This window comes from Adiantum capillus-veneris, chromosome 1, assembly GCF_014529385.1.
Source record: "Adiantum capillus-veneris isolate H3 chromosome 1, ASM1452938v2, whole genome shotgun sequence".
Taxonomy (NCBI): domain Eukaryota; kingdom Viridiplantae; phylum Streptophyta; class Polypodiopsida; order Polypodiales; family Pteridaceae; genus Adiantum; species Adiantum capillus-veneris.
In genome coordinates this window covers 188,034,636-188,178,814 of record NC_140931.1, presented here as the reverse complement: position 1 = coordinate 188,178,814, position 144,179 = coordinate 188,034,636, and the positions used below count along the sequence as shown (strand labels likewise).

The 144,179-nt window shown below is 41.8% G+C and overlaps 1 protein-coding gene across 2 annotated transcripts; it reads left to right on the top strand.

Annotated features, from left to right (window-relative positions):
- Positions 1-73,314: 73,314 nt before the first annotated feature.
- HDA9 (histone deacetylase 9) lies at positions 73,315-140,137 on the top strand. Of its 2 annotated transcripts, XM_086524563.1 has the most exons (14): positions 73,316-73,536; positions 112,808-112,920; positions 113,007-113,124; positions 113,345-113,419; positions 113,558-113,777; positions 113,932-113,995; positions 115,413-115,505; positions 115,592-115,700; positions 119,456-119,505; positions 139,197-139,287; positions 139,364-139,437; positions 139,519-139,617; positions 139,741-139,807; positions 139,886-140,137. In XM_086524563.1, the coding sequence occupies exons 1-14, from the start codon at positions 73,500-73,502 to the stop codon at positions 139,972-139,974; spliced, it is 1,299 nt and encodes a 432-aa protein (XP_086380689.1). In that variant the 5' UTR covers positions 73,316-73,499; the 3' UTR covers positions 139,975-140,137. The 2 variants fall into 2 exon arrangements, with proteins under 2 accessions (XP_086380690.1, XP_086380689.1); XM_086524564.1 differs by lacking the exons at positions 139,741-139,807; positions 139,886-140,137 and having other exon boundaries at positions 73,315-73,536; positions 139,500-139,595.
- Positions 140,138-144,179: the final 4,042 nt, after the last annotated feature.

The window sequence follows — 144,179 nt, the reverse complement described above, 5'->3', positions numbered from 1 at the left end:
CCCTTGAATTCTAAAGTTGGTGGTCCTTCTTTTGCAGCCATATCGAAAATTATGGTATTTACTTCTAACCCTCATTTGTCTATCACGTGAGAGTTTTTGACTTGTAAATACCGATTTCTGTTTCTATCTATGTACATTTTTCCTTGTTTGTTTGCCCTGATTTCTTCTTTGAACTCAATACCATGGTCATTAATGCGAATAACATACTCTCCGTTAGAATCCAGGTAAACCTGAGTTCCATGACGATTAGTCTTATAAAAAGAGAGTATATGCTTTTAGCACATTGTCGTTCCCGATTTTCAAGTGAGTCGAATAAGAAGACATTTCGGACGGTGAAATCATAAAAAGTGTCTGAGACTTCTTCAAGGATAGTGTGCAAAGAATTGCCTTGATTCACACTTTCTTCAGTTGATACTCTACTGGAGGTTTCTCCAAATATGCCCCGATTTCCTAGTACATGACTAGATCTAAGGTTCATAAAGACTTGTGAAGCCCTGGATAGAGTACTTACCTTTGGGTTGACTTGTTGTCAATTTCTTCTACTTGATTGGATTGCAACTTCTGTCAAGCTACCAATTCCTTGTTTGCAACCTGATTCGTGTACAGATTTTGATCAAGTTAGCTATCCTTACGAAGACTGTGTAGTTTCTGCTAACTATTGTGATTGGTCTATGTGTATCACTTCAAATCAAGATAATTTAGTCAGCAATTGAGATTTTCAGACTCGACTTTGGCAAAAATCAAAGGATTAATCTGCAACCTAGAAACTGAGTGAACATGTATCAATTTGGATCCGATTGAACCCAAAATTTTCCGGTGGCTTTGTATTATGCTGGTCTAACACATACAAGTACAAAAAGTCAAAACCGGTGGCTCTGTGTAGCATTAGGTCTGATAGCATAGGTCTAGCTTTCAAATTTCTAGTGTCTCTTTTTCCGTCTATCATTTTTGTTTTCTCGGTTTCTGGTTAGGAAAGTCAAAAAACTTTTCCTCCCCTCCTTTCATGAGCTTAGCTCTCACATGTTCTTTTTCCGACCCTGAATCTTCTAAGGTAGCTGAGTATTCTTCTAACTCATTTGTTGCATCATAGTAAAGGTCTGAAAAGACTTGTTGAGCTTTCATCAAGTCCTTGGGTTCTTGAATTTTGTCTTCAATATGGAGGGTTGAGATCATTTGTATAGGAATTATGTCATAGCCGTCCTCATTGCAAAATTGAGTAGGCATAGACATATTCACACATACATCCATTGTCGCTAAAATTTGAGTCCATTCAAATGGATCAAACAAATGCTATGGAAAGGATTCAGGTACATAGGCTTCATCCGTGCAATCCCTTTCTAAGACACATTCTTCTCTTTTGAAGCTCCCGTTTTTTGAAGCTCCGCACATCCAAATAGGAGTGTCTTTGTTCAACCAAGATAGAATCTTAGTTTTGGCCAAAGAGATTGAATTGAACTCTTGTATGGGCATTTTCATGACGTCTCTATAAGTGTGATCTTTTAGATTAACCCTTGTTATTGATCCCACTTGTTTCAAGTATAGATATTTGTTTCCCAATCTTGGATAAGTTTTACTTGTCGCATGAAAGGTCTTCCCAATATGATTTCGTAATTGAGTTTCTTCTCAAAGTCTACTATGGCAAAAGTGTGTTGATATTAAATCCCACAAGCTCTTTAGGTTTTGCCATACTTTCGAGCTTGGGTTTTTATTTTTTCGGTCAATAATAACACTCATTGGTCTCATAGTTGGTCCATTTACCCTCGATTGCACACCATTTCTGTGGCCTAATTGGTTGTCCCTGTTGAGGTATCCCTTGTCTTGGTCCTCTCGTAGGTGCTTTTTGCATGTTATTCTTCATATCATTCATCCTTTTGAGCATGTCTTCTATGGATGAAAGTGGTGATGCAGCGCCATTCCCATTTGAACCGTTTTGGTGGATGTTGTTTTCTCACTTTGGTTATCTTTAGGGACATCTTCTTCGTTGAAGATATCACAATTGTCTCCTATATCAATAGCATCTGACACACTCTTCTAGGCTTGCATGCTTCTTGCTATACAATATAGCATGAAGTTCTTTGTTTAGCAGTCCCTCTAGAAACAATGATACTAGTCGTTCTTCTGCAGGTATCTCTAACTATGGGCATCTTGCAATATATTGCTTCATTTGAGTTGCACAATCCTAACAGACACACCTTGTTTCTGTTTAAAGCTGTAGATTTGAGCTACCGTGTTGTGTTTGATCCCTGTTTTGGAACAAGCAGCTACAAATCCTTGAGCTAAGGTATTCAAGTCCATGATTGACCTTGGTGGAATGTTCTGGAACCATGTCAATGCTTTTCCTTCTAATGTCATTCCAAACCCCTTGAATTGAGTATGGAAATTGAATATACGTTCTGGTCTTAGCACTTGCTTAAAGCTTGCTAAGTGGTCATATGGATCCCCTGATCCATTGTATTTTCTAACCCATTTTTGAAAATCAGCTGGTCTGACACCTCTATTTGGTTCAACTCCCGATCTCCTGGCAGTTGGTCCTCTTCCAAGTCCTTCAAACCAGTTTGTTGGAAATAGTGACTCATGTAGCCTTAGAATGGCTTTTGTGTCACCTGGTTTTCTTCGTGATGAGGCGTTTTTTAGTTTCTTAACAGAACTCTCAGAAGATCTCTCACGGTGTTCATCTCTTGGAATAGTTTCTGGTCCTTGGCCCAATATCCAATCCTTTATGGAATACCCTTGATATTTGGTTTGTTCCATCTCCTCATGAGTCATCATAACAAAGTTTTATTATAACAATCCCTAAATAGGTAGGTTGGTAGATCTGTTGATCCCTTATCCTTGATCTTAAAGATATAGATGATCTTCATGGGCGTTAGTTGTCCTGATTTGGCATGCGAAGTCCACAAAAGATCTTTGACGTTTCTATCCTCCCAACAATAGACTCCGATCCTAGGGTTGTCTGTACTAAGCGTTTCAAAGACTTCAAATCAACTTGATCGTATCCCTCAAATTCTAAAGTTGGTGGTCCCTCTTTTGCTACCATCTTTAGAATTATGGTGTTTACTTCTAACCCCCATTTGTCTATCACGTCAGGGTTTTTGACTTGTAAATACTAAGTTCCGTTTCTATCCATGTACATTTTTCCATGTTTGTTTGCCTTGATCTCCTCTTCGAATTTTTACCATGGTCATCGATGCGAATAGCATACTCTTCATTAGGATCCAGGTAAACCTAAGCTCCATGGCAATTAGTCTTATAAAATGAGAGTATATGTTTGTAGCGCATTGTCGTTCCGGTTTTTGAGTGAGTCTAGTAGGAAGACATTTCAAATGTTGAATCTAAAAATGTATATGAGACTTTTTCAAGGATAGTGTGCAAGGGATTGCCTTGATTCACACTCTCTTTGGTGGATAATCTACTTGAGGTTTCTCCAAATATGCCTTGATTTCCTAGTACACGACTAGATCTAAGGTTCATAAAGACTTGTGAAGCCCTAAATAGAGTACTTACCTTTGGATTGACTTGTTGCCAATTTCTTCCACTTCACTTGATTGCAACTTCTTTCAAGCTACCAATTCCTTGTCCGCAGCTAATTCCTATATCAATTTTGATCAAGTTAGCTATTCTTTCACAAAGATGGTATAGTTTTTGCTAGCTATTGTGATTGGTCTATGTGGGTAACTTCAAATCGAGCTAATTGAGTCAGCAGTTGAGACTTTCAGATTTGACTTTGGCAAATAATCAAAGGACTAATCTGCAACATAAAAACTGAGTAAAGATGTACCAATTTGGATCGGATTGAACCCAAAATTTCCCAATGGCCTTGTATTATGTTGGTCTAGCACTGTACAAGTTCAAAAGTCAAAATTGGTGTCTCTATGTAGCAGTAATAAATACGATTATTTGCTTTTGTCAGTTTTGTGCACTTTTTGGCTTGTTTTGCCAAGTATACAATCTATTAAGGTCTCTGGACAAGTTTCACTAAGTTTGGACAAAATTTGTTCAAGTTTATTAACTGTTTCGTGTCCGCAGACTCGATTTTCAAGAATCTTGCTTAAATCTCACTTTTGTGATCCAAATTTCACCAAAATTGATTTGTGTGGTCTACTTGATATGCTTGACCTTGTTGTATACTCAAATGTGCGAAATTATCAATTATTGTAGTAGATAATTACGATTATTTACTTAGCTAATTTTTTGTAAGTTTTTGTCCCAATCTGGGCGCAGATCTGTTAAGAACTCCAACTTAAGGTCTCTAGCCAAGTTTCTTCAAGTTTGGATAATTTTTGGTCAAATGGTCATCAGTTTTGTGTCCGCAGACTCTGACTTTGCAAATTTGGTCACAATTTTTAATCATCCAAATCTTACCAAATTTGGTTTGTGGGCTTATTATAACATGGTAAAAATAGTGGTATGCTGACTTGTCAAAAAAGTTGAAAAATGAGACAGATGTAAATAATCGTGATTATTTACCTCTTACAAATTTTTGCATCTTTTGGTCAAGTGAGCATGTACACATGTCTATCACATCAATATAAGCCTATGAATCAAATTTCATTGAGTTTGGACAATTTTTTTCCCAATTTACACTCAAGTTCCTGAAAGTCAGTACAAACTTTAGTTTTTATCCAGTTTTTTGCGAGTTTGGTGATCCAAATCCTATGTGCATTTACAAAAGTTATTCGTACACATGCTATAAGTCACTAGTATCAACCTTGGTCAAATTTGAGCTGAAAGTAAATAATCACGATTGTTTACTTTATACCCAAAATGAACACTTTTTTGTACTTTTTCAATGGACAGTGTTTTCATGAAATATTTTAAGCCTATGAATCAAGTCAAAACTTAATTTGGCCTAAAATGTCAAGAAAAAGTAAATAATTTGAGCTTTTGCAAACTCCTGAAATTTTTACCTCAATGTGTCCTTGAACTTACCCATTGGTTCATACAACTCTAAGCATACTCTCCAGTCGGATTGAGTGGTTTGATGCCTTTTCATGCTATTTCTAACCATAGATCTAAAATTTTGCAGCTTCAAATAACAAATCACAATGATTCTTTCGAAGAGAGCAATGTTCCGAAATCCACCTTGGATCCTACTTACCCTACTCCTAGGTTCTACTGCAATGGGGTTGTGGAAAGTGTCCACAAACACTCATTTTTCTTGTTTTTTATGGTTTTTTGAGCCTTGATCTTAAGACTTGTCTCGTCTATCAATCATTCTCAAAATCCTAATCTAGTTTTACAATCCTACAATCCTAAAGGCACTTAGCAAGTACAATTACTTCCAAGCTACCTCTACACAGCAAAAGACGACAATCTTAAGCTATGTGGTTTCTAAAAAGAAGGTTTTTACTCTAGGAGATCCTAGAAGAAGTTAAGGACAACTTCACAAGACGCTCATGTTTTTCCATAGTTTAGGTCTCTTTGATCCCTAGCAGCGGCGACAAATGTGGGACGGGTGTTTAACCTCACTCTTATCTTATTACAGATTTAGCAAGAACCACGATTAAATTGTCCATCCATGGGACGAAGCTGACTCAACTAGTGCATAGAGGCTACAAGAGGTTGTCAATCTCTCAAAAAACAACAAACAACTTGCATCTAACTCAAGCTACACTCAAGTGACTGAAATCACCAAAAGCCAATCGCTTATCAGCAAACAAATCACATCCGTTAGAGCATCAAATGACATCCAAACGTAACGAAACTTCTAGGATAAGTTTATAAGACCTAAGCACACATGCTAATGGTTTCAAATCCCACTTTAGATCAAGTGCAAAAATCGTGATTCTTAACAGCAGTGGATTTTTGACCTAGTCATTTTCGACCCAATATGCATCTAAATTCTTAGCAATGATACCCCAATACCCCACCTATACTTAGTTTTTGATTTTGAAGTGTAAAGCTACAAACACTGTGAAATGCTTACGTCAATGCGTAGAGCTCTTACCTGCGATTGCAACGCAACAAACATGAATGCAATATGACAACCAGAGAGGAAGTAGGAAGCACGAGAAGGAGAGAAGTGAGCATCGTTAGCTCACACTGTGTATTTCATTATCCAAAACTTACAAAAATTGGCTTTTATACCTTAGCCAAGGTTTTTGGTGGTCAAAACTAATAATCTGGGAGCTCTAACTAAAGATGGGTAATGACAGGTTGTACAATTTGGAAGCTTGTAGCCCCGGCTCATCAATTACAAAGATTTATCCGAAAAATAAGAGTTAAAATATTCATGATTTATCAAAATAATAAGTGTTTTTCAATGAGAGCTCCAAAAAATGGTATCCTAGTTAGCTTGCTGCTAACACATACACATGTTGCACCTTTGTAAGCCTCTTGCCATCTTGTGTTTGCTTGAACTCCATGATTATTCCCTTCCAATGGTGTGCTTGAGAAGCCATCGTATCCTTGAGACCTTGTGTCCACCTCTTGAGTTGGGCTTCATTATCACCCACAACATTCATTTGAACTCCATCGTCACCCAATATCCACTATCGTCTTCTTGTACGTTGTTGCATGAAATGGAGTCAATGACACTCCTAGGTCGTTCAGTACCTGATGATGCCATGGGGACTAGTGGCACAACCTATAGACAAACACTTATGATTAGGCATTGCACATCCATGTTCTCAGCTATATAAAGATCAAGATTCTTGATGGTATACAAAGACGATTGATGCTACTTACTGCTATACTGCTCCACCTGCTTGTTGGCATAATGGGGAAGATAATGTTGAGAGGGAAGTAGATCCTCTTTAGAGAGATTAATGGAGAAGGAGAAGGGAATTATCAAGGAAATAAAGAGGGATGATCTAGCATAAGGATATGTTGCAGATCTTCACCTTTGGGTAGAGGTGTTTAGTGAGGCTCACGGAGAAATGGAGAACTTCAGCTTGAGGAGAATGCAGCGAGCTTAAGGAGAATGCAGTAAGCTTGAGGAGGGAAAGGAGGTTCAAACTTCTGTTGCAGAGCTTTTGGGAGGAAAAACTGAAAGGAAGGAAATAGAAGCAACTTGGAAGGTGAAGTGAAGAGAAGTGAGACATGGTACATTCGAGAGAGAGGGAGGGAATGATCAACACATTTTTGGAGGGACTTCCTTGCCCGGGGGATTCACTCTATATACAAAATGGGACACCACCTGCAAGCGGACAACTTTGATAAAACCCCTATATACGACTCATATTAAGGAATATGACCCCCCTCTCTACGCTTATACGACAATCAATGCAAAAAACTATCATACCCCTATCTTACATATAAAATTTAGGTCTCACATGATCTAACTGAGTAAAACCAGTCAAAGAGCATGTAGCATAGTGACTAGCAACGTACTAAGGAACCACTTCTATTGATAACTAGATGTACTCTCAATGTGCCTTAGTTTGACTTTCAAACTATGTGTCCGTTTAGTTTGCACTCTAGCTGTTTGTCCAATTCTTCCCCATCTAAATTACTCAAGAAACATGGTCATAAAGTTATGTTAGGTTCTTCGTGTAAATTTGTATCTGTACAAACTCTTTATAGCTTTCATCCCTCAACAAATGAACTACAATCACAAAGCAAGCAATTGATGCAAAGCAGTGTTAGTTCTTGCATGTATCTTCGTAGCTATTGACTCACAAGTTCAAGGGAAGACTCTTTTGTGAAGCCATGATTGTGAAACGCAAAAAAATTCCTCTCATCTTTTCCTTTTCTCAGTTCTCCCCCCCCCCAAATATGATACCCCCTCCCTTATTTTAAAGCTTGGGAGATAAATTATTGGGGGCCTACCCCTAACTTATACACTTATGTAACTTGTGAAAAAACCCCCCTCCCCTGCACTTACGTGGTGTGATAAGTTTTCCATGGTGAATCCCCCGGGCTTCCTTGTAGAAGAGAGGGGGGGAAGGTGAAGTGAAGAGAAGTGAGACATGGTACAGTAGAGAGAGAGAGAGAGAGAGAGAGAGAGAGAGAGAGAGAGAGAGAGAGAGGGAGGGAATGATCATCATGTTTTTGGAGGGACCTCCTTTTAGAAGAGAGAGGGGGAGAAATTGGTAGCTACTAGAGAGAGAAAGGATTGGTTTTTACTAAACTATACAGAGAAAAGTTTAGTTTTTTGAATATATAAGAGATTTTCTCTTTATATTTTATAAAAGAGGACAAGTTTGACCACTTACTTTTACACCCTCCCATACCCACCATTTCAGTCCACATGGAATCCACCCATTTGCCACTTATCCCAGACCAAATAAAGAGGCTCCCTTATACCCCATTCTCTTCCTAATGAAAGGCTTGGTTCATTCTTTGGACGATCTCTTCAAATAGTTGTTCAACATTGCTAATGATATCCCTGTGCTGGTCATCTGGGTTGTAGTTTCACTAGCAATGGAGTTCATTTTAGTGGTTGAAGCTTCAGTGTCGTTTGATATCTCGCCATAAAATTTGCGGTTGTCCACAAGATACAAAGCTTCCTTCGTCAATCCTTTAAGAGATGTGAAATTCTTTAAGTGAAGATTCTTTTTAAGTGTTTCATTTTTCAAACTTCAATGAAAAATTTGATAATTTTCCCTATTGTGGTACCTCTTGTGGTGGCCATCTCTCAAGATATTTCTTAAACCATAGGGAAGCATCTTTTACCTTCTTGTTGTCCCTCTGCTCAAAATCATATATATGTGAAAACAATGTTATATTTTATTTCCCTTTTGGAAATTTTATGACAAACTCCATGAAGAGATTTTGCATAGTGGAGAAGCTTCTCCATTTAGTGGTTCAAAAAAAGTCAAAGTTGTCCCTTTCAAAGTCAAGCCAAATCCTTTATATTGTGTGTGGAAATCATACACTTGCTCTGCTTTCAATACTTGCTCTTAAAGAGATACATGGGTATGAGGATCCCCTGATCCACCATACTTTTTGTTTATGCATTTAACAACTTGAGATGATCATATTTTTCATGATCTACCAATCTCAAAGATGTCTCTCTCTATTTCTTGTTGTCTTGGAGGAAATCCTAGTGTAATCCTACCTGATACACTCTTGCATTGTTTTTGGAACTCTATTTCCAAATTGTGATCCTCTTGACCCCATTGAAGTAGAGTATCTTCTTGTTTAGCTTATGGGATTAGGATCTACACTTTCTTGGACAAATATTCTAGATTATTTTAATCCCATTGATCATATAGATTTAGTCTTTGAAACATGTATGCATGCTCAAGAATCATAGAGTTCTGTTTTTTCCACAACTTGTGTCTCAAATATATGCCAATTAGTCTCAAATATCCCTGGTGTGCTCACACTTGGTTGTATGTATTAAGTAGAGATTGGAATACCCATATAAGTACATCTTTTCATCTCCATACAATCGACAAGTTTTTACTCTTGACCATACTTATCTACTATCAAAACTTGCACTCTTTGGCATCTCTATGCTACAAAAATAAGCATTATCCATTGAGACTCTTATAGATTTATTAGTCTTGACTCTTAATGAATCTCACATTGGGTTTGATGATAAGAGGTTGTTTCTCCTCTAGGTCCTCACCAATTTTTGCTCTTCATACCTCCCAAACACACGCATTCGAGTTGATGGAGTTAATGGCTAGTATGTCTCCCAATGATCTGAACAATCACTCATCAAAGATCCTTGAGCTACACCTTGAGGTGTGGTGTGGTATGATTGATATTTCTCTTTGTTTTCTCTAAACTCTACAATCAAGGGTATTATGAGACTTCTTGCAGTTTTATAAGGGTCTCCTCTTAGCCCTTACTTTTGATCGACACATCTAAACCATCTACTTTTAGAAAAACAAAATGTTCGGGGTGAATTCGAGATAAATCCAAGCTCCAAAGTTTACTCACGAGACACTTTAGGTTTACACCATGTAAACATGGGCATAACCATGCCTGGGAAAATAGCTCTTCATTTTGATAAAATTTTCATAACAAAAAGACAAGGAAAAAAAGAAAAGGAAAAGATAAGAAAAAAGAAAAAGAAGATAAGGATAAGGATGAGGTAGGTAAGTAACTTGTTGAAGAAGTTTTAAAAAGCAAAATAAGTTATCAAGATAATTAGAAAGAACTTATTGTGATAAGGAAGATTCGCTATCAAGATAAGTGAAGGCACTTATCAAAAGTGTGCATAAAAAGAGGGCTTCTCTTCTCATTTTGCACTCCTCTCCTTCATTTCTCAAGGTGCAAACTTGAGAGTAGGGTTGAGAAAGCCATAGTTAAGCCGCTTTCACACACACATCTCCTGCATACACACCCTCTTCAAGAGAATCCATGACCAAAACCCTAATGAAGCTTGTCAAAACTTGGTCTACTTCTTCACATTGCCCTCTTCCTCTCCTTTCTCCTAATTCTCAAGCTTTACATAGCTTTAATTCCCTTTGTCTCTTGCCATTCTCATATTCCAACTAGCCAAATTGGTGGTCTTCAAAGGAAGTGAACAGGGAAAGAGACGACTGCATCAACAAATTTCTTCAATAATCTCCCAAATTGTGGAGAAAACTCTACCATATACACACTAAGGTAATGTTTTCTTGTTCTCTTTATGCTATTGCACTTTCTTGAGAGTGATTTACTTTTATGCTTACTTAAATTCCTGCCTTAAGATCCCCCAATTTCATAAACAAGCCTTTTTTCTTGGGAAGAAGAAGGAATTATAACTTCTCCAAAAGAAATATTCTTGATTTTGCATATATTATATGTGTAAACGTTTTAGTGGCATACTAAGTTAATATCTAACTTTTAGAAGGAAGATGAGTTTTTGAAGGATAAGTTTATCATAGTGAAAGGAGTTTGCTTTGAGAAAGAAAATTCCCCTTTCAAATAAGGTCATTCTCTCCCTTCCCTCTTGCCAATTGGAAAATCCCAACTCTTAAGGCCTCTCCTAGCTGTGTGATAATCCTCTCCATGGAAGCAAGAGGTAAGCCTAAAACCTATCTTGAGAAGAATTTATTGATTGTTCTCCATTGCATGAGCATTTTGCACGACACTAGTATGTCTACTCTTAGGAAATTCACGAATTACTCTTAGACTATCACTCATCAAAGGATTCTCCTATTGCCTAAACCATCATATAAACCTGCATAATCAATTAATGAAAGTTTTAGATTATTTGTCTTAAGATCACAAGCTGAAGCATTCTAAATGTTAGTGTTTACTACTCATGGTTCACACTTAATTAAAGGTCATTGTATAGAGCATGTGCATTGTTCGTTTCAAGTTTGTACCTTCAAGTCCGTTTTGCAACTAGGAAGAAGGGGGGAATTAAGGGATAGCTTCACAAAATTGACAACCGTCTTTGTTGAACATAAAACTCCCATCGCTTCCATGAAGATGCACCATGAATGTCAAATGATGCAAGAAAAACAAATGGAATTCATCCAAGAGGGTGTTAAGTTGAAACTTACGTTGAGACAAAACCTTTACTTCTAAGAGACTTGTTTTTTTGTAAGGTTTTGTTTGATTAAAAATTAAAAAGAAGTAGAAACAAACTGATTATAACTCAATGAACCTAATCTAAATTTCAACTAGGATTAAAACTTTACCAAAAAGATTTGACGTGGATAGCCCTAGCATAGCATAGAAGTTTTAAGTGAGAGAATTATTTTACATGTTTGGAAAAGGCCTGCATATGTGCTTATTTGTGGGATGCAACGGGGGATGGTCCTTTCTAGCTAGGCCTGATAACCATTGGTCTATGTTTTGAACTTGGGTTCATTCAATGTCCTACAAATGGGATTGGATGATAGTGAGTTGTGGCCTGGTGGTGAGATCCACAGATACATTTGGAAATTGGCCTATTCTAGGTAGGCCTAATGCCGACCAAAAACGTAGGAAGGAAAATGTATCCATGATGGGATTGGATAAGGGAGGAGGCTGTGGTTTAATTATGGAACGCTTGTAATTGTTTGGGAAAAAGGAACTTGGAAAGACTAGGAACCTAAATGGGCTATTCTGCAATTGTCTCGATCAACCAGACCTTTGCTCTACTTCTTGGATTATTGAATTAAAAAGAACCTAGGGTAGATTTTTTTTGTAATCCTTTCCCACACAAGATAAAGAAAAATAAGAATTGGAGGTTGTGTAAAGGTGTCGCCTCTACACGTGACGAAGGAGACATGATACCCAAGTCCTAGGACAAGGATAGGAATATGTCTGGAGAAGTATATGTGATTGCTTGAAAGATAACTAGATAGATTTATCAATACTAAAGGAAAAAAGAAGTAAAATATTCTGGAAAAAAAAAATGGAAACAACCTGATAAATGCACATTTTCTAGGCTTGCATCAATGACTTTGAACCAAGGGTGAATTAGAAAACACTCACCAGTTGATCTAATAAAGTTGAGCTCACATTTAGTCTAATGACTTTGATTGGAAAGTTTAAGTTTATAAGGAAAGATATTTAGGGGTTAAGGGTCCCATATGAGAAAAAGTGAATCTTATCACCCCCTTGAGTTGACACCGAAGAGCAGGAGAAGTCTTGTCTTAGTGTCGGTCTCAAGCAGGAGGGATGTGAGCAATTATGGTGTACCCAAGAGATGGTAGAGTTGACAGTCCCCGGCATGGCCCTCACAAGTGGTATTAGAGTGTAGTTTCTATCTTTGTCCAGATAAAGATTTTCAGTGTAAACTTTTGTTGGAAGAGTGAGGTATTGACAGAACTAGCATGGAAATGTTAAGAAGAGAAAGTTCTCATGTTTGTGAAAAAATAAATGGAGATAGCCACTATAGAAATGAAAGAAGAAAAGAAAGAGGACATGATAAAGAACTTTATCTACCTCATCTTTCTTACCAAATAAAGAGAATTGGAAATCTGCAAATATAGGAGACCCATGACAATATAACTAGAGTAATGCCTTGGGGTCAAATACTATGATTTGGCTAATCTTCGTCTAGAAATGATGATAGAAAAATTAGGAGTAAATCCCAAGTACTATTATTGGACCTTTGTTGAAACAAATGGCATTGTATTTGGGCTTGCAAAGTAAGTTTTATCCAAGTCTATAATATTTCTATGAACCCTAAGGATTTAGGGCAATGCTTGTAAAAGCATAAAATGGAAGAACTTAGCATTTTACAAAATGTTAAAGAAGTGCTTTAGTTGATTGTTAACCAATTTCCCAATTGTTGTTTTTGTTAGATGTGATCAAGAGAATCCATCTTTTTGAATGTTTTTCTTGTGGAGAATTTTAAATCTACCCTTGAGTATTTGTGAATCTATTGCTAAGAGGAAGTCTGTTTTTTTCTTGTCACAGCCATAAAATATGCCACGTAAATCCCAAGAGAGAGAGTTTCTCGGGACTCGCCTATAGCTAACACTTTAGATTATGTGCTTGTTGAAGCACAATCATCACCAACACCTCAAGTTATCCCTGTACCAAATCAGATGGTGATTGCTCTAGCACTCATAGAGGATTTTGGGTGTGACAAGAATCTTAAGACCTTTCTCAAATCGGTGCAACTACGTCCATTTTTAGGCACATGTGATGATGTACCTACTCAACTAGAAGAATGGATAATTTAGATGGATGAATACTTTTCTCTTGTGGGCTACAATGCCATTTCTCAGGGGATAATAAGGAGAGCTAAGTTAGAAGGACCACCAAAAACATGGTGGAGGCTCAACTGTCAATCTCGCCAAGTAGCTGATGTGACCCAGAGTTGGCATGAGCTAAAGCATCATCTCAAGGAGAGATATACTCCCCTAGACTACTCCACCACTAAGATGAACAAATTTCTTTCTTGCAAGATGGGAAATAGGTCTGTTGAATCTAACTATAAAGATTTTGTCTGAATTTCATGATATGCTCCTCTCATGACAGAGGAACAAAATCTAAGTCGCTTCATCCTTGGGCTTGGAGGAGATTTGTCTCCCGAAGTAGAGTCCCTTTGACTTACCTCACTCGTAGACTCTCTACTCCGGGTCAATTCAAAGCATAAAAGACTTTTGAAGGAAGGCACTACAACCAACAGAAAGAGATAGCTTTCTTCCTATCAAGAAACCAAAGTACCGTTTATACCAAAGCCAGCTACACCACCACATTTTTTTCGTGTGAATGCTCTTCTAGTCACTCAAAGTGGAAGGAAAATTCAATGGTATGATTGCCTGGACTTTGGTCATAAGAAGGCCCAATGCCCTAAAGAAAATGACCCTATTGATTCGACCCCTTCATTCCAATCAAGGGGGAAAATTCAAAAACTTTGGAGCAAGAGAAAGAAATCCAACCCAAGCAAGAACTCCCCCTACCACTCATTTTTGTGCTCAAGGGCCAATCATCAACCCACCTAGATCAGTAACATTAAACTTTGTTTCAGTAAAGGATGAAATAGACAAACAAGTCAATTTATGTGATGCCCTTAATACTAGTGACCAAAATCGACAATTTCCCATTCTTGAGACTAAGGAAGAATATGAGGATGGAGCTAGATAAATTTTTAGATATAAAGAAGTTGAAGCTTCTCTACAAAGAATAGTTTAGGAGGTTCTCATGCACTGGGAGGGCTATCCCACTGAAGGTACTTCCTAGGAGGACTAGGAACATCTTATTTCTCAATTTTCTCACCTTTTGTAATGTGATTTCTCCTTTTGTGATCATATTAATCTTTTCTAGCCGATGTAATAAATGAATACAATCTCCATCTTGTTACCTTTTCGTGTCACTTAAATAATGCCACCTTTTGTAATACGACTGTTTTTGCTACATAATGATGAGATTAGCGTTATCCTTTAAATTTAGTAACTTGGATCACTATATAGAATTTCAAAATAAATATATAAATAGATTTATTTACTTCTACAAGATACCAGATACTGGAAACTAAGAACAAATTTAATTGTATTTGTCGAGAGAAATCAGAGAAAGAAGGTTTCAAGGAAAGAGCCAGGATATTAATATACAATGAACTTGTCAAAAGATACAACAAAGATGATTTTTTTTTACAAGTTAATAGGCCTCTCCATCACATGACACAAAAGCAACAATCATAAACAGGGCACATATTAGGCCTTTCATCCATAGGAAGAATTCAGTGTGAAATTGTTATACTGATCTCTCTAGTAAGAGGTGAGAAGTTAAAGGACCCCCTAAGAAGGTAAAAGAAAGTGAGGGTAAAGATATACCTTTTGGAATTGTGCAAGCAAAATGACTTTTCAAAAAACCCACGATGCATTGATCTCATCGCACAGTAATATTGAGGACCCACATTTGCTACCTTCCTTATTTGTTATGGTCTAAGAATAGCTCTTTCTTTGTATTGGGGAGTTTGTAAGGGCCTCCTCCTAGCCCTTCCTCTTGATTGACTCTAAACCATAAAACTTTAAAAAAACAAAATGTTCGATGCAAATCCGTGCTAAATCCAAGGTTCAATGTTTACTCACGAGATACTTTAGGTTTACACCATGGGAACATGGGCATGAACAATGCATGGGAAATTAGCTCTTCATTTTGATAAAATTAGCATAAAGAAAAAGACAAGAATAAAGAAAAAAAAAAGGAAAGGAAAAAGAAAGAGAAGATAAGGATAAGGATGAGGTAGGTAAGTAACTTGTTAAAGAAGTTTTGAAAAGGAAGATAAGTAGAAAGAACTTATCGATGACAAAGATAAGTTATCAAGATAAGTGAAGGCACTTTATCTAAAATGTGCTTAAAAAGAGGGCTTCTCTTCTCATTTAATACTTCTCTCCTTCATTTATTAAGGTGCAAACTTCAGAGTAGGGTTGATTAAGCCATAGCTAAGTCTCTTTCACACACACACACCTCCTGCACACACAAATCCTCTCCAAGAGAAGCCGTGGCCAAAATGCTAATTAAGATTATCAAAACTTGATCTTCTTCTTCACATTATCCGTTCCCTCTCCTCTCTCCTAATATTCAAGCTTTCCAAAGCTTGAATTCCCCTTTTCTCTTGCCATTCTTGCATTCCAAGTAGCCAAATTAGTGGTCTTCAAGCGAAGTGAAGAGGGAAAGAGCCAACTACATTAATATACTTCTTTAATACTCTCCCAAATCAAAGAGAAGACGCTACCATATACACACTAAAGGTAGTGTTTCCTTGTTCTCTTTATGCTATTGCACTTTCTTGAAAGTGATCTACATTTATGCTTACTCAAATTCACGCTTAAGCTCTCACATTTCCATAAACAAGACTTTTTTATTGGGAAGAAGAAATAACGCCTTAATTTTGTTTCTTCCTTCTAATTATGGTTCATTAATAATCATAACTAACCATGTTTCTAACAACTAACCATTACGTTATTTCAAGTTTCTTAGACTACTAGACTAATATGGAATAGAGAGAGTAGAAATCACTCCCTTTAACCATAGGTGATTGGAGATCATATTTACCTAAATAGTATGCATGATTGAATGGTGAATAATATCCTTAATTATCCCCACTAAACCTTTTTATTGATTTTTAAGTTATGTTTATACTCTTACTCTTATAAAAGTAATTCCATAAATCAAAGTCAACTAAGTAATGGAATCTATTCTGGAACTAACCTTAAGAGGAACTATAATTTCTCCAAAAGAAATGTTCTTAATCTTGCATAAATTATAGCTGTAAAAGTTTTAGTGGCATACTAAGTTAATATCTAATTTTCAGAAGGAAGTTGAGTTTTTGAAGGATAAGTTTATCATAATGAAAGGAGTTTTCTTTGAGAAAAAAGATTCCTCTTACAAATAAGATCATTCCATCCCTTCCCTCTTGCCAATTGGAAAATTTCAAATCTTTAAGCCCCTCCTAGTTGTGGGATTAATGCTCTCCACGGAAGCAAGAGGTAAGCCTAAACCCTACCTTGAGAAGATTTTGTTGATCATTCATACTCTATTGCATGAGAATTTGCATGACGCTAGTATGTCTAGGAATTTCACAAATTACTCTTAGACTAGCACTCATCGAAGCATTCCTCTTGCCTATATGATCATTTAATCTTGCATAATCAATTAAAGAAAGTTTTAGATTATTTATCTTAAGATCACAAGTTGATCCATATTAAATGTTAGTGCTTGATACTATTGTTCACACTTAAGTAAAGATCACTGTATAGAGCATGTGCATTTCAAGTTTGTTTTGCAACTACGAAGAAGGGGGAAAGTAAGGGGATAGCTTCACAAAAGTGACGACCATGTTCCTTGAATATAACACTCCCATCACTCCCATGAAGATGCCCCATGGATGCCAAATAATGGAAAAAAAACAAATGGGATTCCTCGAAGAAGGGGTTAACTTGAAACTTACGTCGAGAGAAAACCTTAATTTCCAAGAGACTCGTTGTTTCTTAAGGTCTTGTTTTAGTAGAAGCTAAAAGGAAGTAGTAACTAATTGATTATAACCCAATGAACCAAATATAAATTTCAACTATGGTTAAAAGTTTACGGAGAAGATTTGATAGGGATAGCCCCATCCTAACATAGAAGTTTTAAGTGATAAAATTGTTTTACATGTTTGGAAAAGGTCCACGCAGGTGCTTACATGTCGGATGCAATGGGGGATGGTCCTTTTTGGCTAGGACTTATAAATGTTGGTCTATGGTTTGAGCTCGGGTTCATTCAATACCCTAGAAATGGGATTTGATGGAAGTGAGACCCATGGATGCGTCTCAAAATCGGCCTAGTCTAGGTAGGCGTGATACCAACGGGAAAGAGAGGAAGGAAAATGTATCCATGAAGGGATCGGATAACGAAAGAGGATGTGGTTTAATTAAGTAACTCTTCTAATTGTTTGAAGAAAAGCAACCTTAGAAAGGCTACGAACTTAGATGGGCTATTTTGCAATTGTCCCCATCAGTCGGACCTTTTCTCTACTTCTCAAATTATTGAATTAAAAAGAACCTAGAGTATATTATTTTTGTAATCCTTTTTCACACAAGAAAAAGAAAAAAAAGAATTGGAAGTTGTGTAAAGGCGTCAGCTCTACACATCACGGAGCAGGATACCCATATCGTGCGACAAGGATAGGGATATGCCTGGAGAAGTATATGTGAATGGCTGAAAGATAACTAGATAAATTTATTGATACTAAAGGAAAAAGAGAAAAAAATATTTTAAAAAGAAAAAGGGTGGGAACGATCTGATAAATGCACACTTGCTAGGATATGCAATAGTTTGCATGCTGATTTCAAATGCTTGAAATGTAATCTTTGTTTGGCATGTTTGGAAATGTTTTTTCTAGTATCATAGTACTACCTTGAAAGGATGCATTTACCAAGAGGTTCAGTGGGAGGGTGGATTTTGGAGGGTTAATTTGTTGGCCAAAAAGTTGAACCCAATTTTATGTTTTCCATTAAGTTAAGTCAAGAATGGGGAAAGGGATTCCAACCTCCAGAGTGGGGATGAAACTTGTGAACAAGAGATTCATGTAGATTCTAAATACACTCATCTTAGGGTAATGCACTGATAGTTGTGTTGGGTCATAACCGAGAAAAAAGCGTCAGTGACCTTGAACCAAGGGTGGATTAGAGAATTCCCTCTAGTTAACCTTAGAAGGTTGAGCTCACATTTAGTCTAATGACTTTGATTGGAAATTTTGAATTGATAAGGAAATATATTTTGGGGTTAAGGGTTCCATAAGAGAAAAAGTGAATGGCATCACCCCCTTGAGTTGTCAGTGAAGAGTAGGAGGAGTCTTGTCTTGGTGTTGGTCTCAATCGGGAGGGATGTTAGGACTCATGGTGTATCTAATTGGAAATGGTGCAGCCGACAATCCTTGGTATGGCCCTCACAAGTGGTATCAGAGTGTAGTTTCTATCCTTTGCTAGATAAAGATTTTGAGTATGAACTTTTTTAGGAAGAGAGTGAGTACGGACAAAAATGGCATATGAATATTAAGAAGAGGAAGTTCTCCAGTTTGTGCAAGAATAAATGGAGATAGACACTATAGAAAAGAAAGAAGCAAAGAAAGAGGACATGATAAGAACTTTGTCTACCTCATATTTCCTACCAAAGGAAGACTTGGAAATCTCCAAATATGGAAGACGCAGGATAGTTTAACTATGAATAATGCCTTGGGGTCCATTACAATGATTTGGATAATCTCCGTCTAGAAATGGTGATAGAAAAATTAGGAGTAAATCTTAAGTACTCTTTTTGGACCCTTGTTGAAACAAATTGGCATTGTGTTTGGGCTTGCAAGTCATTTTTACTCCAAGTCTATGATATCATATTTTTCATTACTATGAATCCTAGGATTTAAGGGTAATGCTCGTAAAAGCATAAAATGAAAGAACTTAACATTTTACAAAATTTTAAAGAAGTGCTTTCGTTGATCATTAACCATTTTCTGAAATTTTGTTTTTTTTAGATGTGATAGAGAGAATCCATATTTAAATGTTTGCCTTTAGACAAATTTAAAATCTACCCTTGAGTATTTGTGTATCTATCACTAAGAGGAAGTAGTTTTTTTTTTGTCACAGCCATAAAAAATGCCACATAAACCCTAAGAGATAGAGCTACTTGGGCCCATATCTAACACTTTAGATTCTTGTTGTCCACGTACCAAATCAGATGCCACTTGCTCTAGCACTTGTAGAGGATTTTGGGTGTGACAAGAATCTTAAGATCTTGCTCAAATCAGTGCAGCCACGTTCATTTTTAGGCACAGGTAATGATGTGCCTATTCAACTACAAGAATGGATATCTTAGATGGATGATTACTTTGCTCTTGTCGGATACAATGCACATGCTCAAGGGATAATGGAGAGAACTAAGTTAAAAGGACCAAAAAAGACATGGTGGAATCTCCACTATCAATCTCACCTAGTAGCTAATGTGACCTAGACTTGGGATGAGCTAAAGCATCATCTCAATAGGTTTGTGCAATCTTACTATAAGGATTTTGTTCGACTTTCACGATATGCTCCTCTCATGACGGAGGAACAAAAGCTAAGTCGCTTCATCCTTGGGCTTGGAGGAGATTTGTCTCTCGAAGTAGAGTGTGGGGTCCCCAACCCACCAATACCAAAATTGGGATGGGGTTCTTGACAGGTCTCTAGGCCTATTAAAACTTAGACTCTCTAAGTAAGAAGGTTCTAGGGAATAAACTTTTACCATTGAGACAATGGTTGGGTCTATAGTCATAGAAGAAGACCTAGTCCTGCCTCACAACGAAACGGGACAACATCTTAAAAATCCAAAATTATTTCAGCCCTAAAACTTCCACAATTTGGCCTAAGGTATTCTCAACCAACGAATTTTTCCCCTAACAAATGTGAGGGCACAGCCACTGGTGAACACTCTTCCAATTGGAGAAGTTTTCTAAATGTTATTAGCACATGGGGATGGATAGTTACCTGACTAATGAGGTCCAGCATCCATGATTGACAACCTTAGTCAATCCCCACTTACCACCCAGCACTCACACATGATTCTTTTGTTTTCTAATTACTATCACATTGTTTAAACATTTAAAATAATGGTTTCTTTTAACTTTTGGTCATAGGATTCCTTTAATCAAGTATAGAGACAGCATTGAAAAGCATTCTTTTAGCAAATAGACATCTTTAAACTTAAGACAGTGTACTCTCAATAAAAAACATTGACCATAATAACCATGACCAGTACTCTTCTCGTCTCAAGACCACCTAAGGGTGAAAACACGTCACCCATTCCTTAATCATAATCCAGGGTGGGAACCCATCACCCAAAGTTCGGGACGCCCATATGCCAAACCAGTTGCCCATACAACCGGGCGGCTCCCCTAGGATAAAAAATGGTATCCTAACTTATGTGGATACATCAATACATGACACGGAGTAGAAACTTACCCTTCATGGGGGTAACCAACTTATCCATGGCTCAAAAGCCATCATTATTCATCAATTTATACAAGGACTCGGAGATGTCTTGAGACAAGTTGTCTCAAGGATGATCAATCATATCTTTCCTAATTCAGTCAATCTTAACCCAAAAAATTCATTCCTGATTAACAAACAAATGCACGTCGGTTTCTTGGAAGATGTCTTTTATTTTTAAGCCAATTTCACCTTTCCTAATTTCTTACCCGCTCTTTTACGTATGCAACATTATTACTTAAAGAAGAACTTGAATTATTCAAAACTTAAATTATAATGAAGATTCACATGGGATTGGTCGGGCATTTGTTGCAGTGTTAGGGCCCGAATGGTCTCATCAATAGGCCTACTACTAGGCCCAGTCTCGTTGTCGTGTGATACACTAGCTCTTTTAGGAATATTATCCTCATCTTCAGATTGAGGGTTTTCTCGGGTCCTTTTTGGTCCCATGACTTCTATTTTTATAAAAAAGGACATCTATTTATTATGTACATCATCCAAAACTTGACTTTTATCGTTGTATTCAATCTAATTCCTTATTTTATCCCAACTAAAGTTAATTTTGTAGTCCTAAACAGTAATTTCTTGATCTAGTAATTTATTTTTTGCTTATATAACTTTATCATAGCTTCCTTAAGGGTTTTCTAAGCTCTCTTAATTTTCTTATAAATATTTGTATTTTTTTTCTAATTTTTCTATCTTTATTAAGCTTGAAAATTTGTTTATTTTTTGCTTAATATTTATTAGATTCATTAACTCCTAAAGATTGAATTTCCTCAACTTTATATCAATGGTTTATACTTCCAATAATTTTATTAGAAAATTTTAACAATAATTTCTATTTATCCTAATTAAGTTTTAGCTTAAAATAGGGTTTTTAATTTATTATAATTACTTAAACTAATTAACTAATTATGTTATAGTTATCACAAGTAGATAATGATATTTTTGAACTCGCCTAATCACCTTGTAAATTATCCAAGTTAGTTATCTAATTCTTCCCTTTTATTTTTAGCTAAAATTAGTTTGTTTTTGCCTTAATTAAATAGCTAGATTAACTTTATAACCATAATCTAGTTATCACTGCTTACGTATGATATTTAATAGCTTTGATAAATATCTTATAGTTATATAATTTGATTAGCTAATTTTCTCCTTTTATTTTCAACTAAAACTAGTCTGTTTTGGCTTAACTAAATAGCTAAATTAACTTTTTGACCATAACATAATTATCACAGCCTAGTTATGATGTTTACTAACTCTAATGAATATCTTTTAATTATCTAACTTGATTAGCTATTTTTGCTCTTTTTTTCGAGCTAAAATCAATTTGTTTTGGCTTAATTAAATAGCTAGATTTATTTTTCTAGCTTTAAGCTAATTATCATGGATTCTATGATGTTTACTAACTCTGATAAATATCTTATAATTATCTAACTTAATTAGCTAGTTTCCCCTTTTTAATTTGTGGTTAAAAATAGCTAATGTTAGCTTAATTAAATACTTAGACTAATTATCTATTAATGAGATGATTACCTTGTGTTTCTAACAATGTTTCCTAACTCTAATAATTAACTTATGAATTTTTGAGTTAATTAAGTAGGTTTCCTATTCTTTTTTTATTTAAAAATAGCTAATTTATACCTAATTAATCACAAAAACTAATCAAAATTTTAGGATATAGTTTTCCTAGCTTCTTATCAACCTAATCAAGCTCTGATAATTATTGTGTACTAATATAAGTTTAGTTAGTATAATTACCCTTAATTTAAGACAGAAAAATATTAAATTCAATCCTAATATGGTTTAATAATTAATTACATTAATATCCCTAATCTTAATCTAAGTAATCAACAAATTATTAAGAGTCAAGAGAGTAATATATAATGTAAAGAGGTTTAATCTTCTTAATTAATTAAATTAACTAAAAAATTAGAGGTAAATTAGCATAATTTTACTAATTAAAAAGAGATTAGGCTTATTACCGTTGCTAATCAACTAGAGTTTTTCTCTCTAGTGATTTTTGAGTAGAGATTCTCTCTATGTGAGAGAGAAATGGCCAGGTCTCCGAGTCTAATTCATTTGTCAAGCGATAGGACCTATTTATAGTTTTTCTCGGCATTATGGAACTTTCTCGGGCTGGATTAGGCAGTTACTTGCAGCTCAAGCAGTCCATAGGCTCAAGAAGGCGTTGTCTGCTACTAATTGTATGCCTGGAAGCTCTTGCTATCTCCTCCCACAGCTTGCCTGGTTTAAAAATCAACCCTGCTAATGTTTTAGGCTATTTTCTACTATTTTCATAAATATCTGGGAGGCCTTAGTAAAAGCCTATGCTTAAATGATTACTGCAACCATCCAAAGTTTTTTAGCAAATTAATTGACATTAAATCTTCCTGAGGGACTAGTGGGGTCAGTTTTTGTCCGAACTTAATTCTGGAAATTTCTAGCCCTGGGTTTGTCGTGCTTAAGATTCCAAAAATACCATTTTCTATTGGTTTTGAGATAGTGTTTTACCTGTTTATATGCCCACTGCTTTCTCTTAAAGTTTTGAGTTCATTCCACTGTAGCTAGAAAGGTGGAGACCTTAAAATCACCCCAACTTAAGAATTCGAGATGCCCTCATCTCAACTGAAATTGGGAATGTCTTTGAGAAAAGAGGTTTCATCTTTCCAAGTGGCATCTTCGGTGGTATAATATTTCCACTTTACCAAGTGTTCTTGATTACTCTATTTCTAAGAGTTCTCTCTCTAGTTTCAAGGATATAATCTGGTTGGAGATTCCATAATTCCTTACTTTACAATTACTAACTACTTGCTACTTAATTTTCCGAAGAAACTCTCAGTGTTGAGACCATCTTAAAAACGTTTACAAACCAATTATCATCTCAAAAATCATATTAAATCCATTCCATAAAAGATCCATATATCCACCTTGTCAACATGAACGCGCTCAGTCTAACTGACCATTCAAAGCAATCAGTATTCGACAAGTATCATGTATTCTAGCTTTGCCAATATGAACGCGCTCTGCATGTTCTTGCCATCTTGAGCAATCTACGTTCGGCACAAGCTTCCATTATTGCACCAGAGGTACCCCCTCTATGCTCTAATCTGGTTGACCAACAATATGTAAAGGGTTTTAAGAGGTATCATACTAAGAGTTCTTTTGGCTTCCTATTAGTCTCGTACATTATACTTCCATATCTAGGTCAATTTTGCAGGAATGTTATCTCATGCACAAGGTTTAAGAGTTGGTTTTTGGATAGCTATCTCATTCCTTAGATTCAAATTCTGCCTTCTATTGAGAACCTCTTTCTCATTTGTTAGACCTACCCTTAACTTCTTGATTGAATGCTAACTTAACTTTAGATTCCATAAGTAATTGGGAAAGAAAAATATTGTATTCCATTATAATATATAAGTAGCTCAAATTTTTACATTATCGATTTATAGTGATATATAAAACTGCTTATTATTGTTGAGCTCTAGGATTGCTAATTGTGGCCAAGTGAGTAGCTCTTTCATCTTCCTCGTTCATTAAGGTTGGTTCTCCCATGATTTCATAAGCTCTAGCTCCTCTTGATCTTCCTCTACCTCGTCCTCCATTTCTACCTCCTCTTAGATTGTCTCCTTGATTTTGAGGAATGGCTCCAATAGTAGTTCAAGGGATTTGCTCTTCTGGACAATCATTTCTATAGTTCCCCATTATATTGCATCCATAGCACCTAACGTTTGGGAAGGTCTGCTACAAGTTCACTACTGCAGCTACTCCACACTGTTGATATCCTTGGTTGAAAGTTTCCCTGGCTCTTTCCCTAAAGTTATTAATTCCATTATAGTTGATTGTAGAGTTGGTTCCTTCAGTTGCAAGAGGCTTGGCCCTGAGAAGGGCATTCTGAATTGATGTAGCCCTCATTCCTTCGAGACGTGTACTCAAGGGTTTGTTGAGGCCTTGACAGAGTCAAGCAGTTGGTTGCTCCATGGTCATATGGGGAGCATAGTGTTGTAAAGACATAAACTTGGTGTAGTACTCCTCTAGTGAAAGTCCTAACTGGCGTAGACCAAAGAATTAATTCATCTTAATAGCCTGATATTCAAGAGGGAGATAGCATTCTTTGATTGCCTGCTTCATTTTCTCCCAAGACAGACTACTCATGGGATTATCTTTGCAATATTGCTTCCACCAAAGTTTGGCATCTCATATGGTTATATGGGGAGCATAGTGTTGTAAAGACACAAACTTGGTGTAGTACTCCTCTAGTGAAAGTACTAATTAGCATAGACCAAAGAATTAATTCATCTTAATAGCTTGATATGCAGGAGGGAGATAGCATTCTTTGATTGTCTGCTTCATTTTCTCCCAAGACGGACTACTCATGGGATTATCTTTGCAGTATTGCTTCCACCAAAGTTTGGCATCTCATATGAGGGAAACATACCCAACATTGTTTGGTTTTCTGGAGCAATTCCTGAAACTTTGAAATAGTTGTCCATAGCATCTAACCATGCTTCGGCATCTCGTTCTAGATTGGGTCCCTCTCCCTTGAAGGTAGGGAGTTGGACTTGCTTTAGTAGTTTTCTCTTGAGTAACAGTGTAAAGGCTATTTACGCTAGTATTACCATGGGATTGAATTAGTGGAATTTAGTACTATATGAAAATCTCTCATACTTATGCTTTCAATTTATGTCATACTCAAAAAAAATTCACACTAGATGAAGAAAATTGCCAAACCATAAACAAAACTTTTTATAGCATACCCATGAGAACCATAGTATGTACAGGAGTTAATACAATCCAAAAGATCCTCCTATGTACAAGGGTGACGATAGTCCTTACTAGAATCTTGTGGACTTTGGGTAGATCAGATATAGGATCAAAATATACAACATCTTTTGGTCCACTAAAACTAGGGCCTACACGTATGGGCCTAATTCTACCTGGGTAGAATACTTTGGACACCTAATCAAACACCCACTGATTGTGTCATACTTCTGCACCATCTACTACAAAGGTTTCCTCTGGATTTTGTCCCCATGAAAAATTATACTTCAATCACTTGAAGATCTTCATCCCATTTTAGCCTCTTTATATTTAGTGCTAAACCTTCTAACTGATGCTCCAAGTGGGTGTTGGGTCTCACGCCCGTGGCCAATTATGGCCGGGCGGGTGATCACCCACTTATTAATAAGGAGTGTGAGAGCTATTCTCTCACAAGCTCCACAAACATATTGTGTACTCTGTTTCTCCCTTCCCCCTTATCCTTCCCTCTCTTGCACACTCTGCACTATCTCCTTCAATTGGTATCATAGCTAAGGGACACCTGACCCCGCACTCCGGCATCTCCCCTCTCCTACCCCGTGTGCATCTCCCCTTGGCCAAAATATGGAGAGCAGATGCAATAGAACAAACAGGGTTGCTTGAGTTGCTGCGGGTAGAGCTTTGGAAGCTTGAAACAATGCTAAGCAAAGGCCGTGAGCAAGGAACCGACAGCAGGTAGCAGAACAGGACCGAGCAGAAAACACTTTTGAGACAAAGGTCAAAGGCAAGCAAGGGATGGTAATCAAGCCATGAGTAGGTGAGCATAAGGAGCTTGTTGAGTAGGTTTGTTGTGCAACATCTACAATCAAATCCAATAAGCAAGGTCGAGAGGGGGGGCGGGGGGGGGGGGGGGGGGTAGAGCTTGGAGCACACACACACACACGCACTGACATAGCATTTCTTTTTCTAGGTGGGTTGATTATTGATGATTGTTTTTATATGTACAAAAGTTATAGGAACATCCTTGTAAGCACCTTTGTGGTTGGACTCAATGGTAGGAAGCATTTTTCTTTTCCATAAGAGAGCCTCCTATCTCATCAATAAAAATGCAATCATTTCATGTCCCAGATTCTTCACCACTTCATCAGGTGTAATCATGAGAAGGGTAGCTGATTCCAACACCTTAAGTTCATATTGTAGTTGTTCTTTGTGTGAGGGATCACGTACTTCCCATATCCAATGTTGAATTTCATCTTTGGCAGTTTCGAAGATTGGTGTATTGGTTGGATCTTCAAACTCATGCATTGATGTTTTTTGTGCTCATATGTTGAGTTTCCATTGTCACTTGTCATTGTCCCGTTGTGTGAGAGACTTCTACAGGGACTAGCTGGGCTTGCATTGTATTTATGGTCTGATCTTTTTTGTTAAAATTTCACCCGATGTGTCGCGCCCTGAGTAGCCATGTCCTCCTTTGCTTTGGCAAGTTTCTTCTGTAGTTGTTTGATATTCTCATCTTCAGCTTTTTGTATAGCTCAATGCCCTGTTGTTACGATTTTTTTTGTCATATTGTTCTTGAGCTAGGACAGTCTTTAAATCCTGTATTTCTTGTGCCAGCGAAGTTGGTTTAGTTGACGTACTCGTTGAGGTTGGCATCTCTTGCAAGGCTAAGAGCTCTATAAGAGTCTTTCTCACCACAGCATACGCTCTCCAAGTTTGTTTTTTTTTTATGCTTCTCTTTGGCCAACTCTTCCTCTAGTCATTGCTGCTCTACCTGCAAAATTGTATTTATTTCATTGAATGCTTGAACTTCCTTGTAGTAATAAGCAACATTCTCTTGTTCTCTCTACAGTTTTGACTGGATTTGTATATGAACTGTTTGTAACTGCTCGATCCTGTGTTGTAGTTCCAAATTGTCTTTGGTTGCTTTGGTTGCCTCTTTCTTGGTGTCTTCCAACTCCAATTTTTGCAAGTTCTAGAGTGCTCTTTGACATTGAAATTGGAGCTTGATTTGTTCCAAATGTGTGTCAATGTCAAAGGACCTGATCAATCGTGCCCCTTCATGTACCATAGCCTATGAATGAGGTGACCTTAGCTTTTGTTGTTTCCCTTGAGCTTGGCTGAAAGTCCCAACCTCTATTGTCTCTTTTTCTTTTCGTTATCTTTGCTTGTTCACGTTATGCTTCATGATCAGCTAGAGTCGTGGTGATCTTTAGAATTGCAACCTCTTCCTCTTGAACTATTTGTTTTTTTGGCATCACTTTGTCCATTGTTTGTTCAGGTATGTCCATTGTGTGCTCCTTTTGTTCCTTTTCAACCTCTGGATCAGCTGATTCTTGAGTAGGGGAAGGTACGTTTGCCTTGATTGGTGATGGCATGTTTTCTACATGACCTTCAAATGTTTCTCAACCACCTGTCTCCTCTTGATTTTTTGCTTTGTTAGTTTTCTCCGTGTCCACTGCCTTAGTAGATTTGTCAAATGATTCGACATCATCGATGGATGGGCATTTTGCTTCTTCTCTTTTCCTTTGTTCCATCTTGCATTTAAGCTCGTTTTGAATCCGTTGTCAATTTAGGTGTTTGATTCTTTCAAGAGATTTAGCCTTCTTGTGTTCCAGAGGCATGCCTCCTAGTCCTCTCTTTCCTTGTCTGCATCCGTTCTTCCAAGGATTCTTTTTTCCTCATGCCTTTATTGGCGGAGTCTTTCCCTTTGTGCTTTAGCCTCTTCCATAGTTCTGTGTGCTTGTGTAATGGGAATTTCTTCTGTAGCCTTGGTTGATGTTACCTTTACTCTTGTTTGTCTGATTGTAAACTCTTCTTCTTTTCCTTCCTCTAAAAATTGATACTCTGAGGTAGTTTCTCTATCCTTTGATTTAGCTTCATCATTGTGAGACATATTTGATTCTGTTTCCTTGCTGTCAGAGTCATGTTTTTCTAAGCTCTATCTAGTTTTCTTTGTCTTTGATAGTCGTTTTGTAGATGATCCTGCCACCGGCTTCACCACTCTTTTGGATTTATGAATTAGATCCAGCTGTGCTTCTGTAGGTGGTAATTCATCAATCATGCCTAAGGCCTAGTAGGCAATCCTGGTCAGCATTGGTCCAACATTCATTTATGATTTGCTTTTATGACTCCCTTTGATGTTTGCTTCCACTAAATTGTCAAGGATGTAATTTCCAAAGTCGCAGTTGACCACCTTTCTTTCTGCCAGCCCCATTGCCATGACCACTGCCTGCCATATGCAAGATTAGTTTTGTGTATCATGCTGGCTTTTGCATTTTGAAGTGTTGTGATATTGACCGCATAGGCAGCTCCATCTCGTACTAGATCAGATCTTGATAGGTCAATTTGTGTCACCTCTGCTTCAGGAATGCCTTGTCATTATCTATAGATTTGGTTTTGTGCAATAGATTGTGGGTTCTATGTTGTAAGTGAAAAGCTTTGTTGATGGTGATTTTTACTTTGACGATAGCCCCATCTTTGTCTGCTAGAGTTTCTTCCCCATTGTATTGAATGAAGCTACTAAGTTCATGGGCTCTCCGTAAATATGTTCTTCATGGAGGTAATCTCAAGAAGCTATCCAATAGTAGACATCTAGTCCATTCTAGAACTTTGGATTTTTGGTGTATCTTCCACAATTCCTTTGGAAATAAGGTGGTCTTGACTATCACTCCATCTGCCTCTTGGAATTTCCCGATAAAAATGTTTGCGTGTATTGCTTCTAGTTCCTATTCCGTGATGTTAGCTTTCTCATTCAATGAGATATCAGTGATCTCATAAGGTGCCACCTCCCACTCTTTTTGTGCTTTCGTGCGGGGCATCTTAAGACCAGTTTCAAGTTGATTTTAGATTTAGGCAATGATCAAAAAGCTGTAGAGAAACAAAAAAAACGCAAACTTTGACCATAAAATGAGAAATGGGCATAACTCTTTCAAAACTACTCCAAATTTGACCAAAATTCACTAGTGAATCTAGGGCAACTATAGTCACAAGGGCAAGTGATCACATATGAATTCTGCCTCTTAGGTACATGGATCCCGATCAATGTTGGAGCACATTGTGATGATTTGATCATACCACCCGGTTGGGCACATTGAGGTGATGCTTTGGTTCAAAAAATTTGGAGTTTGGATCATTGGTTAAAATTTTAGGCCAAATTTTGGAAAATTTGACAGACTTGGAGTCCACTCTTGGTTGGGTGAAAAAGGTACATGGATCACAATCCATGTTGGGGAGGGTATGGAATTGCCATTTAGCACACATGTTCCTATAGCTTATCCTAGTACATTGGTAAATATTTTTCAAGTTTGGACATGTTTTTCCTAAGTTTACTTTATTTCTTAGTTTATGGCCATATTTTTCCGACTTTGGTCATATCTGAATTTTGGACCCCTTTTTTATCAATTCTCCCCTTTTTTATCAATGCTCTTTTTGTTGGTTTTTGATGTTTCCATGACTTCTGTTGATTTGTATCTAAGGATCACCTTGATGTCCATCTGTCTATTAATTTTCAATGCTCTTTGATCGCATGTTAAGTTGGAGATCAAGCTCAGAAAATTAGGGAACCTTGAAAGCACTTTTAGCAAGATTTCACAAACTTTGAAATTTGATTGTTTCTCTTTGGCACTTTGGTTTTTGAAACATTTTCTTTGAATTTCAAAACCACATTTATGCATTATCCTAACATTGATAGCCCTGTATATCTCTTGTATGGAACCACTGGTTTGTAAATTTGAACTCTCTCAGAATTTTGTTGAGGAACACGGATCGCGATCCATGTTCTTGGGTCAAATGCTACCAGGCTTGGTGGGTTTGCTTTGACATATCCTAAGCCAATTGACATAGAATTTTGGGCCCATGATCATTTTATCATAGGTTGGACCTAAAATGACCGTTTGCACATTGAATCTGCTAAAACTCTTGATTGTTGGTATAAGTGCCCTATTTTGTGCCCAATTTGCATGGCATGCTCCTCTTTGCTACCTCTAACCATAGGCTGAGCTTTTTGTTGAATTTGTCATTAGAGTACATGGATCACGATCCAAGTTGGAGCATGGTTTGCAAATTTATGTAGAACAGTTTTTTCCTGGGTGTATGGGGAGTGCACTACCCAGTTTTCTCTTAGTTTAGGGTTTTGGGCACATGGATCGCGATCCATGTTCCTCACCATTTTGCAACTATGATTAGTTGGGCTGATTTTGCCACATATAAGGAGTCTTTTGGTGAAAAGTTTGATGGTTTTGACATGTGTAGCTGCCCCAAATTGGTTCCGAGAGTTTGCAAATTTTTCGTATTTGATTTTATCTTTTTTATTGATTTGATGTTTTTGGTACAAAGTAGCACATGCACAATTGTACTTGAAAGGTTAATGATCATACCTGACAAATCTCGTGTAGTAAGAGATATTGTGGTTGTCATAGCAGGCAGAAGTGCGGCAGAGAAGTCTAGGTTTCTCAGCTTGCTCTCTCTCTCTCTCTCTCTCTCTCTCTCTCTCTCTCTCTCTCTCTCTCTCTCTCTCTCTCTCTCTCTCTCTCTCTCTCTCTCTCTCTCTCTCTCTCTCTCTAAAAGCAAATGAGTTTGAAATGCCCCATTATGACTATATGTTCCCGACCTACCCCAAATGCCTTATGCATACTTACCTTGATTGGTCATATTTCTTTGTCAAACCGCCTGCGGCTCGCACGGTTGAACATTTGGTTGCCAAATGGCTTTTAATCTACAAGTTTGATCTCCCACAGGTTGGCTCAAAATTTGACAGGTGCCAAATCTTTCCACATTTTCCATGTTTGAAGCCCTTGCTTTGTAGATCAGGTATTTGTTTTTAGAAAATTTTGGCTGTCCTAGCCCAACTTATTAATTTTTTATCTTTTTTACTTAAAATTAAAAGAAAATTACCAATAATTATTATTATTTGGCAAAACATTTGCCAAAATCATTATGATCACTCATATATACATCATTCTAGTGTGGCATCTTACTTCCCATGAATTGTGTGATATGGATCAGTAATATGCCTAAAAGAGCTCATGAAAAAACAAACAATAATTATTAAGAAATCAATATAGACAAAGTTATGATCATCTTGCTGCAAGTTATGAACATCTTTTTGCGTTTTTGTTACACACCCCTTCCCATTTGGAGCCGTCCCGGACGAAGATACGACATGGTGCATGGGCTCGAATTATGTGTATATGCAAGGTCGTGCAATGTGGCCCTATTGTATAGATTGAAGAGATGCTTTGGTTAACAAGATGATGTGCAAAATGTGGGTCTTGAACGGTATGTTCAGTGGATTTTGTTGGCGAGGTTGCTTTAAAGCTACTATGCCCAAATAAAAGAATTTGGATAAGACGTGCACGTTCTTTGATGGTAGAGATTGGTAACCTTGACAGGATATCTGGGTTAGTTGGTGTGACTTGTTTTGGAATCCATTTGAGCTGGCATGATTGGTACACTTGAGACTGTGTTTGATGATGTTGTTGATGTTGTTATGGTCTCCACTACCATGTTTTTGGTGCAGGTAGCTTTTTGATTTGTTTGGAGTGGCTTTGATATCCAAGTAGAAGCGTCTAATCGGCCATTGGAAGTCTTGTTTTCTTTGGAATGAGCAGCCTTTGTGTTTGAAGAAGTAGATCCGATTAGTTGTTTTCGAAAATGTGTATAATTTCTTTTGGGAATCCATAATTGTTTAGGCTTGGACTACATCACTACTTTCTTGACCCAAACCTTTCTGACTGCCTTGGTTGAACGCAAACTTTTTTAGGTTTATATTCTCCTAAAAGGGGCTGAATTTCCCAAATGTGATCCATTTGCGCCAATGGAGTAGTGAAGGAGGTGTCATTGAGGCGGAGTTGTAATGTGTCATCTTGTCAATTTGGTGTTTCCTTGTATGTGTGCATCCACGATACTCCAAGAATCACTGCCTCATTAAGATTTGAATCTCTCATTACATTAAATTGGTGAGGAAAGATCTGATTATCCAAACTGATTGACAAATTGGCTTGACCCATGCTCAACATCACCCCTTAATTTGTTTCCTTGAACTCAATTTTGTTTGGTGTTAAAGGTTTTGTGGCCATTTTCAAGAACGTCGAGTATTTGATGACATTGGATCATGCTCCGGTCTCTACTAGTGCTCATTCACTGGAACCATCAGGAAGTTGAAGGATAATTGGTATATCCATGCCACCAAGCCATGTAGGTTCCATCCAAATTAATGCTATCGGAGGAGGATTGATGTCTAGCCTTTCAGATAGTTCGTGTCCCGTCCAACCCAGCTATGTTGCGACTCAAAGTGTGGGAATCAAGAATTCCATGGGTAGAATTGCATTAATCCTGAACACAAGGTTAAATGGAGAGGTTCCTATGGAAGTTTTAGATGCTACCATGTAAGCCCATAACACTGAGTGTAGCTTTAGGTCCCAATCAGTCCTTCAGTCACTCACTATTTTGGTTAGCAGCATGCATATGTTTTTAATGGTACTCTCTTCTTGCCCATTAGCTTGGGGGTGGAAGGGGTCTGATTTGCGGTGAGCCACCATGAATTTGTCGAGTAATATTTTTCAATGACGGTGTTCACAAAGTGTGTCTCTTGATCTCTCACAATCTCAATGGATAGGCCATATCTGATAACCTTGTTTTCAAATAGGAATTGTGTTGTGGTACGTGCATTGTTTGTTTGTGTTGCATTTGCTTCCACCCACTTGGTCAAATAATATGTTGCTACTATGATATATTGAGTGTGCATGTGATATGCAAAGGTATGATGGGGCCTATAAAATCTATGCCCCACTTGGCAAAGACTCAAACTCCTAACATTGGGCATAATGGCATTTCTCCGCACAGGTGCTTAGCCAATAGGCCCCAAGTCTCATTAGTCTTTGGTATGTTTGGGTTTTCACATTATGAAACCCCATGTTGTATATGAGCAAGTTTTAGATAGTATTTGTTTTTGTCCAACTGTACACATAGTCTCAAAATCTCGTCTTTACCTTTCTTAAAAAGCCATCTAGCTAAAAACTGGAGATTTTTGGTCTGATGAATGATTGATGGTTGTCTTTCTACATGTAATGATCCTATGGTGAGTAGAGGGATGACCTCTTCACTCCACCTTGGAACCATTTCAACATTAAACAGATAAGAATCTCGAAGGTCATCATCAATACCTTTGGGTGCTTCTCCATGGAACAATCTCGAAAGATGATTGGCACTCTTGTGTGTTGTTCCTTTCTTTATGGCTATGGTGAAATCAAACTCAAGCAATATTATAAACCAGCGACAATCCTTCCAGTGTTGCAAGGTTTGTTTACCAGATACAACAGTGCTTGGTGATCTATGAAGAAAACAAACTTGTTCTCGAAGAAGGTTTTTTGATAGCATATATCATTCATAGGCACTCTCTCTCCGTAGTGGTATAAGTTTTCTCTACGTTGTTTAGTTACCTACTAGAGTAACAAATAGGAAAATCTGTTTTTTCCCTCTAGGTTGAGCTAATATGCACTCTATGGCATAGGCTGATGCATCTACATAGACATGGAAGATCTTGTTCAATCGGGGGCTTGCAAAATTGGAGCATAAATTGATCCCTGCTTCAATTTGTAAAAAGTCTTCTCACATTCTTCCGTCCACTCAAATTTGCCAATGAGTATACACAGGCTTAGCTATTACAGCATACATGTATATGAAGTGCCTATAATACCCACAATGATCCATAAATTCTTGTACTTCCTTTATCTTGGTTGGTCTTGGAAGTGTAGCAATCACCTGTATCTTATCTTGATCAGTGGAAATCCCATTTTTGGACACAATGTGTCCCAAGATTTACCTCGTCTTACCATGAAGACATACTTTTCAAGATATAAGAAAATACGATAAGATTTGCACTTTTCAAAGACTTTTTCCAAGTGTGTTATGTGCTCACTCCTCAACTGAGAGTGCACGCATAGATCATCCATGTATATCTCCAAAACTAGTTGAGATACTCCTTGAATGCATGACTCATTAGTCTTTGAAAAGTGGCAAGGGCATTGATCATACCAAAAGACATCACCCTGTATGCAAATATGCCCCACTATGTTGAAAAAAGTTTCTTTATGTTGATCTTCTGGTTTTATGGTCAAATGGTTGTAGCTTAAGAACCCATCTCAGAAACTATAAGCTTCTTCCCCTGCAACTCTTTTGATCACGTGATTTGTTATTAGTAGGACATAGCTGTCTATGATGGTAGCAACATTTACCTATTTGAGGTTCACACAGACCCATAACTTTCCTTTTTTTTTTGGGCACTACCACAATTGGGAACATCCAATTGGTGTGTTCAATCTCATAGAACTATGTATCCTTGAGTTTGCATATCTCTTCCTTAATCTTTTTGAAAAGAGTCTCATTGTACGTATAAGGATGTTGTCTGCGTGGTTTGGCATCACCCTTAAGGGGTATCGTGTGTTGACATATTTTTGGATCTATTCCCTTTAGATCTTTGTATGACCATGCAAACACGTCTTTAAGTGCTACTATCAATAATTGTTCTTCTTCTCATGTGAGGTCCATGGCAATGTATGCCAGCTTAGGTTCCTGGCTTGGTTCCACTAGGTCTATACACTTGGTTTTTTTTGGCCCATCATATGAGGTTCCAGGTTCCTGTGGCTCTCCTTTAGCCTTCTTAACTACAATCTTTCTGTCTTGGATAGTGTACCTTTTGTAGTGGGAAGGTGCATCAAACCTATCATTATCCGAGTCATCGTCGATCTCCAACTCCGTTGTCCAAAAAAATTTCAAAGTTTGTTTCGATTCATTGTATATGTGTTTGCGCTCTGTTTTTTATAACTTCATTGACTTTTCAGAGATATTTTCCATTTGTGATTTAGTTTGCTTTTCTTTTTCAAGTTTCCTTTGTCTATTGAGTTAGGTTATATGAACCTCTGTGAAATCTCATCCTTAAGGCAATCAGTTGCTTTGACTAGCCTGAAATACTGCCTTTTGTTTTTTAAAATAGGTACATGATTTTCTCTTCTTTGATTTCATTGTTCATGCATCTTTTCAGGTATCTCCGTTGTCTTTGTGGTTTCTGGTTGGGAAAATTGTAAAAAAACTCTTGTCAATCCCTCAGTTTGATGTCCTTATTTGAGCTACTAGAATACTCGTTGTCCGCGTTGTCCTCTAAAGTTTTGTCCGTGGAGTCTTGGAATGCTTCTCATTAAGATCTCTTATGGAGATCTCATCCACTATGCATCTACAATCTGTAACTCCCTCCATGTCAGGTCCTTCTGATCCTGATTTTGTGTTTAAGCTCACATTCATCATTTGGAATGGAATTATATCATATCCTTCCTCATCACAAAATTTGGTCAGTGTTACCTCATTTGCACACACATCAAGAGTGGCCAGTATTTGCTGCCATCCAAATAGTTCAAACATCTCTTCCCAAAAAGGATATGGTACATACGCCTCATCTTGCACTGGTCTGTCATGATACAATCTTCTTTTTTCAAACTCCACACTCCGAAGCTCCACACATCCAAATATGCGCTTTTCTTTGCAACCAAGCAGGTATTTCCCCTTCATGCTCAGTTGCGGAGTTTAACTCTTTCCTAGGGGTCCATTCAACATCTCTATAATTATGATCTTTAACACTGATCTTTGTAGTGATATCCTTGTGTCTTAAGTAGATATAGTCATAGCCCCAATCTTGTACCATTTTGAGCTGACACGTGACTGGTCTGCCCAATATGATATCAAAATTGTTGCTCTCATCAAAATTCGTTATAGCAAAGGTGTGTTCATATACAATTCACAAGAGGATACTACAATTTGCTCCAAAATGCCAATAGGTCTCTCTAGGTATCTATCAGCTAATTGCAGTTTCATTCGGGTTTTTCTTAGAGCAAGCTTTTTCCATTTTTCCCACATTGCCTTGGTTGCTATGGAAATTCCGACCCCACTATCTGATATAGAAACCGTTTTTACTCCTTTGTATTCCACAAGTAAGGTAGTGTTCCCCTCTTCTCCTTCACAGTAGTCTCCCACCTTATTCACTGGTACTGGCTCTGGTTTAGTTTGTTTTGATGTCTGGTTATTTGATGTTTTTTGGAGGAATGATTGGTTACAGAATTATCATCCCTATTTTCTCCAAAAAAAAATCCAACTTCTTCACAACGATGAGGTCTTACGTATAGTAACCCAAATAGAGTTACCATACAATGGATAGGAGATGACATCAACTCATGAATAATTTTAGTGTCCATCATCTTAGGACCAAATCTCTGTTGAGATGGTACTGCTTCACTACCCCTATGTGTGTCCAAAGAAACCCTAGACCCCATTGATTCCATGGGTCTTGTATTTGAGAATGGTTGGTGCCCAAATGAATCTTCCACTCTGGTTCTTATTGGACTCACGTATCCCCTTTTCAATCTCGTTTGAGTCGGCGTGGGTCTAACTTACTCGGGGTTCACATAACATTGATGGAGTGGTCCACCAAAGTATGTATACCTCTCTAGCTCATTATGTCTATATGAGAGTATTTACGGCCATGCTTATCCATCATGACCACTTGGATACTTATCCCCTGTGTGTGTGTAAAAACATATAGTCTCTTGTGGTTGGCCAGCTCCTCAATGTGGGGTTCATCACATCTATGATAGAGTGTTTGTTCTCCATTGTTGAACTTATATAGCCCCACGTAAGTGTTGTCTGTATTAAGCCGCTCCATCTCATTAGTGCAACTGAACACATTGTTTTGCTTATCCAACTTGGGTGGCTCATCCACTAACTCCTCGTCTACTTTGTCCTTGGTGCCAGTCAATCCTCATTTGTCTACAATAAAGGGGTTGTGCAACTAGATACATCATTCCTTCCCGATCAAATTATCTATCTCCGTTATAGTCCACATCTACAAGGTCCTTGAACTCGCTTTGCTTGTTTTCCAGCTTAACACAGTAGCGGTCCATTCCATCCTTAGAGATTTTGTCTTGAGCACGTTCTTGAATTGAAATTTTAGATACAAGAGTTTGACGTCAGATGTGGGTTGAGAAGGACTTTCCCCCGTGGAAGTTCCTTCCTTAAAGTTCACCCTGTTGAATCCTTGAGCCATTATGGTGTATGATCTTTCTGATGAAGTATTAGAGAAACTTTCCTCTAAAATAGATTCTAGACTGCTGTAAATAATCGTTATTATTTACTATTGCACTATTTTGGCTTGAAAATTGTATCATCACCTCACCTATCACTTGTACACACCTATTACATGCCAAATTTCAAGTATGAGCCACAATGATCAACTATAACTTGGAAAATCGCCAAAAAAACGCAAAGAAGTCCTTGCAAGACAAATTCTGAGTTAGAGCCACATTTTTTGATCCAAATCACCTCAAATCACATACACAGGGTCTATACCATGCCTAGAACCAAGTTGTACCAAAAAATGTTCATCTTGATGAAAAAGTTAATAATCACGATTATTTACTTTTTGGCCAAAATGGGAGAAATTTGCAACTTTGCCATCATGGATCCAAAGTACATGATGTCCTAAGCCCACGAGCCAAGTTTGACCAAATTTAGAGCTCAAAATCTCAAAATTCCTTTACATCTACTGTTTCAGAGACCTAAAGCCCAAATCTGGCACCATTTACACCCTCTGCATCCAAATGAACCCATATTTCAAGAGTATGTATTTGGTATATACTTCAAGCCTGTAATGCCAAGTTTGCAAAAAGTTGATAAAATTACTGAGCTATAAATAATCACGATTATTTACTTTTGTTGCAATTTTTTGTTTGGACTTCATAATTTTGATCTTTACATGTTTTTATGCATCTATGCATGTTCAAAAATTGATTTGAAGCAAATTGGACCAAAATTGTCAGAATTTCAGACTGAAGGACATTTCAGAGAAATCTGCCAAATTTGCTAACTTTGACACTCTATTCACTCAACAGGAACCATGCAAGCCGTAGAGAGGGCCAAGAAGAAGATCTCACAAAAGGAGAAGTTGCAAGAGCTACCGCCATACCAACAGGATCCCAGTTCAGTCAAGACTGCCAAAGTGACCTACATGTCAAAGGAACAGCTTGAAGAGCATAACACAACAGTGTTCACAGGTAGATTCAAGAGCGAAGAAGGACATCAGGTAGAATTGCAACTTCTACCAAAAGAAGTTTATGATGTTGCCGCAAAGCCCGAGACCAAAGAAGTCAAAAGAAGGCTTGGACTCAGAGAGTTTTATGAACAAGATCCATGTGGAGTGGACTTCCAAAAAGATTATGAACTCTTGTCCACGATCAAAGAAGATGGAACCGCTCAAATCTCTGACCAGCAAGGGAACAAAGTCGAGGTGGTGATTACAAAATACATAGTGGCAGAAGCACTCAAACTGCCAACGGAAGGAATGACAATGAGGGCAAGAGATAGAAAGATGGCAAGAACTTTCACCAAGGAAACCACCACTACGACATTTGCCTACCTCATCCAAAAACAGGTGGAAGAGCCCGCAAGATTGTACCACTAGCACTTCCCCTTCCTCACCAAAAGACCGCCAAGGTATACGACACCCAATCATGTGGTTTCCACAACCTTTACACAAGTTCTCAAATCAACAACCAGGCAACCAATTGACCATGCACAGTATGTGTTGTCCACGCTGAAAGGGACAAAGAAAGAGGGAAAAATAAAATATTTGGGAACACCAGAAGTTCTAACCAGAATTTCCTACCATGCTATCGGCATGGCCGACAACTTGCCGCCTGCCCTAGATCAAAACACTTGGATAGTGTCAGCACAACCATCCCCTCGAGCAACAAGTAATGAAGAGTCTGCTGAGAGCTCACCAGAATGGCATAGTAGTGAAAGCTCTGATAATGAGGAAAAAAGAGCACGAAGGGAAGAGATGAAAAGAAAATCCATGGAAGCACATCAGGAGGAGCCGCAACAAAAATAGGCCAGGTTTGAAAGAGAAAAGTACTCCTATGAACGCAGTTGCCAAGCACAAGGCAAGGACCTAGCAAAGTGGGTACCAATTGAATTAAAAGGACCAAGAACAAAGCACCATGCCAGGAAACAGGCACAAGATCCCACCAAATTATTGGAAAAAATGTATCAGAAGGTAGAAGCTTTGAAGTTGAAAGAAGCCCAGGAAGCGGAACAGATAGCTAAAGAGGCGGAGGAGCAGCAAAAGCAAGCAGAGGAAACAACTACACAAGGAGAAGCACAGCATGATCACCCCATGCCAAGCCCACCACCTTCACCAACAGATAAAGACACAGAACCTGAGCCCATAAAGGAGACAGAGCCTGAACAAAGAGAAGCAGTTGAATCTGCACAATAGGTAGCCACTACGCAAGAGCAAACAAGATTTTGAGGAAACACCTTCTACCTCTACACAGCAAGAAAAGGCCGAGGCATCCACGAAGCCTTAGGATGACACAACAGAAGAAGATCAGCCACAGCCTCAAAGGCAAGAACAACCAGCCGCCACTCGCAACCGAGAGAGACACAAGAGACTACTGAGACATCTAGGCAGCTAGCAAGAAATGAAGAATGGCAATCAAATGATGAGGTAATCCTACAAGTAAACCAATATGCAAAGCAAATGCAGGACATGACGGAAAGACTCTGAACAACAGCACTTAGCCGCAGCACAACGGCTAAAGAACTTGAGATGGTGATTAACGCTCTCCAAGGAGAGCTAGACGACAGATTAAACGTCATCATCGATCTACAAAAGCAAGTACAGGAATTGAAAGCTAAAGCTAAACAACATTGGCCAGCAAGGAATAAACAGCAAAAAGAGATGGAGGAGCTCAATGACCTACTTACAAAGTTGTTAGATGCTTGCAAAGCAAAAGATGAACAGCAGACAGAAGTTACCAACGAACTTCTAACTACAACTCTGTCAGTTCAGAAGATGCAAGTACAGTTCGATGTAGTGAACGCCTCCCTGCAATACTCAGAGCAAAGAATAAATGATCATGCAACTTTCTTGTGGCAAATACGAGGAAATCCCTCAGTGGCCTCGATCAAAGTAACATACGAGGTTTACAAAGCATTAGAGAAAAAGAACAAGGACCTCGAGCTAGAGCTTAAACTGGAGCAGTCTCAGCATAGAGACGTGGCTTTAATGCGAGTGCAACGAGAAGAAGAGCTTCTAAAAGAAATAGCTGAGCTTAAAAGAGTCAACCAACTGGTGAGAGATGGCCGGCCAAAAACGCAAGAAGAGGCGGCAACTTCAGTACAGCCACAGATAGAGATCCCCTCAGATTCTTTCGTTTAGATGGAGACACAGCCAACAGAAGAGCTAGGTGGCGAGGAGGAATTTCAGGTATAACTAATGGAAATTGATACAGTACCGATGGTCCAACTGTTAAAAGCTGAAGAAGATGCACTGAAAGAAAAGATTGCACAAGAGGTGGATGAGCAGTGGAAAGCAACGATGGATTGGGAGTTGAGAGTTGTTCACTGCATCAACGTTACACAACTCACTCCCAATCAAATCAATGCGCAATGGCATCAACAATCCCTGCCATACCCTTTGATAAAGGTGGAGTTGCTCCAAGTCAAAGAGAGGTTGTACAAAGACATGCAAGTAGAAGGCGCAGATCAAGACCACCCAAAGTGGAGGCTGAGCTGGTTGAACAAGAATCCAAGGTATTTGATTCTATCCACAAGAGCACTTGCGGCCCTACAAAAGGATCCTACTTTCTGTCATGTACCAACAGTAAGGACCTGGCAAGCACATGAGGCATGAACAAAGAAGCGGCCAACCTGGCTGAACTACCCAAGATTGCCTGCTCCAAAAAAGGGACCACCGACAGACGAGTACATGGTGAAAACCCTAACGGGTGCCATGTCGTTCTTCAAAAGTCTATCGGATCTATATAAAATCTGTCGAATGCTACTCACCTGCATCAAATTTTTCCATGAGCCAGAGCAAGCAGGCGCCCCTTGGATGTCATTCCTCAAGGGTAATAAAGGTTTATGCTACGATCTCAGTGGCCAACCTTTCGAAGAAGTCCTCTATGGCTTCTACGCTAGATGTATGTTCTTACCTTCTCACAATATGTTGGAGCTTGAGGAAGCATTTTACACAGGGTTATTCACTTGGCGAATAAAGATATTTGGGCTAGTGATCAGCAACCCGACATCAAGATTTGTAGGCTACTCAGCAGTGGAGCTGAAAAACAATCACTATGCAGTTCTTCTAGGTGCCATATAAGGAGAGAAAAATCAGATACAAAAAGGCCCTAAATGCACTTAAAGACCGCCTCGCCAACCGTCAACCTGAAGACTACTTCAGCCCATAAAGCTGTGTCAAGGGACGACACAGGCGAGGAGGTGGGGAATGTTAGCAACAAGCTAACTCAAATACCATTTTTGGAGCTCTCATTGTAAAAACACTTATTATTTTTTATTGTAACCCCTATTTTTTGGATAAAACTTGTAATTGATGAGCCGGAGCTACAAGCTTCTAGATTGTATCAACCTGTTAGTGCCCATCTTTAGTTAGAGCTTCCAGATTATTAGTTTTGACCACCAAAAACCTTGGCTAAGGTATAAAAGCCAAATTTTGTAAGTTATTATTAAGTTTTGGATAATGAAATACATAGCATGAGCTAACGACGCTCACTTCTCTCCTTCTCGCGCTTCCTACTCCCTCCCCGATTGTCACATTGCAATCACGTTTGTTGCATTGCAACCGCAGGTAAGAGCTCTACGCATTGACATAAACACATCACGATATTTCGTAGCTTTTGGCGTCGCCGACCCGCACCCTAATTTCATCATAAGTAGAAATTTACATTTCAAAATAAAAAACTAAGCATAGGCAGATATTGGGACATCATTGCTAAGCATTTAGGTACATTCTCGGTCGAAAACGACTAGGTCAGAAATCCACTGCTGTTAATAATCGCGATTTTGGCACTTGACTTAAAGTGGGATTAGAGACCATAAGCATGTGTGCTTCGGTCTCATAAACATGTCCTAGAAGTTTTGTTACGTTTGGATGTCATTTGATGTTGTAACGGATGTGATTTGTTTGCCGATGAGCGATTGGATTCTTGTGATTTCAGTCACTTGAGTGTAGCTTGAGTTAGATGCGAGTTGTTTGTTGTTTTCCGAGAGATTGACAACCTCTTGTAGCCTCTATGCACTAAATAAGTCAACTTCGTCCCATGGATTGACAATTTAATCGTGGTTCTCGCTAAATCTGCAATAAGATAGGAGTGAGGTTAGACACCCATCCCACATAGAGCTCATCATCAACATCGTCAAAGCCCTACCTCATCATCACAAGCACAATTTTTTTTTTCGGCTCTCAAGAAAGGGGCTGACCATATCTCTATTACCTACCACTCCTTGTGAGCTTCTCTCGCATAGGCCTACTGCTTGTTGCTGCCATTACAAGCTGCACAAGAAGCAACAAACATCTCTCCAAGGACTCCCTTCCAAAAGACAATAAGGGGGGAAAGGGGGAAGAAATGGTAGAGCAAAGACAAGAAGGGGGAAAGGGGGAAGAAACCACATAGAAATTGTCTATGGTTTGCTTCAATTATGACAAAAACATTTTCTACAACACCATGCAACCTTCTACCATCGGCTCCATCCGCACGAGCATGCCGAGCGCAAAAGAAATTCTTTGGCAACCTCTTCCTCTCCTCCATAAAGCTCTCCACGCTGATGAGAGCTCTTTTGCTGTCCAAAAACCTCTCCTTTGAGAGTTCCTTTGAGCTTCCAGCAAGCTCTCTTCTCAAACTCTATTGAGAACTCTCCCCTCCTCCAAAAATACCAAAAATCTGCCCATATAGGTGTGTGTGCTCCTTTGCTATTTCGGTCTACACTTTCCTTTTTTTAGCTTCCTTCTTGCGTGCATTGCTACTTGGTATTTTCTGCAGCCTTGCTCTCCACTCATGTGGGAGGACCGTCTTGGTTGTCACGGCACCGTGACAATGGCTTGTGGAAACCGCCTGTTCAATTAAAAAGGATGGCCCCATAGGATGCGTGGAAGCATTTCCCGGATAGGCATGCCACATCATCAATAGTATGTGCAACATCAACGGCTATGGATGTCAACAATAGATAGGGCCAGTGCACAGTGCCTTGATCTCTGATATAATGTGCCACCACGATCGCTCGGGGCAGCACCCACCCATGAAGGCCATGGCCAAGCCCCTGAGAGCTCTTGGAGCTCCCCTCTCACCTCCTTCTTGTCTAGTGATGCCTCACGCACTGGCCCATATATTGTTGCTCCCCAAGGTATGCTATCTCATGTGGGACTTCCAGCACCACCACCTAACAATCACCGGACCCCTTACCCTCCAAACTTCCTCAAGTCCACCACCAAACATTTGGAAAATCTCATAGAAATCCCTTTTTTTGTCTCAACTTGCAATGCTTCCCCTTTGGTTCCTGGTGATCCAACCTTCAAGCCAAACAATACAGCGGATAACACACCTTTTCTCTTTGATCTCCACAAATCCCACTGTATGTCAACTTTATCGGGCCCTCTAATCGAGACCGCTAAAATAGAAAAAAATCATCTGGTACCATACCGCCAGCAGCTGTTGCTGACTCCAAATTTTAGTATCTTGATACTTCGATGCCCGATTGACAAGCGGTAAAATCCCATGGCCTTCACTTTCAACATAGAGCTCATACAAATCCTAGTGAGGCTAAAAAAACCTCAGCTAGCACGCCAAAAAAGGGGACCAAACTGGCATAGAACTGGCCCGCACCAATGAAAATTCAACTAACAATTTCTCGGCAACCAGGACCATGATTGACGATCTAAAAAGACCACCATGCTCCACATGATGAGCTCTTCACATCTATCCAGTGATATCAGCTTTGACCATGTGTCTCCTCTTGCCCTGTCCATCGGGAATTTGCAAACACCTTCAACATTGAACATGCATAACTTACAAACCATGGCTCCGCTTGGTGAGCCGTCTGGACCAGCTTGTAGACCATACTGAGGGCCACATGGAACTCTCATTTTTTCACTTTCAACACTCTGACCATGCAGCTTCCAGTAGGCACCATAATAGATCATCCTGACCTTGAAAGCCACATATAGCATACATATTCGTTGTTCCTTGCCTGCTCCTGACCTTTCTAGTTGTCCCATCACTTTGACCTATCCTTGAGAGCCCGTACAACCCTACTTTCCACTCTTTGTAGCACCAACCAACTTTGGTTGCACCATCACTGCCCAAACCCCTTGTTGAACATTCATGTTCAACCAAGAAAAGCCTTTTTTTGCCTAGAAACTACAAAACTAGACAACAATGTGAGCAAACCACAAAAACCATCATTTATACAAAGTCTTACTCCTACTTCCTGCCAAACCTCAAGTGGGTTGCCCACCCCCTACATAATCTATCCTCTTGGATCAAACACTTGGCTTTGCACTCTCTCATCCATCTGCATCAATCTCCAATAATGCTTCACACAAGCATGTAGCCATCCATGCACACAAAAAGCCTATAGAACTTTAGCACCTCTCCAAGCATCAACATGCCTCCATAACATATCTGGCTCTACAAAAACATCATCTGACCTTACAAAAATATCTGACCTCCCTTCAAACCATGTAAAGTGGAGATCCTTTCGATGGAACCCAGTATCTGACGGATACAACTTCGCAAATGCACTTACAAGCATACCTTTCAACCATGAGTTGCATACCTCTTTTGAAAGCTTGGATGTATCCTTGGAATCTCCTTCACCTACCATAGGACACACCTATTTCATTGGTTCCACCATTGGCTTCATGCTCTCCATGTCCACTTCCATAGTTCTGGATTCCTTCATTTGGACTTCATCTAGCACATTGGTTTGCACTTCCTTCTGGTCCTCTAACACATCTTTCACATTTCTATCCACACGTAGAATATCAAATTCCTCATACCTTGAGTGGGAAGAGTGGGTTTCTCATGTTGTATCAGCATCCATAGAACTGCTATCATCCACTCATGCCTCCTCTTCCATCTCAAGATCGGGGATGTTATCTACTTTTATTGCTTCTACCTCATTTATAAACCGCATTCTTTGGTCCCTAGCACTCACCAATGGAGCTTCACCAACCATACATGAGTCTACCTATGCATCTTCTACCTAATCTAGAACCCTTCACTCTTCTTCCACCATTGAAGCTTCTTATCGGCATCCTTGACATTGAAACTGCTCCACCTATTTGCAACCACAAAACCCTCGATTCCTCTTGCATTGACACTTCCCTTTGCACCAACCTTGGCTTCATTTCCACCACTTTGATCTGCTTGGGCACGATCGCATTTGACAAACCTTGCCTTGCTTGCACTTCTTCAAAATCTTCTTGGTTCGGCCTCTTACCAAATTTATTGCATCAGCATACATCAGCCCTCAAGAAACCTCATGTCCCACCAATGTTTACTGAAGATAAACTCGAGGAAAGACGAGTCAACCAACTATTGGGGGCAAAGAAGAAGCAACTAAAGAAACACAGCAAGGGAGCTTACTTCTCTGGTTACTTGGGCCAAAAATCCTCTTTTGTAAATGCAAGAAAATAGAAGAAGTATGTACATTTCAAAGGATTGTCCAGGCCTATCCACTTCAGCTTTATCTCTAACCTCCTCATGAAGGAAAACCAAAAATTTGCTCAACTTCAAATAATCAATATTCCTTGTAGCAATTACCTCCATTAGCTCCAAAAGGCTTTAAATTCCAATTCAAACATTTGAAATTCACCATCCAGAATTTGCTTTAGGCTATCGAACATCCGGCACGTATTGGCATCAAAAAACCGCAAAGCCATCCAGTCCACTTTTTCTTAATCTCGCAAATCATCGTACCATCTTTTAGCTTTACCATGAGTGGAAAAACTCGAACTACGCCTTCTTCTTTTGAGAGTGCTCTCCAACATGAATAGACCATAGTCTTGCAACCAGGTTTTTGCATCTTCCACCCTAGTCAAAATTGGAAAACCCAACCAAGCCATCTTTTAACTGCACCTGCTCTTCAAAACTTGCACTTCATCACCTCCGAAACCACAATTTTGTCTTCAATTAGGAGCTATCAGATACTCCTCCATGGGGGCACCAGAAGATGGAAAGGGGGAAAGCGAACACACTCTAAACACAAACATGATGCCTCTCTATAGCCCATGATACTCACTGCACCCCAATCCACTACAGCTTACCTTCAAAACTCACACAACTCATAGGCAAACCACCGTTTGCACACAACCATACGCACACACGCTTTGCACATTGATTGACAAGACATCTCATCAATTTTGCCCATTTACAACCTTCACACAATAGTCTCTCTTTCTCTCTCACACACACAGAGGCTCGGGGAGGCATACACATCCCACACACCTGCACCATATACAATGAGTAGAGCAAATACGAGAAGGGGGGAAAGGGGGAAGAAACATCAGAGCAAAGACACGAAGGGGAAAAGGGGAAGAAATGGCACAAAATTCGGCTATGGTTTGCTTCAATTATGAAAAAAACACCTTGTACAACACCATGAAACCTGCTACCATCGGCTTTGTCAACACGAGCAAAACAAGAACAAAAGAAACACTTTCTCAACCTTCTTCCTCTCCTCTGCAAAGCTCTCCTTCCTTAGAGATCTTCTGATGTCCAAAAACCTCGCCTTTGAGAGTTCCTTTGAGCCCCTTGCAAGCTCTCTCCTCCTACCGAGAACTCTCCTCTCCTCCAAAACTGCAAAAAATATATCCATATTGGGTGTGTGCAGCCCTGCTGCTATTTTGATTGAGACTTTCCTTTTTTTAGTTTCCTTCTTGCATGCACCGTTGCTTGCTATTTTTGGCAGCCTTTCTCTCAAAGTCACTTGGTTGTCATAGCGTCGTGACAACAGCTCGTGGAAACCGCCTCTTCAATTAAAAAGGATGTCCCCATAGGGCACATGAGAACATGGCCCAAACAAGCATGCCACATCATCAACAATATGTGCAATAGCAACGGTCGCGGATGTTGATAGTTGACAAAGCCACATACATAACGGCGGTGCACAACGCCTTGATCTCCAACACAATGCACCACCACGGCCACCCAGGGTAGTGCCCACACATGAAATCCATGGTCAAGCTCGTGAGAGCTCTTGGATCTCCCCCCTCACCTCCTTGTTGTCTAGTGATGCCTCATGCCCTAGCCCATATACCATTTCTCCCCAAGGTATGCTATCACATGTGGGACTTCTAGTGCCAACGCATGGTGATCAATGGCCCCCTTACCCTCCAAACTTCCTCAAGTCCACCATCAAAAATTTGCAAAATCTCATAAAATTCCCTTTTTTGTCCCAGCTTGCACTGCTTCCCCTTTGGTGCCTAGTGATCCAACCCTTGAGCCACAAAATCCAATTGATAACATACTTATTGGGCTTTGGTATCCACAAATCCCACCACATGTCAACTTTGTCGGGCCCTCTAAACAAGATTGCCAAAATAGTAAAAATTCATCTAGTACCATCCCGCCAACACCTACTGCCAGCTACAAACTTCAGTATCTTTATACTCCAATGCTCGATTGATAAGCCATAAACTCCCATGGCCTTCACTTACTGCATAGAACTTATACAAATTTTAGTGAGGCTGAAAAACCTCAGATGTCACACCAATCGAGGCGATCAAACCAGCACAGAACTGGCCCCCTGTCGATGTAACTTCAAATGGCAATTTCTCGGCAACCAAGACCCCGATTGATGATTTAAAAAGATTGACATGCTCCACATGATGAGCTCTTCACATCTATCCACTAATATCATCTTTGACCGCATATCTCCTCCTGCCTTGCCCATTGAGAATCTACAAACAACTTCAACTATGAACATGCATAACTTGCAAACCATGGCTCCGCTTGATGAGCCATCTAGACCACCTTGTAGACCATATTGAGGCCACTATGGCACTCTCATCTATGCACTTTCATATATGCCCTTGCACACATAATCAATCATAACGCATTCCATTTTGTTGCATAGGTGCTTTGGTGCGCTAGCAATCATCGCATTATTTTACACATTGCTATGCATCTATGTATAGAGTTGGCCACTAGATTCCTACGAGAAGTATTGCTTTTGGAATTTTTCTTGCAAAAAAGTGACCTCCTATCGGTTCGACATGTGCTTGCTCAAGAATTGGTAAGTAAGCACTCTCATGTTTGTTGGCAAGACTTTTCTTTATGGGTAATCCACAATGTATTTACCCCTTGGGTGTTGTCGCTAATTTGAACAGTGTAGCATGTTCAATCGGTGCCTCAATTGCACAAGTATCACACGAAGTAAAAGTCATGGACACTTCACTACATATGAGGCCAATACACTCCAAGTATCTTCAATCTTTGCAATGTTTGTGTTTTTGCATTGTGTATCCCCATTTGTACATGAGATGGCCTCAAGTACATATCTTTCTCTAATGGATCTATACATAGCCTAAGTATTCCATCATTCCAGTGCTTATATAGCCGTCCTGATATTAGCACGTGTGAGCATGTTTGCTCAATGAGTGATGGCCATCTTTCAATTTGATGGTGAGAATGGTGTTACATGTTTGCTCCACTTTGGTACCATATGTATATTGAAAAGAAACAGTCTGGCATATCATCTTCCTTTCCAAGAGGTGCTTCTCCATGAAACAGTCGGGACAAATGGTCCTCCCTCTGATGCATAGTTCCTTTTTTTACTACTACAATGAAATCAAAATTGAGCAACATAATAAACCATCGTATAATTTGTATAGTATTGCATGATTTTCTCACTAAGTACAATACTGCTTATCCACAAAAAATATGAATTTGTTGGCGAGAAGGTAATGTCTAGAAATTTTGACCCTATAGACCATTCCAATCTTTCTCTCTCCGTGGTTGTGTAATTTTGCTCTATAATATTGAGTTCTATACTAGAGTAATTGTTGAAACTCTTTCTCATATTCTTCATTCCATTCAAATTTTGTGATGAGAGCATAGAGAGGTTTTACAATGACTACATACATATAGATAAACCTTCGGTAATATTTGCAATGGCCCATAAATGCTTGTACCTCTCTAAATTTAGTGGGTCTTGGAAGAAAAACAATAATTTTTATCTTCTCAATAGCTATGGAAATTCCATTTTTGGACACAATGTGGGCCCTAAAATCTTACCTTGTCTTACCATGAAGATACATTTTTTTAGACTCAAGTAGATACGATAAGTTATGTACTTATCAAAGATCTTTTATAGGTACTCAGCATTCGTTTCTCAATAGAGAATTCACACACAAGTCATCCATGTAAATTTCTAAGAATTGTCTTAGATATTCTTTGAACATGGAGTCATTAGCGTATAAGCAATGGAATTTCCCTATAAGCAAATATGGCCCATTCTATTGCAAAGGTCATTTTGTGTTGGTCCTCTAGCTTTATGGTGAGCTGATTATAGCCTGAAAATCCATCAAGAGAGTTGTAAGATTCCTTACCCACAACTCTCTCAATCACATGAGCTGTGATGGGTAACTGATAGTTGTCTCTTATTATGGCAGCATTTACCTGCTTGAGATTCACACACACTTACAATTTTTCATTCTTTTTGGGTATTACCATGATTGGAAACACCCAATCCATGTGTTCGATCTCAGAGATAAATTTCACCTCTTGAACCTTATCTATCTCTTCCTTGATTTTCTTAGCGAATGTCTCATTGTAAGTATAGGAACATTGTCTGTGTGGCTTAGCATCACTCTTGAGGAGTATTGTGTGCTAACATATGCTTGTGTCTACTCCCTTAAGATCCTTATACAACCAAGCAAACACATCTCTATATTGTTTGAGAATAGAATTAAAAGTTGCTCTTCTTCTTCAATGAGATATGTGGCTATGTGATGGATATTTTTCTAGGCCTAGGCTATGAAGCAGTCCTAGACAAGAAAAACCAAGCAAGGATAATACTCAAACCTCCAAACCAAGCCCACCGACAAGTAACTACGGTTGGAAGGTGTGCTACTAAAATCTACTGCCCAAGAATGTGCAATGCAGTCTTAGTGTCAGATCTCACCAATGAATATCCACAAAGACAGTCACTTCACCATTCATCAAAACATAGACAGAGAGAGAAGAATTTAATGTTGTCTTTATTTCAAAAGAGAGATAAAGACAAGAAGAGCACGAGATACTTTGTGAATTATTGTGCAATAATGAATATCGAAAATACTATTTTTACAATAGCTTAACAAAAAACTATCTTTTGTCTTCAAGAAATTTATGTTAAGGTAGCTTCATAGGCTCCAAGAACTCTGAATGGCAATGACTCAAGGCTTACAACCTATAGGGCAATGCAGCTATTTGTTTGGCTTACACCTTATAGGGCAGCGCAATATGTCCTCACACAAGGCTAGTTCTCGATTCTCTCTACCAAAATATGGCCCAAAAGGCCTCTCTCTTGCTTCGGTCTCAAAAGCCCACAATCTTTCTCCTTTCATTCGAATACAGAGAGCATCTCTCTCTCTCTCTCTCTCTCTCTCTCTCTCTCTCTCTCTCTCTCTCTCTCTCTCTCTCTCTCTCTCTCTCTCTCTCTCTCATTCAATACAAGAGAGGGAATCCCCTCATAGGTTTTCAACCTATCGCTCTCGGCAGCCACTGGCGCCTTATTTCTCTCTCTAAAATGGTACCTACCTATAGGAAGCATTGTAATCCTCTCCATCTCCTACCATATTGCATACCCCCCTATAGACTTACACTCGTGGTGGCCTTGCCTCAGCTGGTCTACAAAGTCGTTGCCCCTTCTCTCGACCATGTTGGATCTCCAAGGGGCTCCTCAACTTTGGTCTCTGCTCTTCTCTTTGACCTCTTTGGGCTGTCTCAAACAGCACCCCTCCGTACACTTGCATAGGCTGCAATGCATCATTCTCATGCACATAGCCCCTCCTCGGCATCTCCTCAGCCTTCCTCTCATCTAATCCTCTTCTCTCCCAGTGGGCTGAATTGCCCTTTCTTCACTCTTGGAATGTCGGGTCTGAAACGGTCTATCTTGGGGCTGGCCTACAAATCCTCCCTCCCCCTCTCTCTTTGCAACTATTGGCTTTCACCTCCTACCAATTGACACTCTCTCATACTTGCTCGACCCTTAGGTTGGCGGCCCTTGTAGTTTCTTTTTTAACCTGTACAAAATCTTTTTTTTAAATATACTTATGCATATTTAAAAATAACTTCCCCATGGAATTCGTTCACACATAGGCTCAAAAACCCCACATAGGGATTCCCTCTCTTTGGCCAATATCATAACAAAGTCACTCTCCTCCCTTTGGCTCTAACTTGCATGGCCTCGCTTGGTCGTTCGGTCCTTAATTCACCTCGCCAATGGTCCCTTTGCAGCGTCAACATTTCTTGCTTCCAAGTCAGTCACTAGCAATCTTTCTATCTTTTTTTCCTACAAAGTTGTTCAATATTCTTTTATAATCGACTATTTCATGAGTTTATGTCATCCCAGTTTCCACTTCATGCTCTATGACAGCATTTACCATTTGGAAGGGCATTATGTCCAAACCATCTTCATTTCAAAATTTTATGGGTGTTATCTTGTTCATGCACACATCTACAGTTTCCAGTATCTACTCAAATAACTCCTCTAGTAATGGCTCTCACATGTAGCTCTTATCTTCAACCAATCACTGTAGGACACAGTCTTTCTTTCTCAGGCTTCCACAATTAGATGCTCCGCACATCCAACATGTGCTTGCTTCATCAACCAAGCAGATATTTGTGTTCTAGATTTTGTAGTTACGTCAAAGTCTTCCATTGGGATTCGATTAACATCTCTATGACTATGTTCCTTTTCTGTTGACCCTTGTTGTTACACCCTTGTGCCTCAAGTAGGGGTGATCATAGCCCTAACTTTGAACCATTTTGAGTTGATGCATGAATGGTTGTCCCAAAATAACCTCAAAGTTGTTGTTTTTTCCAAAGTCTACTATGGAAAATGTATGCTCATACTCAATCCCACAAGAGGATACAATCATTTGTACAACCATACCCAAAGGTATCCGTCTGTTAGTTGCAATTTCATGCCTGTTTTCTTGAGAGTTGGTTTTTTCCACTTTTCTCAAAGTTTCTTCATAGCAATGGTTACCCCAATCCCACTATCAAGTATGGCTACCCTAGTCCCACTATCAAGTATGGCTATTGTCTTCACTCCTTTGTACTCTAATGATAAGGTGGTGTTTCCTCCTCCTTCACAATAGTCACCTACCTTATTCATTGGTATCGGTTTGCCTTAGGTTTCTTAGGTTGGGTTTTATCCATGTTCTCATCCGTAGGAAGATCTTATTAAGGGATTTTCAATCCCATCTTTTCTAGGTTCTTACCCATTTGACCCCATAAATGTGGTATGATCTTCAAATGTTTTGCGAGAACAATGGTGCATCTTATAGGAGATGACATCAATTTGTGTAGCCTCTTTGTGTCCATATTCTCTTGAACAAGACTCCATTGAGATGACCTCAGGGGTTTCACCTCTTAGACATGTAAGTTACCACGTGAGTTTAAATGAATGGGTTTTTTAAATGCCAAAATTTTAAAAAATTTAAAGGATTACATTAACAGATTGGGATTTTAAATTGATTTTAGAGAAAAAACCGTAAGTTTTTTGAAGAAAAAGGGGTCATTTTATTCCTTAAGCATGTAAGTAAAGAGGTTTTCTTAATACCCTTCGAACACACGTTATATGAATAGTGATGACACAATTCTCACCTTGGACTTTGTCTCATGTTTCCCTACAAAATAAGGTAAAGTCCTTAACGTTCTTAGTTTACTCTCTGCGGATACTTCTATCCCTGCATCTCCATACAATGACTATATATCACCAAGATAGATCTCATGATCCATGTTGATCTCTAGGATTGGTGTTGATTGCAGTGTGGCACTACCATCATTTGGGGTTTTGATTGTTTTTCATAAGGATTGTAGCCATGGATCATCCACTTGAGGAATTTGTTGTATCTCTCGAGTCATGGCCTCATCCGTTGTGTGCAACCACACTCGTCTCCAATCATATATTCTTTCTTTTTGTGCACTTTCTTCTTCCGTTTTAGGTATTGCAGTGTGGCACTACCATCATTTGGGGTTTTGATTGTTTTTCATAAGGATTGTAGCCATGGATCATCCACTTGAGGAATTTGTTGTATCTCTTGAGTCATGGCCTCATCCGTTGTGTGCAACCACACTCGTCTCCAATCATATATTCTTTCTTTTTGTGCACTTTCTTCTTCCGTTTTAGGTATTGGCATCATTTGTTCATGAATGTTTAATATTTTTGGATGCATCAAATCTTAAAGACTATATTAGATAAAGTGGGAAAATCCCAATCCCTAGGTTGGACAACTTTCAACATATCACGTATAAAGTAATGAGATTTTTCTCAAAGACGTCAATTTGCTTAAGGTCTCATTCCAATTTATGCATGTACATTACACATTGAGAAAAAAATTGGACATGAAATTTCATGGTTTTAGTCAATTGAACCATTAAGATACTAGTGCATTCCAATCATTATCATTGTGTATGCCTTATTTTCCTACCTATGATTTATCTCAAGGTGAAGTTTCAAGCCCACCACTTATCCAAGCTAAGTTCAAAATCAGTACCTAAACTTATTTAAGGTCCACCACTTGTCCAAGGTAGGACCCAGATTGAGGAAAATAATCCACTTTTCTATGACATTGAAGCTCATCCAAGCAAAGTCCACTGCTAATCTAGGACTTCTTCATTTGAGGCATGAAGCATACATAAACTATGTATCATATGATTGGTTGCATCATAAGAGTGTTGGTTTCATGATGCGCTTATCTAAGCTAGGGTCTCTTGGAGGAATATAAAGCCCACCATTTGTCCAAGCTAGGTTCCCTTAACCTATGGAGAAATACAAAGTCAACTTCTTGTCCAAGCTACACTCAAAGTGATGTGTTAAAACGAGGAATCCACAATCCCAAGCAATTTTTTCCAAGCAATTACTAAACTGAGTAAAAATTATCAATATACGATTTTGAAAATCCCAAACTAATCAAGATACTTATACTTAATTTAATAATCATTCACACATGTGTTTTTATTTAGTACTTACACTCTAGTCAAGCCAAGATAGAGGTACTGGCTATTAGAGAACATTAAGTCGAGAATGGATGATGATAGCACATTGCAAAGGAGACAAAGGATTTCACAAATGAAGCATTAGGGATGGCTCTTTAGCAATAATGTGGTTGATTTTTCTCATGTCAAGATGTAAGATGTAGGTAAAAAGGAATGTGTGTATATAATGTACCTCATAGAACATGAGATACAAGCCTTTTAGAGTAGGATCCCTCGTAAACTTTCAAACCCAAAAGTCACATGGTGTGGAACTAGGAATTTTTACCATGCAATTTTGTTGGACTTGTACAAACCAGTGTGCCATGTGTGTGTGTGTGTGTGTGTGTGTGTGTGTGCGCGCGGGCCCATGCACGCACATATGCTCACTATGCCCCTTACAAGTTTTAGAGTGAGGATCACTTTGAACATATTCAAGCTTTTCTCCTTCACATTTTGAGCTTGGATCTCCCCCGATATTCCTTCTTCTCACAACCACCCCATGGACTCTCAATACGTCCATGGTCCTTAAGTATCACATGTCCATATTTGGTCATATTTAAGATTTTTTCTCTCAATATATCCACGGTCCTGAAGCATCAAAGTTCCCATTGATAATCGCAATAGAGCATAAGAAATGTTTCTCTGGTCTCATAGGTCATGTTTGACCTTTGATGACATTAATACAATCTCTCTCTCTCTCTCTCTCTCTCTCTCTCTCTCTCTCTCTCTCTCTCTCTCTCTCTCTCTCTTTCTCTCTCTCTCTATCTATCTATCTATCTATTTTTCCATTAATTTTGCATGTTTTCTTTTGTTGTGTTTTCTCTCTCTCTGGTTATCCCTATAGAGCTCTCGCACAAAATGTTTGTGGTTCTCATTTACCTAGGAATGACAAGTACTAAAATACATCTCGTCTTTGTATGCCAAAAATACAATCAACACCATGGCTCGTACAATTATGAAAAGAGCCATTTTTAGGGCATTTTTAAGCTTGAAAATGAAGTTGAATCTTGATGCACTCAACAAAAATATTGTCATTTTAGCATGAAGTTGTTTTCATCTAGAAGGAGTACACAAAATCGCGACTCCACCTTGACTACACCAACAACCACTTCAACAATAGCCTATTGCAGGGTAGTTGTGCCCTACATGCTGATAAATACTAGGCTCCACATGCGCTACCTGCAACCTTCATGCATGCATTGTAGAGAACCATGATGAGCATACTCTCTCTCTCTCTCTCTCTCTCTCTCTCTCTCTCTAACCATAAACAAATGTCTTTGTTTGATTATAGGGTTGAAAATCACGGAGCCATTTTTTACGGAGTTGCTTGTAGTGCCACGTGTTGATACATGATGCTATTGGAAGATTCATACAAGCTAATTTAAGCACTTTATGGAGCTTCTTGTAGCATCACGTATCGACACCTAGTGCTCTGGGAAGCTTCAAAGAGGATAATTTAAGAGCTTTGTGGAGCTTCTTGTAACACCACATGTCAAGACCTAGTGCTAAAGGAAGTTTCAAAGAGTCTAATCTAAGTGCTTTGTGGAGTTTCCTATAGCACCACATGTCGACATGTGATGCTAAAGGAAGTTTCAAAGACATTGTTTTAATATCTTTGTGGATATGTCTATAGCACCACCTGTGAGTACGTAGTGCTATATGAGTCTTCATAAGGGTTAATTTAAGCCCTTTATGGAGCTGTGTGGAGCACCACATGTCGATATGTGGTGCTATAGGAAGTTTCAAAGAGGCTAACTTAAGAGCTTTGTGAAGACCCTTGTAACACCACATGTTGACACGTGGTTCTAAAGAAAGTTTCAAAGAGGCTAATTTAAGAGCTTTGTGGAGTTGCTTGTAGCACCACATGGCGACATGTGATGCTAAATAAAGTTTCAAAGAGGTTAGTTTAAGCGCTTTGTGGAGCTTCTTGTAGCACCACGTATCAATATGTTGTGCTACAGGAATTTTCAAAGAGGCTAATTTAAGCGCCTTGTAGAGTTGCATGTAGCACCATGTGTCGACACGTTGTGCTAAAGAAAGTTTCAAAGAGGTTAATTTTAGAACTTTGTGGAGTTGCTTGTAGCACCACGTGTCAACACGTGAGGCTAAAAAAAGTTTCAAAGAGGTTAATTTAAGCGCTTTGTGGAGTTGTTTGTAGCACCACGTGACGACACGTGGTGCTAAAGAAAGTTTCAAAGAGGCTAGTTTAAGCGCTTTGTGGAGCTTCTTGTAGCACCATGTGTCAACATGTGCTGCTACAGGAAGTGTCAAAGAGGCTAATTTAAGCTCTTTGTTGGAGTTGCATGTAGCACCATGTGTCGACACGTGGTGCTACAAGCAGCTCCACAAAGCGCTTAAACTAGCCACTTTGAAACTTCCTTTAGCCCCACGTGTCGACACGTGGTGCTACATGCAACTCCACAAAGCACTTAAATTAGCCTCTTTGAAACTTCTTGTAGCACCACGTGTCGACATGTGGTGCTACAAAGTGCTTAAACTAGCCTCTTTGAAACTTCCTTTAGCACGACGTGTTACCACGTGGTGCTACAAGCAACTCCACAAAGCGCTTAAATTAGCTTCTTCTAAGAAAAAAAATAGCATCACGTGTCGACACGTGATGCTACAGGCAACCTCACAAAGCGCTTAAATTGGCCTCTTTGAAACTTTCTTTAGCACCATGTGTCGACATGTGGTGATACATGCAACTCCACAAAGCGTTTAAATTAGTCTCTTTGAAACTTCTCATAGCACCACGTGTCGACACGTGGTGCTACAAGCAGCTCCACAAAAAGCTTAAACTAGTCTCTTTGAAACTTCCTTTAGCACCACGTGTCGCCATGTGGTGCTACAAGCAACTCCACAAATCGCTTAAATTAGCATCTTTGAAACTTTATTTAGCACCACGTGTCAACACATGGTGCTATATGCAACTCCACAAAGTGCTTGTAGCACCATGTGTCGCCACATGATATTTTAGGAATCTTCAAAGGGACTTTAAGTCTTTTGCACAGTTGCTTGTAGCACCATGTGTCAACATGTGGTGCTATAGGAAGCTTCAAAGAGGCTAATTTAATCGATTTGTGGAGTTGCCTGTGGCACCACATGTCGACACATGGTGCTAAAGAAAGTTTCAAAGAGGCTAATTTAAGCACTTTGTGGAGCTGCTTGTAGCACCACGTGTTGACACGTGGTGCTAAAGAAAGTTTCAAGAGGCTAATTTAAGCGCTTTGTGGAGTTGCATGTAGCAACACGTGGTGCTACAGAAAGTTTCAAAGAGGCTAGTTAAAGTACTTTGTGGAGCTTTCTGTAGCACCAGGTGTTGGCACATGGTGCTATAGGAATATCCAAAGGGGATTTAATCCATTTGCAAAGTTGCTTGTAGCACCACGTGTCGGCACGTGGTGTTATTGGAAGCTTCATAAGGGCTAATTTAAACACTTTATGAAGCTGCTTGTAGCACCACGTGTTGGCACATGCTACTCTAAGAAGCTTCAAAGAGGTTAATTTTAGTGCTCTGTGGAGCTGCCTGTAGCACTATGTGTCGACACGTGGTTTGAATTTATTAATCTAAAAATATATTTGTAAATCGATTAGATTTTCATTTTCATTTGGATGTGTGGCATAAGAATGCACTCAAACGTGCAACATAGAGTATATTTATTCAAAAGAATATGCATCTCTTCTAAAAAATTATGGGTATACACATTCTATGGCCTTAGGTCCATATGGTACTATATGTAGGTGTTTCATAATGAGTATATATACATCCCCCTATGGATTTCGGGCCATAAGATGCTATATGTAGGTGTTTCATGATGAGTATGTATACATCCTATAGCTTTAGGGCCATAGGATGTTGTATGTAGGTGTTTTGTGTGGAGTATATACATATCCTACAGACTTAGGGCCATAGGATGCTATATGTAGGTGTTTCATGATGAGTATGTATATATTCGATAGCCTTAGGGCAATAAGATGCTATTTGTAGGAGTTTTGTGATGAGTATATATACATCCTATGGCCTTAGGTCCATAGGGCACTCTATGTAGGTATTTCATGATGAGTACATATACATCCTATGGACTTAGGGCTATAGGATTCTATATGTAGGTAGTTTGTGGTAATTATATATAGACCTTATGGACTTAGGACCATAAAGTTCTAAATATAGGTGTTTTATGATAAGTATATATACATTTTATGGCCTTAGGGCCATAGGGTGCTATATATTGGTGTTTTATGATGAATATATGTACATCATATGGACTGAGGGCCATAGGGTGTTCTATGTAGGTGAAACAAAGGGCATCACATAACCATGATGTATATATGTACATCCTATGGACTTAGGGCCATAGAGTGTCTGGTGAAACAAAGGGAATCACGTAACCATGATCAAAGGTCCATAGGCAGCCAAAAAGGGCGCCAGAATGTGCTTTGCCAGTCATCATGAGAGACCTTATGGACCTAGGTCAATGTGCTCATGTTGCATGCACAAATATGTGCATGTATTTGCCCATAATTGTAAGTTTGTGTTGTATGTGTGATTTACGTTTTGATCGTAAATTTATTTTTATAAAATTTACAAAATGTTTTTTAAAAGGTGTAAAAGATGCAAATGAGAGCTCGCCAGCACGTATGGGGGTACATAACAGCTGCACGCTTGAATATGCATGTACAAATGTGTCTCAAGTGATATAAATAAAGAGTACACACATTTAAATAACAGATATGCATTAGTATTATCGCACATGTGTATATATACTCATCACAAAACACCTACATATAACATCCTAAGGCCATAAGATATATACATACGCATCATGAAACACCTACATATAGCATCCTATGGCTATAAGTCCATAGGGTGTATATATACTCATCTTGAAAACACCTACATATAGTGTCCTAAGGCCATATGATGTATATATACTCAACACAAAACACCTACATACAATATCCTATGGCCCTAAATCCATTTGATGTATACATACTCATCATGAAAGACCTACATATAGCATCCTATGGTCTTAAGTCCATAGAATGTATATATACTCATCACATGAAACACCTACATATAGTGCCCTATGACCCCAAGGCCATAGGATGTATACATACTCAACACAAAACACTTACATAAAGCATCATATGGCCCTAAGGCCATGGGATGTATACATACTCATCATCATGAAACACCTTTATATAGTATCCTATGGCTCTAAGTCCATAGGATGTATATGGACTCATCTTGAAACACTACATATGACAACCTATGGCCCTAAGTCCATAGGGTGTATACATACTCATCATGAAACACCTACATATAGCATCCTATGGCCCTCAATCCATAGGATGTATATATACTCATCGCAAAACACCTACATATATACTCACAACAACGAGACACCTACATATAGCATACTATGGACCTAAATCCATATGGTGTATATATACTCATCATGAAACACCTCCCTATAGCATCCTATGGCCCTAAATCCATAGGATGTATATATACTCATCGTGAAACACCTACATATAGTGACCTATGGCCCTAAGGCATATGATGTATATATACTCATCACAAAACACCTACATATATACTCACCATGAGGTGACCTTGAGAAATATATATGTACTCTTCGTGAAACACCTACAAAAATCAGCCTATGGCCCTTAGGCCATAAGATGCTCCTTTGTGATGTTTTTTGGCTTTAAAGGTTTCCTTTTACACACCGACATAGAGCACCCTATGGCACTTAAGCCAAAGGGTATCCTTTTTGCTCACCTTTTGGGCTATGTGGGGCACTTCCCCCACCTACATATAGAACCCTTTGGCCCTAGAGCCATAGAATGCACATATAATCTCCATGAATTATCTACAAATCTTGACATTTATCCTCCTAAGGTAATATGGGTGTCCTTTGTTGTAGCTACATAGACCACCTTCTGACCCTAGAGACATAGTATGTCCTTTTTCTATGTTTCTTGTCCAACAACATAAACAGAAAAGCACCCTATGGCCATTAAATGGTCAATGTCCAAGTACAAAGCTTCATACTGACACACTTGCCATGTATTGGGTTGATACAACATATGAATGAGATGCAGTACATTAGGAAAAATATGAACCCCAAAAGGGTCCTTTAGCTTAAGGGGTGATTAAGCATGGACCAATAGGAAGAGGGTGGTGGCCATAGCTATACCCTCTCAAAAGGTAGGGTAGTAGGGGGCATGGGGGCCTATTTGTTCCCCTCATTATAGCTTTGTCCCCTAGAAAGAGAGAGAAGGGGGAAAAGGGAGGGGAGGAGCTTTCCCTCCATTTTCATGGGTGCCCATAAAGTAACCCTAAAATTTCAAATTTTCTTGAAAATCTTTAAATCTCACTTTTCACTCTCCAAAAGCTCTCCTAACCAAATACATAGTCAAAAAACTATTTTCTTTGACCAAAATCTGCATTTCTTAGCAGTACCCTCTATTCTACCTCTTCTCTCTTCTCTCTCCCCTTCTGCCTCCAAGCTTTCCATAGCTGCAGCACATAAGGAAGCTTTCCATAGCTGTACCATTTGTCTCCCCCTTTCATCCACACCATCCCTTTGAACTACTTCGTCTCCCCTTGCTCCCCATTGAACCACTTCTCCCCCTCCCTCCAAGCTTTCCATAGTTGCATCACAAATAATTGCACCACCTGTCTCCCCCTTTCATCCACACCATCCATTTGAATTTCTTCTTCTCCCCTTGTTTCTCATTAAACCATTCCTCCTCACTTCATTCTTGAAGTAACAAGCCTCTCTCTCTAACACCACAACTCTTCTTCTTCTAGTGCTACCATGTCAACCCCCTCCACTTCAAGGAAGCCAAAGGATGAAACAGAGGCGGTTTGCTTGCATAACACCAGGGATTCTGATGGGGAATGCATGCCGCAAGTGTTTTCTAAAGGATCTTGGATCGTCGTGCAACCTACAACTATCGGGCCTCATCGAGTTTCGAAACCGTGGCAACCTTGACAAACATTGAAGGGGGAGACTTCTTAGTTTAAAGAACCATAGAGTCGATGGCACAGTGGCCATTTTTCAACACGTGTACTCTTGGCGTTCCATGTGCTTGAGGAATGGAAGCTCAAGAGATTTCCCAATACATTGTAAGTTGTAAAACATTATTGGTTGCGGATTGTAAAGGCTTGTTATTTGTTTTTGACTTTATAGTTTTTGGTGTTGTCGTGAATATATTCCCATCCGACTTTGTTGAGGAACAACCAATTAAATGAAAATTATCTCTCTTATCCATGATCTTTTGCAAAGTTCAATTTACTAATTTGATCATGTTCAGTGACAAGGCAAACTGTGAAAATTCTACCCATTTTTAATATGTATTCACTATTTGAATGTTGATTTTATACATTGAAAAAAATTTGTCCAAAAAATGGCATATAAATTACATTTATGTACTAGAAGTGTCCTGTATGTGACAATTTAGGCCAATCTGAACGTGTCCACAAGGCAGCAAGAAAGTGCCCTGCAAGCCGGCTGTCTGGCCAAACCTCACTGCCTTGTGGACACAACCAATTTGGCTAATATTGCCATATTCTCGCAAATGCATAGCAAATTTTTTACCTAACGGAAAATTTCAAGCCAGTAAGGAATTTTATTTAGCTTTAGTTGCCATCATTTAAGCTATGGTTGCCATCTGGAGAACCTTTTGTACAGTTGATTATCATGTCACCTTCAACCATTTAACAAAATAAATGTAGACAACTATAGACATTAAATGTGAACATTAAGTTTACATAGAGCGACAAAAAAGAGACGTAATTGTATTTGTCGCAAAGTGAAAATACATTGAGTTCAGAAGAAAACTTGAATCCAATACAAGGGTTCCAAAGCAAACTTGATTCCAATATAGCTATTAGTTACAAAAAGAGGTTTTGACGTCAGAGGGTACCACTCATGCTTTAGGCAACGTGCAAGTTGCATGTCCTTGGCCATGATTGTTATACACTTGGCATGGATAGCACAGAAGAACGTGTCCTCAAAGACTGACCAAATAAGCCTCTGCAGCCTCCTGAACTGATTCGAGGGCAATTGCAGACATTCAAAGCTCTGTGTTGTAGCTTTGTAGCACTTTCTTACATGTCCGTGCAAATGGTGCTTTCTTAATAAGCAGGTCCACTGTCTTCTGGTAATGCCAAATTTCAGCAAACGCTCTTCAAAATCATTGTGCTCTTTGAGCTCGGCATTGTGGGGGCCTCTGAGCTCCTTGTGGCCGTGCTCTCTGCGGCTTCCTATAGAATTTTGACTTTTGATGGTTCTTGGGAGGTGGTTGGGGGGCATCTTCATCCGGATCATAATCTTCATCATCACTGCTTCGCTCATCATTGTTGGGTTGATCAGAAGTCATGGCACCCATTCCCTTGGGCAGTGACTTGCCGGCCACAGTTTGGCGACTTGGGCCATATGGCATCGCGCCCATCCCGCCTGGCAACGTCTTTCCACCCACCCTATGATTCACTGGGATGTGCTCCCCTTCCCATGATGGACGCTCATTTGACGTGTCCGTCTGTGTGCGTTCCGGGTCAACTAGCTCTTCTGGTTGGCGATTTGCACGCTCTTCTGCCTTCTATGCGCCTCATTGGTCTCTGTTTCTTCTTTGCAGTCTGTTTGGTCCTTGCCATATAGAAAGTGCATTTGGGGAGCTTCTTAGAGCTTGTGGTGTTCACTGAGGGAAGGAGTGTTATGTGTTTGTGAAGAGGGGGTTTTCCCTCTTTATATAGGGTGGCCATATAAGGGTGGGTCACATGGTGGAAAAGAGCCGCCAAAAGCACGAGAAAATAATCTTTTGAATTTTTAAACCACATGAAATTAGAGAACTATTCAAACACACATAGCGAAATGTCTACTTGTAAAATTGCATAAACAATCAAACAATGAGAACACTCAATCCAAAAAAAGAGAGGTTCGTGGGCCGTGGTGCAAGAAAATATGATGTAATGCTCAAATTATGGGGATAACATGTGCATCCAAGTGCAATGGATTTTCCATTATCATGAGATTCTAAATACATCTACTACCTCCTGGCCCAAACTTTTTCCACCCTAGTCCTTGATGCTTGCCACACTGCATGCCGTGTTGGACCTTGTGAGAATCTCCAGCGCTCTGAGGAACGAATATGGGCCAGTCAACGGGCTTCTTTTTCCAAGCGCGATGACCGTGCACGTTCAATTAACACTTTGTATCCATAGGTGGTGCGGTAAAACCAGTTGAATATTTCTTGAAGATAGCATGAGCGCACTAACCCCCCCCCCCCCCCCCCCCCCCCCCCCACATGTCTTGTATTCTTGAAGTAGACACCCATGGCACGATAGTGTGACTTCTCCATACCTTGTGTACTCCAAAGATCCAATGAACCGTACATACTCATAAAGGATGCACCATGGGCATAGAGGATGTGTTGTCCATAAAGCTACAACACATCGATGATCAAAACAAAAGCATAGTACAGACCGAGTTGGAATAGCAAGCACTCACCATATAGTGTGTAATGTTTGATTCACCCCATGCAGTGACGACTGCCTTTGTGAACTCCACCACCAAATTTTGGAATTCTTGTCGTTGCTCATTGGTTGTGCTTGCAAGTCGTAGTATCTTCGTCATCTTGTCAAATACCAGCCAAACATGTTGTCGGCTAAGCCCAACACTTGCATTGCTATCATTTTCCATTGTATACTTGCAAAGATCCTTCTACAACTCCCATCCACCTTCAGATGTTGATGTTCTGGCAGCAACACTACTTTCCTTGGACCGAACCCTCTTCAAAAAGTTCCTTGCTTTTAGTCCACTCATGGACAGTGGTTGGGCCACTTCCTGAGCGCTTGCATTGTTCTTCTGTACAATAATGGAGGTGTTGGTCCCATGGCAACCTATTGAATTTAAGAGCCCTTCCACTTTTGAGATAGCGTTAAGCGACCTCTCCGCAAGCTTCATTGTAAAGGCATAATCAATATAAAGCTTTAATAAACGATCAAAGGTGCACATAAATGCATGAAGTGTGCAAAAATGCACATTGTTGAGAGGGAAGTTAATTATAGGGTTCCATTCACTGTCTTTTGTGGCACAATTGGGCTCCTCCAGCATATGACATTGTAGCACTGAATGCTCCCACACACGTGTAATTTGTGAATGTCATCTTTGTCTGTTTCGTCGACTATTGCGATTTTGTGTACATTTCCCTTATAGCCTTTAACACTAGGTTGGTAACCTAACAGGACATAAAAGTGTCCTTTTAGGGTTTTGAAAAAAACCTCCAAAACCATAGTAGATCCACTCATTTTGTAAAATCATTTCATGAGGTTATAGTTCAAGGACTACTACACATGGAAAAAATAAGAAACTTGTAAAATTTCTCATATTTTGGTCACACGAAGCCTCCAAAGTTGATGGACCAGTACATTTTCATCAAAACAGTCATTTCTTATGTTTTGTTGGATAAAAATAAGATTAGGGATTTTTGTAGGACTTGAGATAAAATCCCTAGTTAACTTCAATGGGTTGGTGATGAGAACATATGATTGCTTCTCACTCACTATTTTTTGTTTTGCCAAAAGAAATAGGTACAAAAAAGTTGAATTTTTACCATTCTGCAAACCTATCATCAAAGTTTCTATAGCCACGCTCAATACAAATAATATATGCATCTTTTCTTAGTTCCCTATTGTCCTTTAGGCTCATAAGGAGCCATGGAGCATGTCAAAAGAATAATACATCTCTTACCAAGGGGAATCTTGGGGACAAAAATGAAGTGCTAAATACAGCAAACATGAAAAAACTGGGTTCAACATTATGAGTTGTAGAATCCCATAGAAACTATTCAATATCTAGCCAAATTTGATCCTTATGACTAGATATGGTTACTACCTACAAAATGCATGTAGTTGTCACAAGAAACTAGCAATATTGAAAAAGCTATACTTGATATACTAGAATGTTTCATTTTCTTCTATAATTGAAAAAATCAACCATCGTTGTCTACTATGCAAAATAGGGTATTAGGTGCCCCAAAACTCAAGGAATATTAGCTTTATGTTACAATATGCAACATAGAAAATCAAAAGTGCATTTGGATATCATGAAAGCCACCAAAAAAATCCTAGAAGAGCTAAAATTGTCTAAAAAACAGGATTTGACAATTTTTGTAATTTGGTCATAACTTACAACTTTAACATTTATTTCTCCCTAGAAGCATCAGGACATGTTGAGGACTACTAAAGATAGTTCTCTAGCATTATAGACCTCACAAACATGAATTCTAGAGTGGTATAGTTGCAAAAAGCCAAAAACAGGACCCGTTTTTTCACACAGTTTAGGTTGTGAAATGTTGTGCAAGGACAAGGTTAAAGATGGAATTGATATTCCAAAAAAATGTCGAGTTTTTTTCAGCTCATGAGACAACTTTCTAGACAGATAGCACCTCAAAATCCATTTTGAAACTCTTGACATAATTCAAGGAAAATGGTCACTTAACAGGACATAAAAGTGTCCCATTACCAACCTAGTGTTAATGCATAATGGACAAGGAAACAGAGCTCTTGCCCCTTTTTTTCACCCTAGAATGCACTTGATTGTTTTCAAATTGCCACCTAAGTGCCAGTCAACTTCAAACTCCCCTATGCCATCTACTTGGAGTTTTTCCCCAGCCAGTTGTGCCTTAATAACATCTATTATCCACGGAATGCATTCAAAAATCCAAGCAAGCACTCCATGGGTCTCCTTGGGAACCTCAATAGCACCAAGCCACCAAATTTCTTTCTCCGATTGCACACTGAAAGATGGTACACAATCCTCGTTCATAGTTGTACGTTTTGCATGAAAAAATAATGCCTCATTCATGAGAGTAATACTCATCCTTTCTAGTCTTCATTTCTTCACAATCAAACACTCGTCTAGCTTGAGCACAAAAACCAACTTTGAACCTAGCACTGCAAAATGTCCAAAATAACATAAGGAAAACCATAATTTGAACAAAAAAAAGACTGCATTACTATAGCCTCACCATTAGGTGGTACACCATACAGATGTATCATTGCCATTTGAAGCCTTCTCAAATCAACCAAAAACTATTATTTGACATTGAGTAAGGAAATCCTTTGTCCACCCTATCTGCACCTACGCTTGCATTGGCACATTTCTTAACTCCTTTTGACCGCTTGGTAAAGATGGATGAAGGCATTATCTCCTCTATGTGCAAATAGCCTCCTATTCGGAAGTACACATCTTTGTTCAAAGCCTTCTTAGCAAGATTGACCTTAAGTGGTATAGGAAAAACATTTTCAGTAATTCCTCTTTCCCTTAAAGCATCCTTAAGGAGACCATATAAGGCAATGTATCCCTTAGTACTAATTCCAACTTCATCACAAGCCTTTTGTACATCAACATTGCTTGTAAGATTTGAAAACTTTTGCATCACCTCCTTTGTGACAACATTGTTAAAATGTTCTGCATTTGGTGCTCGTAAAAGGGCTACGACATCCGATTTCTTGAGACACAAACTTAACAAATGGATGCGATCCTCCTGGCTATGGCCACACACACAGCTCTTGGATAAAATTCCTACAAGAATGAACAAAAACATTACCACAAAATCCTTACAAGAATGGACAAAAACACTACCACAGAAGCACAGATTGGACCGTAGCAAAATGTACCTTGTAGATGTAACCCTTCTTTTTCTAGCACCACCTTTTCGGGGGTTAAAGCCTCTATGGCATTGAAGCTCCTCTTATGTTCCCTTGCACCTAAGGGTGTCTTTTTAAGATGCAAGATCTTCAAGCTTCACAATCTTAGCATCCTTTTCTTCCACCTGTAGCTTAAGAGTTTCTACTTCCTCCTCTGCATGAACGTCCTTTTGCACAATCCACTAGTTGTATGGGAAAGAAGTTGACATTGATGCAAAGACCATTGTGCGCTATCAGCTCCCAATAGTCGACAATCTCTTGCAGTATCCAAGAAGACCTTTCTCCCCTCTACCTACATATTGTAAGAATGAAGCAAGTCTATTGAATGTTGGATACACATTGATGGCTAGATCATTAGGGTAGAGGCAACCATGCACCCAAAGGTCTACATTGGTGTGACCTAAACCACGGCGTTGTTGTGGAGTTTGCAAGTAAGGACGCTTTAAGGGTGCAAAGTCCTTTGGCAACCAAACATGTAGAGAAACCATTTCGAACTTGACAATCTTGCTGTGGATGGGAGGTTTGTAATGTCGCCTAGCTCCATGGCAAGGGGAATAAAACTGGCCTCAAGTAAGAGTGGAGACATGCAGCAGAGCCACGGAGTGGAGAGGTGAGCCATGAAGTGAAGAGCTATGGGATGGAGAGCTTCAAGAGAGCTACGGAGTGGAGAGGAGAGCTATGGAGTGGAGAGCTACAAAGTGGAGAGGAGGGCTATGAAGTGGAGAGCTGCAACAAAGCTATGGAGTGGACTTGCAACAAGGAGAGGGAAAGAGGAAGAGTGTGTGCTGAAAAGTAGGAGAGAGAAGAGAGAGGGAGAGGAGAGAGAGAGGGAAGGAGGAAGACTGTGTGTTGAAAAGTAGGCGAGAGAAGAGAGAGAGGAGAGTGATTTTGGAGGGAAATAAAAAAAGGTGAGAAGTTTTATATTTTGCAGGTCTAGCAGTGAGATTTGAGAGAGAAAAGTGATTTTTAGGTATACATATAGGTTGGGGAGAAGTTTTGAGTAAAAGTGAGTTTTTTTGAATTTTTTGGAAAAAGTGCTTTGGCTAAGGCTATGGATGCCATTGATGATGTGGCAAAAGAAAGGGGGAGGTAGTTATTGTCATAAGGACCACGACTCTTTTTAAGAGAGAATGTACCTATCCTCCTTCACTAGCCTCTATTTCAACCTACAAAAAGCTTATGACAGCCTTAAAAAAAGCCTATGAGAATACCCTCATTCAATGGTTGTGTCTCCTAAATCACACACATATTCAGCCTTAATCCCAAATCAATGGGAGCATTAGAGGCACAATATGATGGAATGGCCTATAGGGAGATTTGGAAGGATAAGAGGGTTCCAGTATGGGATGAAAGCAAAACACATGTAATAGCTGAAGGAGTTGTCATGTATGTGTGTCCTTTGGCAAGCTTCGGGTGAAGAAAACATCGGTATTAGTATTTTGAAACATCCTATGCTGGTGAGGCTAGTATTTTTGCAAAATTTGATGTATGCATCATCAATTTTGTTTGTTGGCCTATCAAGAGAGTGACAACTATGGATGGAAAATCATTGTTACAATATGAGAATTTACATACTACAGATGAGTTCTAAGACACGTGCATTGAATCAGCTCACCTCGAAAACAAAAGTATTGTTTTTTCTAATTAGGAAGCCACAAATGTCTATGAAACCTTCTAAGAAATTTAATCAAGCATCCCTATCATTTGTCCAGCTTGTTTCGACCATAGATTGTTGTTCCAGAAGGTGTTGTCACTATGCCAACCAAGATAAGGTCTTGGTTATGGGCACTGAGTTTTGGGGATAGAGTTTGCAAAATAGAACCAACTATGTGTATAATACAATGTTCACTACTTGGCGTGAGAACACAACAACTACAAAGACTTGCTATGTATTTTCTTTTAGTGACAATGAGGTTTGTAGTAGAGCTTGGTACAAAATTCATGGCATTCCAAAAACTTCATTTTATTGTTACTGTGAACAATTTGAAAATGGGTTTTGACGCTCGGTGCATGGTAATGATATTGCCATAAGAAAAGGAGAGACCATACACAAATGGGTAGGGCATTGATGCACTTTTTTATGGAGGAAAATTCAGAGAGAATGCCACATAAGAGTAGGACTATGGAAGATGGTGTGTTGTGTGTAGCCGGATAAAGTCTCAAGTAGAGACAATAAAGGATGATGAATTGATTGCGCGTTTGAAGGATAAACATAGAATTCACATGTGTACTACACATGGCGTAAGTTCTCACAATTACAAAAAGATAAGTATTTACGCATTATACATGATAAAATGGACCAAAAAAAGACAGCAATACGTAGATTGCGTGTGAACTCAAAAGACTACGCGAATGCATATCAATTTCCGTATGATAAATGGACATGGTCATGGGATGTGTGGTCATTTCTTGTTTAATGGTCTATGGCATTCAGATCCCAATGCCACGATTGGTTCCCTTGCATTATGCTTACAGAATCTGGAAAGAACAGAAAACCATGGACTAGGAGATTTATGCCATGACGATATACCACACAGCTACATAACATTATTCAAGGTATAGATTTCAAGGACGGCTCTAGACCATTGAAACAAAATGAAGTATGAGTGCATCAAGAATAACACCATCGTTAGTTATTGAATGATGTAATGGAAAGATTGCTAACTTACAATCAGTCTCCTCTCAACGTGTTGCGGATACCATGTCCACTATTGTATTTCAAAAATTTCCTGAGAATTTTTTGTACAACTAGATAATTGTGCAGGAGAGAATAAAAATTGATATTTATTTGCATGCTTATCCTTGCTAGTAGCACTATGTGCTTTCAAAAAAGTGCATTTGGGATCCTTAATGATGGGTCATACATATGAGGACATAGATGCAATGTCTAGGAGGTTCTCAAAGAGATTGCAAACATGTTTCACTTTTCCACATTTGATGGAATATTTCCAAGAATGTGAAATTCAGCTCTGACACCATTTTTGATGACACGTGTTCCTAACTTCAAATCCTTTGTTAAAGGGTACATGTGTAATGGACAAGATGCTCTACTTGGACACTCTAAGCCACTCCAATTTTGTTTCTATATGCAAGGTGAAATCCCAGTAATGCAGTACAAAATTCACCCCAAATCACCTAATTGAATGCCAAGGGAGTCAAGAATTGAGTTGTGGAAAAAATATGATCAAGGGAAACCAAAATTGCCAATAGGTTGTCCAGATGTGGTACCTATAAGAGACTATGTGAGGGATAGTCCGCTAGTTATTCAAGGGATTAAGACATATCTTGAATTATGGAAAAAATGTTCTCTATTAAAGGGAAAGGACCATGATTTTATGAAATCCATGGAGCTAGTTATTATTTATTGGAAAAACATCGTCAGTGAGCTTGAACAACCAACCATGACAAACACATTGGTGAACATACATCATTTTGGCCAAAGACTGTAGGGATTCATTGAATGCAGCAGATAGAGGAAGATGGAGATAAGTTTCAAGGATATGAAGGATTGAATGATCAATTTGTTGGTCCTCAAAATGCAAGGCCACAAGAAGTTTTTAGGCCTCAAATTGATGTAAGAAAAGGGAGTTTTGTTCTTGTGAGACCCGCAAATCCAAAATATCCAATATGGCTAGGAGTTGCAGAGTTAGACTTTGATGTAGATAGCTCATCTCCTAAGTACAAGAAAGTTTTTATTCAATATTGGGCACCAATACATAAAAAGAGAAATCCCACAATATAGGAACAATAAAAGAACTGGTGCCGCAATCTTGCTAACCCAAAGAGTTGGGAGTGCGTTGATGTAGTCATGTGTTCATGGACTCCAAGAGGTGGAAGACTTGCGGAAGCAATTAAGATCCCATCCAATGTGGAGAAGGCACAAGCTAGCTTAATAGGAGAAAATGGATAGCATTTCGTACGCATATCTTACATATGTATGATTTTCTGAGGTGTTTATTAACACCTACATGAAAATAAACTTTTAGTGGAGAAAAAGGTGTCTCTCAATGCCACCATTTTCTTGAGAATCTATCTCTTTATCTAATGTAACACAAGGACTCAACAACAAACCTTATTTATCACATTCCCAAACTACACAAAATTTTCCAAATCAAATAGAAAATAGGACTCCATAGGCATTGAAATAAGTCAAAGTTGTGGATTTTCCCATTTGATCTAAAATGGTGTTAGTAGGCATTTAAGGATGAGAGTGATTCGAGGTGCACAAAGATTTTGCTCATTGTAAACCATTGCACTTGGTTTAGAAATGAGTCCTCTACAAAGTTCACACTACTATGCATAACTATTAGGTAACCATTTAAACATTTACCCCGATCTAGAGATTTTGCTTAGTAGACTAATTGGAAGATCTTTTAATAAGATAATGCACTTAATAAATGCTATTGGGAGGAGGCTCAAGTAAATACCCCTAAAATGCATACAAGAATGATAAAACCCATAAGTATGAAAGAAAAAGGGGCAAGGGTTTACCCAAAAAGTAGGATAATCTTGATACCCCACAACTTGAATATATTCATGGGACAAAAATAGGGCGGGAGGCAAAAGAAGTGATACAAAACTATAACCAATGCAGCTGGGGAGGATTCTCAAAATGTTAATTGGGCCCTGTGTAGCACTATGCCACATAGAGTTGTCACTTTCTTTGCTTGATTTAAAAGTGTTGGTTTGTCGTCTCTTGATGATTGCTTTGGAGATATCATCTCATCAAGGAGTGTCTACTCTATTTTTTGTGGAAAAAGGAAATGGGGGGGGGGGGGGAGGGGCACATTGAGCAACATCTTGTGTGGTTTTTCAATAGCTTTGTAAGTATGTTTCCACAATTAAGAGGTGTCTTAAAGAATACCTCCTCACTTTCCATGAAAGTAACATGTTGACATAACTCATCAGCAAAGATTAAGTCCTTGACTTGTTATCATTTCTCATCCATAAACAACCCCACCCATGCAAAGGTCAACGAAAAGCGGTCTTGATAGAGAATAACGATGGTAGCGAATGATCTTAAGAATCCATGCAAGGCATGAGGTTTGACCTTCCGACCTCCTATCTCTACAGAAGTCTTTTCATATGGCTTGCAAGGGCAAAGACGGATGCCTCTCTCATTGGAAGTGTGGAGAAAATTTACAGAACCAAAGAGGTTAGGACAAGGTAGGCAAGGTCGCCTAGCAGTAAAGGCGAGTCAAGCATGGCCGATGACTTGTAAGGCAAAGGTACTCTCGGCAAGGCCGATCATTAACAACAATTCCAAGAAGTCGACAAGCATCTATTTCTCTACTTTGGAGTTTCAGATTTGCTAGGGCATGGCTCCTAGGCAACTTTTTTGAACTTGATGCAGTCAACAATCGTTATGATCAACCCATTGTTGGCAAGCCAGATCCAATGTGTTTGAAAGGTAACTAGCTATGGGTGCATGAAAGCAGTATGGGGCAACTCAGGTATGCTTTCTTTGTGCAATTATTGTAGGTATTTTTATGCTTCCAATACGGTATCCTACTCGATAAGGTTGAAGAATGCGTGCAAACTTGAAAGCCTCCCTTCTGTGCCCTCATGAAGTTGCTCCATTGCCACCATCATTGTTGCAATAGGTCGTCATCAGCCACGCCATGCTCGCTCGCCATCATTTGTACTCCCGCTCGTTGCAAGTTTCCATCCATTCTTAGTCGCCCCATATCACACATACTTCAACACCTGCACTCATCTATAAAAGAGAGAGAGAGAGAGAGAGAGAGAGAGAGAGAGAGAGAGAGAGAGAGTCTTCCTCTTACATACTCCCACTCTTTTGCCAACTTCTAATAGCATATTACCATCCCGAACCGTTTAGGACAGTTTTAATTTACAAAAATAGAAAAACCCTACTATTCCCACGTGGCACATTCCTCAACCCACATTATAGGCTATATGCAGAAATTTACAACTTAGTATCGAGGCTTTAAACAACCTCTCAACACTTCATGGGTTCATACCACTTGGTGGCCTTTAGCGTGGGGAAACTGGTTTGAAAACACGCTCGCAGTAGCCTTCTGCTCGCGTTTCTCTCTCTCTCTCTCTCTCTCTCTCTCTCTCTCTCTCTCCGTGTTTCAGAGTCTCCTCTTCCTGGGCGACAGGAGCTAATGCACAAGAGTAGCAGCTATTGCCATGCCCGCCAAAGATCGCGTTTCTTACTTCTACGATGGTAAGCCTTTTTCTCACTCTTTTGCTTTGGCTATTGCTCTTTTGAAAAGTGAATGGATTGTCTGAAGATTTAGGCGGGATTGCTGGAGAAGTTGTCTCAAAGCCATAACTTTGTTCGCTCTAGAGTCTATACAAGCAAATGTTCAATCCTAGCAGTGGACATATTCTGAAATTAGAGGGAACTTGGAAGTTAAGTCGACAAAATAGTAGTTTTAGGCCTGTTCGAGAAAATGGCAAGGAGAGGGTTGCTCGGCGAGACTTGACCAACAGGATTTTTGGAGTGTTTCAATCTTGCAACAGTGAAAAACCTTGTTTCAATACAAAGCATTTTGGGCAGGACGTGGCTAAGTGAAACGGGGTAACTAGGGTAGGTGAAATGGGGTAAGCGTGCTGGGTGAAATGGGATTCAACTACAGTGTAAGCGGGAGGCTTGGAAATAATCTTCTCCGACAATCTGATCACATGGCATTTTGGCTCTTGATAGATTCACACAATGTGCGCCCAGAGTGGGGTGTATGCATGCCGATGATGATGTGGTAGGTTGTACAGATTGTGAGGTGACGTGGTTGATTTTACAGCTCACCATCGTAGATACTTTTTGGAGTTACCCTCATGTGGGTAGCAAAGTCAACATGTTGCTTTTCATGTACAAACTGTTTTTAGAAGACGGTTCATGGATGTTTTTAATGTGCCCTTTGTAATAAGATGCTGGTTCGTCTCTCTGAGCTGAGAGCAGTTGTACTTGCTTGAGTGAAGAAATACTGAGAGGGCGCCTATTGTCAAAGCGCCGCAAAACGTGGGGGAGAGAGAGAAAGGGAGAGAGGAAAACCCTGGAGAGAAGATGGAGAGAGTGGACAAGCCTTGTGGGGCAATCTGCTAACAAGAGAGAGCTGAGAGAAGTTGTACTTTGCTTGAGTAAAGAAATGCCAATTGGGTGCCTATGGTCAAAAGAGCCGCAAAACGTGGGGGAGAGAGAGAGAGAGAGAGAGAGAGAGAGAGAGAGAGAGAGAGAGAGAGAGAGAGAGAGAGGAAAACATTAGAGAGAAGATGGAGAGTGGACAAGCTGTTTGGGGCAACCTGCTAACAAGAGAATACAAGGCTCTGTATAGCACAATGCTAGAATGGAGGCGCCCCCCCTCCCTATTTAGGGAAGCAACTAAAAATGCTCGACCCTGTCCAATAAATGTGAATATGAAGGGTCAAAACATAAAATTAGGGCGCCCAACAAAAAGGCCACAAATGGCACACTGGGCAAAATCCCCCATGATGTCTACACTCTAGAAAAGCCTCACAAGGCTGGCACAACCACAAAGAGGCCCTCCCTTACAAGACCTAGACTAGAAAACCAAGGAGACTACCTCCAAAACTTTTCACACCCCCCTTGTCAAATCCTAGTATACAACAAGACTGGGATTCTGGGCCCCCAAGAGTGATGAAGGAATCTGCAAGTTGAGTCCACCATTGCATCAAGCACACCTCTCTCCAGATCCCAAGTCATAGCAAGAATCTTCTTAGTTGTGCAAGGACTTGCTCTCTCTACCCCGTGCATCATGCTCAATTGGGGAAATGCCGGAAAGAAGTGGAGATGTAACAGTCCAAAAGTATGCATGTGACTCAATATTGTTGAGTTCTCCCACAACAATCCAAGTATCCACAACAAATAATACATTTGCTATTGGTTGCCAAAACACCGGGCATGCATGTACATGTGTAAGAGCTTATATAACTGTGATCCAAAGCAAAGAATCTGCTAACTGCAATGATAACCACATAGCACGGCTAGAAACCAGTACACCATGACCACGCACTGCAGGGAGCGAATGACTCTCCACCGAGATACGTACACCACAACTATGTGACATGAGGCCAAACTATGGGCTCCTAATAAGTGCGAGAAGCTGTATGCAAGAGCTTCCCACAACGATGAGTGTAAGCAAGAGAGAGCTTTTGCTCTTTCACAAGCAGAATATCCACAGTTCCCACATAGATGTCTATGCAATCACGAGGTATCAACATCTTGCGCGGCCTACTAGAATCAGTTAAATGCAAATCATTTGTGTTCCAAGAAACAATGTGCAAAGTTTTAAGTAACTTTTGGAAAGAATTTTTAATACATTAAAGAACAACTATCTAGACAAGTGACCTTACCTTACATGTGTCCACAAATTTGTCATTGCATTTGAGTGGTGAAGTAAGGCACATGTTGACAAAGTGTCCTAAGGAGAAGAAAAAGCCATGAGGATAAGGCGGAAACGTAAGTGGCAAAAGAGCGAGCTGCAAAGTAGGGAAAGATGAAAGTAGGATTGTAGTAGATTTCATGGGGTTCCCTAAAGACTACAAGGATGAGAGTGTTGAGCTCTGCAGAGCGTGGGGCAATGTATAAGACCAAGAGGCATTGATTTGCTTCGACAATGGAGCCAAGCTTGATGACATGGGACCACAAGTGGATGCAGTGTTAGCAACACCTTTGCATGAAGTCGTTGTAACGCCTATTATTTGTGAAGAACACGCTTATTATGTGTGTTTATTCATACTTAAACTTAGATGAAAATTGAAACTTTGAACATAACTTGAGAACAAGAGACTCAGAGACTGAATGTTCGATTGATTGAAATGTGTTACAATGGCGTTCTTATATAGAATCTGAAGAGACACGATGAAGAGACGTGACCATAGGTCAAAAGACATGACCCTAGGCCAATAGTGATCTCTCTCTGCTGTAGAGTCGTGACCATTTGGCGTAGAGATGTAGCCATTCGCCGAAGAGGCATGGCTATTCGCCGAATAGGTGCGACTCTTTGACGAAGAGGCACATCCTTTCTAGAACAGGGGTCTCTGATCTGGTACGTCTTCGTATCTGCAAGAGAACTAGGCAAGAAAGGTAATACAATCATGAAGAACACATCACAATCGTGACATTCCCTCCCATTTAAAATAAAACTCTGTGTATTAAATTATAGACATTCGTTTATTAAAGAACTCTTGTAGAAGCTAAGGATATTGTTGCATCTCTTCATCCGTTTGCCATGTAGAATTTGATTCATCAAGATCCATCCACTTGACTAGGAATTCTGTAGTAATCTTCCGTCTTGTCTCTTTCTGACGAACATCAAGAATAAGTTCTGGAACTAGAATCAAGTGTTCTTCCTCTATTTTTGGAATATAAGATGAGACATCTGGAATAACTGAATCTCCTCGAATATATTTCTTAAGCCACGAAATATGAAATGTTGGATGAATCTTTACCCATGCTGGTGGAATTTCAAGGCTGTAACTGACTGTAGAATACTTCTTCAAAATCTTGAAAGGACCATAATATTTGGGTTGTAACTTTGGGGAAACAGACTTCACTGTCTTATATCGATGCGAAGCAACATATAATAACACCAGTTCACCTTCTTGAAACTCTGTATGGCGACGATGTTTATTTGCTTGCTTTTGATAAGTCTGTCAAACATGTGTCAACTTGTCCTTTGATCTGAATAAGAATATCTTGCATTTCATTTACCAATTGATCTGCCAAAGCAACCTTATGTTGTATCACAAAATTTGTAGGAATCACCGGAGTATGTCCGAAGGCTGCTTGGAAGGGAGTCGTGCCAATTGCTAAATGAAAGGAGTTATTGTAAGCAAACTCCACCAATGGCAAATACCAAGAATTCAGTCGAATCTGTATATAATGTCGTAACATTTCCTCCAATATTTGATTCTTGTTCAGTTTGCCCATCAGTTTGTGGATGATAAGCTGAACTGAATAAAAGATTCGTTCCCAATGATTTGAATAAGGAGGTCCAAAAATGTCCTGCAAACTTTGGATCTCGATCTGAAATGATTGATTTTGGTAATCCATGGATTCGAAATATATGTTGCACAAATAATGAAGCAATATTTGGCGCCGAAGCTGTAATTTTGCAAGGTATAAAATGTGCCATTTTGGAAAATTGATCCACTATAACCAATATCTGATTATTGCCTTTGGAAGATTTGGGCAACGTTGTAATAAAGTCCATGCTGATGCTTTCCCAACGTTCATTTGGAATTGGTAACGGCTGTAACAATCCTTGCGGTAATTGTCGTGATGCCTTCATAGTTTGGCAAGAGTGACAAGCTTTGACAAAGTTCACTACGTCTTGCTTCATTTGAGGCCAATAATAAACAGCTGTTAATAGTTTGTACGTTTTGTTGATGCCGGGATGAGCAGCGTAAGGTACTTCATGATGTTCTTGAATAATCATTTTTTGCAAATGCGAATTATGTGGTACACAAATTCTGTCCTCATAATATAACAGATTATCTTGCATTGTATAAGCTGCAATCAGGTTCATTTCTGCCCGTGTAGGAGTGTTTGTTCAAAGCACTCGAAAAATTTCAGCAAAATCTCGATCAGTCAAGTATTCATCTTTAAAACAATCAGGAATATCAAATGTAAGTGTAGAAATTGTCATATTCGTAGCTTGAGGCATTCTACTAAGTGCATCTGCTACCGAATTCTGAATCTTGGCACATATTCAATGACCATGTGGAAATTTGCCAAAAATTCCACCCAACCTCCTTGTCGAGGGTTCATAATTGGTTATGTAAAAATATTCTGCAATGGCTGATGATCCGTCTTGACAACAGAGTCAGCTCCCAAAAGGTAAATGTTTTCATGTACGATATGCATGGACAATGGCTATAAACTCTTTGTCATAGACTGGATAATGGATCTGTATAGCAGTAAACTTCTTGCTATCGAATGCAATAACCCTATCATTTTGCATTGATACACCACCAGAAGCACGATCTGAAGCATCTGTCATCACAAGGAATGGTTTTGTAGGATCCGCAATGGCCATGACTGGAGTAGTTGTTAAGGCTTGTTTGAGATCATTAAAAGACTTTTCTGCTTCTGAAGACCAAGTAAGTTTGTCAAACTTTGTCAACTCTCATAGAGGAGTAGCAATATCTGAAAATCTCTAAACCTTGGTATGATAGAAATTTGCTAATCCCAAGAATAAACGAACATCAGTTATTGTTGTTGGAAGAGGCCACTCCATAATGACTTTGATTTTCTGAGGGTCAATTGCTATTCCATCAGCTGGTATAACATGACCAAGATACTCGATTCGATCCTTGAAAAACTCACTCTTTTTCTTGTTGACATAAAGCACATTAGTCCGTAATACCAGAAACACCAAACGAAGATGCTCTTTGTGTTCAGCAATATCTTTGCTGAAAACCAGAATGTTGTCCAAGTAGATGATGATAAATTTATCCAGATATGGACCAAAAATTTCATTCATTAAAGTCATAAATGATGCAGGAGCATTGGTTAATCGGAAAGGTATTATCAGAAATTCATAATGTCCATATTTTGTTCTGAATATCGTTTTATACTCATCACCTGCTTTGATGATAACCAGGCTTGAAGTCGATCTTCGAAAATACTTTAGCACTCGAAAGTTGGTCAAACAGTTCTTCAATCCGTGGAAGAGGAAATTTGTTTTTTATTGTTAATTTGTTTAATGCGCGGTAGTCAATACACAAGCGCATCGAACCATCTTTTTTTTAAACCGACAATACTGGAGCACCAAAAGGACTTTTACTTGGACGAATGTGACCTTTATCTAGCAATTTTGCTAGTTGTCTCTGAATTTTCTGAGATTCAGAATATGAGACTCGATACGAAGCTCGTGTAGGTGGAGCACTACCAAGAATTAGATCAATCGGATGATCTACTGGTCTACGAGGAGGTAAGGTGCTCGGCAAGTCATCAAGAAAAGATCCAAGTATGGTTTATAGAATGGTTGCTCAAGGTAAGTTGCTGGCTTTGGTGTTGGTTTGGATTGAACTGTATCGGTTGCAACTCGTCGATGCTACGTATCATTAAAAGTGCTGTAGAATTGTCTTGTTTTCGTACCATCCGTTTAACTTGCAATGTAGAAACGACAGTCACCGATTGTACGCGAAATAAGCCATTCAGATAATAAGCTGACCACCTTTGCAAAGAGTTATAGTATGTCCTTGGGAAACTGATCAGAGGGTCATATTGGTATAACCAGCATTGGCTAAGAATCATATCATAAGTTGATAATGGCATTACTTCGAAAGTGATACTGTCCTGATATTCTTGAACGTCAAAGGGCAACTGTTGAACATTGTGTTGTACATTAAGAATGACCCATCTGCTAAGTCAACATCGTACGGTTGAGTACTTTGGACAATAGGCAATCTTAGTCGATGCACAATGTTGGTGCTCACAAAATTATTGGAACATCCGCTATCAACCAAAATGTTAATTGGTTTGCCATGAATGAAGCCAAGGAGACTTAAGACTTGATTAGACAAGTTGCTCGGTCTGGGCATAGTATTTTTGGCATTTTTCATTAAAAATGTAGCCACCTTGGAAACGTGTATTGTGTTAACAACACATTTGCCTCTGTCTTGCTGTGAAGTCGAATCAGCAGATTGGTCAGAATTAAAAGCTAACATTGTAGGTGTCTTTGCATTAGCATTTCGTCGCAGGTTAGACGGTTGAGGCCGTTTATCACATTGGAACCAACGATGAGGTCCACCGCAAAGGGTACATAATCCATATTTGGATGATTGTGGACTGGATTATTGTGGAGGAGCAGCAAAAGTTGACGCTTGATTTCCATACGAACGTCTGTCCGGATAAGAATTTTACCGAAAAGATTGTTGGCCTCGGCGACGTCGATTAAAATTAGACCGATCATTTTGAAAATTTGGTCTGCTATTCTGCGCTCACGGACTTCAAACACTAGATCGGGACAAGGAACTAGCAGTTGATTGGGACTATGAAACATTAGAACCATTATGTGATTTGTTGCCTGAATAAAAGACGTCACGTTGGTTTCGAAAAGGGGCACGGGATCTGCGACCAAATGGGCGATCACCGGCTCGACCAAGCGGAAAGTGGTCTCTGCGAAAGTCACCTAACCGTTCCACATATGAAATGGCGTCCTCAACTGTAGGGGGGTTTGCCTTGTGTACATCATCGCGAAGGGTGGGCTCAAGTCCATCGACGAAAAAATGCAATTTATCGTCGGGAGTAATGGTCATTATCTCCAAGTTCAGTCGTTGGAACTGAGATATATGTAAGCAGCCACAGAGCCTGTTTGCTTTAAGTGGCGCAACGCAGAACGCGCATGAAAATCAGCACTTGCTGGCACAAAGGCTTTGCACATTGCGCACTTGAATTTTGCCCACGTCAGCGTTTGTTTTCCTAAGGCAACCTGATTGTGTCTTTCAGAAGGCTAGCAACCAAAGCTACTTTTTTTTGTTCCGCTATGTCCAGGTTATTAAAATAATTGTCCGTCTTGAAAATGCATTGATCAATCACCCGCTTATTGCGTTGACCATCATAAGGTTCAGGGGGTTTTATGTCCACTTTTTTTTATATTAGATTTTGTGATTAATTGAAATAAATATTTAAGTTCAGGATTGTTAACCTCATCATGTGGATCCGGCATGGCTTGATCTTCTCCGCGTACAAAAGATGTAGAACTGTCATCCTGCTGAGGTGTCGGCTGTGTCAGGGCTTTAACTTCATTTGACAAGGACTCGAGCATGGACTCGAGCTGGGCCTGTCGTGAAGCTTGGCCTTCAAACTGTTGCTGAATAGCGGCCAAGAGTGCGGCTCCGTCCACATGTCCCTGCTGTGTCCCTGAGTCCGACATGACGAGCTCACTGCTCGTAGCGAGGCGAGGCTAGAAAAGACAAACATGTAGGTAAAGTAGACGGTGTGTGTAGTGGCTCTGCGAACTCAGCGAATGCCGGGTCGTCCTCCGTAAAATCCTCGATCTCGTCGAGCTCTGGAGTTAGTGGAGTGTAATTTGGCACGACTTCCTCTGCGTGGAAAGGAATCAATGTGTGGGAAGTCTGGATCTTGGAGAGGTTATCCATGTAACAAGCTGGAATGTGATGTGCGATGAATGGGTAACGAGTCAAAAGGAACTCGTAATGTGGCAACTCTGCCTGCTCGCACCGAATGGTAATCCGCCACACTAACCACCTCTGGAACCCGAAACGACGTTGCAAGATGTGCACCAAATACTCTCTTTCGAGAGGGTTTGGAGGTTCGGGAGAGTACGTGGGAGACGGAATCCCCTCGGGTACTTCCGGAACAGCCTGCTCTGGAACGGGTGCAGGAATAGGTATAGGTGTAGGGATCTCCGCAATTTCCGGCCCTGGAGAACCTGGAATTACTATGATGTCGGGTTCCGGCGAATCAGAGATGATTATAATCTCGCGGGGAGGAGGATTTTTGGGAAGAATTTCTTCCGGCACGTCATCTACGTATGACAGATACGGAACAGGCATGTCGTATGCGTCATCATCCATGAGGAGGTAAATTCCACGATGCGTAATGTGCGGCCAGAAGAAATGATCGTAAGAAGGCAAGCGCTGAAGAGTTTTGCCGTGAGGCTGGTTTGTTGCGTGGAATTATTTGCAGCCATGTTGTGTGATTTGGTTAAGTTTTTTAATGCAACACCTCTTGTGGCCGGGCACCCCAAATTTGGGGCGGCTGGGCACTTTAATAATTTATAAAGAGTAAATTGTAGCCATCATAAGTGAACAAGTGTCACCAGCGTTAAAAAAAAAAGACAAGCGCTGCCAGCGAAAGTGGAATTTAGACCAGCGTAAGAAAGTCAAGCCAAGCGCTGCCGATTTTGGTGATGTTTGTGGGCTGAAGCGATATTGTTGCTGTCGTTTGGAACATGGAGTGGCAAAGAGTTGCTGAATGTGTCAACTATTTACCGCAACACACACGCCGGGTACGCCACTCACACGCTGGGTACGCCACACAGAAGCTCCGGGTACACCACACACTCACATACACTGCTGTCTGCCCTCTTTATATTCTTTTTTCTCTGATGTTCATAGAATTAAATAGAACAGTTAAGAGTTACCGCATACACGTAGGCAATTGGGCACCATCTTTCCTCTGCTGTTATACAACTCACGAGGTGAGGGTTGCGGGAAGGGTAGGCAACGACGGAGATAGGTAGACGCCAAGTCCGGAGGCCCGTGAAAATTTTTGCTCTGATACCATTGTGAAGAACACGCTTATTATGTGTGTTTATTCATACTTAAACTTAGATGAAAACTGAAACTCTGAATAGAACTTGAGAACAAGAGACTCAGAGACTGAATGTTTGATTGATTGAAATGTGTTACAATGGCGTTCTTATATAGAATCTGAAGGGACACGATGAAGAGACGTGACCATAGGTCAAAAGACATGACCCTAGGCCAATAGTGATGTCTCTCTGTTGTAGAGTCGTGACCATTCGGCGTAGAGATGCAGCCATTCGCCGAAGAGGCATGGCTCTTTGCCGAATAGGTGTGACTCTTGGACGAAGAGGCACATCCTTTTGAGAACAGGGGTCTCTGATCTGGTATGTCTTCGTATCTGCAAGAGAACCAGACAAGAAAGGTAATACAATCATGAAGAACACGTCACAATTGTGACATTATTGGCAAGCTTTGCTTGCATTGTTAGGGTTACATAGGGCACAAGGACTTCCGTCACGTGTCACTTAGGGGTGTGATGTGCTTTTGGGGATGCCTTGGCACCACAAGGACGATGCCATGGTTCAATCAAAGGCTAGGAAACTCCAATTAAAGACTAGTAAAGGAAGATGCTACTATAGATGTTAACTGAAGGTCGAGTCGGTTTCTCTTGTATCGGCTTTGGCCATTTGCAAATTAATGAAACCAAGTCTTTTTGCTTGCTCACGGTATTTGAAGTAGTCAAAGTCATTCGGCATTTTCTATGCAGTTGGAGGTACGGTCTCCAAGAGTGATTCAGATTGGGTGGAGATCCATATGGACGATGGTCCACTATAGGTTACACCTTTTCTTTTGGCTAAGGAGCAGTTTCATGGAGCATTAAGAGACAATCTACAATTGCCTTATCTTCCACAAAGGCGGAGTATAGGACTGTTTGCAGTGCTACATGTGAGTCAATGTGGTTATAGCAGCAGACGACCACGATCTACTTTGACAACGAGAGCTGTATAGCCCATTGCGAGGAACTTGTGTTTTCATGCCCGGACCAAGGATATAGAGATACAATACTATTATGTTCGTGAGAAGACCAAGACGACTTTATTCGACTAGCGTATGTTCCGACATCAGATAACCTTGCTGATATCTTCACCAAACCTCTTTCAAAGGTGACATTATCCTCTCATGCCAGCTCCCTTGGACTCGTTTTGTGCGCGTTTTGTGTTGATATGTTGACGTGGCAGCTATATGGATTTCTATGATATCTGTTGGCAACTCGCGGGGCTAGCTTTTGGGGCCAGATGCTATCAGATGATGCTTTTCATGTAATTTGTTTTTGGATAGCCAAGGGCCTTGTAATATGTACTAAGGGCTCACTCTTTAGCATGTACCCTTGGCAGATGCAAAGCAGAGCCACTAGTATTGTTGTAAGGTGCAGCGGAAGTGAGTGTTGAACTTTGTTCAAGATGAGTGCTCCGAAGTGTGCTCAAGGTTCCTTTTACTTACAGAAGGGAAAGCCTTCCGTTCCCTTAATGAGAGTGCAAGTGATCACAAACAAAGTGGATAAACACTGTGAATGAAGGTGCATGAGATTGAGAGATAGAGAGAGAAGAATACGACACCAGAATGTTGTCAAACCCTCCTCCGAAGGCCCCACTCTCTATGGTGAGAGCGGTTTACTATTGATTGCACAAATCTCTACAATGCGATGGACTTGCCGACGATGTCGACGACGACGAGACGGGCTGAAATCTGAAAATGCGAAGGGCTGAAATTTGCAAATCTTTATCTGCTGAATTTTGACTCTAGGTCGGTGACGATGTCGATGACGACGATGCGATGACGACGTGCTGAAAACGTAGATGCTGAAATCTGCGTTTTCCAGGCTGAGTCTACAAACTACGTGGGATCTGACCGTGCGGCGAGGATCTGCTGCGGGAAGGTGAAATTTGCGAGGTTCGGGGGTTCTACTGCGGGTATTGACTGCTGAAAACTGAAAACGTTGAGTCTAGGGCTGATTCCATCGCGAAGATTTGCAAAAACGTTGAGGTGTCTTGCAGATGCAAAAACGCCAGGGCTTAAAATCTTCTGCTGCGGTGGAAATCTGCTAACCGCTGTAGAATCTGCTAACGCTAGTGGATCTGCTGTCTGCTGTGGTCGCAGGGGCTGATCTCCTGTGCAAAAACGCCAGGCTGGTCTATGGTGCAAAAACGCAAGTGTTGAGGCTGTGTTGCAAAAACGCTAGGCCTTGCTGGGGGGGTCTTGGTGAGAAGTTGCCTGTTGAGCAAGGTGCTCCTGCTGCCTCTTCTTCCCTTCTGCCAGAATTGCTAGCGTTGGGTCTTCTTATATATAATCATAGTCAAATTGCCCTACCCAGTTTCCAACAAAAGTCACTTAAAAATAATAAGTGAAAAATGTCAAAAGTAGGGAAAATAGGTCTGTGCACTGTAAAAATGCTCTTGATGGGTTCTGATGGAAATCTGATGATCATGCTGTGTGCAACGAGAGGATATGCATCTATTCTAAGTGTCTGGACATGCACAGTCTGCGAACACTCACAAAAGTGCCAGATCACTTCCTATTCTAGACTGACTTGATCGGATTGAACCCTTGCCATGAAGTAGCTTGTCCACGTGCACACATGTCACGTGACATCCCCTCCTTTTCAAAGTGAGGTACTGGTACCGAACTGTATGGCGTCGAGGGAGATCGCCAACAACATCCGTAATCCTGTTAAGGACTCTTTGCCGGCCCACTCTCATGCGTGGGTCGTGCGATACTTGAACTTCATAAAGGTCTGCAACGCTTGCTTCTTTGGGCCGCGCCGAAAGCGACAGTTTTCTGTGGCTCCTTGGATGCTTCAACTTCGTCTCTAGTCATGCGTCTACTTTCTCAAGAATCTCCGAGGCTGAAAATTCCTGAAACCACTTCCAACACAAAAACATGAACATACCCATTCCATGTAAAGTGATTGGAAAAATACTATTCCTTCGAAAAACCTGTGCATGCAATGTAGATGAATGTAGAGACGGAGTGCCAAACCGTTCATCAAACACACGCAAACAATGAGATCGAATCTTGACTTTTCGTTTTGAATCAATCAATTGTGGCAAAACACAATGGAAATGCTGATGCTTGATGCTCAATCCTTCTTGTGCTCTTTCTGATACTGTGTCATGCCAAGGAAGGGGCATGGAATGTGAATTCCTTGGGTGCAAACATTTTATCTTTTCATGAGTAATCCGCATACATTCGTGCTCATTCATGAGTGAATCGTGCTCATCGTACAATATGTCATGCCTATGAAAAGGGATCACATAAAGACGGTGACTAAAATACAGGAAAGCATCATGAATGAAACACTCGAACAATGCGTATTGACTAATCATTCGAACACATAATACTTCCTGTGAGGGTTCTTTGGACCTAGGCTCGAGAGCCAAGATTGGTTCTTTGTGATTGATCGAATCTGCAATGAGGTTAGCTTCCCTAGAGAAAGTATCAACTAACACATCATCCTTGTGAACAATCACATCATCTTCATGCAACTCATCATGCTTGTCATTATCATGCAATTCATCGTGCTTGTCATTATCATTCAAAGCATCATGCTTATCATTGTCATTCAAACTATCATGCTTATCATAATCATGCAAATCATGTGTGTCATGCTTGGGAGAAGAAGAGACTAAGAGAGTCTCCTTTTCTCGATTCTCTTGCATTTGTGCCTGTACTTGAGAAAAGAGTCGCAACATCTCTTGCATTCTTGCTTTGTTCTCGCGATCAAATTTTGCTTCTCTTGCTTTGACTTCCAAGCGTGCTTGCTCGTGCTCACGCTCTATGGCTGCCATTCTTTCTTCGTATTCACGATCTATGGCTGCCCTTCTTTCTGCGGATTCACGATCTATGGCTGCCATTCTTTCTGCTTTTCTTGCTTTGTGTTCTAACTCCTTGTCCATCATCATCTTGTCGAAAGCCTTCATAGGAGTTAGTGCAATCCTTGGCGTAGATGGGGAAGGGAGAGGTTCAGAAAAACATCGTGGTGGGGAAAATTCTTCTTCGCCACTCTCATGCTCACCACCTCCATGCGAAGTATCCATTCCGCTTCGGCTGATGACCATCCATTGAAGTCTTCGGTTCTGAAGTTCACAAGGAACTTGGGTTCTTGCAGGTCTTGGTTTCTTGGGTTCTTGAGTCTTGAGGTTCTTGAGGTTCTTCTTTAGCTTGCAATTTGTGTTAGAGAAGGATCTTCTCTTCACCCGAGTTCTTCTCTTTTCCGCGGGCGCACCCCTTGGTGGCCTTGCGCTCACACCAAGGTTGCTTTTTCCCACCTCTGTTGATTGGCCGGTTGCTAAGTGCACGGTCCGCTCTCAATGAATGAAAAGAGGCACAAGAGGAGGCTGGACAAGCCCTTCTTTCTTGGGTTTCCTGTCACTCTTCAAAAACACGATTAGGAATCGACACGCCCAAGCGAACTTGGGTTCGTGCGACCTCAACAAGCAAAAAAAAAAATTTCTTGTGATTCTTGTGGTTCTTTCCTTGAGTGATATAGAACACTGCCAAAGCTTTGATACCAATGTAAGGCGCAGCGGAAGTGAGTGTCGAACTTTGCTCAAGATGAGTGCTCCGAACTGTGGTCAAGGTTCCTTTTACTTACGGAAGGGAGAGCCTTCCGTTCCCTTAATGAGAGAGTGCAAGTGATCACAAACAAAGTTGATGAACACTGTGAATGAAGGTGCATGAGATTGAGAGATAGAGAGAGAATAATATGACACCAGAATGTTGTCAAACCCTCCTCCGAAGGCCCCACTCTCTATGGCGAGAGCGGTCTACCATTGATTGCACAAATCTCTACAATGCGATGGACTTGCTGACGATGGCGACGACAATGAGGACAAATCTGAAAATGCCAAGGGCTGAAATCTGCAAATCTTTATTTGCTGAATTCTGACTCTAGGTCGGTGACAATGTCGATGACGAAGATGCGCTGTAAGCGTAGATGCTGAAATCTGCGTTTTTCGGGCTGAATCTGCAAACTACGCGGGATCTGACTGTGCCGCGAGGATCTGCTGTGGGAAGGTGAAATCTGCGAGGTTCGGGGGTTCTACTGTGGGTACTGAATGCTGAAAACTGAAAACACTGAGTCTAGGGCTGATTCCGTCGCGAAGATCTACAAAAACGCTGAGGTGTCTTGCAGATGCAAAAACGCTAGGGCTAAAAATCTTGTGCTGCGGTGAAAATTTGCTAATTGCTGCAGTATCTGCTAACGCTAGTGGATGTGCTGTCTGCTGTGGTCGCCAGGGCTGGTCTGCTGTGCAAAAACGCCAGTGTTGATGCTGTGTTGCAAAAACGCTAGGCCTTGCTGGGGGGGGGGGGGGGGGGGGGGTGTGTTCTTGCTGAGAAGTTGCCTGTTGAACAAGGTGCTCTTGCTGCCTCTTCCTCCTTCTGCCAGAATTGCTAGCACTAGGGTTTCCTTATATATAATCTTAGTCAAATTGCCCTACTCAGTTTCCAACAAAAGTCACTTAAAAATAATCAGGGAAAAATATCAAAAATAGGAAAATAGGTCTGTGCATTGTAAAAATGCTCTTGATTGGTTTTGATGGAGATCTGTTGATCATGCTGTATGCAACCAAAGGATATGCATCTATTTCAAGTGTTTGGACATGCATGGTCTGCGAACAGTCTCACAAAAGTGCCAGATCACTTCCTATTCTAGACTGACTTGACTGAACCGAATCCTTGCTATGAAGTAGCTTGTCTACGTGCACATAGGGTTAGATGTGTCACGTGACAGTTGTACCTTCTTGAAGCAATATAAAGAAATACCGAAAGGGGCGCCACAGTTTGGGGCCAGTGCACTCTGGGGGTGGAACTACGCCACTCCGTGTCTCATGTGAAGTCTTTCTCTTCTAGTTTAGTTGCGTCTAAAGTCTGTTCTTTTCCATTGACGTTCCGTTACAGTGGTATCAAAGCTTCAATTCTGTGCTTTTCTGAAAGCATACAGGTCCTCCGAAGAACAGACAGAGCAAGATGGCGTTTCTGGATTTTACGAAGTACCTGCAGTTTCTCCTCGATGAGCTCCATGACCTACTTTCACCGCATCCTCCGCAGAATCTTCTTGTTCTGCAAAGTTTTCAGCAGTTCCTAAATTACCTGCTACTTCCTTTGATGCCTTTGGTAGTTTGACCTCCTTTGGCACCAAAATGTACAAGATCCTGTAACTGACAACCTACTTGGTCTTCTGTTCCAATTGGGGGAGTTTTTAGGAACATGGGACAACAGCCATCTGACCTTGATCCGATGCAACCGCCTCTGCCACTGTCTTTGCCACCACCTCCCCCCCCACCACCACCACCTCCTGGGTATAATGGTTGGAGCCCATATGGATATCCCTTCTATCCACTGTAACGAAAATCTTTACAGTTGCCACGTCCTCAACGTAAAATGTGTACGTTCGTATAGTGCTACGTCAGCATATTAGCGCAATTGTGGGATGGCTGTACAACTTCCACGTCAGCTTGTTTTTACGTAGGTCTTCTATGTGTGAGCTGGTTCTGCTTTGTTTTAATGCCTTGTGTCACTAGGGCCCCATCGGACGGGGTACCTTAAGTTGGTAAGAACTTTTAAAATTGCCCCACTTGGCAAGGCTGTGTGCTGTATCTAGGGTTTAGGCCCCTCTGCTGGGATCTGCAAGTTGGCTCCGTTCTTGAGTGGCTTGACACGTCATAACCAGCCATGCTCTGAAACACTGATCCACCCCCGAAATACTAGGATGTACCGTGGTGTAGAAAAACCTGTTGCATAGCTTGGAAACTGGTTCCCTGTCCATTTAATGCAACATACGGACTTTGAAAGGTGGCTGGCTGAATTGGTAAAGCCTGTGGAATAGGCGCCCTAACCACCTGTTTGTGGATAGAAGGAACTTTTCTTGGAGCCCCACGTGACTCCGCAACATGTGAGTGCTCCCCGCCCTGCTGGCACGCACAAGGGACCTGGGCTTGAGCTTCAAAAGGCTCTACTGCATGAAACGGTTACCTTGTTTGTGGTGACACTGGCGGCGCTTGCAGATGTTCCATAAACCTAGGATTCTGCACCAACTAAGAGAACACTTTCACAACAACAACCAATTGTGTCCCGAACGCATCCTCATCTAGTTGCTCAGTCATAAACCGTTGACCTTGTGGAGCATTCAAATCAACAAAAGGTACAGATAGGGGTGGCCGTGAACTCTCGCCAACCTCGAACACTGGAGGAATAGCGTGTCTATCATGTGAAGAGGAAACCTCTTTCCTTGCGTCGTTTGTCTTGTCAGCCCTAGTGTAGTTCCAAGTTCCTATACTTTGTGTCTTTCCCGCAAACCAACCAAGGCTCACTCTTTAAGGAAAAAGTGATTATGTCTCTGTGACGGAACCATGAAACTGGCCCATAGGGCGGTAGACTTAGCTTTCACCCGATTCTTTACTTGAAAAACTTTACTTGAACTTTACGACACAGAGGAACTTCACGAATCACAAATAAACCTGTGACTGGAATTAACACTCCAAACAAACCATGGCTCGGCAGCTAGAGCGCTACCAAGTAGACAGTGACACCTTGTAGGCCCCAAAGACTGGTGCCCCTTTCGGTATTTCTTTATTCTTATGAAACTTGGGAGAAAAACTTGCAAGCTCCTACGAGCTGTCTCACTTTTACCGGGCTGAAAATGGCCTACTCTAGCCCGATTTCGGCACCATAACCGCAGTAGGAGGCCTCACAAACAAGATCCCCATGCCAAAGGTGACTTTCCCGGCACATACGGACACTTTCCCAAACCTGGCGAGAATCTGCAGCACGCTGAATTCTCTATTTTCTGCCTTGAAAATGCAGCAAATCACCTATACAGTGATCCCAACGCTTCCCCGAAGCTCCTGGGGGTATTAGGGATCAATGAGGGTCGAAACCCTAAACCTGCAAAAATACACAGCAGGCTGTAATTCACTGTTTCGGCCTCCGTTTCGTGTGCCAATCGCATCTGTAGCAAACCCTCGATCTCCTGCACCTGTAGGGCTACTTGCCCTCTGAATCGGATGAGATCTCTTGCGTGAAATCTCTCCGAATTCACCTGTACCTATGGGGGATTTGCATCTAGCTAATCCAGTACCTGTGAAAGAGGCTCTTGCCTTGGCAATTGCAAGGTGTGTGAGAGAAGATTCATCGTGCTACATAAGACAACGAGAAGGCAAGCTTTCCATTAAAGCTGTGATCATGCACCCACTACGCACACACACAATAGTTCAGTTATGAGCCAAAATCGTCCCTTCGACACCCCCTCTTCCAGCTAGACTAGGAAATTGCACCTGCAACCACCAAGTGTACCCACCGACTTATTAAGTGTAGTTGGGGCCTAAATGACTTTGAACAGAGCCTAGATTGCTCGGATTCCAGTGCCGACTGGCCCTTACCATCTCGTGGCGATCTGCCCTTCCCGAGTGCGAGTGAAACTCTTGGTCGTCGGCCATTTCACATTGGCCACACAATGTCCGGCCATTTGTGACTTCAAAAAGAGAGTCCCAAAAATTAAGTAAAAATCAAGGGAAAGAAACCAACAACTAATGTCATGTGACACATCCCAACCCTATGTGTCCGTGGACAAGCTACACCATAGCAGGGTTCCCGTCAGTCAAGTCAGTCTAGATTAGCAGTGATCTGGCACTTTTGTGAGTCTATTCGTAGACCGTGCATGCCTAGTCACTTAGCATAGATGCATATCCTCCGGTTGCACACAGCATGATCATCAGAATTCCCATCAGAATCCATTAGCATCAGTTAGGGGAATTTTCCAGTGCATTAGCCTATTTTCCTATTTTTGGTTATTTTCACTTATTATTTTTAAGCGACTTTCCAACAAAAGTAGGTAGGGCAATTTTGCTAAGTTAATATATAAGCAAACCCAAGTTAGCACTTTCTGGCAGAAGAGGCAGTAGGAGCTTCCCGCTCAACAGGCAACTTCTGAGAAGTACCCCCCCCCTCAGCACTTAACCTCACCATCTCCATTCCCTTGGCGTTTTTCCCTCTTGCAGTCATCGCCCACAACCCCCAGTGCTTGGCGTTTTCAGCCCTTACCGGCAGTAGCATCAAGTCATCACTAGCGCTAGCCTCCCTTGGGGATCCTCAGCGTTTTCAGCCTCAAAGCACAGCCAGCCCTTGCGTTTCCACTAACGCTAGACCACCAGCAACATCAGCGTTTTGCTCAGCATTAGGACTCATTCCAGACCAGCGTTTTCAGCTTTAAAGGACCTGCTGTGCCAGCGTTTTTCAGCCAAGGATACCTCTCCAAAAACGCAGCCTAAAGAGCAGGAAAACCAGCGTTTTTCATCATCATTTCAGCACCGACCAAGTCAGTCATTTTCAGCCATGAAACCAGTAAGGAACAGTCATTTTCAGCCACCAAGAAGATCACAGATTTCAGCCTAAGTCGCCGTCGTCATCACCGTCGTCGTCATCAGCATAGTCCCATTGCATCAGTCATTGCATACGCATTGTACACCTTTGTGCAATCAAAGTAGACCACTCTCGCCGACGAGAGTGGGGCCTTCGGAAGAGGGTTTTACAACCTCTCGGGTGTCGTATCTCTTCTCTCTCCTTCTCTCAGTCTCATTCACTTGCACGCACAATATCCACTCACTTTGTTCGTGACCACAGCACTCTACAAGACGGAAGGCTCTCTCCTTCCCTAAGAACTAAAAGGAACCTTGAGCAATAAAGATCACTAATCTTGAGAAAATACAACATTCATTCTGCTGCACCTTACAACTAAGGTTAGTGGTTGCCACAGCCTCACGGCACGCGTCGAATACTTCAAAGAGGGTAAATGTTACGGTTGTGGGGAACAAGGGCATGAACTTGCAAGGTGCCCCAACAAAGCACCTACAAAACAGTTAGAGGACAAGCCAAATAGTTCCGAGGCAGCGGAGGAGCGAGCAAAGAAAGGAAAGACAAAAGCAGGACTGGTAGCAGATTTTGTGGGGATCGACCTTGAACAAATGGACGAAAGTTCAGAGCTGTAAAGAGCATGGGGCAAAGTATGAGAGCAAGAAGCTCTCATCTTCTTCGACAGAGGAACCAAGGCTAACTTCATCTCGACTGAACTGGCAGATCGACTTGGAATTATGCCATAGGAAATGGGACCACCAACTGAGGCTTTCACACCATGCCTTTGGAGGGGTGTGACGTCCTTTTGGGAATCCCTTGGTTCCACAAGAACAATGTGGTGGTCGACTACACGGCAAGGAAAGCAACTTTGAAGAATGAGAAGGGTAGAGATATAATTCTTGATGTAAAATGAAAGGGCGAGTTCGTCCCACTTGTATCGGCTTTGGCCATTTCCAAATTAATGAAACCTAGTCTGTCTGTTTACTTGATTTGCTTACATGAGCTTGATGACAAGAGAATGTGAAATTTGTCTGACCTTAAGAAGGAACGACAAGACTTTTTGCAAGCTCAAGCTGATTGTTTCTCTGAAGGTTTACCACGAGAGTTACTTCCTTAGTGTCTTGAAGATCACACCATTGATTTGTTTCCCGGTAGCACGCTAGCGAACCAGCCACTTTACAGTTTTAGGAGAGCCTTAAACGAGGAAATTATGAACCAAGTGAAAGAGCTTCTAGAGAAGGGTCTCATTCCGCCCAATACATCACCTTATTGTTCGCAATGTTGTTAGTCTTAAAGCAAGATGGATCTTGGAGAATGTGCATTGACTATAGGGCTCTCAACAAAATCAACATCAAGAATAGGTTTCCAATACCCAGAATCGATGATATATTGGACAGGCTACAAATTCTACATGTTTTAGTAGAATCGACCTAAAAAGTGGCTATCATCAAATTGGGATCGCTCTTTGAGATGTATACAAGACCGCGTTAAGGACGTCCTTTCGATTGTACGAGTGTTTTACGAGAATTTGGTGATGCCTTTCTGTCTCACAAATGCTCTTGCAATGTTCAATAGGATGATGGACATGATTTTTTGAGAGTATAGGTCATTTGTGGGCACCTTTTTTGACAGTCATTGTATTCTCCAAGAGTGTGGCAGAGCACAGACACCATCTGCTACAGGTTTTCTAGGCATTGCAACAACATCAATTGGTGGTTAATAAAATCGGCCCGTAGGGTGGTAGACTTTAGCTTTCACCCAATTCTTTACTTGAAAAACTTTATTTGAACTTTAGGATATAGAGTAACTTTACGAGTAAACCTGTGACTGGATTTAACACTTTAAACAAACCACGGCCTGGCAGCTAGAGGGCTACCAAGCAGACAACGACACCCTGTAGGCCCCAAAGACTAGCGTCCCTTTCGGTATTTCTTTTTTCTTATTGTGAATAGACGATCCAAACACTTTCACCTAACTCTCACCAAGCTGTCCAAAGTTCAAACCTGTCCATGGGTGTAATTGCAGGTTTTTGATCCAATTTCACCAGCATAACGGTGCAAAACCCCTGTAGGTCAAAAGTACATGTCAAGGACACTTTTCCTTGCGATTTAGAAGCTTTCCAGTGAGCTGCAGGCCAATTTCAGCGTGCTGTAATTCCCTGTTTTGTCAATGTTAGGTGCCCAAAGCCTTGTATAAACACCCCAAGGCTTTCCTGAGGCTCCCCTGGCGATGTCCTGCAGTTTAGGTGCGAAACCCTAAACCTGCAGAGAAACACAGCAGGCTGTAATTTTCTGTTTTGGATCGTTTTGGGCGGAGCAAACACGTCTACGTGTGCCTCAGGTGCTCCCGCACGCAACGGGACAGTTCCCCTTTGAATTGGACGAGTTTTCACTCGTGAAAATTCTCCGATTCGCAATCCTTCGCGATGGAATTGTGCGTACCTGTGGGGGATTAGCAATTAGCTAATCCGGTACCTGTTCAGAAGGCTCTTGCCTTGGCAAACACGCATAAAACCCCTAGGATTGTACATGGTCATATGAGAAGCCCAACCAATAGGGCATTATCATATGTGAAAGGGGAGAGAGATGTGCGAGAGCAAATCGTCGTGCTACATGAGGCAAGGGAGAAGGCAAGCTTTCCATAAAAGCTGTGATCACTTGCACCCACTACTCACATACACACTGTAGACACTTAACTTCAAAAATCAGCCTCCTCTCTCAATTTGGACGCCCCTTCTGTATCAGACTTGGACACTCCAAGTCGAGAATCTACCGCGACACCACAAATAATCACTTCAAAACATTTCACAGTTCACAACTTGATTCGACACTGGCCCGATGGAGTTCCCTGCCTAGAGATATTGGCCCCAAAGACTGGCGCCCCTTTCGTTATTTTTTTTTGTATTAATCTGTGTTCAAAGTACAAGAGAGTGCAGGCACGCGCTCACCCTCAAACTCTGTGTCCAAATGCTCTGAGTTGTGAGAGGCCTACCCGCATATTTAAAGGTTTTACGAGGGATGCTAAAAGCAGAGCCCAAAAGCTGAAACAAAAGCCCTGTAAAAGTAAAGCAAGAGCTTTCTTTTCTCTCTCAAGCCACACTTGGCACAATAAAAGCAAAGCATTTAAAAAAAAAAACAAAAGCTCTCTCTCTCTCTCTCTCTAACTCTCAATTTGCGTAGCAAAAAGCACTGTCCAAAAGCTGGCGCAGGCTGCCGCAAATAGCGCCGCGATTTGCGGGCACCCGTACAACCGCCATGTGTCAATCTTGCCAGTGTGGAATCCGGAAATCCGCAACCACAACCACGTCAACATTTCACCGAGGTGTGTGTGGATGTGTCCTCTGCTGCCCAACAATGTCTAAGCATGGCATGTCACCAATTTGTGACATACCCCCCTTCTGAAAGCATTCTAATCGCCCTCGATTATGCCTGCAAAACAAACAGAAGCTATAAATTTCCTTAGCACACACTGACTGTTAGTACCGACGCACTAGGAACACACATCTAGCACATGTACCAATCGACCAATCGACAGTCACATCACATGAAATCACTAGACATCACAGGATATCATAGGACATCACATGACAAATGTTTATTGGCAATGCAATTAGCAATCGCATCTGGATCCACTCAAGACCTCATAGATGCCCGATTGACGACTATTGCAACCATGTCTATCGAGATGATTCAGACCAAAATGATGCAGTCATTTTGTCTATGAGTTCCTGCACTTAAACAAGTCAAGAACAAATCAGTTTCATATTTTCCGGAATTCCATTTCATAAAGTCATACAACAGAATACTGTCAGCTCTCAGTATTCCTGAAGCTCAAAGAGACATCAGTGACTCTAGTATTCAAAAATCGAGGCATTTGTTGACAAAGGAACGGAGTAACTCCCCTCTTGTGCAACCCACTGCATCAGATCTCCGGCCAAGCTGAATTCGGGGTTCCATTTGGACTAGACTATGCTAAACCAAAAGCTTCAAGGTAAAGTTTCACAATCTGAGGAGTATCTGTTAGGTCTTCCTCCGCCATCCACTTCGCATCCAATGCAGGATAGTTCTTGAATTTAACCAAGAACCGCCTTCTTACTTTATCCTTATTCTTTCTGTGTTCTTATGTGCCAAAATCTGTTCAGGAACAAGGATCTCCTCCTTTTCTTCCACTTCGGGTTGCTCATTAGGTTCCCCATCTTCGGACACATCACCTCTAGAAGGTTTCAAGAGACTCACATGAAATGCATTGAGAATCCTCTAAGTGTCAGGCAGTTTAAGTCGGAAGGAGACATCATTGATCTCTTCGGAGATCTGAAAAGGTCCGTAGTATCGCATACTAAGCTTAAGCCTCTCCTTTCCCTTCTTCTTTCTCAGGCGTGCCTTCTCAAAACGTAAGAGCACCCAATCATCCTCCTTGAATTTCAAATCGCGACAATGGCGATCTCTTGCCTTTTTCTCTCTTTTCTTAGATTTCTGCAAAGCCTCGCGGACCTTGGAAAAAGCCGTGTCTAAGTCGCGCGTGTACTCATCAGCTTCAAAAATCTTATCTTTCGTGCCTTCTTACATCTGCACACTTTGTCCTCCTGTCCTTTTATGACAAAACCGCGAGGCTGCGTTACATAAACTTCCTCAAATATGTCACCATTCAAGAAAGTAGTAACAATGTGTGATTGATGTACATCCCAACCAAAATGAGCTGCCAATGCACATAGAAAACGCACAGTAGTCATACGACAAGTGGGAGCAAAAGTCTCTTCATAATCTATGCCTTTTTGCTGTGCATAACCCTTTGCACAAGTCGAGCCTTATGGCGATCGATCTCACCATCCGGCTTGCGTTTCAACTTGTAAACCCACTTCGTACCAATGGCCTTTTTGCTAGGAGGCAAATCACATAAAGTATATGTGTCATTTTCTATAAGTGCATCATATTCTGATTGCATGGCAGCCATCCAATTTTCTGAATTCTGTGCTTCATCAAAAGACAGAGGCTCCTCAACATCATGTAAGCTAGACACAGCCAAAGCATAACAATCTGATGCATAAGATGCATGGCGAGAGCCTGAACGAGTACGACTAGACAAAGGTGCATCCAATTTACTGTCACACAGTGTGCACCAGCCATTTTGGCATACCTCTAGCCTGCTCATTTCAGCCCTTTCCTCATCAAGTACATCATGTACATCTGCATCAGTAATAGGCTGATCTGTAACATTTTCAGAAACCCCTATAGGCTGTACACTTGCCTCATTGGAACTTACATTCGTATTTCCACCACTGAAAAGAGGCAACAAAGTGTCATAAATGTCCTGTGAGCTTACATTACTGTCTCAGTACATGACAACAATGGCTGAACAGAATCTTCCACAAACACTACATCTCGTGAAACTAGAATACGCTTTGTTTGCGGATGATAGAACCTGTAACCTTTGCTTTCAACACTATAACCAACAAAAATACATTTGACAGCCTTATCATCCAATTTTTTGCGTTGTGTTTGTGGCACCAAAGCATATGCCAAACAGCCAAAAACATGCTTGTGCTCAATAGAAGGCTTTCTATCATGCCATGCTTCATATGGAGTAATAGACTGCAAAGCTTTCGTAGGACACCTGTTAAGTACATAAGTGGCACACATGATGGCCTCAAGCCAAAAAGAATGCGATAAAGCTTGACTTTTGACCATACATCGTGCCATTTCCGTCAGTGACCTGTTTTTCCTCTCAACAACACCATTTTGCTGAGGTGTATAAGGCGCTGTACATTGGTGTTTTATCCCACGACTAGCCAGAAAATGCATTAAATTCAAGAGACATATACTCTTCCCCTCGATCGGAACGGAGGGTGCCCATAGTACATTTCGAGACATTTTCAACCATAGCCAGAAATTATTTGAAGCACATAAAAACTTCAGACTTCGCTTTAAGCGGAAATACCCATGCATGCCTGGAGTAATCATCAATGAAAGTCACGAAGTAAAGGTAATTGCCCAAGGATGGAGTTTGCATGGACCCACAAACATCACTATGCACAAGCTGCAACCTGCATGTGGCCCGAACTGAACTATCCTTTGGAAACTTAGCGGCATCTTACCCAAAAGACAGCCTTCACAAACATGTTTGACAGGTGCTTCAAGAGGCGGCAAAGAAGCAACCATATCAGATTTCTGCAAACGCAGCAAACTGACAAAATTCAGATGACCAAAACGTGCATGCCAAAGTTTTGCATCTGAAATAGCCCTTGGATCTGCAACAGCATTTGCAAAATTTTGTCCACACTTGTCATACAAAGTGAGCTTATATAGCCCATGGCACAAAAGGCCAGATGCAACAATTTCATCACCAAAACTGAGATCATGAAGTGTACATTTGTCATCCACAAATTTGACTACAAGTCCAAGTCTAGCAAGTGCGGATACAGACAAGAGATTCTTCTTGATTCTAGGTACATAAAGTGCATCAACAAGTGTGAAGGAACTGCCATTTGCAGCAGTAAGCACAATCTTTCCAACTCCCTGAACCGGATAAGAGACATTGTTGGCACAAGTGACTGAATTCCCATGAGGGATAGACTCGAGAGAGGTAAAGAATTCACGATGTGAGGTAATGTGCTTTGTAGCACCACTATCGAAATACCACACATGTGAATCTGCAGTAACTGACGAGCATGCATAATGGACAGCAGGATTGTAAGTGCACTCTGCGCTAAAAGCCCATTTTGCATCAACATCAGCAACACAGTCTCCTTTCACAGAAGACTCAACAATGGCTGCATTTGTAGTGGAACCAGCATTTGCAGTGGAACCACCCTCTTTCTTCTTAGCCTCTTTGGCCTTCAAACTTAGGACACGTCTTGATCAAGTGATCATTAGCTTTACAATAATGGCAACGCATTTTCTTTTGCTCTTATCACCAGAATTGCCAGACGAAGTGTTTCTAGCAGAAGCATTGGAAACAGAAGTTTTGCCACTCGCAGCAGAACCATAAGAAGTGGCTGCATTGTTGTTACCACGCTTTCTTTGAGAAGCAATATAAGCTTGTTCAACTGCACGCTGTCTAGTCCTGTTTTTTCTGGAAAGTGACTTGCAACAGCAATGTGCATAATGCATCAAACATGACAACTTCTGGATTTCCTTGTGTCATAAGTCTCCAAGTACTAGCAAAAGTCTGGTAGGAATCTGGTAAGGCATCAAGAACAGTCCGCACAAGGGAACTGTTTGAAATGACTTAACGTGCAGAAATAAGTTTCTCACTGATATCCTTGACACCAGCAAGGAAAGTGTCCATATCATCTTCCTCATGCATAATCTTCGACTCCAGCTCTTTCCGCAGCAAAGCAATTTTAGCCTCATTGCGGCTTGCATAAAGACCTGCTAGAATATCCCAAGCTTGTTTTGCAGATTTTGCTGAACGAATGTGAGGAACAATGGTGCGCTTCACAGACAATGCAATCAATGCATGAGCCTGCGCATCCTTTACATCCCAACGAGCTTGTTCTGCCGCCGTAGGCAAAACAACTCTAATAGCAGCAATCCTTGCAGCAAGACCTGCAACATCCTCAACATCGCCTACATCCTCAGAACGAGGACGTACATCAATGCCCTGCACAATGTTCCAGACGCCCTTTGACACAAGAACATGTTGCATCATATAAGCCCACATAGGGTAGTTGTCCCCATCCAACCTGTCCTCAGCAGCAAACATCTTGAACACATCTATGTTGTTGTCAGCCATGGTAAATGCTGCACTTGATGTGAAAACTACACGAAAATAGGAGAAACGGAGCGGGAACAATACTTGCTATATAGCACAAACCGTGGAAGACTATGAGGCACCTGTTATGCAGGAAACGACACTGACGAAAATTCTGCACAAGATGACGAAATAGCCTGTGCAGTACTGCCTGTGGTGGAAACGGAGGCCGAAATGAGCCCGAAACAAAAATCTGAGCAGACTAAGCTCTACGAGTTCTCCCGAAATTTTTGTCGACCTGCAAACGCTTGCCAAAGCTCACTGAAATCGGAGAAAGTGAGCAGGCGTGTGCTGGAGCAGCTGGCGACTAAGCCCGGGAGGACGCAACCTGCTCTGATACCAATTGTTGGAATTAGGGTTGCAGAGAAACACACACAGCTTGGATAAGACGAAGGAAGCTCAAGGCACACAATAGAGTGTCTTACTTAGTATGCAATGGAAAGATAGATAGCCCTAGAGTGATGGGCGTATATATAATGCTCGGGGGAAAAAACCTCCTCAAGAGGGGAAAAATGCCCCGGCGGTCCTAGTGTGTTCACACATATCACTACCACATGTATATGGTAACAAGGAGCGGAGTAACTCCCCTCTTGTGCAACCCACTACACCAGATTCCCGGCCAAGCTAAATTCGGGGTTCCATTTGGAGTAGACTATGCTAAAACCAAAAGCTTCAAGGTAAAGTTTCACAAATTTGAGGAGTATTTGTTAGGTCTTCCTCCGCCATCCACTTCGCATCCAATGCAGGATAGTTCTTGAATTTAACCAAGAACCGTCTTCTTACTTTACCCTTATTCTTTTTGTTCTTATGTACCAAAATCTGTTCAGGAACAAGGATCTCCTCCTTTTCTTCCACTTCGGGTTGCTCATTAGGTTCCCCATCTTCGGACACATCACCTCTAGAAGGTTTCAAGAGACTCGCATGAGATGCATTGAGAATCCTCCAAGTGTCAGGCAGTTTAAGTCGGAAGGAGACATCATTGATCTTTTCGGAGATCTGAAAAGGTCCGTAGTATCGCATACTAAGCTTAAGCCTCTCCTTTCCCTTCTTCTTTCTCAGGCGTGCCTTCTCAAAACGTAAGAGCACCCAATCATCCTCCTTGAATTTCAAATCGCGACAATGGCGATCTGCTGCCTTTTTCTGTCTTTTCTGAGATTTCTGCAAAGCCTCGTGAAGCTTGGAAAAAGCCGTGTCTACGTCGTGCGTGTACTTATCAGCTTCAAAAATCTTATCTTTCGTGCTTAGGAAGGGCGGAACCTTCGCAGCACCTTCAATAATCTCAAATGGCGCCTTTCCCCTCGAAGAGTGTATCGTGTTATTGTAGGCAAATTCCACCAAAGGTGGATACTTTTCCCATTGAGTCCCGTCAGTCTGAGAGTGGAAAGATGACGAGAATTGCAACCGCGTGCCAATGCTCTCCCAATTTCCTTCCAAAACAAACTCGTAAATCTAGGGTCCCTGTCGGAGACAATCGTCTCGGGCATGCCATGCAATCTGAAAATTTGGGCCACAAACAGTCTCACTAAGTGATCCGGCTTGACTGTTTTCTTCACTGGAATGAAATGAGCCTGCTTGCTAAATCTGTCAATAACAGTCCAGATACCATCGTGACCACTCTGTATTCTCGGGAGATCAAAGATGAAATCCATTGCAATACTTTCCCAGGGGCGGGTGGGTATAGGCAAAGGCTGTAACAATCCCTGTGCTTTATGCCTGTCAAACTTGACCTTCTGGCATACCAAGCAACTGCGCACAAACTCGTCCACATCCTTTTTGAGTCTCGGCCAATAGAAGTATCTCTCTACCCCTTTCAAGGTGGTAGCAATTCCGCGGTGACCCATAAAAGGCGGACAATGGCATTCGGTCATAACCTTTTACCTCAATGGCTGTGTAACGCACAACATGGTTTTCTTCATCAAGTAGCCATCCCCAATGGAATATCCCGCTACTGTCTCCCCATCCTGTATCCGTGTAAAGATATCTACAAAATCTGTATTTGTGGCATATTGATCGACCATATCCTCGAAGGTTCCTATGATGTATCGCGGAAATAGCCAGAACCAACGGCTTCCGAGACAAAGCATTTGCCACCAAATTCTTCTGTCCCTGAACATGGACAATCTAGAAGTGAAACTGTGACAAGATGTTCGCCCACCGCATCTGCTTTTTCGATAGCTGCTTCTGTGACAAGAAGTAGCGTAAATTCTAATGGTCTGTGAAGACAGTAAAATCCGCTCCGAGTAGGTAGTGCCGCCACTGAGTAAGAGCATGGATAACTGCCAAAAGCTCTTTCTCATAAATATGTGCTTTCAATTCCGGCCTTTAGAACAATCGGCTCTCGTAAGCAATGACATGGCCTTCTTCCTTTAAGACCGGACCAAGACTATGACCACAAGCATCACAATATACTTCAAATGACTTCTGCAAGTCCGGCAAAGTCAAAACTGGTCCCGTAGTCAATTTCTCTTTCAAAGTCTGAAAGGCAGTCACCTCTGTGGGTCCCCACGAGAAAGGGACTTCTTTCTGTGTCAAGATATGCAAAGGGGAAGCAACCTTCGCAAACTTTCTAATGAACCGCCTGTAGTACGAACACAACCCCAAGAAGCTTCTAACTTCATGGACATTTTTCAAATCGGGCCAATCATGGATAGTCTCTATCCTCGCTGGATCCATCTACACTCCTGCTCCTGACACAATGTGTCCCAAAAAGTGTTCTTTGGTAGGAAAAAATCACTTTTCTTCGCATTAATCACTAACTTGTGATCTCATAATGCCTGAAAGACTTGAAGCAGATGTTCTCTATGTTCTGCCTCATCCTCGGAGAAAACAATGATGTTGTCAAAGAAAGTGCCGGCGAATAGTCTGTACTCTCGAAAAATCCTGTCCATCATCCGGTTAAATGTCACAGGAGCATTGTTTAGGCCAAAAGGCATCACCAAAAACTCAAATAACCTAAAAGTCGTCTGAGAGGCTGTCTTGTAGACATCTCCCAACGCGATTCGGATTTGATGATATCCACTTTTCAAGTCGATCCTGCTAAAGCACGAGGATCCTGAAGTCGGTCAAGTATATCATCGATTCTAGGAATCGGAAATCTGTTCTTGATGGTGATTTTGTTGAGAGCTCTATAATTGATGCACATTCTCCAATCCATCTTTCTTCCAAACCAACAACACAGGAGAGTAGTACGGTGAAGTACTAGGCTGGACAAAATCCTTTTCCAAGAGGTCTTTCACTTGGTTCATAATCTCTTCGTTTTGGGCTCGGCTCAGACGGTAAGGTGGCCGGTTTGGTGGTGTGCTTCTAGGTATCAGATCAATAGTATGATCTTCAAGAGGAGCGGATGGTAACTCGCCTGGCAGGCCCTCTGAGAAGCAATTGACATGAGATTGGAGAAAATCTTGGCGTTCTTTATCAAGTTCAGACATATTTGTCCTATCCTCATCACTCGACTCTTTCAAAAAGATCGAGTAAACAAACAGATTGGATTTCATTAATTTAGAAATGGCCGAAGCCGATACAATAGGGACAGACTCGCCCTTAAGTTTTATATCGAGTACAATGGTTTTGCCCTTCTCTGTGGTCAATGTCGCTTTCCTCGCCCGATAGTCGACCATGGCGTTGTTCTTGTGGTGGTCCCATCCGATCGGGAGTGATCTCGTGCCGCGCCGCCAATTTCGGTGAAATGAAGTTGACCTTGGCTCCTCCATCAAAGAAGATCAGGGCATCTTGGTCTTTCACTTTGCCCCAAGCTCGGCAAAGTTCTGTACTCTCGTCCATCGTGTTGGGATCGGTACCCACGCAATCTGGAACGAGTCCTGTTTTCATCTCGCCTTTTCTTCCACGGTCCTCAGTTGCTCTCGAACTCTCAAGCCTTTCGTCATCCTTGTCAGTCTGTTTTTTTTGTGCCTTTTTAGGGCACTTCGTGGAGATATGCCCAGCTTTTCCGCATTCAAAGTAAGTTTGGGTCGTGCATCCTTTTCTTTCTGTTATGGGTTGCTCTTTCTCTTTCTACTTTCATTTTTCGAAGTCTGTTCGGCTCTTTGCGTCATGATCTCATCTGTGGGGTAGGTCAGACTCCCAGAGTGAATGGCAAAACCCCGTTTCGCATGACTCATCAACTCCTGAATGGAAGCTGACTTTTGTTCTAAGCAGTGATCTCGGATCTCTGTAGGAAGACTCAAAGGTAAACCGCTCAATCTGTTCCTTGAACGAGATCTTCTTAAATGAAGAGGCGGGTAGAAAAGTGCTCCAGAATGTCTCGCAATAAGCGTCCACTGTATCCTTCTTGGTCATCCGTAGATGGGTCCAAGCAATTCGTATGTCGCATTCATACTCTCGAGTGAGCCATGAAGAAATAAAAAGCCTTTTGAATTTCAGCCATTTAACTGGCGTTGTCTTGTTTAATAGAAGCGTGGACCACCAAGTTCGAGCATTCCCCTTAAAGTAAGAGGCAACTCCCCGAATCTTAGAGTGCTCTGAGTAACGCCCTCCTGAGAAAGCTATGTCAAACTGTTGTATAAAAGACAAAGCTTTCGAAAGATCTCTATAACCAGAAAACGTGTCAAATTTAATTGCTTTTATCTTCCAGAAAGTCATACTGGTTGGCTTTAATAAAATTCTTCTTCCTTGCCTAAAAGATGTTGTCATCAGAGTCCGAACTATCTGAAGACGAGTCCTCTGTATAACTGTCAACCACATGGCGAGATTTAGGCATCTTTTTCTTTTTCTTGCCCTTTCCGAAGCGTTGCTTTTTGCTTCGCTTTTTGCCTTTTTTGTCTTCTTCGCTCCAGTCAGAGGAGCTAGAAGAACTCTCAGAAGAAGAGGAAGAAGAAGAACTGGGTACTCCTTCAAATCGAACATGCATCTTCTGCTTTCTTGCCTTTTCAAATGTAGACTGATGACCCAAATAACCTGGGAAGACAACGCCTTTCTTTTGCTTTTTGTCGTGCTTTTTAGCTTTGTTCTGCGCATCAAAAAGCTGAGCAATTCGTGCTTCAACCACCTCTCCTAATTCTTGCTCTATGTACATCCTCAGAGTAGGAGGTTCCTTCAAGGGCGATTTGAGGGGTGGCTCTGTGGTCTGCCGCCACTGTGTGTGCACCTCATCGAAAGAAGTCTTGCTCATATATTCTACAAATTTTTGGTCCTTCCCAAAATTGAGCATCATCTTTGTTGCGTCGCCGATCAATCGTTGAGGCTCCATCTCTTCGAGCTCCACCTGAGTAGGCCGAGGCGGGCCTACTCCTCGCATGAATCTTCGCTGTGATCTCCTCCCGTATCTCCGGATGCAAAGGAAGTCGATTGATCTTTGCGTGAAGCCATAAGTGCTGCGAAAAGGGATCGGATTTCCCGTAGAAGAGAAATCGGCCGAGCTCTGATACCACTGTAACAGACTTGGACACTCCAAGTCAAGAATCTACCGCGACACCACAAATAATCACTTCAAAACAGTTCATAGTTCACAATTGATTCGACACTGGCCCGGTGGAGTTCCGTGCCTAGAGATATTGGCCCCAAAGACTGGCGCCCCTTTGGTATTTCTTTTTGTATTAATCTGCAACTCAAAGTACAAGTAAGTTGCGGGGACTCACTCTCTGCGTCCAAATGCTTTGAGAAGTGAGAGCCCAAAGACTAATTTAAAGGATTTACAAGGGATGCCAAAAGCAGAGCCCAAAAGCTGAAAATCAAAAGCCCTGTAAAAATAAAGCAAGAGCTTTCTGTCTCTCACAAGCTCTCTCTCTCTCTCTCTTTCATGAGAGGAAAATAAAGCAAAGAGTTTTCTCTCTTTCTCTCTCTTTCCAATTTGCGTAGAGCAAATAAAGCAAAAGCTTCTCTCTCTCATCTCTTGCGTAGAAAAAGCAATGCCCAAAAGCTGTCGGAATTTGTGCCGCAATTTGCGGGCGTCCGTACAACTGCCACATGTCAGCCCTGCCGCATTTTCGGGCCTGCCGTACAGCCAGCCACGTCAGCAAGCCACCGGGGAAGGGGGGGGGGGGGGCGGGGGTCCTTTGCAATAAGGTGTGTATGTGTACTGGGCAGCCACGTCATAGAGTTGTGACCATCAATGTCTGTTGAACTGGTTTTTGTTGTATGTCTATTTTGCAGGCGTAATTGAGGGCGATTAAAATTCTTTCAAGAGGGGGCTATGTCGCAAAATGATGACGTGGCATGGCCTAAAGGACAAAGCCCGGATAGAAGAGGGCCTGAACCTCGTGGGGAATCAGAAGAAGTTTTCACCAACTTATGGAGCTTGTTTGGGTGGCCCAAAATTAAAGGGTTCCGACCTATTAAGTTGTACCAACTTATGGAACCCTGATGAGGGGCCTAAAAACCTTGCAAATAAAGCAAGAGACCCCAAATTGCGTAGCAAATGCTGACGCGGCAGTGCTGTACGGAAGACGTTGCACCGTACGGAATTTTTACATTTTTACTGAAAAGCCCAAGGGGCGCTAGCTTTTGGTAATGAGCTTTGGGACGTGATGCGTTTGAGTTGGAGCTTTTCATGTGACTGCTTTTGGCTAGGGGTCTTTAAAAGTATGCGAGGGCCTCCTCTGTCGACAGATTTGCTTGGAAGCTGTGCGGAGAAAGAGGACCCTCAGACATTTTACTGGTTGAAGCATAATAATAAAGAAATATCGAGAAGGGGCGCCTAGTCTTTTGAGCCAATATTGTTGGGCGCGGAGCTCCGCAGTGCCGTGCTGTCTCCCCCCCCCCCCCCCCCCCCCTTGCTCACGGGCGCTCTGCACCCGCCCTTGCTCACGCGCTGCTCTGCACACCCCCCCTTGCTCGCGCGTTGCTCTGCACACACACCCCCCCCCCCCCCCCCCCCCCCCCCCCCCCTCACGCATTGCCGGCCTGCCCCTGTGTGCTCCCGCTGCCCCTTGCTCTGCACCCGACCTTGCGCGCTCCCATCCCCGTGCCTTATTTTCTTGCAACCCTACCCCCCCCCCCCCCGTAGAGAGAGAATGGACCTTTTTGGAGTTTTTTCCCAAGCGTAGAGAGAGGAGGAGGTTCTAGCGTAGAGAGAGAAGGAAGTTTAGGCATAGAGAGAGAAAGAGGGGACTTGAAGCGTAGAGAGAGAATAGGTCTGCACGCGTAGAGAGAGAAAAAAAAACCCTCTCCCTCACTCCGGTACCCCATCTCCTTTCCCTGTCGCGGCCTCTCAATCATGAGAAAGCCGAATAGCAAGGATGACCCGGTGGAGGATGCCATCCAAAAATGTAAAGAAGAACTGAGCGAGTCCATCAACAAGATCAACCGCCACCTCTTAGGTACTATTAACGGACTCGACGCACGCGTGGCAGCACAGGAAAGCACGATACGTACACTCGAAGATCGCGTGAAGGCCCAAGATGAGGAAATCGCACTACTCAAGAACGAGCTTGCAGAGGTGTGATCGCAGAATGTCCTCGAAGAGGGAGAACTTCAACCCTCTGTCATTGAAGACCTTAACACGATTAAGGAACAAGTACGGGCAATCAAAGAAGGTGGGGAGCAACAAAAAGAAATGACAACCTCGTGGGTAGATGTCATCATAAAGACCCAACGAAAAGTAGAAAAGGCCGAAAAATGGATCGAGATTGTCAAGAAAGGGAAAGGCAAGGAAATAACTCCCACCCCCACACCAACCATGATCAACTTGACACTAGAAGAGGAGCAAAGGAGAGGTGTGTGGGCCTTACACGTAAGGATATGTGGCCTCAGAGACCAAGATAATGTAGATAAAGAGGTGAAAGAACTCATGACTCTGGTTGGGGACAACGAGCAGACGCATACGAGGGCTTGGAGAGTGGGCACTAAGAAAAGTGGGAGCAACGGAGAAACCTCGAAGGAAAGGGCACTCATTCTCCGCTTCCCCTCCATGGAAGCAAAGAAAGACTTCTTGAAGAAGAGAGCGACTTTAAAGAAGACGGGCATCTTTCTTGGAGACGACCTCACCCTCTCGCAGATTGCTCATATGCAAGAAGTAATGCCGGAAATAAGAGCAGCAAGGGAAAAGGGGAAGATTCTTTTTACAGGGATGGAAAGGTGGTGATATGGAGCGACGCCCCGCATGACGGTGCGAGACCCATGGGACCACACTAAAGATGGCAACCTGGAATTGTAATGGGTCACTCCGTCTTGATGTAGGGGCCTTTGAGGATAGCTTCACGGGGAGAGACATCATTTTCTACTCTGAGACGCATCAAGCACCGGGACAATCCATGCCACAGGTGAGCGGATATAGATGGGAGACAGCTTGCAGACAGGAGATCAGATCGGAGCATCGAGGACGGGGCTCAGGGGGAGTGGCAGTTCTATTCAGGGAGGAACTGCAGCCAATGATATATATAGCACGCAAGGATGAACAGGCTAGGTACATGTGGGTGAGGCTCAGGGCAGAGACGGGCAGATACCTCTACATTGCTATTTGTTACTTTCCTCCTAGTACGTCAGTATATGCATCACCTAGAGGACAATCCCCCTTTGCTATTTTGGATAATGACATATGGGAGTTTTCCAAGGATGGTGACATTATCATACTAGGGGATCTCAATGCTAGGACTGCCCACCACCAGACATATTTATGATACTTCCGAAGAGATGCTTAGGGAGCTGGACATCACAGAGATGGGTCTATCCAGACTATCACAAGATGAGGAATACACTGAATATGGCAGATACTTGATAGATATGGGAACCGCACACAGATTGGCCATTGTGAATGGCCTACAAAGATTTTCGACAGCTGGAGGTTTTACTTGCTTTCCACACCGACATGGTGCCAGCACAGTGGATTATGTTATGGCCCAGCTAGGTCTCATTCCTTTCTTTCAAGATTTCATGGTGGGCACTAGGCCAGTTGGAGTAGCAGTTGATCATGCTATCGTGTCTTTCACCCTCACCTTTCAGTTCAGCACAGCTCCATTAGGAGAGGTCCCCACACACACTCGGTATACCTTCATGAGGGAGACGGATTCTGTGTATATGGATGAGATATACAGGCAGCTATGCACCCAGAAGCTGGGACGGCCACTAGATGAACTCACTCAGATATTGACAGAGACGCTCCATGACGCAGCATCAGAGGCATACCCCCACAGCCAGCCCACACGAAGACGATATGGGAACATGCCCCAGAACAGTTGGTATGATGAGGGGTGCAGAGAGACGAGGATCAAACTACAAAGGGAAGTGCTCATGGGTATTACCACACATAGACAGTCAGAGATTATCTTTCGCCGCCTAGTGCGACGAAAGAAAAGGGCCTATCTATCTCAGCTAGAGCGGGATCTATATCAGCTATTTATAAGTCAGGACTCAGGCGAAGCATGGAGGTTATTCCACGGGCATTCGCCACCGCCCGCGGTCACCTCCACTGAGACATGGGGGGAATATGCCACATCTCTCTACACAGCATCATGGCAACCACCTTTGCCGGACCCACTAGAGACATGCCTAGAGACATGTTGTTTCTTTACTGCCGAGAGGGTAAGGAAAGCCATTGACGGGATGAAGACAAGGAGAGCACATGATCATGATGGTCTGATAGCAGAGCACTTCATCCATGCCAGGGATATGCTGGCAGAGCTCCTGGCTATGATGTTTAATCGAGCCATGTATGAAGGCTTTCCGGAGACTTGGAGTATGTCTACGATTGTGCCTATTTTCAAGTCAAGAGATCCCATGATTCCCGCGAATTATCACACCATCATGGTTGGCCACACATTAGCTAGGTTGTATGCATCCGTTCTTGAGCAGGAGCTGAGTAGATGGGCAGAGCGAGAGGGAATAAGAGCACCAGGGCAAGCAGGTTTCAGGAGAGGTTTCTCCACTCTTGACCAGATTGTGACACTCAGAGCTATTATTGAGAAGGGTAGACATCATGGCAAGAGAATCTATTGTAGCTTTGTGGATTTCCGCAAAGCCTTTGACATAGTGCCGAGAGCCAGACTTATACACAGACTACAGGACATGGGTGTGCCTATAGAGCTGATATGGGGTATTTTGGCTCTATACAGACAATGATGGGGCGGGTACGCACCACTGAGGGAATGTTTGACATGGTCCACTCCACTATTGGAGTAAAGCAGGGATGCCCCCTATCCCCGACTCTTTTTGGGATGTATGTGGATGAGTTGTCAGACTATGTAGAGCGGCAGGGGGACAGGGGGATTCAGCTAGGAGGGACATGGATTCCGCTGTTACTATATGTTGATGATATTATGTTGATTTCAGACTCCCCAGAGGGGATGCAACGTCACTTGGATGCTCTGCATACATTTGCTCGTGATAGTGGATTGTCGGTCAATCTGGGGAAAACCAAGGTTATGGTGTTCAACACCACACCACAGTGGGTCAGGAGGTCGGCACCCACATTTATGTATGGCCAGGAGATTGTGGAGTACACAGATGCATATACCTATCTTGGGGTAGTATTCAATGGACGGGTGTTTTCACTAAGGAGAGCATCAGAGACTAGACTGACGAGAGCATATGCAGCTCTGGGAGGACTGGCGAGGATGTGTTCGCAGGTTCAATTTTAGGAACCGCGAACAAAGCTTTGGCTTTTTGACACTCTAGTGACTCCAGCTATGCTCTATGGAGTTCAGGTATGGGGACCCTCAGTAGACCACCATGGGAGATCTGGCAACATAGATGGATGGAGATGTATAGAGAGGCCTCTGGTCTCTATGATCGCTCAGATGATTCGGGCTAAGGCCTCAGTACCACATGAGATTATCCGAGCCGAGCTAGCCGCCCCCCCCCCCCCCCCCCCCCCCCCCGTGGTGGAGGCACTGACAAGATCAGCTTCCTTTATGCATGGTCTATGGGATCTCCCCAGAGACAGATACGCTCGGCTTGCCCTGGAGTCATCTCGACAACTAGCTCTACAAGGCGATATAGCATGTTGGTATGGACAGATGACATCATGGTTTCAGTCGCATGGTCTCAACATGGATAGATTACCTCCGCTTCAATACTCCTTGGATGCACCCTCCTTGTCTCTCACACGGGCAGAGATCACCAGGCTCATACGTCAGGATCTGATTCAGCTAAATACCAGGAGCACATGGATACAGCCGACATAGGAGTTTGGCACGAAGATGGCCTTCTACAGAGAGCACCTTCTCCAACTCACGGAGGACGGCTTTGTGACTAGGCCAGCATACATGGGTACACACTTATCCCATGGGATAAGATGCGCTATTGGACAGATACGCACATCCTCACATCAGCTCCAGATCGAGACTGGCCGTTTTCGAGGAGTGCCGGCAGGAGCCAGAATATGTCACCTATGTAACTTAGAACCAGAGACAGAGCTACACTACACATGTCACTGCCCGGCATACTATGAGATACGCGGCCGATTTCACTGCCTGTTCAAAGAAGGGTTCGGACCTTTTTCTAGAGTCATGAGATACAAGGATCATAAGTGTCTCGGATTGTTTCTGCTAGAGCTACGTAGACTTAGGGAGAGCTTGCTGAGGACATCGGGGGAAAGACGGTCTCACAAACGAATCACAGAGTTCTTTACACTAGACAGAGGAGAGCCAACGGAGCAGTCATTACAACAGATCTCAGAGCCTACTCATACTAGAGGTACATTGCTTGACAGAGCCACTGAACTTGGCAGATCCAGACGTCCACGGCCTCGGGGGGTCTCCCACTACCGACGAAGGTTGCAACAGAAGATACAGATCACTCTAGCTCGACATGCAAGACGCCCAACCAGATTTCTGACCACGGAGGAGGTCGTTGAGATCCGACAGAGACCGATGAGAGATTTCATCTGAACCCACAAACAACCCCCCCCCCCCCCCCCCCCCCCCCCCCCCCCCCCCCCCCCCCCCCCCCTCCCCCTTATTTCCTTTCTCCTTAGTGTTTTAGTGTTAGTGGTAGTGTTAGCTCTTTGTAACTTTGTAATTTCCGTACTCAGACATGGTATCAGATTCACCAATTGTAACTTTTTGGTCTCATAGGTCATTTTGGCTTTTGAAGACGTTAATATAACATTTCATTTCATTTCATTTCTCTCTCTCTCTCTCTCTCTCTCAGTCAGCTTGTTCACTTCTTTCAGTTTCTCTCGCGTGTGTTGCACTAGATCTTTGGCTTGGGTTGTCCAAGTCTATTACATAATCTTTCAGTTGGAAAGGCAACAGATATAATCTTTCGTAAATCGCTTCGATATTGGCAAGAAGAAGACCAAAGAACCATCCAAGAGCAAGGATCATCAGCAGATGCAGGATCAAATGGATTAGTCTGGGCTCAAGAAGATTTTTTTAGCAAGGGCCTTAGGAATGCTGAAGTGTCATAGAATGATGATGCGTCTGCCCTGCCTTACGTAAAAGACAGATGGAGAGATTGCGGACCCCAAACATGGCTAGTGATGATGTGGCATCGATGCAGAGAAGCCCTTTGGAAAGCTTATTTATGAGGCTATGCAATCACTTAAGCAATAATGAAGTTATTTTCTTGTCTACCTTCTCTCTCTCTATAGTCTCTCTATTATTTGCAGGCGAGCACACATAGTACCGTGAATGCTATACTTGCTAATTTCTGTTAATTTCCTTCACTAAATCATCATCCTCATCCCTGTCTCGCTCTCCATGTGTCTTCTCTTTGGCATAGTTGTCCATTGATGACCTGGCGTGTGCCATGTCTTCAACTTGATAGTATTGATTTACATTATATACATGATGTGTTCTTTACTTCTTTCACTGATGATCAAAGAATTCCAATCCAGGATTAATACAAAACGTTTCATTGCTAATATTGGGGATGGTGGTAAAAGCTGTAAAAATATGTTGTGAATCTGGATGTCGAATGTTTGAAATGTTTTGTATGCTTTAAACACTTTTGAAGTTTTTTGTTTGTGAACCGTATATCAACTGCATGTAAAATTCCATAAGAGCATCTCTTTATGAATCACGACTAAAAGTATGCACGTACTGTGTGTGCAGGAGCACACACTCAAATATCACACTTATGCTCTTGATCTTCTGTATCTAAATGGCAGGCCTGCTAGTTCTAATGTTGCTAATATAACTTATGTATCCCTTGCTGGTTGAAAAACTTTTGTGCCTGAGTGGGAATTAATTTTTGTCTTGTAGGTGATGTTGGCAGCGTATATTATGGGCCTAATCACCCCATGAAGCCTCATCGATTATGTATGACACACAGTCTTGTCTTAGCATATGGACTCCATAATAAAATGGAGATTTATGTGAGTTTTTTTTCTGTTAGAGCAAAGCTTTTTAAATTGTTTATGTTAGGGTTCATACTCTTATACGTTGAAATATCGGTTTGCAGAGACCTCATAAAGCATATCCAGTGGAGCTTGCTCAGTTTCATTCTGCTGATTATATTGACTTCTTGCATAGAATCACTCCTGACACACAAGAGTTGTTCTCCAAGGAGCTCCTAAAGTGTAAGTTTACCATTTGGGTACAAAATAGTAGTTCCATAAAACAATATAGTTTGCACTGGCATTATTTGCAACACAGTGCTGATGCTTTAAAAATCATCAAATGAGTCGTGAAGCTGTCATGTTGCTTCAATGTAGTTTCACATGTTTGACCCCTAGGCAAGGGTTTTGTTTGTTTTACGAAAAACCCGTTGGATTTAAATCACACTGATTGGTAATGCAGATAATATGGGGGAGGACTGCCCTGTTTTTGATAATCTTTTTGAGTTTTGCCAAATCTATGCTGGTGGCACTATTGGTATGTTTCTGTCTTTCTGCATAGGGTTTCACATAGAATAAATTCGTATTACTGTCCTTAGCAACATTATATCGATATTCAAGCTGTTACTGTCAAAGTTCTGCTACACATCTATCTCAAGCTCTTTTCGGAAACCAGATGCTGCTCATCGTTTGAATAGTCAGCTTTGTGACATTGCCATAAACTGGGCCGGTGGTTTGCATCATGCAAGGAAATGTGCAGCATCTGGGTTCTGCTATGTAAATGATCTGGTGCTTGGGATACTGGAACTATTGAAATGTCATGCTCGCGTGCTCTACATTGACATCGATGTCCATCATGGCGATGGTGTGGAAGAGGCATTTTATCAAACAGACAGGTGAATCTAATTGGCTTTCAATAGTGCTGTCTGTGAAATAAATAAGCTGTCATGCATGAGCACAAGTGCTTTTTTTAAGGAGTGATCCTACTCCAGATTTCGTTCAACTTGTGCATTTGATAAGTGCAAGTGTTGCTGAAATTTTCTGTTGCAGGGTGATGACAGTAAGCTTTCACAAGTTCGGGGATTTGTTCTTTCCAGGAACGGGAGATGTCAAGGTAATAAATTCAAAATGTTGATCAAGTTTCAATATTCTTGTGTACCTGCAATTTTAGAGGGGTGTTGCTTCCCTTGCAAACGATCCTGAGGATGTCATGCTAATGACTGGAAACTGTTGGTCAAGCTTTGACATCCTTGTGTACCCACACCTTGGAGGGCTGCACATCCCTCGCAAATGCAACACAGCAAGATTGCCCAAGAGTATTTGCTACACTTAATTAGCTGTATTGAACGCAAACATTGCATGAGAGATTTGGGTAAGTGAAGGTCACAGATGTGTTTCTGCACTAGGCCATAAATGCCACTGTTTGTGGCCCAAAAGGTGATATAAGCCTTTTATGTACACAGGTCTACTAGGTGACATGCACATTGTCAAGGGGATGCCCCCATGCCTATAGAAAGTTTTGTTAGAGGTTCACTTTCTAGATGCTTTGATTTCTGATTTCCAGGTTTGGAGCACAGGCCCTTCATTGTAGGTTGGCCACCTAATTGCTTGCCTACAGGGGCATTGCATACCTGGGAGCTTCACTAGCTGTTGGGCAATGTCCCTCTTGCACCTCGTTTTTTGCCTTTCTCCCCATCTGAGCATATTTAATCTGGGTAGAGAGAACAATAATTAGATGGGTTCTTCTTAAATACAAATGTCAAGTTTCACCCTAAATACATAACAGAAAAAATGGAGTAGACGGTAAAGACAAATGACGATTGCTAGTGGAGGGAAGGGCTCAATACTTAAAACTGCTCATTTGGCTCTCATGCATCCTCGCCTTCTAATGTGAAACATATGAAAGTAGGAGTAAAGTTAGGTATTTCCGGTAGACGATCTGAAGTCAAACTGCCTTTGCGCTTTCAAGGGCTCATTTGTTCAGTCCTCTGTATAAGATATTGGCTCGGATGATTAGTGCACAGTCGGGGCCATTTTTGCCTAATCTCATTCATGCGTCTCAGATAGGCTTTGTTCATGATCGATGCCTGTTGGACAACATTTTCGTCTTTTATGAGGCTGTTGAGGCGAAGGCCAGGCACTCGCTATCATCCTTCCCAATTTGTATAAGGTGTGTGATTGCGTCTATGGGTGTTTTGAAGAGAGTGAGAGCTGGGAATGCACTTTCATTTTAACCAACTCAAATTAATCAGTGCCCCAATAAATTTTTGGTGCCCCTTACGCTTTTAGGTTCATTGAGTTCTTGGTTATTAGAGCTTCGGCATATTTTCATTCATAAGTGAAGTGTTTTTCGGGAGAAGTATTGTTCCTCTATGCATGAACTAGGGCATTCCAGTATCCAAAGATGCACACCGACTTAGAAATAATGAAAAACCGTTTCTTTAAAATTCCTAGAGATCGTTTTAGGAAATACTTGTGTGAGCAATTAAAAGGTGATGATTTAATCCTTTCTTTTCCTTTTTCTGATGAAGGATGTTGGATCAAACGAAGGAAAATACTATGCAATAAATGTCCCTCTCAAAGATGGTATTGATGATACAAGCTTCACCCGCATGTTTAAATTGGTACTTACCTTTTGTTTTCCTGAGAGTCATGAACTTATTTAGGCAGCTTGTATCTTATTTGTCTAAATCCAGTATGTTTGGTGCAGATCATCTCAAAGGTTGTAGAGTTCTACCAGCCTGGAGCAATTGTTCTACAATGTGGAGCTGATTCTCTTGCAGGAGATCGTCTGGGCTGCTTCAACCTTTCAATCGAAGGTGTTTAATTGGAATTAAGTTGTTCAGTCTTTGAGTTCCCTAGTCATCACCTTGTGTTCATGAAGTTCTTATACCCTTTCCTGATACTTAAGTACTTTTCAATATCTGCATACGCCTTAAGAAAATGTGACCCTGCCGGTTTCAGGAGGGGTTTCTCCCCTCTTGATCATATTCAGACACTCAGAGCCATCATTGAGGAGGGCAGGTCACATGGGAGACGGATTTATTGTAGCTTTGTGGATTTCCACAAAGCATTTGACATGGTACCGAGAGCTCGATTGATGCGCAGACTGCAGGAGATGGGGGTGCCCATATTGTATATTTGGGGGATTATGGCTCTATACAGACCAGTGATGGGACATGTACGCACTCTGGAGGGAATATCTGATTTAGTTCACTCCATCATTGGGGTGAAACAGGGTTGCCCATTGTCTCCTACTCTATTTGGTATGTATGTTGATGAGGTGTCTGATTATATTGACAGAGAGGGCGATAGAGGTGCCCAGCTGGCAAGGACGTGGATCCCATTGTTGTTATATGCTGATGATATTGTGTTGATCTCTCACTCACCAGAGGATATGCAGCGACAGTTGGATGCATTACACAGTTTTGCAGAGGATAGTGGACTGTCTGTAAAGCTTGGTAAAACCAAGGTTATGGTGTTTAACACCACACCTCAGTGGATCAAGAGATCAGCACCGTCTTTCACATATGGTCAAGAGATTGTAGAGTATACAGATGCATACACTTACCTTGGGGTTGTCTTCACTGGGCCGAGGTTTTCTTTTGGGAGAGCAGCAGAGACTAGATTGACTAGAGCTTTTGCAGCTTTAGGAGGCTTGGAGAGGATGTGTTCGCAGGTTCAGTTCCAGGAACCTCAGACACAGTTATGGCTCTTTGATACTTTAGAGTAGCCTCAGCTATGTTGTATGGGGTGCGGACCTTCTGTAGGCCAGGATGGTTGGAGACGTATGGAGAGGCCCTCGGTATCTATGATCTCTTGATTGATCAGAGCCAAGCCCTCCATACCCCACGTTATCATTCAAGCAGAGCTAGCTGCCCCTCCTATGGAGATTGACATGCTTACCAGATTAATCTTCTTTGTGCACAGCTTGTGGGATACTACTAGAGACAGATATGCTAGATTGGCCCTTGAGTCTTCCAGACAATTAGCTCTTCAAGGGGACACTTCATATTGGTATATACAGATGACATCATGGTTTCAGACGCATGGCGCTACCATGGATAGGCTGCCCCCTTTCCAGTACTCTCTTCAGGCACCCTCGATGTCTCTTACATGGGTGGAGATTACTAGACTCATTCATCAGGACCTGAAGTTGGATACGAGGAGGACATGGGTAGAGCTGTTGCCACAGGAGTTGGGGCACGAAGATGGCTTTCTATAGAGAGCATCTTCTCCACCTCACATGAGATGGGTTTGTGATTCGACCCAGCTACATGGACACACATATGTCTCATGGTTTGCGGTGTGCCATTGGTCAGATACGCACATCCTCACATCAGCTGGAGATTGAGACTGGTAGATTCACAGGGATACCAGCAGACAACAGGATATGCCGCTTATGCAAGTTAGAGCCAGAGACAGAGCTACATTACATATGTCATTGCATAGTGTACTATGAGATACAGGGCCGTTTCCACTGCTTATTCAGAGAGGGTTTCGGTCCTTTCTCTAGTGTTATGAGTTATGAGGATCAGAGATGTCTTGGGCTATATCTGCTTGAGTTACACAGATATAAAGACACTTTACTGGGGAGAGATGGAGAGAGATAGTCCCAGCGACAGATTACACATTTCTTTTCACTAGATATGGGACAGCCAGAGGAGCAACCATCATGGCAGAGCTCCGCCCACACTCATTCGACCACTATCGGCACTCTCATCGATCGAGCACTGGAGCTACAGAGATCCAGACGATCACGATTGAGGAGAGGGGCTACACAGCATCGACGGAGACTACAACAGAGGATTCAGCCCTCTCGACATCCAAAGTGAAGATGAGGATGAATTCTAGTAGTAGTATCTTTGTTCTAGTTCTTTTGTACCCAGACATGGTCACACTCGGAACACTCAAGGTGACACCTTCACCAAGAGGCCGAGGGTCCGCAACTTAGAGCACGCAGACTGGGAGGCTCACATCTAGCTGACTTGAGTCCCCTTTGGCGGCTCGTTGATGGGCTCGTCCAGAAAAAGGCCCGAGATCACGTATAGCTCGATGCGCACGGGAGCCTTCTTGGCACCGCTCGTTCATGAAGTTTAAGTTGAGTGCGGAAGCGTCTTTAGGATCATGTTGAGCGAACGTTGCTATTCGGGCCTTGAGCGAATGTCTAAGAGGTCCCTCAAGAACGCTCTCAGGCCACTTTGGGCGAACTTGAAAAATAGCTGAAAATGCCCCCGACTGCCTCGGGTTGGTACGGGCCAAATCTGCCGACAGTTGTCGGTCGCGAACGAGGAGCACCTCAGGCACGCATTCGTGAATGTGCATGGCTGATCTCGAAGAGAAAATCGACGCCTCCGCGTGGAGTACCTAAACGTCCAAAACGGATAACCCGTCCGCGTTAGCGCCGAGCCGACGCTCGCCGAAGAGCCGACGGCCCCGAAAGTGGGTCACGGAGTCCCGTGCGAGGCGAACTCCCCCAACACCTCCACGTTGTGAAATGGAGGGGGACACTCCTGTTACCATGCGCTCTCATACCCAACCATGCGTCCATGGGAGAGAGAAAGAGCTGAACTGAACGCAGAGAGAGAGGGCTAAACTGAGTATTGAGAGAGAAAGATGTGTGTGTGTGTGTGTGTTTGTGTGTGTGTGTGAGCCTCTGCAGAATTCCACAAACTGGTAGCGCTACCTCTGATGCAGGCTTGCGCATGCTGAATCCTTGCCGGATGGCGAGAGAGAGAGAGAGAGAGAGAGAGAGAGAGAGAGAGAGAGAGAGAGAGAGAGAGAGAGAGAGAGAGAGAGAGTTGCTCGCAGATTGCCAACGTTGGCCTTTCCAAATTTTCTACCTAGTTTGCTGTAGTTTTTAGTCTTATATTAATGTTAAGTCATTTGATCGCGTTCATACTGACCCGGCCACTCATTTTTTAAAGGTTTCAAACCTTAGACTTAAAAATGGCGTTAAAACCCGGTTTTTTGGCCAATCTGGAACATTTATAACTCGGCCGATTTCAAGACTCTCCCGACTCAGTTTGTAGGCTCCCTTTGGGACGTATTTCCACCGTGTCCAACTAGCCACTTTTTTGGACGGCCACCGCAATCTAATTATAGCTTTTTTGAGTGAACAGGGGACACCATCTTATTCATGTGTTTGTTTTGAACTAGTCTGCACTTCGTCCGGCTACTGTTCTAGTTATCATATTATCCGGACACGGATAAATTTCCAGATGGCACATTGCACCATAAAATTTATTGTTTATAATTGGTACCAATAAAGTCATAAATTCATTTTGTGTGCACAAAAATCATTTTCATTTATCTGTAACCGTAGCTAAAAATATTGCACCATCCCTCTTTCATACCCATTAATTCATTGATTTTTGTCTTAAATGTTGATAAATTTTCTTGTACAATTCGTGAGAAAAAAACGTTTCTAGGCATTTGAGGAAGTTTGTAAGGTAGTGCATGTAAATACAAAAGATTGCAGCAGAAGTTTGATATGCTCATAGTAGAAGGTTGATTGGCTGTTGACGTTCACTTGATCCCACAAGACCTGAAGAATTTTTTGGGCTTGCCGCAGGTCATGCTGAGTGCGTTCGATTTGTCAAGAATCTGAATCTACCTCTGCTGGTATGTGCCAAATTTTTATCTTTAAAGTTGATTTGTTAGGAATTAGTAAGGTTTAGTCTGTCACCTGTGCTGCCACAACCAAATTATCTTACAATTTTTTTTGTTTTGAAACTTATGACAGTTTTGTTATTCAAGGGCCAAGTTTCTAGTGGCAAAAAAGTTGTCATTTGTAGCCTCCATAGTTGAGCACGACTTATTTTTTGGCCCTTGAATGTAATTGTGACAATTCTTGCATTTTTGCTGTTGTCTCTTAAATTCAGGAGAATCATGTTTTTATTCTCCACCAAGAAAACCTTGCCCGGCAACAAGGAAACAAAAAAGTAATCATAAAAAACATTGCAAGGGACGAGTAGCAAAACATTGCAAGGGATGAGTAGCAAAATGTGGAGGAAAAAGTGCAAGGCGGGGGTGGTTTTTTTTTGGGGGGGGGGGGGGGGGGGGGGGGGGGGGGGGGGGGCAATGGATGCAATAGAAAAGTTTATTGAATTAGGAATGGACACCAACCGGTGCCCTCGTGAGGGTAGGAAAGATAGGGGTGAGGCTACTGCACACGCATACAGGAGAGCAGAGGGATGACAGGGTGGAGATGGACGATGAAATGAGGCAACTCCTTTTATCATTCTTCATCAGCATGGCATCACATGATGCACTTTTTCTTGGAGTCTAGAGAGAGTCTAGAGATGACGTGGCTAGCTAGACATCACCCCGTGGCGGATATACTTCCCTAGAGCTTGAGGCACAACTATGGGAGATGCAGATGCCACTATTGAAGCCCGTTTGCTCCTAGTTTCCGCTCTTTCCTCTCATTTGGAAATGCCTATGCTTGGTGGGCGCTATGTCATCCCATGGAAATGCCCTGACAAGTTTCATGCGACCTTTTGGGAACGCTTCACATTAATCGACAGGATTGCGAACTTGACAAAAGTATTCACGTTGAAAATGGGCCAATCCCCCTCCTTTCTCTGACATGAAGGATTTGACTCCTCCACAATTTTGTTTTGGAGGTTCCACAGCATGCATAATGTGACACACATTGGTGAAAACTATGAAGACATGGTGTTGACACTGCCTAGAATAGCCGAATTGTGAGGGCATCTCCTCAATGTTGCACACCTCGTGTCAACTAGAAAAAAACACCTTTTTTGTAACTCTAGGTATAACCGGCCTGTACACAGTAGAGGGCAATACTAATTCAATTACATGCTAATTTTACACAGAGGATTGAGAAGAAGAGAGAACACAGATGAGAATGTCACTATGCACACGAAGACCGACACCATGTAGGCCCCAAAGACTGGCGCCTGGTGTCCCTTTCGGTATTTTTTTATTCAATTGAAGACAAACGATCTGGACACTTAGACCTCCAACAAGCTGCTCAAAACTGTCAAGGATGAAATTGCAAATTTTTGACCCAATTTTGGCAGCATAACGGCGTCAGAATCTCTGTAGGTCAAAAGTGAAAGTCTAGGACGGATTCCTTGCATTGTAGAAGCATTCCGATGAGCTGTAGGTAGATTTCAGCATGCTGTAGTTTTTTGCTTTGGTCATTGACAGGTGCTCAATGTTACGAGGCTATGGCAACCACTAACCTTAGTTGCTGGTTTCATTTCCTTTATTTTTATTTAAATTTTGGGACCCTCCTTTTGAAGTCACAAATGGTCGGACATTGTATGGCCAACGTGAAACGGTCGATGGCCGAGAGTTTCATCGTAGCGGTAAAGGCGAGGTCGCCACAAGTTGGTTGGGTGAGTCAGCATTGAAATCCGAGGAGTAAAAGTATGTCTATGCTTAGTTCAACGTCATTGAGGCCCCCCCGCGACTTTTCTAAGTCGGTGAGTACTAGGAAATTAACTCAAAAGAGGCAAAGTGGATACATGTCGGCTCCACGTGAATTTTCTGGACTCATTACCAAGAGGGGGTGCCCAAATTTGATCTGGGGCTGAATTGAAGCTCATTGTGACTACAGTGTGTGTGTGAGTAGTGGATGCCTTTTGAATAGGAATTGGATTAGCTAATTGCTAGTCCCCGACACGTACGCACAGTGCCATCGCGATAGATTCTTGCGTGAAAACTCATCCAAATCAAAGGGGAACTGTCTCATTGCGTACGAGAGCTCCTGAGACACGCAGACGTGTTTGCTCCGCTCAAAAGGATTCAAAACAGAGAATTACAGCTTGCTGCGTTTATTTGCACGTTTAGGGTTTCGTACCTAAACTGCAAGATAACACCTGGGAAGCTTCGGGGAAGCCTTAGGCTGGTATACAAGAGTTTGGGCTGAAACCGGCCCGTAGATTCGCTAGAGGGTGGTACTTTCACCCGATCTTTACACTGATAAACTTTATGACACACAGTAACTTAATGAATAAGCCTGTGACTGGAAATTACATTTCAAACAAAACATGGCCTGGGAACTAGAGTGTTTCCAAGCAGACAGTGACATCGCGTTGGCCCTTTCATTATTTTTTAATTCAATTATAACTTTGGAGAAAACTTGTACCACAAGCTGTCCCACTGCCATCGGGCTGAAAATGACCTATTCTAGCCCGATTTTGGCAACATAACCACACTAGGAGGTTTCACAAACAAAATCCCCAAACTAAAGGTGACTTTCCCGATGCAATTGAGCACTTTCCCAAACCTGGCTAGAACCTGCAGCATGCTAAAGCTTGCCTTGGTAAACGCGCATAAAACCCAATAGTCATCTGAGGAGTCGAAATTACCATATGTGTAAGGGGGCGAGAGATGCACACGAGCGGAATCATCAGGTTGCATGAGACATGGGAGAAGGCAAGCTTTCCATGGCAAACGCGCATAAAACCCACAAGACTTTACATAGTCATCTGATGAGCGGAAATAGTAGGGCATTACCATATGTGTATGAGAGCGGAATCATAAGGTTGCATGAGACAAGGGAGAATGTCACAAACTAGGCGGCAGTGACCTTGCAGAAATTCCGGATTTTCCACAAGCTGATGACGTGGCAGGACTGTACTGCAGTCTCCTCAAATTGCGGTGCAAATTACGGCAGCTGTACAGGAATCTCAGCTTTTGCGTTGTGAAAAAGCAATGAAAATCCTACGCAATAATTTGGAAAGCTTTTTGGAGACTTGCTTTATTTTAAGCCTATTTTAAAAGAGCTTTTGATTTTGGCAGCTTTTGGGGCTCTGCTTTTAGCATCCCTTGTAAACTTATAAATAAGTGGGCAGGGCTCCCACTCTGCAGAGCATCTGGACGCAGAGTCTGAGAGTGAGACCCCTCCCACTCCTTGTACTTTGAGTTGCAGATTAATATAAAAAGAAATACCCGAAGGGGCGCTAGTCTTTGGGGCCAATATCTCTAGGCACGGAACTTTGCCGGGCCGTGTCGAATCAATTGTGAACTGTGAACTGTTTTGAAGTGAATCTTTGTTGTGTCGCAATAGAATCTTGACTTGGAGTGTCCAAGTTTGTTACAGTGGTATCAAAGCACGGCCGATTTCTCTTCTACCAGGAAATCCGATCCTTTTCTCGTGACACTTATGGATTCAATAGAGATTAATCGACTTCCTCCGCATCTGGGGATGCGGGAAGAGATCACGAAGAAGATTCTCACGAGGAGTATGGCCTACCTCCACCTACTCAAGCGGAGATTGAAGAGATGAAGCGTCGACAATTGGTTGACTATGCGACAAAGATGATGATCAACATTGGGAAGGATCCCAAATTTGCAAAATTTTTGACGCAAACATCCTTCGACGAAGTGCACTCTCAGTGGCGGAAGGCCACAGAACCACCCCTCAAACCGGCACTCAAGAAACCTCCTACTTCAAGGATGTTTACAGAGCAAGAATTAGAAAAGGTGGTTGATACACGGATTACCCAGCTTTTTGACGCAACCAACAAAGCCAGAAAGCACGACAAAAAGCAGAAGAAAAGAACTGACCTCCCAAATTATTTGGGTCGTCAATCTGCTTTTGCTTGGCAAGAAAGCAGAAAAAGCATGTCAGATTTGAAGGAGTATCCAGTTCCTCTTCTTCTTCTTCTTCTTCTGACAGCTCTTCGAGCTCTTCTAACTTGAGCGAAGAAGACACAAAAGGGAAAAAGCGAAGCAAAAAGCAAAGCTTCGGAAAGGGCAAGAAAAAGGCAAAGAAGCCTAAGTTTCGCCCAGTTTTTGACAGTCCTACAGAGGACTTGTCTTCAGATAGTTCAAACATCGATGATCACAGATTTTATGTAAAGAAGAAGAATTTTTATAAAGCCAACCAGTATGACTTTTTGAAGGATAAAAGCAAGAAAGTTCGAGAATTTAAAGTGGACAATCAATTAAATTCGACACTTTTTTTGGATTCGAGATGCTTCGAGGGCTTTGGCCTTCATACAACAGTTTGATATAACTTTCTCTGGAGGGCATTACTCAGAGCACTCCAAGATTCGGAGGGCTACCTCTTACTTCAAGGGAAATGCTCGAACATGGTGGTCCACTCTGCTATTGAACAAGAAAGCGCCAGTTAATTGGCTGAAATTTAAAAGGCTTTTTATTTCTTCTTGTTTGACTCGGGAGTAGGAATGCGACATACGAACTGCTTGGAACCATCTCCGGATGACCAAGAAAGATACATATTGCGAGAGATTTTGGAGCTCTTTTCTACCCGCTTCTTCATTTAAGAAGATCTCGTTTAAAGAACAGATTGAGCGGTTTACATTGGGACTTCCTACGGAGATCCGAGATCACTGCTTAGAGCAAAAGTCAGATTCTATACAAGAACTGGTCATGCGAAACGGGGCTTTGCCATTCACTCAGGCAGTTTGACTTACCCCACAGATGAGATCATGACGTAGAAAACAGAACAGACTTCTAAAAATGAAAGTAGAAAGAAGAAGAGTCCCCAAGATCAGAAAGATAAGGATGCACGACCCCGGCTCACTCCTTGGAAGAGAGCCAACTACATTTAAGAGGGGAAGTTTTTTGGATGCGGGGAACAAGGACACATCTCCGGGAAATGCCCTAAAAAGGCACAGAAAGAACAAGATGAAGACAAGCCAGAAAGTTCAAAAGCAGCTGAGGAATGTGGACGGAAAGGCAAGATGAAAGCAAGACTGGTTTCTGATTGCATGGGTACTGACCCAAGCACGATTGATGAGAGTACAGAACTTTGCTGAGCTTGGGGCAAAGTGAAAGATTAAGAAGCCTTGATTTTCTTTGATGGAGATGCCAAGGCCAACTTCATTTCACCTGAATTGGCGGCGTGGCTCGAGATTTCACCCACTTGGATGGGACCACAAGCAAAGGCATCTCTAGCGGCACTCGGCAGGGACGTGGCCATTACACCTGTCATTGGCAAACTTTGGTTGCATTGTCAGGGGTATTTGGGGCACGAGGACTTCTACATAATGCCCTTGGAAGGTTGTGATGTTCTCCTTGGAGGCCCTTGGTACCATAAGAACAACGCCGTGGTCGATTATTGGGGAAAGAAAGTGACACTAACTACTGAAAAGGGCCGAACCATGTACTTGATGTGAAACTTAAGGGAGAGTCTGTCCTTATTGTATTGGCTTCGGCCGTTTCAAAATTAATACAATCCAGTCTGTTTGTTTACTCGATCTTTTTGAAAGAATTGAATGATGAACTTAGGACAAATAAGTCAGAACTTGATAAAGAACGCCAAGATTTTCTCCACACTCATGCCGATTGCTACCAAGTGAAAGACCTCTTGGAAAAGGGTCCTATCTAGCCAAGTACTTCACCTTACTGCTCTCTGGTGTTGTTGGTATTGAAGAAAGACGGATCTTGGAGAATGTGCATTGACTAATAGAGCTCTCAACAAAATCACCATCAAGAACAGATTTCCGATTCCTAAGAGCTCAGAAAGATAAGGATGCACGACCCCAGCTCACTCCTCGGGAGAGAGCCAACTACATCAGAGAGGGGAAGTGTTTTGGATGCGGGGAACAAGGACACATCTGCACGAAGCACCATAAAAAGGCACAGAAAGAACAAGATGAAGATAGGCCCGAAAGTTCAAAAGCAGCTGAGGAATGTGGACGGAAAGGCAAGATGAAAGCAGGACTGGTTTCCGATTGCGTGGGTACTGACCCAAGCACGATTGATGAGAGTACAAACTTTGCCGAGCTTGGGGCAAAGTGAAAGATCAAGAAGCCAGGATTTTCTTTGATGGAGGAGCCAAGGCCAACTTCATTTCACCTGAATTGGCGGCACGGCTCGAGATTACACCCGATCGGATGGGACCACAAGCAGAGGCAGTTCTAGCGGCACGCGACAGAGACGTGGCCATTACACCTGTCATTGGCAAACTTCGGTTGCATTGTCAAGGTATTTGGGGCACGAGGACTTCTACATAAGGCCCTTGGAAGGTTGTGATTGTCTCCTTGGAGTCCCTTGGTACCATAAGAACAACGCCGTGGTCGACTATCGGGCGAGAAAAGTGACTTTGACTACAGAAAAGGGCCGAACCATTGTACTTGATGTAAAACTCAAGGGCGAGTTTGTCCCTATTGTATCGGCTTCGGCCGTTTCGAAATTAATGAAATCCAGTCTGTTTGTTTACTCGATCTTTTTGAAAGAGCCGAATGATGATTATAGGACAAATATGTCCGATCTAGAAAAAGAACGCCACGATTTTCTCCACACTCATGCCGATTGCTTTTCTGAGGGTCTGCCAGGCGAGTTGCCACCAGCTCATCCTGAGGATCATACCATTGATCTGATACCGAGAAGCACACTACCAAACCGGCCACCTTACCATGTGAGCCGAGCCCAGAATGAAGAGATTATGAACCAAGTGAAAGACCTCTTGGAAAAGGGTCTTATCCAGCCGAGTACTTCACCTTATTGCTCTCCGGTGTTGTTGGTTTTGAAGAAAGACGGATCTTGGAGAATGTGCATTGATTATAGAGCTCTCAACAAAATCACCATCAAGAACAGATTTCCGATTCCTAGAATCAATGATATTCTAGACTGACTACAGTGATCCTCTTGTTTCAGCAAGATCTCTTTGAAGAGCAGATATCATGAGATCCGAATCGCGTCAGGGGATGCCTACAAGACAGCTTTTCAGCCGACCTTCGGTTTATTCGAGTTTTTGGTTATACCTTTTGGGCTTACCAATGCTCCAGCCACATTTAACTGAATGATGAGCGACATTTAACCGAATGATAGACAATACTTTCAGAGAGTACATATCTTTTGTTTGGCACTTTCTTTGATGACATTATTGTCTTCTCCAAGGATGAGGCAGAACATAGAGAACATCTGCTACAAGTCTTTCAGGCATTGCGGGATCACAAGTTGGTGATCAATGCAAAGAAAAGTGAATTTTTCCTACCCGAGATACACTTTTGGAACACATTGTCTCAGCAGCAGAAGTGCAGATGGACCCGGCCAAGATAGAGACTATCCGTGATTGGCCCGATTTGAAGAATGTCCATGACGTTAGAAGCTTCTTGGGCTTATGTTCTTACTACCGGCGGTTCATCAGAAAGTTTGCACAGGTTGCTTCCCCTATGCATATTTTGACCAGAAAGGAGTCCCTTTCTCGTGGGGACCCACAGAGGTGATTGCCTTTCAGACATTGAAAGAGAAATTGACTACAGGACCAGTTTTGACTTTGCCGGATTTGTAGAAGTCATTTGAAGTATATTGTGATGCTTGTGGTTGTAGTCTGGGTGCGGTCTTAATGCAAGAAGGCCATGTCATGCCTACGAGAGCCGATTGTTCTCAAGGCCGGAATTGACAACATAGATATATGAGAGAGAGCTTTTGGCGGTTATCCATGCTCTTACTCAATGGTGACATTATCTACTTGGAGCCGATTTACGGTCTCATAGATCACCAGAGTTTACGCTACTTCTTGTCACAGAAGCAGCTATCGGAAAAGCAGATGCGGTGGGCGAACATCTTGTCACAGTTTCACTTTCAGATTGTCCATGTGCAAGGACAAAAGAACTTGGTGGCGGATGCTTTGTCCCGGAAGCCGTTGGTTCTGGCTATTTCCGCGATACATTATAGGAGCTTCGAGGATATGGTTGATGAGTATGCCATGGATACAGATTTTGCTGATATTTTCACTCGGATACGGAATGGGAGGTAGTAGAGGGATATTCCATTCGGGATGGCTACTTGATGAAGAAAACGATGTTGTGCGTTACACAACTGTTGAGGGAAAAGGTTTTAACCGAATGCCACTGTCCACCATTTACGGGTCACCGCGGCATTGCTACCATCGTGAAAGGTGTGGAGAGATACTTCTTTTGGCCGAGACTCAAGAAGGATGTGGACGATTTTGTATGCAATTGCTTGGTGTGCCAGAAGGTCAAATTTGACAGGCATAAAGCACATTGATTGTTACAGCCTTTACCCATACCCACCCGCCCCTGGGAAAGTATTGCAATGGATTTCATTTTTAATCTCCCGAGAACACAGAGTGGGCATGATGGTATCTGGACTCTTATTGACAGATTTAGCAAGCAAGCTCATTTCATTCCAGTGAAGAAAACAGTCAAGCCGGATCACTTAGCGAGACTGTTTGTAGCCCGGATCTTCAGATTACATGGCATGCGTGAGACAATTGTCTCCCACACAGATATCTCCTTTCGACTGAAGCTGCCCGATACTTGGAGGATTCACAATGCTTTTCATGTGAGTCTCCTGAAGCCTTTTAAAGACGATGTGCCCGTTGATGGGGAGCCTGAAGAGCAACCCGAAAAGTGTTCTGGCACTTTTGTGAGTCTGTTCGCAGACTGTGCATGTCCAGGCACTTAGAGTAGATACATATCCTTTGGTTGCACACAGCATGACCATCAGATTTCAATCAGATTCCATCAGGAGCATTTTTACAGTGCATAGACCTATTTTTCCTATTTTAGCCAATTTTCACTTATTATTTTCAAGTGACTTTTGTTGGGAACTGGGTAGGGCAATTTAGCCATGCAAGTATATAAGAAACCCTAGCGCTAGCACTTTCTGCAGAAGAGGCAGTAGGGACCTCACATCCAATCACATCCAACAATGCATCTTCTTAGCAAGACCCCCCCGCAGTTTACCTAGCGTTTTCTGCATGGAGGCCCCAGATCCAGCCTAGCGTTTTTCATGAAGGACAACCCTAGAGTTTTCAGACAGCAGATCAAGCTTGGCGTTAGCAGATTGCATCAACAGAAGCCTAGCATTTTTGTAGCAGGACCCAGATCAGCCCCTAGCGTTTTTGAATCAGGAAGCACCCTAGCATTTTTGCAGATTCATCGCGACAGAACCACAAGTTGCATCATTGGTTTTAGTTTTCAGCATCAAGACACCGCAATAGAAGTCCCGAACCTCGTAGATCTCACCTTCCTGCAGCAGATCCTCGTCGCATGGTCAGATCAACGAGCGTTTGCAGTTTCAGCCTGGAAAATGCAGATTTCAGCATTTGCGTTTTCGGCGCGTTATCATTGCATCGCCGTCATCGCCGTCGTCACCGACATAGAGTCAGAATTCAGCAGATAAAGATTTGGAGTTTTCAGCCCGTCTCATTGTCGTCCTCATAGTCGTCGACATCGTCGGCAAGTCCAAAGTATTGTAGAGATTTGTGCAATCAATAGTAGACCGCTCTCGCCATAGAGAATGGGGCCTTCGGAGGGGGGTTTGACAACATTCTGGTGTAGTATTCTCTTCTCTCTCTATCTCTCAGTCTTAGCACCTTCATTGTGTTTACCACTTGTTTGTGATCATTTGCACTCTCTCACTAAAGGAACGGAAGGCTCTCTCATTAAAGAAACAGAAGGCTCTTCCTTTCGTAAGTAAATGGAAGCCTTGAGCACAATTTCGAGCACTCATCTTGAGCAAAGTTCAACATTCACTTCCGTTGCACCTTACACACACACGCGCACACACACACACACACCCGCGAAATGCGGCAGTGACATGGCAGGAATTCCGGATTTTTCGCAAGCTGATGATGTGGCAGGATTGTACGGCAATCTCCACAAATCGTGGCGCAAATAACGACAGCTGTACGGGAATCTCAACTTTTGTGCTGTGAAAAAGCAGTGAAAATCCTACGCAATAATTTGGAAAGCTTTTTGGAGACTTGCTTTATTTTAAGCCTATTTTAAAAGAGCTTTTGATTTTAGCAGCTTTTGGGGCTCTGCTTTTAGCATCCCTTGTAAACTTATAAATAAGTGGGCAGGGCTCCTGTAACAGACTTGGACACTCCAAGTCAAGAATCAATCACAACAGCACCAAATAACCACTTCAAACAATTCACAGATCACAATAGATTTGCACTGGCCCGACGGAGTTCCGTGCCTAGAGATATTGGCCCCAAAGACTGGCGCCCCTTTCGGTATTTCTTTTTGTATTAATCAATCATCAAAGTACAAGAGAGCGGTTAGGGTTTCACTCTCAGAGCTTCTGGACAGTGAAGCCCTCACCTCGTATTTAAAGGTACAAGGGATGCCCAAAAGCAGAGCCCCAAAAGCTTTTAAAAATAAAAAGCATCAGTTCTCTCTCTCTCTCTCTCTCTCTTAGAGAGTCTCTTTTTTTTTATTAAAAAAACAAGTTCTCTCTCTTTCTCATGGCATGGAGAAAAAGCAAGATTCGTGTCGCTCATCATTATATATATATAATTTTATTTTTTTTAGCCTTCGCGATTTCCGGAAATTAGGGTTTTTGAAAGAAATTAGGGTTTGTAGGAATTTTAGGGTTTTTGATGTCCGCCACGTCATCACTTTGTGATAGCTCCCACTCTGCAAAGCATCTGGACGCAGAGTCTGAGAGTGAGACCCCTCCCACTCCTTGTTCTTTGAGTTGTAGATTAATACAAAAAGAAATACCGAAAGGGGTGCGAGTCTTTGGGGCCAATATCTCTAGGCACGGAACTCCGCCGGGCCGTGTCGAATCAATTTTGAACTGTGAATTGTTTTGAAGTGAATCTCTACTATGTCGCGGTAGAATTTTGACTTGGAGCGTCCAAGTTTGTTACAGAGAAGGCAAGCTTTCCATTAAAGCTGCAAGACCTGAAAATCCACTCACAAATGAAAAACTCAGCCCCTTCCCTCTCTTGGGCACCCCCAAACTGGCCCTCAGATTCTTGAGTGGTGAGTTGGCTCTGGCAGGTGACTCTCCTTCAGCCATGTGTCCACCGCCCCTTATGGTTCAGTTTCCTAACCCCTCCCAACTTATAAAGTTGTCAGTGACTTGCCAAGTGGCCCTAATTCCAATTTAGGTGCACACAAGCTTCCATATTTATCAGAATTGAGTGGTAACTGGCCCGACCAGTCACACGGACTGGCCGACCTAGATTCCCGATGTGAGAAACTTGTTTGGCTGTAGCCGTTTCACAACGGGCCATGCAATATCCACTTGCATTTTTTCAAGGGTTCGGGGCGAAACAAGCAAAAATAAAATAAATAAAAATATGTTATACATATTTAGAGTTTGCAACAAGAGAAATACACCTCCTCGTGACATTAGGTGAATCGATTGATTGGTTTTGGATGAGTAAGAAACGGGCTAATACTAGCATTAACTACCCTATGAGTGGGTCTCTCAGAGGCAACAACATAAGTTGATGTTGCAGCTCGAAACAGAGGGCCTAAGCTAGTATCACTAGGAGGTATGCTCGAAACAAGGGTTTGCCTGCTGATAGTAAACTGTGTAATATCCTGCCGAATGAGCTGGCAAATCTCAGCTCATCGGTTTAAGGTGAGAGAAGGCACATCAAGAGAATACTGGAATGGTGGTAGTCTATCCATATTAATCCTGAACTATAGTCGCCTCTAGGGAAAGGGCGTTGCAAGTCTGGTGCCACCAAAAGTGCAAGGATATAGAGACGGGCGGTCAGGTCACTTTTCCGTGGCAGATGATTTGCAAGACATCACCTATGCTATAGCTAGTGATGGAAAATTGGTATCGTGTAACAAATTGCTGACGTGTCAAAGCCTTGAAGAAGGGGGCCAACTTGCAGATGTCGGCCGAGGGGCCTAAACCCTAAGAAGAACAAGTAACAGAAGAAGAAGTCCTACCAACTTATGGGGATCTCGTTCGATGGGGCCCCAAGTGACAAAGGATTAAAATAAAGCAGGACCCACACACGCAAAACTGATGACGTGGCAGATTTCCAAAAATTCCACTGGCATGATGACGTGGCAAGCTGTACGGATATCCGCGTTTTGCGCTGGCTAATGATGTGGCAGTTGAAACCGGCCCGTAGGGCGGTAGGCGTTGGCTTTCACCCGAAATTCTGTACTTTAAACACACACACAGAGCACTTTGCAAAAGGGACCTGTAACGGGAATTAACACTTAATCACACACACGGCTCGGAAGCTAGAATGCTCCGAGTAGACACCGACAACGTGTAGGCCCCAAAATTGGCGCCCCTTTCGGTATTTCTTTATTCTTTAGGAGGGTAAATTACAAGGTAAGGTCCTGGGAATCCTTCACGTGTATCCACCTACATACCATTTGCTTTGGCCAAATTTCGGCAGCATAACAGCCCCAAAACTTGCGCGAAACCAATTTCCCCTGCTAGAACTCACTTGCACTGGCGTATACCCTCTGATTCCTGTCCAAAAACAGTAAATTCAGCACGCTGTATTTACTGGTTTTTGCCCTGTGTTCAGCCCCGAACAATCCCCTAACTGTTCTCTGCCAGTGGGGCACGATTCCCAATGGTCCTGATGTCCGTATGGCTGAAAAACAGTGAAATTACAGCGCATACACAACGCTGATTTTGCACCTGTACGGTGAGGTTATGACCCTCACCAGTGCCTGCTTTGGAGCAGCAATTAGCTACCCCTGTTCCTACTCAAGGAGGCTCTTGCCTCAACACAAAAGCATGAACCCACACAACTGTACATCAGTCAAATGAGTAGCCCTCTTGTGGGGCATCACATAACTGCACGTAGGGGAGAGAGAGAGCAGTGTGTAGTGTGCAGGGCATCACTCCTAGCACCACACTGTACATGAGAGGGAAAGGAAGCACTCCATAGCTCTTAACCTGTGACAAAAAAACTGAAATGAGGCCTCTCCCAGCTTAAAAATCAGCGCCCATTTTTCTGCAAGAGGAAACTGCATGAAATTTCGACACTTGGCACATTTTCAAGCATTTTCCCGTTTCGGGTTCGCCGCTTAAAAATATCCCAACCGACGCGTCAGTTGACTTCGCGGCAGAGTTATAAAATGTTCCCATAGTCATACCGGAGGTAATGACGCGAACACATTTCACGGCCCAAAATAGCAGTTCCCTAAATTTTAGGAGATGCTTCCGTTGGGCTCCCACTGGTCTTCTGACCATCTATCCTCATTGGGACCGCATCCAAAAGTGCAATGTGGCCCACCTGTCGGATACTTTTTGTTGGTAGTCCCACCTTGACTTTACGCCTTAATTGAGTTCACTTCCTAGTATCCACCAACTTGCTGAGTGCGACGGGGGGGACCTATATGATCTTGCTCTGAGCCTAGACATCCTCTTACCATACGAATTCCAGTGCCGACCACTTCCCGTCTGCGGGTGAACCTACCGTTCACATTGGCCATACAATGTCCGACCGTTTGCTACTTCAAAAAGAGGGTCTCAAAACAAATAAAATAAACCCCATTGGAAAGAAACCAACAACCAAGGTTAGCAGTTGCCACATCTCTGTGACATGGTTAATAACTGCCACGTCCTCGTGACAGCAGTTGTTTGGATTTCCGTGATTTACGTTGGCAGCTTTTTGGCTTTGCTTTTGGACCAGATGCTTTTGAGTTTGAAGGCTTTTTACTGTAAACTGCTTTTGGGGTCTAGGGCCTTTAAATATGAGGTTAGGGCTCATTCTCTGGCATGCTTCCTGAAGAAGGTGCAGAGTCTGGAGTACCAGCTTGTACAGTGTTGATTCAATATAAAGAAATACCGAAAGGGACGCCAAGGTTTGGGGCCAATACTCTCTGGGGTGGAATTTCGCCACTCCGTGTCGCGTGTCGTCTCTCTCTCTCTCTCTCTCTCTCTCTCTCTCTCTCTCTCTCTCTCTCTCTCTCTCTCTCTCTCTCTCAGTTTAGTTGTTATTGAAGTGCTAAAAGTCTGTTCAATGTGTTCTTTTCTATTGACACCTGGTGCCCGTCTTGTGACAGTGGTATCAGAGCATCAGGCGTGTGCTTTTCTGAAAGCATACCGGTCCCACAAAAGAGCAGACAGAGTCATTGGAATTTTATTTGAGGTATCTTCGGCCTCCAACCCGGACCTATTAGGTACTCCCACCCTTACTTCATCGCGCATCGGGCGCGCTCCCGTCTTCGCCGCTCATGTCTTACAGGGGCATAAGCCATAAAGATCACTTACAAGAGAAGGATCCAAGATTTGTTTCGAGGCAGCTTTTCTCAGAGGCAGTGCTATGCAGATGTTGATAGCTACCAAGCAGCATACTCCAAGTACTTTGCAAGCTTTTAAGAAAATTTTTGCCCGAAGTTATATGGTTTCTGACATCTTCCTTTGGAGTGCAACTTCTGGTAGAGTGGGGTATCCTGAAATGCTTGCCATGGAAAACCTAGCAGATTATAACTTAAAATTTCTCAACATCTCTCAATAGATATCTCTTCACGAGCAGATGACCTTGGAGATCCAGTGCGATTGCTATCTTGGGACTACCATCGCCGCCAAAGAACACTGTTTGTTCAAGAGCTGATGGACCATGTTGTGCCCGTCTACGACACTATGGAATGAACTTAACCCTAATTTTTTTGGTGCAGGTTTCAGGATGGAAAGTCAGTCGACTTTTCGAGCTCGACTGATGTCGAGATTGCTTTTTAAGTTTGAAATCTGTTTGAGAACTTGTTTGGTGATCTTGTTTGGAATTTGTTTGAAATGGATGGTATCTGTTTTGAACCTGTCTTGGCGCCAATTTGAATTGTTTGACTCTGGTTTTAATACTGAGTTCAATGATTGGTGATTTTACTCCCGGGTGGAGTAGTGAGAAATTACGTTTGAGAATGCTTATTCATACTTATGGCCCGGACCCTTGTGGTTATTTGCGGGGGGAGTATTGAATGATTGAAAAGTGCTGTTCTTTTTTTTACTCATGGCCCGGACCCTTGTGGTTATTTACGGGAGGAGTATTGTTGTTGTGACTTCCGGCCCGGACATGGATGGTTATGCGGAAGGAGTATTAAGAAGTCTGAGCAGTGGTTACTCTCAGCACCTCCAAACGACGTAGGTTGCGGTTTGGGGGGCGTTTGGTTGTAAAAGGCCTCTATATCTCATGGCCCGGACCTCTTTTAGGTTATTTGCGGGAGGAGTCGTTGAACAGCTCGTGGCTCGGACCTGGATGGTTATTTGCGGGGGGAGTGTTCATCGGCGGCTTTATGTTTCATGTCTTATAACATGCATATGTGAGCATTTGTGTTGCATTGTAATGTGTCACGATTGTGACTGTTAACAGCAATACATCTACTCCTAGTTGCAGATACGCGAAGTGCCATGCCAAGGAGGACCCCTGCGCTTGGATGGTCACACCCCTTCACCCAAAGGACGTGTCTCTTCGCCAAAAGCCACACTCCTTCGACAACTGGTCACACCCCTTCGCTCTACGAGTGTGACTCTTCGCCCAATGGTTGCAGCTCTTCGTCGAAAGGATGTGTCTTTACGTCTAAAGTCGTGTCTCTTCACCAAGAGACGTGTCTTTTCATTTATGTCTCTTCGTCTCCTATATAAGGAGCCCTTGTATCACACATTCAACCAATCAATCAAACACAGAGTTTGCTAAGTCTTGTCTCGAGTACAGTTCAAGTTTCTTAAGTCTTAATCATGAGTTTAAGTACTCAGTAAAGGATTAGTACCTAGAATCCTCACAGTGGTATCAGAGCAAAATTTTTCCCGAGACCCTACGGTTGTGAGCCTCTCACCCTTGACGCTACACTCTACCCCTTTTTCCCGGAGTTGCATGGAAGTAGAAGAAAGGTGGTACACACACACACCTCTGAGCATGAGGTAACATGAAATTTTCTGTTTCAATTACATAAATAAGAGACGAAGACGCAGATGTGTGTGCGCGGCGTGCCGCGTACCTAGTGATTTTCGGGGGAAATTTCGTGCTGGAGTCCGATTCGTGAACCTCTTCATATACACACCCCTTGGTGAAGGGACACACCCTCTCACCTCTTGGCACCTCCACCCGCTGGTGGCTGCCCAAAGTTTCGCACCCCTTCCAGAGGATTGCACCCCTCCCTTCCCCATGCGTTGGGCTGAATTGATAAAACGCTGGCTGAATTCTGCTCTGCAAGGCTGAAAATCTGAAGCGTTGGCAGATTTACACCTTTTCGCTGGCCTTTGTTTTTTACGCTGGGTAATTTACTATGGCAGCAAGTCAATTTTCAGATTATTAAATCCCTTAAGTCAAGTGAAGTTGGCCGAGAATATCAAGAGTTCTGATTTGGACGAGAGGAGAAGCTAACTCCTTGATCAAAAGAGCCGAAAGGAGAACTAACTCCTTGATCAAAAGAGCAGAAAGGAGAAGCTAACTCCTTAATAAAAAGAGCAAATTGATTGTCCCTCGGAATGTCCCTCGGAAACTTTTGAGCTAACTTTAGTTGTTTTGCAAATATGCTGTAATCGCGGACGATTACTCTCTTTCAAGAAGGGGAGATGTAACAAACTGCTGACGTGTCAAAGCCCTGAAGAAGGGGCCCAACTTGCAGATGTCAGCCGAGGGGCCTAAACCCTAAGAAGAAGAAGTCCTACCAACTTATGGGGACCCCGTTCGATGGGGCCCCAAGTGACAAAGGATTAAAACAAGGTCGTCTATAGTAGACGAGGGCACTGCCTCTAGTTCAGAATTGGAGTTGTTAGGTAGAAGTACTATTGAATTATATGTACGAAAAATTATACAAATGTAGTTCACTACCTTGGCTTCGAATTCTAGCTTAGTGCTTTTTGTGTCAAGCTTCATGAACCGTCAACAAAGTGTCCTGTCACCGTCAGCATTGACAAATCCTCTGCTTGGTACAACAGGTCATACTCCTGACAAAAGCCAGGATCTGATGAATACACTTATTGGTTGCCTGCAACGGGACCTAGGCGAGTATAGAATGATCAAAGAGAAAGATATGCTCAACCTGACGGACAAGGAGGGCCTGTTGAAGCACCAGCAAGGGTTGTGCAAAAAGGGTGTTGAAGAGTTCGAATTGCAAAAAGAGAATCTTGAAGTAAATACCGACTTTTTGGAGACATGGCTCTTGAATGTGGAAATAGATGTAGATGATAGTTTCGAACCTTGTGATGTTCTCTCATACCAACTTCTTGAATGTACATCTTTAGACCTGGCTATAGAAGATGAATTATAGTGTCTAGATCAAGCTGCCCAAAAGGGTACTGTACCAGTGGATTCTTACTTGAGACTTGTAAGAACGCTTTCCAGGGAACAATTCTTTCAAAGGGCACTTGCCGTTAAGATAAGAGCTGCTCAAGGGCAATGTTGAAACTGGCAGTTCTGTTTGACGGAATAGTATATAAAAGCTTTTATGGTACAGTTTTCTTTTGATAGAATTTGCAGACAAATTCTCCCATTCTTTGATTCGATTATCGAAAATCACTCATGACAGCTGCCGAGTTTATATAACTATCTCTATCCTTTCTTGCTTTTTATGCATTCATTCTCTCTCTCTCTCTCTCTCTCTCTCTCTCTCTCTCTCTCTCTCTCTCTCTCTCTCTCTGATGCTTAGCGTGGCATGAATGATGCAAGTTGTGAAGTTTTCTGTTTCCTCTACAATTTACTATTGAAGTTTCCCATAGAAGATGTAGTTATTATTTGAAGCTTTATTTCTTGTTCTCAAATGGTGAATAGTTGATTTGTGAAATTTGCACCTTACCAGGGCACGGTTGTAGGTATGGTTGTTCTGGGGGTTAGAAACCCCACGCTTGATCCCTTCTAGAGCTCTAATCTCAGCGTCTTTGAGGAGGGTGAATAGGGCAGCTTGCCGGTGGTTTTGGATTAGCCAACAGTGTAGATTGGATACTAAATTGCCTGTTACCACATTAGGTTCAGGTTTTTCCGATTTTGGGAAAGAGAGAAGAAGACGGGTTAATTGTATGTTGCTATGGCTTAGGAACACAGCAGCAACACCCTCAAAGGTGACTCCTTTAAGGGTTGGCGGTAATTTGAAAGGGGCAGAAGACATCGTTATTGTAGAGGTTGCCAACTAAGGGTCACCTTTGGCTGACGCCGACGCGCCCCTACTACAAGACGAAAAAAAAATAGCAACTCTGTGCATGCCGTCCACCTCAAAAAACAAACCTCTCGTGCCAAATTTTGATTGGCCAAAACCGCTATGGTCATGGGGACAAATTTCCTCCCCTTAGACCCTGCCTTAACGGCAATGCCATTAAAGCAGGACCCACACACACGCAAAAACTGATGACATGGCAGATTTCCAAAAATTGCGCTGGCATGATGATGTGGCAAGTTGTACGGATTTCCGCGTTTTGCGTTGGCTGATGACGTGGAAATTGTACGGATTTCCGTGATTTACGTTGGCAGCTTTTTGGGCTTTGCTTTTAGACCAGATGCTTTTGAGTTTGAAGGCTTTTTACTGTAAACTGCTTTTGGGGCCTAGGGCCTTTAAATATGAGGTTAGGGCTCATTTTCTGGCATGCTTCCTGAAGAAGGTGCAGAGCCTGGGGTGCCGGCTTATACGGTGTTGATTCAATATAAAGAAATACTAAAAGGGGCGCCAAGGTTTGGGGCTAATACTCTCTGGGGTGGAATTTCCCCACTGCGTGTCGCGTGTCGTCTCTCTCTCTCTCAGTTCAGTTGTTATTGAAGTGCTAAAAGTCTGTTCAATCTGTTCTTTTCTATTGGCACGTGGTGCCCGTCTTGTGACATATCGCACCATTTGATCATGCACCAGAAGCAACACAAAAAATTTCAAAAGCCTGCAGGCCCCTCTATAGATTGGCCTCTTGGTTGTCCACTGATATTGTTAGTGTCATTAGCAAACTCTACATCCAGAAGCTCCTCACATATAGGTCGCAAATATCCTAGTTCAAGGGTTTGCCTCTAGGTCAGTTAGCATGCCCACGTGGGACATTGAGCCGTTGTGCAGGTGACACAACTTGCACAGAAGGTGATGGGAATGGGAGACTATGCTTTGTGAAGATCTCCTAATTAGGGTCGAGGAAGGTGTTACCTCCTATCTTGACATGCGTCAAGGTCAAGGAAGGGCATGATCGTGCTCTCCCTGATTCACCACCCTTTCCTACAAGCCAAAGTGTATAGTTGGGGATTATCACTGTCCACCATCTTCTGTCGTATACAACCTCACGTCTGATCATCCTCGTTTCTCTGGAGTCTCCACCCAATCACTTTCACCCACATAGCCTGCGCTTTTTATGCTTTTTCGTCCTTGATTTTAAGCAGCATATTCATGATAGTTTAAGTGGGTAGCACAAGCAGTTTTCTCCTTGACTAAGCTACCAAGGTTCCCAGAGGCATTTGACTTTATTTGATTTCATCACATGCCTGCAAGCTGAGCCCAAAAGGTTACAATCAACTGAGGAGTAACATGAGGAAAATGGGCAATGGCCCGGAAAACAAGCCCCACAGGGTCCGGAATACAAGTTCGTAAGCTGTGTTGGCTGCAGAAGCAGAGGTTGCTGAGCCCGACGGGGGTTGAGATTTGTCATTTTTACATGCTATGCAATGCAATTTGCTTGTCAGGGAAAAAGGGTTGCTAATCATGCTTGAACAGGTTACAGGAGGAGGTGGCTATACCAAGGAAAATGTTGCTCGGTGCTGGACTGTGGAAACAGGTGCTTTGCTTGATAGTGAGCTCCCAAATGGTAAGGGATGTAGTTGCTGCAGTTAGAGGGCTGTTTTGTTTGGTCTGAGCCAATGTTTTTGCGTTTCATTTTGCAGAAATACCTGACAATGACTACATTAACTACTTCAAACCTGATTGCAAATTAAAGACGCATCCAGGAAGTAATATGGTAGGGTTGCTTCTGTCGAGCTGTTTTGGGAATTACAAGGCTATCAGTAATATCTGCTACAGTTGTGATGGAAAACTGCAGGAGAATTTAAATAGCAAGACTTACCTGAGCACCATCAAAATGCAAGTCTTTGAGAACCTGCGCAACCTTCAACATGCACCTGGGGTGCAAATGCATGAAGTATGTAATTCTTTGGCCAGAAGATGAGGGGTTCTTTGCTTTGGGTCATAAAGCTGCATGATAAGTTGGGCATGCTATTTGCTTTGCCAATGCCTAAGGAGGTCTGATCACTTTCAATTGCAGGTTCCACCCGACTGGTATTTACCAGACATCAACGAGGATGAGCTAAATCCAGATGAACGCATTGACCGTAAGAAAATATCTTGTGCCTTGGTTTCTTTGTTGAACTGATTGATTTTAAGTTTGATTCATGTTTTTGGTCTTTCAGAACATACACAAGATAAGCTCATCCAGCGAGATGATGAGTTTTATGCAGGAGACAATGATAATGATCATGACATGGATGAAGCCAGCTAGCAACACTCGTGCAAACGACACTGATCATTTTTTGCCACTAAAAGCCCCAAATTTCTCTTACATTGAAAAGTGCCTTGGTGTCACTTTGTATAGAAAATGGCCAACTTTGTACATCAAAATTTTGTGTAAGAATTTTCCTGCAAAAGGTCGATTTTTACCAGCATTGTTTTGTTGTCATGTCTCCTTAGCTTCTGAAATCTGCTGGGTCCAAGATAATTTGGAGAAGCACTGATGTGAAAGTTCTCTTTTGCAAGTTATCTTCTTCAAGGGTCCGACGAGGACTCTCTCAGAACATTCCTTGATTCGCTTTTATGATCATTTGATGAGTCGCACAGACATATTTCCTGGTTGCTTGTCCCAAATGTCTTTAAACAACAATGATTGAAGCTTTCTTTATTTGCATCTTACTGAATATGCCACCCTATGACCAAGGAGAATAAACTTAGATGATACCCTTACAGATTTTGTATGTGAGCGAAATTAATATTCATGGTTGTTAATGTGGGTGGAAGAGGAGCATCTTTCTAGCGTGCAACATTCCTAAGTTTTACGAGGTGGGGAAAGGGTCATCTGAGACTCAAATTCCAAAGAACTTGGATACTTTTGTCGTTGGCTTTGCCTGCTCATGGCATCCCCTCTTGCTATGCATGATATGGATATGACATCCTATCCCACTACCCCTCTGTCTCTGCGAGGACCCAAGTACTTTTGGGACTCAAGTGGACATGTGCTCAAGTACTAGGAACCACCACTTTGTATAGTCTCTCTCTCTCTCTCTCTCTCTCTCTCTCTCTCTCTCTCTCTCTATCTATAGACACACACACTTTTTTTTTGTAAATCTTGTTGATGCAAATTACAAGTGGTAAATCTCAAATCAAGGAAAACCCACCAAGCAGAAACGATACAAAAAGTGGAGCAGCATGGAGCTTTAAGGGCTAGAAATAGTCAACAAATCTTATAGGCATCAAGAATGATCTGCCTAGCACCATAGGCAAAATGCAACGCTTGACCCAGCAAAAATTTGAAGTAGAGAAACGGGTCAACATCAATGCCTCGAAACATTAAGAAGTTGCGATGGTGTCAAATGGTCTACAGAATCCAAAATCTGACCCAACCAAAAAAGACAATAATTGAGATTGAAGCTCTCCAAATAGCCAAAACCACCTAGAAAAGTGGCAGAAGGAAAACATAGCCGAAGAGCAACCGACATTTGTAGAATGAAGGACTGGGAGCAGCGATAGCCCCACAATAAGCGCGGCATAGTCTCGTTAGCATCATGACATCTGAGACACCGAAGAAGAAGAAGAAGATGTGGTGGGAAGCTATCTCAAGAGACCTTGAAGATCTATCCACGAGGCGAGTTGAACTTAAGACTTGTTATTTTAACGAGAGGGCGCAATATGCCGAGCACGCAACAAGTTGCCAACAGGTAAAACTCCCACCAAGCAACGCCACAAGAAAATACGTTCCTTTGAAGGTAGATGATTCTGCTAGATACTAGCCAAGGTTCGCTTCCACCACAAGACTGATTTGGAGAGGGACCATAGCTAATTACCATGCCACACAATCCATACATCATATTGCAATAGAGCATAAACATTGGCTGAAGAAATGCAGTTCGGCCTCAAGTCAGCAAGCTTCCAATTAGAAAAACGTGAGTCCACATTCAAAGGGGGAATAGGGGAAAAATTAGCAAGCATCCTCTGAATCTCTCGCCAGAGAGAAAAGTAATGGTGCCCCAAGCAAAAGCAAGATGACGCATCAAGGAATGAAAGAACATGTCCAATATCATCCACCACCTAATGCACCTGGCATATTCCCTTTTGCGAAAGAAAATAGGCCCGGCAAGGAGAGCACTGAACCAAAGTCAAGGAGAAAGCCTTGCTCCAATGCAAACTCTCCAATCGAAGGGAATCACCGAGAAGGGATTGGTGACCATGCCATTGCATATGCGAGGTGGTAACCTTCAAGTCAACAATAAGAGAAGAAGTAAAGGGGTATCCTAGAATGTGTCCTTCAAGCTGCCCAAAAATAACCTCCCAATATGTCGGTTGCCAATGACCAAAGGATGGCATAACAATAAGCTCACACATATGTGACATCATAAGTGTCTAGGGTTGTTGCTATTGCACCAAGATTGGTAACAACATAGCTTTCTGAGCCAGAACATGAGTGCGCAAATCCAAAATATTCAATAGGCCAAGGCACTTGGGCGAACACAACTTGTCCAGAAACAAAAGTCAGAGATCTTTTTTTGTGAAATGAAGTGCGCCAAGGGATTGCAAGCACAACCGAGACCAAGATAACAAGGATAAGAAAAACTGCATGTAGCCCATGAGAATGCATTGGAAAATCCTGAGACGTTCATGTAGTGGCCAAGTGGACAATTTCCAATAATGCAACTTAGAATGCAAACCCTAAATTATCTAGTCCAATTTATGCGTAGCCGTTACATTTCAGGCCAACAGGTAATCCAGATGGTGAATTATGACATGCAGAGGAATAATATCCCCTGGCCATAATAGCTTATGCCAATCATACTCATTCCAAGGCAATAACTTGGATTTGCAAAATTGACTTTGAGGCCCACACCAAACCAAACAAGTGAAGAGTATGCATCATCGGTTCCACATCATCATAGTGGTAGCAGGGCATAAACAAAGAGTCATCCGCATAGGCCTGACCAACAAAATGCTTTCCAATTGGAAGCCCGAGACCTTGCAATTGACCAGAAGAAGTCAAGAAATCCAGATACACAAGCAAGGGGTGAGTAGCGATTGCATAGAGCAAAGCACTGAGAGAACAACCTTGCCTTACTAATCGTCCCATAGGACAAGGGCCTGTGATAAAACCATCCGGCAAGCCCGCCGAAGAACTATGTGCATACAAGAAAAAGACTATGCAAGAAAGCTTGGGCCCAAAGCCTGATTGTTTCTAGTGTCCGCAGTGCAGTCCCAAAGAACAGTATCAAAAGCCTTTTCAATGTCAACTTGCATGACCAATACATCCTGTTTAGTATATTTTGCATAGTCCATGCCTATGAGGATATTGTCCAATTGACCTTTTGACCCTTTAAATCAGATTTATGTATAAACCACTTTATACTTCATGGTCAAAGACTATTTCACATTGAGCACCATACACATAATGTCACCATGTTCTCAGAGCTGACACTATTGCATATAAATCACTTTCATAAGCATAAGAATTATGTTGTGCAAAATCGAGTTTCTTGCTTTCAAATGCAAGTGGGCTTTCTTCTTGCAGAAGAACTACTCCAATAGCTCGATTACTAGCATTTGTCTCTAGTACAAAAGCTTTTATTGGATCCAACAATAGCTAAGGTGGGTATAGTACCTAGAGCAACCTTAAGTGCATTGAAGTTTTTTGTTGAGCTTCTCCTCTATGAAATGTTTTGCCCTTGGCTTTCAGTTGGCCCGCGCCATAGGAACAACAATGTTGTTGTAATTTTTTACAAACCTATGATAAAAACCTGCAAATCCCATTAAAGTTTAGAGTTCTTCCTTTTTTTTTGGGAGATGGTCAGTTGCGGATGGCATTCAGTTTGGATTGATCCAATAGAGAAGTTTTTTCTAACTCCCCTATTATTTTTACAATCTCGGATAGAAATAAAGGTTAATTTCTTACTCGATTAAAATGATAACTTTTGTAAGACTTCAACATCTTATAGCATCTGATTACACTCTTGCTACAAACACTCAAACTCTCACTCACACAAACACACATACTGGCAAAAAAAAATCGTGCTTCTAATCAGGTGGTGAGTATGGTTAATTTGTTTTCTCTCTTTAAAATGGTAGGTGCCCCTCATCCCCTTAAGCTAAGCATTGCTTTCTAAAAGCTAGGTTTCTAATCTAGCTTCATATTTTATCAATTTTCAAGGACAGAAAAATCTAGTGTCCATAAGGGCCTTCCTTCTAAAGAGCAGGTAAGCTACTAATAAGCTCGTGACAAATAAAGAGGATAAACGACCTGTTTTAGAATAGTTATCTTTCATGAGCTTATATGAATAAAAGGCACGAATTGCTATGAATGTTGTGATAATTGGGACATGGATGACAACTCTCGAATCTGTTATATACTTGCATTCCATGTTTAAACAAGAAAAATGATGACTTTTTTATTTGTGTGATAATTGCAGGTAAGGACTCCAACTTCTTTTATATCTGGATTCAATGGTTGGT

Coding starts and splice junctions, on each gene's coding strand:
- HDA9 (XM_086524563.1), top strand. CDS start 73,500: ATGCCCGCCAAAGATCGCGTTTCTTACTTCTACGATG. Junction 113,778..113,931: donor GCATTTTATCAAACAGACAG/GTGAATCTAATT, acceptor TTTCTGTTGCAG/GGTGATGACAGTAAGCTTTC. Junction 115,701..119,455: donor CTTCAACCTTTCAATCGAAG/GTGTTTAATTGG, acceptor GGCTTGCCGCAG/GTCATGCTGAGTGCGTTCGA.